Genomic DNA, 129008 nt, shown 5'->3' on the forward strand with positions numbered 1-129008 from the left:
CCGGCCTTCAGTCCAGGCAGAGCTGCAGGTCAACAGTTACTGGCCCAGCCTGGGCAAGCAGTATATAAGGCCCTGCTCTGGGTCAGGGCAGGGCAGACAGACAAAAGGTTAACACAAGCAGTTCCATAACAATTTAAAGCTCTGGCTAGGTGACAGCCAGGCAGGGAAGGGTTGGATCTCCTCACTGGCAGAAAGCCAACAGTGCAGGGGTTTTGCCCCCACAAGGGGAAGCCTACCACCTGAGTAAAGGATTGGCAGGGGGGACGCAGGCCCACCCGCTCCACTACAACCCAGCCCAGGACCCTGACAGTAGAAACACGGCAGCCACTGGGATGGCAGGGATCTGGACCACAACATGCCGACCAGGTCTGTGGGTCAGCGGGGATACAAGATGCAACATACTGCCCACCTGACCTCCATCTCCTCAGCCACCCCAGGGTCGGGTGTCCTTGGACCACTTCCCAGTTCCCCCTGGGAGCCTACCTGGCTCGTGCGCTGCTCCTTGGTGTCCGCTGGGGATGGAGGTGCTGGCAGCATGTCCATAGGTTCTGGATCTGGCTCTGGTGGACCAGTCCAGTTATCGGGGCCTTGCAAGGGTCCTGGAGGTTTCGGTGAGTCTTCAAGACATAGGAGTGGCCTCAGCGGCCTGGGCCAGTTGTTGGGGGCTGGCAGGGGTCCTGGTGGCCCAACCCAGTCCTCCTGTCAAGCGCCGCATAGCTGGGCCCTTTGCTGTGGGACCTGGGGCTGAGTGTCTGGCCTGTTCAGCCGCTGGGCTCCAACTGAGCTCCGAGCTCTCATACTCCTGGTCCCACTGTCCTGCTTCCTGTGCGTGGGGCTGGGTGAGGCTGGACCTGCCCGCCAACGGCTCTTAGAGGGCCCTTCCTCTTCTGGGTCAGAGGGAGGCCATGTTGCTGTCCTAGACTCATTACAGTACCCCTAAAGAACAATACTGCCTTTACATATACTTCATGCAATCCCAATTTGCACATTCCTCATTTTATCAAAAGGGTTTCTGATTGATAGGTACAAAAGTGAAGAAATATAATGTTAAGGATAAAAATCTATTATTGATATGTGCCATGTAGTTAAGATGCATACTTTCAAGCCATCCAGAGCCCTATAAGTTGTATGGGACCTTGCACATCTGTACCAGCTGCATTGTCTATTCTCCCACACATGGAATATAAAGTTAAGTTCCTGTTGAGCATTCAGCATTTTTGAAAATCAGACAGGTGATTACTATGGACATGGAAATCCATCATAAGATCTTATTTTTGCACATCTCGTTGGCAACTAGCCCAAGGATAGACATTTGATTTCACCTTTGATGACATCTTGCATTAATTTAATGATACTGTCATCTTCCTTTACTCTGAAAAAGGCATTATAAATGGTGTGGAGAGAAAATGAAAGACAGAACGAGGCCCACCATCCATCAGTCTTACTATATATTTTAGAAATGTCTGTGTCCTGTCCATCCATATGTGAGTCCATTTGTTCAAGGACTCCTCCTAAACAATAAGAGCTAGGCAAGGGTTTGGTTGTGCCAGGACAACGGGATGTGCTTAGAATTCAATGGTTTCTCATAAAATGGGAAGGGGGGAATCTGATAATAAGGACAGTTATACTGTAGAATGATCACAGGGAGACAGCAAAGGGCTAGAGATGGGGACTGGGACAGCTATAATCACACTGGGCCAGCAGGGGAACAGAGGTGAAGAAAGAGACTGCTAACTACTATATATTTCAGAGAGTTTATCTGACATGCATCCCTTCCCGAGCTGTGCCACTGCAGGTGCGGTGGCCATGGACAAGCACTTCTCACCAAGCTACTGTGCTAAGAGAGGGCTCGAGTTGTCCTTTCTCCCCGGGAAAGCCTGCATACTGAACCCTTCTTCCTCAGCCCCATCCCATAACAATGATTTAAATCAGGGGTGTCCAAACTTTTTTCAAAGAGGGCCAGATTTGATGAAGTGAACATGCGTGAGGGACGACAATTTTGCCTGACATTCTTTGAACCATTAAAATTAAATGCAAATTAACTATTTTATGCAAAGTTTATTGCAAACGGCATACTTTTCATTTTGTCACATGGATGACAAATCTAAACAGGTGTTATCTGCCTTTCATATCTGAAGGCCAGATGAAAAAAAAATCCAGGAAGCTGAAATATATGTCAGGAACATTGTAAAGTACATTACATATTATTGGTAATAAAGGTTGTCTGTCAACTTTTAAGTTCAAAAAATATGAACAGGAACATAACACCAAGTATACATGTTGTGTCCAAATATATTTATAACTGATTTAGACCAACTAACATTAACTGAGATTTTACAATGTATTCATCTCAATACATATGGATTCGTTGGGGGCCATAAAAGATAGATATTGCCAAATTACCTGGGGGGCCGTATTAAACCGGTACACGGGCCGCAATTGGCCCGCGAGCCGGACTTTGGACATGCCTGATTTAAATGAAGAAAAACAAATCTTTGTAAGTTAAAGACCTGAGCAATGCTGGGTAAATCTTCTAGTCCTAATATAAAAAGACTTTTGTTGTTTGGGGGTTGGGGCAAAGCAGAAACTTGTGACATACCATGACCATCATCAACATACTTTATTGAATTATTAATACATTTGAAACTGGAGAAAACTAAGTACTGCATAAAGCTAAAATTGATTGCTAAGAGAGAGGAAGTTTAGATTTATTTTTCAGTTATAGTTTGTCAGAAGGCTGAATTGCTATACCATGGGAAATTCAGACATTTCAAAATTAGTTTTTTGATGTAGGAAAGCTGAAATTTCTAAATTACTTACAGGACAAAAATTTTAAAAAAATGTATTGGAAATATCAAAACATCAAATATAAAAGATACTTTCAAATGTTAAATATAACATTTAACATTATATCAACTCAAATCAAAATTAAACAAGAAAGTCTAAATGAAACATTTTTATCTTATTGAAAGGAAACATTTTGATATTATCAAAACAAAATGAGGCAGTCAAAACAATTCATTTCAAGAATTTTTTGACAAAGATGCCACAGAAATCAACACTTTCCCTTGTAATGTTTCAAGTTTGGCAAAATTGCATTTTTCCAACAGAAAACTCTTCTGTTAACAATTTTTCAACCAGCTTTACTTCAGTTGAACAGGTTCTCAGAGAGAACAGGACAGTGAAATGAGACTTCTTCGTATGTTTACTCATGTTGATTCCATTCCAGGTGTATGTTTGCCCATGTGAACAGTCAATAGAGATTTTTGCCTTAGCAGTGTCCATGGGATTGGCTGTGGCGCCCCCTGGAGTTGCTTATGTGATGCTATATTAGGCACCACTGGCCCTATTCCCTCTCTGTTCTTTATTTCTACAGATCTAAGAGCCCTATTTTGCATTGCAGGAGCCTACCAGTTCTTACAGTTAATTGTTCTCTTTCCTTTATATTTAGTTTTTAGGTACTTAGACTATTAAGTTAAGTGTTAATGTAATAGTTTAGTAGTTAGAGTCCTGGCTGGGAATGCCGTCTTCCCCAGGCTTTAAGCCATGTTCATCATGCAGAAGACCAATGTCCATTAGTGACCCCATGATGCTGTTTAAAGTGTTTGGGGGAGTCCCATAGAAAGGACAAGTGCAGGATCTGCAAAGTCTTTCAGCCTCAAAATCAAAAGGAGCAGGATATCCAATTCAAGGATCTTCTCATGGACACTGCACTTTGTCTGGCCTTGGAACCCTCCGGATTGGACTCCACACCTACCACCTTGGCATCAAAGCAGAACGCACGGCCAGCACCAGAATTCACCAGGCACCATTCCCCCTCACTAGTGCCTAAGAAGCTGCTAAAGATGAAGGGCCCACCAGCACCAGAGGGGAAGAGGACTTTGGGAAAAAGACCTGTGTCAGGCAGGCCACATGTTCGCTCTGCAGGCCACATGTTCGCACAGGGTCGCTGCTGTGGTTGGATCCCCTAGTTCAGCCGGGGATCTGAATTCTGAAAGCAGCAGTGGACCATGGCTCCTCATAATGCTTTTGATGGACAAAGAATAAGTTATTTAGAAGACCCAGGTACTTCACACCCTGATCTCCACCTACAAGGCACGGGACACCACCAAAATACTAATCCCCATACCCATGATATCAACGGGCCTCCTGCCAAAAATTGTCAAGACAAAGATCATCGACTAGGCTCTCTCTCAGGTATTGATACTCTCCAATGCAGGATCATTCCCGGTTGTGGCATTGGTCTCCAACTCCCCAGTACCATTCTTTGGGCAGGCACTGATCCACGCCATCTCCTTACTGGTCGCCAGTGAGGCTCAGTTGGCCAACTCAGGACTGTACAGCTCTGCCCTGGTTACAAAAAGGACAATGGTCCAAGTCAGAGGGAAAGTTCAGCCCCTCATCAAGAAAAGGTAAATCACCACCATCCCACAAGATCAGTGCGGCTCCGGAAGCAGCAGCATCAGAGACAGTGGCCCACTCAGTGGTTGTATTGGAATCTGTGGGGCATACCTATTATGCTGATCCTGTACTCCCACCATTCTTCCCTGATTGCAATGGACAAACTGTCCCTGGCACCAGAATCAAAGCACAGCACCAAATCTGTCACCATAGCATGCTCTGACATCCAACCCGTGGGACTCCATCGGCAAGTTCAAAGAGGCCCTTCCACAGGACCGAGCCCAGAAGTTCGTTGCCTTAGTGGAGGAAGGCACAGCGATAGCGAGAGGCACACTCCAAATTGCCTGGGATGCTACGGACTAGGTGGCAGGGCAGTCAGCAGTGCAGTAGGTGGAGCTCCTAGTTACAGTCCTCTCTTCAAGTTACCACTCTTCAAGACTTCCTGTTTGAGGGAACAGGACACTTCTCTGAGATTAGTAATGCTTGGCTCCACAGCCTTAAAATCTCCTACACCAGTCCTCTGCCACCTCAGTCAAGGTTGACGTGGTGATCCCCAAACAAGCACCTTTGCAGGATAAAAGACAGAGACGAGGGGGTTTAAGCAGCACTACCATCCATCTTTATATTAGCAAACTTTGTTAATATTTTAATTAATAGATTTTTAGCAATATTATTTGTTAATGTTATAAAAATGACCAATGTTTTCCGGATGGTATGTAGCATGTATTCCTAAGGTCATATATAGCTGAAATTTGCACTAGGTTGTATTTGCACACTATTGAACATTCATTATCCATATTCTTAGAAAGCATCAGAAAAGCACTGTCCAAGTAAATTTATGAACTGTTATTGAAATTGGAGGGTTTTTTATTTTAATCAGATTCTGTATCAGGAATTCATCACATCCCTAGTTATAGTTATTTTAAACAAGCAAAAAGCATAAATAACAAATATCAACATAACAAATGAGAACTAGGCTAGCAGAAAATAGGCACTACACAGAGATAAAATATAAGGTAATATAATAATTACATTCAGCCAGATATTTAATTTAATAATCTATTGTGTTTTACAAAAAGGGGCAACATATTTTATCAAAGGTATCTAATATCTTTAGTTCAAAATGAAGCCTTTTCAAAGCAGGGAACCATCAACACCTGAGTGGCTGGTATGTAGGTCTACACTACAGCTTTTTCCTATTTTTTTTTTTTTTGGAAGAGGCTTTTCCGAAATTTGACCTGTCTACACTGGACCAAATTTTGGAAAATCTCCCTCTTTCAGAAGATCCCTTCTTCCTCATGGAATGAGGAAGACAAGGCTTCTGAAAGAGCACATTTGCACTTCTGCAAAGAAAAAGCAGAAGAGCAAATGCGTTCCCTGGACGTGGCGGAGTTTTTCTGGGATATCTCCAGTATCCTGGAAAACCCCCACAGTGTAGATGTACGTGTGTGTGTGTGTGTGTGTGTGTGAGCATGTGAGCGTGCGCAGCCATGTGTGTGCATGCGCAGGGCTATATAGTTCTGAAACATTTGCTGGAAATAGGACTTCAGGAGTGTGGAGGAGGCATAAGCAGAATCCAGAAGCTTTCTGTGATTCTGCAGCCACTGAATATTAGTACTTCTGAAACTGGAGAAAACTGGGTATTGTATAAAATAACATCAGGAAGAGGCTTCTGAACACTAAAATATAGTCCACAGGCAATTTTCTAAAGAAACCCCCTTTCTATGATGCTGTCCTCTTTTTTAATATTTTAAGCCAGTTGCCTTAAGTGATATATGTATCACTTTTCTTTCAGTACAAAATTTCTCTCTTTGATAGACTGCTTTTATCTCAGGGCCCCAACACTGCTGTCTGCTGGGGGCACTGTAACTGCTTCATTCTGCCTGCTGGGACTTCAGCATACCTCAGTCAGGCCTGTTGGAGTTGGGGTAAGACATGGTTTTCTTTGTATATATTTCTTTGTTCTTTTATATAGGAGTATGAAACAGTTTTCTTATGAACTATAATTCTTTGTTCTTTTGTTAGTAGCTCTTTAGAAGTGAAAGTATGGCATGCAAACGGAAAACAGACATCATGTCTTTGTTGCTCTCTGCTGTATCTGTCTCAAAATCAGTGAACGGAAGATCTCATTCTGCTTTCAGTTACACCAGTATAAATCAGGAGTAATTCAACTGAAGTTAGTGCAGTTTTACCAATGCAAAATTAATATAAATAAGAGGTGAATCAAACCCAGTGTTTCTACAGAAGGTTTAAGTGGAATATCACATTTTTGAACTGTTCATATATTAGGGGCATAGTCTCTCCAGGGTGATAGTGGGGAAGAATAGATTATAATGACTGGGGTGGTTACAATGACTTTTAATGATTTACAGAATGTACAGTAAGTTAAGGAATGTTTATTATTATAGTAGTCTATTTATAAAATGGCTTGTAGGCTATTATTCCATCTTGGTGCTACATGCCAAATACAATGGGAAAATAACTAGATGTTTCAATCATATATGCCTAACTTCCTCCAGATTTAAATGTTAAAAGTTTAATACTAATCATATGCTATGATAGTATGCACAACTTTACTTTTGTATAGAATCCGCTATATAAGAATTCGATTTTTTTTAAATAATTTAAATCACAGAGGGTATGTCTACACTACCCCGCTAGTTCAAACTAGGAGGGTAATGTAGGCATACCGTATTTGCAAATGAAGCCCGGGATTTGAATTTCCCGGGCTTCATTTGCATAAGCGGGGAGCCGCCATTTTTAAAACCCCGCTGGTTCGAACCCCGTGCAGCGCGGCTACACGGGGCATGAACTAGGTAGTTCGAACTAGGCTTCCTAGTTCAAACTACCGTTACTCCTCGTGAAATGAGGAGTAACGGTAGTTTGAACTAGGAAGCCTAGTTCGAACTACCTAGTTCGTGCCCCGTGTAGCCGCGCTGCACGGGGTTCGAACCAGCGGGGTTTTAAAAATGGCGGCTCCCCGCTTATGCAAATGAAGCCCGGGAAATTCAAATCCCGGGCTTCATTTGCAAGTGCGGTATGCCTACATCACCCTCCTAGTTCGAACTAGGAGGGTAGTGTAGACATACCCTGAGATGACCAGTTTTAAAGAAAACAAACAATGTGAAACCAGTAAGTTTAAGAAATACTATAAAAGACAGCTTTAAAGTAGTCATCGTTGCTGCTTACTGATATTGCTGGCTAGATTCTCACTCCATTAAAGCTTTTTATGCCACTGAAGTCAAAATATGGAAAAATAGAAACATTATGGTGAAAAAAAATTACCCACTTTAAAAAAAAAGCTGTGGGGAAGGTGGTAAACATGCAAATACAGAAACAGTTAGTACAATCCCTTGCACAAATATATTTGTAAATTATCACACTTTCAAAATAACATTGTGTGAATTATCACTGACAATAGCAAGTTTAACTTGGAGAATAACTTGAACTTGAACCATGGACTATATTTAACCAGGCAATATTGTAGAGGTGGAAATAGATAAATATGCGGACACAGAAGATTTCCTTTCTTAAAGCAAGGTGAGGGTTTGGTTGTTCCAGGAAAACGTGAAGTGCCTGGAATGGGATTATTTTTTATCACATGGAAATGGAGGAAGCTACAGGAGGGATAGCTACACTGCAGAGTGACCACTGGAGAGCGACCACACCAACAAGAGACTGGCCAGCTGGCGACAGAGCTGTTTACATGGCCAGTCACTGGACTGGGTAAGTGGCTTCCCTGCCCCAAGCCTTTCTCCACAGCCCTCGGCCACAGTGTTGAATGGAGGGGGAGTCCCATCAGTCACTGGCTGCCACCACAGCCCCCCAAACAGCAAAGCCCACACCCACAGGAGACTCAGTAACCATGGACCATCCCATCTGGAAGAGACTCCCCTTCTCTAGGTAGGCCAGGGCCTGTCACCGTCCCCTCTGCAGTAGACTCTCCCGTTCTGGAAGAAGCCTGGAACCTCAGTGCACCCCATCCTGTAGGAAACACCACCTTTTGAAGAGAGGCCAGGAACCATAGCCCAGGCCCCCACTCAGAGCCGCCCCCTCTGAGGAGAGGCCTGGTGTCCCCAGAGGAAACACACCTACCACAGAAGAGACCAGGAACCACAGGGTCCCCTCCCCTTAAGTTCTGTCCCCTGGGGAAGCTGGAGATAACTGGCAACTTGGCCAGGCTGGAGCAGCCCCTGCGCTCCAGTCCAGTGGGGTCCATCACACTGCGCTGCTGGAGGAGGGCACTCCAGCCCAGCCCAGCCACCAGATAACTGGGCAGCACAGTGGGCCCAGACAGCCTGGATCAGCCAGCTCCCTGCCTGCAGCAAGTTGAGTCCAGTCTGGCTGGAGCAACCCCTGCCCACAGTACAGGGCAGCAGGCCCAGCCTGGCCTGAGCAGAAGCTCCTCACCCACAGTACAATGGGCTCAGCCCAGTGTGGCCAAAGCAGTTTGCAATGCAGCACATCTGGCTACACTGGAGCCATGGGCAAAGGGTTGCTCCAGTCAGGCTGGACCCATCATGCTACACTGCGGGTGTGGGGCCACTCCTGCATGGCCGGGCCCCCTGCGCCATGGGCAAGGGACTGTTCCAACCCAGCTGGGCCTATCTAGGCTAGAGTGGCCCCCCTGCCTGCATGATCCTAGTTAATCAATTAAATGTAACGTTTTACTGGTTTAAAATAGGATTTTACATCCCTACTGCCCAGTTGTTTGGTTTTCTTTAGGACTCAGGTTGTGTTAGGGAACTTTCTCTTCCCCCGCCCGATTCTTTTCATGAAGATGGAAAGCAAAAGACCAGAAGTCTGAAGTGCAGGCAATGTGATGTTTATTGGACTTAGTTTCAAGCAAGCATGTCCATAGCTTTGATGCCATAAAGCCTATTTTCTAGTGTTCCTGGGTCCAACTCTGATGCCACAGAGTGTTTACCCATATCCCCACTCACTATTCTCATCTCCAGCTTCTTTGCAGGCCCAAATATAACTGGAGCAAATGCCCCTGATCCTACCCCTCACAACTTATGGTAATATATCGTTTTGTGGGTGTCATGAGTCTGGGGTCTTAATACCATCTCTGTGACGGGGTCGTGGAGCAAAGCGCACCCCCGCCACTAGACCTCCGCCGGGGGCCGGACAAGCCGCTCTCCCCTCGGACCGCGGTGAGAGAAGAGCTGGCAGCCGGAGCGGAGCTGGCGAGCAGCATCCAGTTCCCTGGCGGCACATGCGCCTTCGACCCCAGACATGGCAGCACCGGCGCAGGTGCAATGGGGGGCAGCTCAGGTGAGGTCAACGGAGGAGGGGCAGGGAGCCGGCCCCGGGATGCCGGTGCAGGAGGGGAAGCGGCAGTGTTAAAAGGAGGAGAGGTGGAGAACAGAGAGAGGAGCGGCCGGGACTGAGGGAGGACTGGGAAAACTGAGGATAGTGGAACAGGAGGCGGACGGTGAAGCCCAGACACTTGGGGGTGAGGAAGTAGCCAGGGCAGGCGGACATAGAACTGCTCGTGGGCTGACGTGTTTAGGCGGTTAGCCCAGTCAGCCAGTTGGGTGGCGTCATAGAATCATAGAATCATAGAATAATAGGACTGGAAGGGACCTCAAGAGGTCATCGAGTCCATCCCCCCGTCCTCAAGGCAGGACCAAGCTCCGTCTACACCATCCCTGACAGATGTCTATCCAACCTGTTCTTAAATATCTCCAGAGAGGGAGATTCCACCACCTCCCTTGGCAATTTATTCCAATATTTGACCACCCTGACAGTTAGGAATTTTTTCCTAATGTCCAATCTAAACCTCCCCTGCTGCACTTTAAGCCCGTTACTCCTTGTCAGAAACCAAGAGGAACAAATTTTCTCCTTCCTCCTTGTGACACCCTTTTAGATATTTGAAAACCGCTATCATGTCCCCCCTTAATCTTCTTTTTTCCAAACTAAACAAGCCCAGTTCATGAAGCCTGGCTTCATAGGTCATGTTCTCTAAACCTTTAATCATTCTTGTAGCTCTTCTCTGTACCCTTTCCAATTTCTCCACATCTTTCTTGAAATGTGGCGCCCAGAACTGGACACAGTACTCCAGCTGAGGCCTAACTAGTGCAGAGTAGAGCGGCAGAATGACTTCACGAGTTTTGCTTACAACACACCTGTTGATACAACCTAGAATCATATTTGCTTTTTTTGCAACAGCATCACACTGTTGACTCATATTCAACTTGTGGTCCACTATGACCCCTAGATCCCTTTCGCCATGCTCTTTCCTAGACAGTCGCTTCCCATCTTGTATGTATGGAACTGATTGTTCCTTCCTAAGTGGAGCACTTTGCATTTCTCTTTATTAAACCTCATCCTGTTTACCTCTGACCATTTCTCTAACTTGCTAAGGTCATTTTGAATTATGTCCCTATCCTCCAAAGAAGTTGCAACCCCACCCAGTTTGGTATCATCTGCAAACTTAATAAGCGTACTCTCTATCCCAATATCTACATCATTGATGAAGATATTGAACAGTACGGGTCCCAAAACAGACCCTTGAGGAACTCCACTTGTTATCCCTTTCCAGCAGGATTTAGAACCGTTAACAACAACTCTCTGACTACGGTTATCCAGCCAATTATGCACCCACCTTATCGTGGCCCTATCTAAGTTATATTTGCCTAGTTTATCAATAAGAATATCATGCGAGACCGTATCAAATGCCTTACTAAAGTCTAGGTATATGACATCCACCGCTTCTCCCTTATCCACAAGGCTCGTTATCTTATCAAAGAAAGCTATCAGATTAGTTTGGCATGACTTGTTCTTCACAAACCCATGCTGGCTATTCCCTATCACTTTATTACCTTCCAAGTGTTTGCATACGATTTCCTTAATTACCTGCTCCATTATCTTCCCTGGGACAGACAAACTGACCGGTCTGTAGTTTCCTGGGTTGTTCTTATTCCCCTTTTTATAGATGGGCACAATATTTGCCCTTTTCCAGTCTTCTGGAATCTCCCCTGTCTGCCATGATTTTTCAAAGATCATCCACGAGCCTTGTGGATAAGGGAGAAGCGGTGGATGTCATATACCTAGACTTTAGTAAGGCATTTGATACGGTCTCGCATGATATTCTTATTGATAAACTAGGCAAATATAACTTAGATAGGGCCACGATAAGGTGGGTGCATAATTGGCTGGATAACCGTAGTCAGAGAGTGGTTGTTAACGGTTCTAAATCCTGCTGGAAAGGGATAACAAGTGGAGTTCCTCAAGGGTCTGTTTTGGGACCCATACTGTTCAATATCTTCATCAATGATGTAGATATTGGGATAGAGAGTACGCTTATTAAGTTTGCAGATGATACCAAACTGGGTGGGGTTGCGACTTCTTTGGAGGATAGGGACATAATTCAGAATGACCTTAGCAAGTTAGAGAAATGGTCGGAGGTAAACAGGATGAGGTTTAATAGAGAGAAATGCAAAGTGCTCCACTTAGGAAGGAACAATCAGTTCCATACATACAAGATGGGAAGCGACTGTCTAGGAAGGAGCATGGCAGAAAGGGATCTAGGGGTCATAGTGGACCACAAGTTGAATATGAGTCAACAGTGTGATGCTGTTGCAAAAAAAGCAAATATGATTCTAGGTTGTATTAACAGGTGTGTTGTAAGCAAAACTCGTGAAGTCATTCTGCCGCTCTACTCTGCACTAGTTAGGCCTCAGCTGGAGTACTGTGTCCAGTTCTGGGCGCCACATTTCAAGAAAGATGTGGAGAAATTGGAAAGGGTACAGAGAAGAGCGACAAGAATGATTAAAGGTTTAGAGAACATGACCTATGAAGCCAGGCTTCATGAACTGGGCTTGTTTAGTTTGGAAAAAAGAAGATTAAGGGGGGACATGATAGCGGCTTTCAAATATCTAAAAGGGTGTCACAAGGAGGAAGGAGAAAATTTGTTCCTCTTGGTTTCTGAGGACAGGACAAGGAGTAATGGGCTTAAAGTGCAGCAGGGGAGGTTTAGATTGGACATTAGGAAAAAATTCCTAACTGTCAGGGTGGTCAAATATTGGAATAAATTGCCAAGGGAGGTGGTGGAATCTCCCTCTCTGGAGATATTTAAGAACAGGTTAGATAGACATCTGTCAGGGATGGTGTAGACGGAGCTTGATCCTGCCTTGAGGGCAGGGGGCTGGACTCGATGACCTCTCGAGGTCCCTTCCAGTCCTATGATTCTATGATTCTATGATAGCTAAAGGCTCAGATACCTCCTCTATCAGCTCCTTGAGTATCCTGGGATGCATTTCATCAGGACCTGGTGACTTGCTGACATCTAACTTTCCTAAGTGATTTTTAACTTGTTCTTTGTGTATCCTATCTTCTAAACTTACCCTCTCTCTGCTTGTATTCACTACGTTAGGCACACCTCCAGACTTCTCGGTGAAGACCGAAACAAAGAAGTCATTGAGCATCTCCGCCATTTCCAAGTTCCCTGTTACTGCTTCTCCCTCCTCACTAAGCAGTGGGCCTACCCTGTCCTTGGTCTTCCTCTTCCTTTTAATGTATTTATAAAAGGTCTTCTTGTTTCCCTTTATGCCTGTAGCTAGTTTGATCTCATTTTGTGCCTTTGCCTTTCTAATCTTGCCCCTGTATTCCCGTGTTGCTTGCCTATATTCATCCTTTGTTAGTTGTCCTAGTTTCCATTTTTTATATAACTCCTTTTTTATTTTGAGATCATGCAAGATCTCCTTGTTAAGCCAAGCTGGTCTTTTGCCATATTTTCTATCTTTCCTACACAGCGGAATTGTTTGCTTTTGGGCCCTTAATAACGTCCCTTTGAAATACTTCCAACTCTCCTCAGTTGTTTTTCCCTTCAGTCTTGCTTCCCATGGGACCTTACCTACAAGTTCTCTGAGCTTATCAAAATCTGCCTTCCTGAAATCCATTACCTCAATTGTGCTGGTCTCGCTTCTACCTTTCCTTAAGATCATGAACTCTATTATTTCGTGATCACTGTCCCCTATACTGTCTTCCACTTTCAAGTTCTCAACTAGTTCCTCCCTATTTGTTAAAACCAAATCCAGAACAGCTTCTCCTCTAGTAGCTTTCTCAACCTTCTGAAACAGAAAGTTGTCTCCAATGCAGTCCAGAAATTTATTGGATAGCCTGTGCCTCGCTGTGTTAGTTTCCCAACATATGTCTGGATAGTTGAAGTCCCAGGGAAGGAGCACCCCCACCTTAGGACCCTGGGCTGGGGCCTGGAAAGAGGGTGGGCCCAGGCCCCCCTCCACCTCCGAGCAAGGGGGGAAGCATAAAGAAAGGAAGAGTCCGCGTCCCCACTGGGTGAGGGACATAGTCAGGAGGGCTGGGACAAGGGCGGCGAAGGAGGGGACCCCGGACGGGGGGGGGATGTGACCCCTCACAATCTCTTTTGTATACATTGGAGGAGTAAAGAGTGAGGTTGACTCTTATTGTTTTGTATGCCTCCCCTCCCCCTGACTGTTTGTTTGACCTGGGCTTGAGATAAGTGCCAGGCAGCCTTTCACTATGTCTTTATATATTACACTTCCACCAAGGTTAGCCCTCTGGCCCTGTCACTGAAGTCCTCCCCTTACAAGGTACCAAAGTTCCACTGGAGAACTGTCTACTCTCAACTGCCTGCTCTATGCCACTTCCCCAGTTGTGGCAGAGGAACCCAGGTTTGTCCACTACTCTGGGCTCCAGTCCAGGGTTCCTATAGCTCAGGGATGGGGAAACTACAGCCTGAGGGTCAGATGCATCCTAGTTTGCCTTGGTCAGGCCTGCAAGACTTGGGGCTCCCCCTTGCCCACTGATGAGTGATCTGGCACTAGCACTCCAGCCACGGAGGGGGGAGATGCTGAACTTCGGTGCCCCCCCCCACGGTGGCTGGAGAGGGGGAAAACTCTGAGCCTCACAGGCCTGATCAAGGTAACCCACAGGCTGAGCTCTTCCTGAAAGGTAGGAAAGAATGGCTCCATGCTGGAATGTCAATGCAAGGAAGCTCTGTTCCCTGCACTAGCTTGCAGGCTCCTCTTGGCTGGGAATCCTGACCAATGGGAGTGTGGGGCCATGCCTGCCTGCATCCGTTGCACAGCTGTGCTAGGCAGGTGCCCCCATCTCCTGCACCCTTCTGCCCAGACTCCACACCACCAGCCCACTCCTGCACCCCTCCTGCTCAGACCCCAAATCCCCAGCCCAGTCCTGCATTTCTCCTCTTGCTCAGATCTTGGCCTCCAGACCCCTCTGTCACTTTTTCTACTGCCCAGACCCCCACACTCTCAACCCACTCCTAAACCCTACCTTCTGTCCAGGCCCCTAATCCTCACCCTACTCCTGCATCGTACCCTGCATTCACACTCTTCTCCTCCACCCTACCTCTCACCCAAATCCTGCACCCCCAGCCTGCTCCCAGGAGGCCCCCCTAACACCAACTGAACCCCTAATTTTTGTCCCCAATCCCAGACTCTAGGGGGTCCTAAAAATCTACTAGTTTTGGACCCCCAGAAGAATTAATCTGGCCTGGGGGAAGCCCTGAGCATTGGTGCCTCTCCCACTGCGGGGCTGGAGTGCAAGGGGAAGTCTAGCATCCCGAATTGCATGAGTGAGGTGGGGGGGTCTTCCCCCCCCCCGCTCATCAGTTGAGATCCACATCAGTGAAGTATTGTTTTGTTTTGCTTCTTCCTTATATGTGGCCCTCGACTGATTTTTTCTGGGTCAGTGGCTCCTCAACCCCAAAAAGGTTCCCTATCCCTGCTATACCTAGCAAATGTGGTCCACTTTCCCTCAGACTCTGTTGCTCTTTTCCTACAGCTTCTGGCTTCTTTTCTCTTGATGTATCATCTCAAACTCCCTCCCAGGAAATAACTACAGATTACTTCCTCTGTAGTCCCTTTTCTGCTGCTAGTTTCCTGGCTTTATACCAGCCCATCTTGTTACTACTCAATTGGACGTCATCATCCATCATTTCAACCCTAGACTCTCCCACAGATGCAGCCTGTCAGATTAATTAATTTAATTTAAATGTGCTCTACTTCCACAGGGTAAACTTTCTATCACAGGGTGTGAATCTTCTCCTTTGCTGATCGTGTCATCTGAAATTGCCGTCCTTCATCCCATAAATTCTCTGCTTTCAAATCCTTTGAGAAAATACTTTTTTTTTCCCATGCCCTATCCCTCTTACAAAATATAGTAAACACAGAAGCTACGTCTACACTGGCCCCTTTTCCGAAAGGGGCATGCTAATTTTAAACTTCGTAATAGGGAAATCCGCGGGGGACTTTGAAGTAGGAATAAGAGATCCTCCGGAATACGGCTTTATTCCGGAGGATCGGGCCAGTCTAGATGCTCTTTTCCGGCTTTTCTACAACACACCTGTTGATACAACCTAGAATCATATTTGCTTTTTTTGCAACAGCATCACACTGTTGACTCATATTCAACTTGTGGTCCACTATGACCCCTAGATCCCTTTCCGCCATGCTCCTTCCTAGACAGTCGCTTCCCATCTTGTATGTATGGAACTGATTGTTCCTTCCTAAGTGGAGCACTTTGCATTTCTCTTTATTAAACCTCATCCTGTTTACCTCTGACCATTTCTGTAACTTGCTAAGGTCATTTTGAATTAAGTCCCTATCCTCCAAAGAAGTCGCAACCCCACCCAGTTTGGTATCATCTGCAAACTTAATAAGCGTACTCTCTATCCCAATATCTACATCATTGATGAAGATATTGAACAGTACGGGTCCCAAAACAGACCCTTGAGGAACTCCACTAGTAAATTCGAACTAGGCTTAATCCTCGTGGAATGAGGATTACCTAGTTCGAACTAAGCACTTCGTTAGTTCGAATTAAATTCCAACTAGCGGAGTGCTAGTGTAGCGCCTATGAAAGTTAGTTCGAACTAACGTCCGTTAGTTCGAACTAACTTTGTAGTATAGACATACCCTGTGTAATAAGGATGCCATGGACTAACACTGCTCTATATAGGTATCAATTTCACAGAGAAAATAGATCAGCATCTCTCTAAGAAAATATATCTACTTGCCACTAGATGGCCTGCTACCCTCATGAACTAACTACAAACAAAGCCCCAGAGCCAGATTTGTTTAGTTCTCAAGTTACGTTGGTTTAAAATTAAATCCATTTGCAGTCACGCAGAACTATCAGAGTACCTTTCCCATATAATATATTAAATATATTAATTTCCTTGTAGGACAGGAACCCAAGTTTGTTCACTACTCTGGGTTCCAGTCCAGGGATCCTATACTTCAGGGGTGGTGAAATTATGGCCTGAGGACAGACCCAGTCCACGACTTGCCTTATAGTTGTCTTTTTAAAATGAGATGTCTTGGAAATATACTGGCCAGTGTCAACGGTCGTGACGCCCCAAAATCAGGGACAATGTTTCTTTTCCGCAGGGCAAATGCGGCCCTAATCCTAAACACAATTCCTCTTATCAGGGTAAATACAGCCCTGCAGGCCTTGTCCCAAAGTACAGTTCCCTTCACCAGGGTAAATATGGCCCTGCAGACCTAGTCCCCAAACACACACTTCTCTCTCTCTCGCTCTCTCTCTAGGTGAGTCTCCCCATACTGTTAGGCTGCATCTAGACTGGCCAGTTTTTCCGGAAAATCAGCCGCTTTTCCGGAAAAACCTGCCAGCTGTCTACACTGGCCGCTTGAATTTCCACAAAAGCACTGACTTCCTACTGTAAGAAATCAGTGCTTTTTGCGGAAATACTGTGCTGCTCCTGTTCGGGCAAAAGTCTCTTTTGCACAAAAGGGCCAGTGTAGATAGCTGAGATTTGTTTTCTGCAAAAAAGCCCCGATTGCAAAAATGGCGATCAGGGCTTTTTTGCGGAAAAGCACGTCTAGATTAGCCATGGACGCTTTTCTGCAAAAAGTGCTTTTGCGGAAAAGCGTCCGTGCCAATCTAGACGCTCTTTTCCGAAAATGCTTTTAGCGGAAAACTTTTCCGTTAAAAGCATTTCCGGAAAATCATGCCAGTCTAGATATAGCCTTAGGGAACAGGGTATTGGGAGAGAGGAGGTAGGGGGGCCCAGGCCCTCCCACTCCACCAGGTCCCAGCCTAGGGCCCTGTCGGCAATGGAGGCTTTCACTGCCTGCTCAGCAGGGGATCCTGCCCAAGTGTGCTGAGCTCCCAGAGGACAATCCTCCACCCTGCGACACTTCCTACCATCCCCAGTGCTCTGTTCGGCTCTCCAAGCGATGATCTGAGTGTCTGACCCTCGTGGATGGCCTCCCTGATCGGGGCTATCACTGGGTCTGCAGCTGAAGCAGCTGCTGTTGGGGTTGCTGCGCCTGGGGCGGCTGAGGCTGTGATGGCTGCTGCCAGGATGGCTGCTCCTGGGGTAGCTGCAGCGATTCAGAAGCTCCGGCCTGGGCTCCTTCCCCTCTGGTAGTCCACCCCGACTGCCTCTTATACTGCTACAGCACTTGGAGCATGCCCAGTCGAGGAAAAGGGGTGGGACTTCCTCCACGCACAGAGTCTTAGCCCCCTCCCCTTCAGTATGGGGTACACTCTCTCCATTACAGGCAGAAACATTTAAATTTTCACAGATAGTTGCCTGATATTTGTTGCTTTCTTCAATAGCTACAGTATTCCTGACCCTAACCTCTATCATCTCAGTTTACTTACCATATTTATATTTTATCTGCATAATGTGAAGCAGTTGCAGAACGGTTCACACATTTAGTTTGGGCCATATGCTCCATGGTTTGTATACCGCAGAGTGAAGAAAGCATCAGAACTTAATACAAATCCTGCCTTAAAAATCCTGTGCAAGCCAAATCTTTCAACTTGGAATGCTGCCATACCAAATCAGAGCGCTGAAATAATTTCCCACAGAGAATATGAAAGAAATCCACAAACTCCAAAAATGGGGTTGTGGTCTCAGGAAATGAGGGAAGAATCAGGCGAGAGTAAATGTACTACATGCTATCGTGGAAAAAACACCATATAAAGTACTATAGAAAATAGATTGCAAGTTCCTGTGGCTCAGAGCAGAAATTGTCATCTCAATGTAGTATATGTGGTCTTCCAAATAGATTTCAATTCATGTAGGGACATTAAAAAATGATTGAGAGGTCAACATTCGCTTCACATTTATAAATGTCCTTGCCCTCTATTCTAAATGTTCCTCATTTAGATGAGTAATCAGACCGATGTTTCTATTTGCCAGTGCAGGTAGTAAGGCGCTTAAGCTAGCAGAACTGGGAAGAATTGCACGAAGACAAGAGCTTCAGTGTCTCTCTACTCATGCTCTCGCCAGTTTGCAAAGTCATGGCAGCCCCTTTCCAGGCATACTTTGTACTTGATCTCTGTAGGTTGGTGAGGCAGATGAGAGAAAAAAGAGGGTCTGTGGAAGAACAAACTGTCCTCATCTGACATACATCTGATGAAGTGGGTCTTTGCCCACGAAAGCTTATGCTCCAATAAATCTGTTAGTCTATAACCGTGGTCACCAACAGGTCAATTACGATCGACTGGTCGATCGCGAGGCCTCGACCAGTCGATCGTGAGGCATCCTGTCCGCCCCATCCCCATTTCCCTCCCACCCCTGAGAAGCCCCACTACCTATCTCAAGTGAAAATGGAGGTAGTGTAGGTTTCCCGGGGATGGACAGAAGTCCCGCAGCTTAGCGCAACTTCCGGTGATTCCGGAAGCAGCGCTAGCTGCTCTGCCGGATGTACTGCGGGAAGGAGCATCAGCTCCCTGCACCGCACAGGAGGGGTGAGTCAGCCCCGGGGCAGGCACGTACGGGGTTTCCCTGCGCCAAGGGGGTCGGCCCCTTGGCAGGTGCACGCGGGGCTTCCCTGCGCCCGGGGGGGAGGGTCAGCCCCCGGGGCAGGCGCGCGCACGCGGGGTTTTTCTGTGCCAGGGGGTCGGCCCCGGGGCAGGCACGCGCTGGTTTCCCTCGGGGGGGGGGGGGAATCCTGGGAGGAGGAAGATACAGGGGACTTTCTGCCTCCACTGGCACCCCACTCCCCAGCTCCCACTCCCCAGCCACAGAACTCTGTCCCCACTCCCCTGTCCTCAGCTACAGAACACTGTCCCCACTCCCCAAACTCTGTCCCCAGCCACAGAATTCTGTCCCCACTCCCATCCCCAGTCACAGAATTCTGTCCCCACTTTCCTGTCCCCAGCCACAGAATTCTGTTCCCACTCCCCTGTTTCCAGCTACAGAACTCTGTCCTTATTCCTGTCCCCACTGGCACTCTATCACCTGCCACAGAACCCTGTCCTCTGCCCTCCCAGCACCCTGTTCCCTCTTCCCTGCCCCCCGCCGCAGAACTCTGTCCTCACAAAATGTATAATTATAAATGCTTCATTTTAGATTTAAATAGCATGAATAAAAACCAGACCATTTATTTCATAACTATAAATATGTTATTTTAATTTTATATATCGCATAATTTAAAAATAAATTGTTTATCAGAGTGTGTAAGTAAGGGCTGGGGATAGCAAGTGATGGACAGGAGGAGAATAGAGAGGGCGGGGCTTCAAGGAAGGGGTGGGACGGTAGATCTTCGCCTGTTCGGAGATTTAAAATGTGATCTTGGGTGTAAAAAGGTTGGAGACCACTGGTCTATAAGTTGCCACAGGACTTCTCGTTGTCCTCACTGGTTACTTTGGGTAAGTGAATTATTCACAGCCTGATTTCTGGTCTCTCTGCAACAGACTGAGGTTGGAAACCCTATCTCAGCGATAGGCAACCTAGACTACTGCGGGAGACTCATGAGTGGCCCTCCTTCATATCAGTGGGCAGCAAGCCTGTCATAATTAAGATGGTCTCCTGGGATAGCAAAACTACCCTAACTGCACCTGTATACCTAGAATATGCGGGGTGTACGGATTCAACCAGAGCAGCACTTTGATTAGACACAGAGGTAACATGCAGCTCTCACGGTCAATGTTGCGTGCAATCAGCATGCCCCTCACTTTAGGGATGTAAAATTCCAGTTAAAAGTTAGCTGATTAAATGTAATGTTTAACCAGTTAACCGTGATCCCATGGCAGGAGGCTGCTTCAGCCTGACTAAGCCCATTATGTTGCAGGCTGCTCTGCCCAGGCTGAGCCAAGCCCACCACACTGTGCCACAGATGGAGGGAGCCTGGTCAGAGCAGCCCCATGCTAGTTATTTTGTTACCCTGGTAACCCAGAAAGGGGTATGCTTGCCACTTTTGTAATACTGATAGGAAAAAATTTACATGCATGGATACCAGTGGAATCTGACAACCCAGTACATGGGTGTAATATATCAGGTGGTCTAGCGGCACCACTAAAGGGGTCAAATCAGGGTGAACTACTTATAATCAGGGCTACTTACAGCCCAAGACTGGGGTTCCCCCTCTGTAAGGCCCCAAACCAGCCACAAAATACATTTCAGCTGCAAATCTGTTGAACAAGAAGTTACAGAAGCAATCCCCTTCGGCTACGTCTAGACTGCAGGCTTCTTTCGGAAGCTTTTCTGGAAGAGACCTTCTGAAAAAACTTCTTCCGAAAGAGCGCATCCACACTTGCCAAGCGGATCAAAAAAGCGATCTGCTTTTCTGAAAGACAACGTCCAATCAGTGTATATGCTATCTCGCATTAAAGGCCACCTTGAACCACTTCAGGTAGGGCTTTAGGTCACCAGTTGCTTCTGTGTGCTGGTGCCAGTGCTTTGCAGATACACGTGCTTAAAGGGACCCCCCCCTTGACAGCCGTTTCTCTGCTTCTGCTGCGTGCTTGCCTACCTCTTCAAGGGACAGCAAACTCTTATTTTTCAGAAGCAGTTTGTATAACTTTGTTAATTTTTGTAGTCCATTTTTCAAAAGTACCTCTACCAAGAAGAAAGGCATAAAGAAAAAAGTATTTTCATCGAGATGATTAACTGTTTCTATTACAAGACATCTAATTATGCACTCCATATATCATCATATTATGAAGCTCAAAACAACAAAAGTCTGATTCATAGTTTTTCTTCCCAGGTACTACCAATTGAGTGTAAAAATACGTATTCATGAAGCTTTATTAAGAAAACCCAAATAATTCAAACAGTTTCTGCAATGGAGAAACAGAAGTAGAATATATTCTTATTTGCATATAAATGAAATGATGCTTTAGTGTCAGAGTGGAGAATTAAATAATATGAATTTTTACAATACAATTTTGACAGTGCCGTAAATATTAAGGGAATAAATTGCAATTTCCTAAAATTTAATTTTAGCTTTTATTACAAAAATATGCCTGAGAAGCCAAATCTTGCGCCTTATACATTTGTGAGTATCCCCATTGGCAATAAAATTACTCAAGTGAATAAAGTTACCACATTCAGCCCTATGTCAGATATCGAAGCAAGAGCTAGGTGCTATCCACACATCTACGAGGGGAACAGAAACATAATTTGGGCAATAAGAAGCATTAGACATGTTGGGAAACTCCACAGAACAATAACCAAAAAATTGCAACTCAAAAAGATTTTTCAAGTAGAAATAAAATGCAGTTAGGAAAAAAAAGATTTAGAGAATGTGCACAAGGGGCCAATTTTTGCCTTTAGCTACATGAATAAGAATAAGCAATCTTATTTGGCTCAAGAACAGAAATCTAAGTAAACTTTCCAATAGTGTTAGAAAATGTTGTGGCAATATTTAAAAGAAGTGTTCAAATTACTGAAGATGGATTGCTGCCTGATGGGAAAACTTGAGTTGTGCCTCTTCCAGAGCCTCTTAAAGTCTTCCTACCAAGCTGTTTCCTCCCCACTCTACCCCAGCCCACCTATAAGACTTCAGGTCAAGGGTTATAAAGTGTTATCTGATAGAGAGGCAGCAGCGTGGAGCCTGAGGGGGGCAGGCTGGAGCCTGAGGGGGGCAGGCTGGAGCCCATACGTTCAGGGTGTTGGGACAGATGGGAATGACTAGATCTTTAAAATAGGGTGAAAGAAGAAACTGTATTGTTAAGGGTTGTGTTTCTGACCTCTAACCTAGTCCAGGCTAGGGGCATACAGTCCCGAGTTGCAGAGCCCCTCCCAACACCAACTCACAAGCTAGATGAGAGAACTCTCCCAAATTCTAGCACACGGCTACTCAACACGTGGCCCAGGGGCCACATGCGGCCCGCAGCCTATTTGTTTGCAGCCCATGGTGCAGTTTGGATTTACGTGAGGTTCAACATGCGGCCCACGAATGGGAGCCAAAACAAATATAATGGTCTTCTGTTGATATGCGTTTTCATAGTTAAATTCCTGGACTGTCATTGCTCATTAACAGTGCTGTCATATAGGTGGAAATTGGGTAAATCTTGCATTTTGTTAATATCAGCAGGACTGACTTAAATGAGGCCTGTGTGTTGTGTAGTCTTGCCTTGATCTTTGTGTAACCCTTCTGCCAGGTAGTGCCAGCAGCAGCTAGGACCCGGTTCAATATCTAGGAGTCCCTTTTCATTCATCTCACACAGAACTGGCTCAAGCCCCCATCCAATAGCCTGGGAAATTCACACACCCCTGGGCGCCTCTGAGAGGCAATGCTTCCCCACTTGCAAGCACAGAGTCTGACTGTAGAAAATAAACTTTTAATGAAAGAGGGAGAAAAGTTACATGGCATTAGCTCAGAAAAATACCACAAACATAGTTTCTAACCCCCCACAAATAACCGTCCCAGCTCAAATAGACTGAGCAGTGTTCTTTGCCCCTCAGGCTCACTAGTACAACAATGTAAGGGTTCCATTCATTTTCCCAAATTTTCTCCATACCCCACTTCAAACGCCCCACTTACAGGTCTATCCAGTCAGTGCGGACCATAATACATCACCCTGATGATTCCACTCATTGAGCCTGAGGCAATGCCAGCTTTGTGCTGCTCCTGTGGTCTGCTGGCGCCGCCTGCTACCGCTCCTACTGGCTGCCTGCCAGTCGCTCTGCTGGCCGCCTGCTGGTAGTTCCCGCCAGCCGCTCCACTGGTCGCCTGCTACTGCTCCTGCTGACCAGTCGTTCCCACCAGCTGCCTATTCCCACTCCTACCAGGCCACTTGCTGGTCGCTTCCGCCAGCAATCTTGCTGGCTGCAATAGGTCTGGCTCCAGGCCAAACCAGTGAGTTCAGCTGTTAGTGATTTCAACTCTTTAGCCACTACCTAAAAGATTCCAGCTTCCACTGGACTAGTAAAAAGACTCCTGATAGAGTCTGCTTTAGGTCTATCCTTAAAACAAGGAGGGGGGGGGGGGGAGGGCAGGTTGAATCAGTCTTACAGCTCACACCAGGCAAGCATGAAGCAGGCCAGCTCAAGCCCTTTCCCCCCAACTCTGTTCACTCAACTCTGGAAGTGGGAGACTTGTTCATCTAAGACCTCTAACAATGATGGTGTGTCTACTGCAAGCACTGGTATCATATTTTACAGTTCTCACATTTAGGGGTAGCATGATTTGTGACCTCCACAACAGCCCAAATTAGTTACAATACATCACATTCCATTCTAACAACGGATCCTCCATCAGCCCTGGCTGAATTGGATTTATATAACCACACCTCAGATTCCTTCCCCATCCCGGCATGAGCTGTATTTACATCTCAACAGTTAATTATCTTGCAGCGCTAAACAATTTGGCTGTGTCTAGACTGGCCACTTTTTCCGGAAAAGCAGCCACTTTTGCGGAAAAACTTACCAGCTATCTACACTGGCCGCTTGAATTTCCGCAAAAGCACTCATGTAAGATTGTCACTGCTTTTGCGGAAATACTATGCTGTTCCCGTTCAGGCAAAAGTCTTTTTCCGAAAAACTTTTGCACAAAAGGGCCAGTGTAGACAGCAGAAATTTATTTTCCACAAAAAAGCCCCGATCGCAAAAATGGCGATCAGGGCTTTTTTGCGGAAAAACGCGTCTAGATTGGCCACGGACACTTTTCCGCAAAAAGTGCTTTTGCGGAAAAGTGTCCTGCCAATCTAGACGCGCTTTTCCGAAAATGCTTTTAACTGAAAACTTTTCCGTTAAAAGCATTACTGGAAAATCATGCCAGTGTAGACGTAGCCTTTGAGTGCACATACCCACCCCCCCAGGGCAGCTCTCTCCTTTTAGCTGGCTGGTAGAAAGCAGTAATTCACCCCCTACTTACATCTGTATTCATGCCCCTCAGGGTGATAGAAGCTATTTGCATGTATATGCAACCACACTTAAGTTGTGGCCCTGCCTGTGCTGTGAGTAGTATTGTGGCCCAGATTCCAAAGTTGAGAAACCCTGCTTTAGCATTAAGTGCTGGCCACGCCCCTCAAGTGGTGACTCGTCCCACGCCCGCTGGCCAATGGAAGCACTGTTTTCTTGTGAGCGTTGCTATTGGTGAAGCTTGTCGCTTCTAACGAACGCTAGGATTGGCTGCCACAGGGCTGTCTTCAAAAGGCGGCATCAGACAAAAGCCACAGTTTTGGCGCTCCTGGGATCGGCCGCCGCTCTGCCTGTGAGTGAATGAAAGAATCACCCCCCCCAACCGGGCCACCCCCCCCCCGTATGCCCGCCGGGTTCTTCCCGCTCTTGCGGGCTACCCCCTTCGTGCTGTGGCTGAATGGCCTTTAATGCCCCCCCCCCCCCGCGCCACTCACCGCCCGGGCTGAGCGCGGCCTGGGGAGGGCTCCTCTCCCGGGCAGCCGTGGCCGCTGGTACGTAGAAAGCTGCTTCCCGTTCCCACCGGCCAGCCCGGGCCTGCGCTTTGGCCCTCGGGCCTCTTGGGGTGGGGGTCGGCCGCTCTGCCGGCTGCGCTCGCTCCCGAAGCGCCCTGCTGGCGGAGGGGCTGAGCCCTGACGCGGGGTCCGGTCGGTGCCGCGTGCGACCAGTCTCCCACGCTGGGGAGCGAGACGCTGGAAGGGGAGAGGGCAACTAGCGTCCTGGTCACCTGCGTGGTCGTCGGGGGCCCGCGTTGCTGTAACTTCCACCCAGCGCCTCATACAGACGCGCGGCTCAGACTTTGTACCCTCCCCTCTTTCTTCCTTGGACCCAAGCTCCCAGGGAGAGTTAGCACCTTCCTCCACAGTTCCCTGCACTTGCGCTCGCCTCTTGCGTTGGCCTCGTGATCCACCGTGTTTAGCATTTGGGGGTTGTCTCCGGTAATACACCTGGTAAATTCTTTTGGGCAATAGCTGTTTAGTAGCGGAAGCCACACCTATGTTCTGAACATAAATCGGTCTTTCTTAATTGACCCCAAAACCTCTTTCCCTTTTATAAATATTGTCCGCCAAGCTGGAAAGCATGACCCATATGGTTTATTTTTTCAAAAAAAAAAGTAGAATACTAAATCCTGTGTATATTAGGATGGACATTAGGAAAAACTTCCTCACTGTCAGGCTGGTTAAATATTGGAATAAGTTGCCTAGGGAAGTTGTGGAATTTCCATCTCTGGAGATATTTAAGAGCAGGTTAGATACACATCTCTCAGGGATGGTCTAGACCAGTGGTATGCAACCTTTTTCCTGATGCAACGCCTGGGAAAATTTGGATTGAGCCCCCCCCCCCGCCCCCCCCAAAAATCGCAGTCCCTTTAAATGCTGCTCCACTTGCCTGCCGCTCTCCCTGCAGCCACCACATGTACGCCATGTCAGGAAAAAAATAACGGATGACCTGGCACTGCAACCCCCTGGAAGACAGCCGCAACCCCCTTGGGGGTCGCAACCCAGGGGTTGTGCACTGCTAGTCTAGACAGTGCTTGGTCCTGCCGTAAGGGCAGGGGACTGGACTCGACCTCTCAAGGTCCCTTTTAGGTCTAGTAGTCTATGATTCTATATCTGTTGGACAGCATTTCTACTCGCTCGTTTCAGAGTCTGTACATTATATACAAACTAAATGACAAAGTTTGTTAGCTTATGCTTGGTTTTTAATATTTATGTGTTGAGGCTGCAGTTTAAATGCAGTGGAAAGTGTGTATTTGACCAGGAGTCTGCTACAAGGGAGCTATCTTGTAAAGTTAACCTGCTTTGACAACTCCCAGATGTTTTTCTTCTGTCCGGAAGTACTGACATACTGTTGCTCAAACACTAATTATGTAGGTATGTCTACTTTTTGTACTGTAAGAGAAGGCTTATCTGTGGAAAATGTGAAATGTTATAAGCTTAATGCATTAGCTGAATTGTGAAAAAACTAGCAGAATTGTACCTGCATATCTTGTTTGTGATATGCCAAGCACTAAAAAGATCATATACTGTTTATTGTCGTTTAGTATAGGGCAAAGCAGCGTCAATGGAATTTTGTGGCATTTCAGTGTTGCAATGCTTATTCCTCAGTTCTGTGTCAGAGATGAGTTGGCTTTTCCAAAGGGGCTACTGAGTCTCTAATGATTTTCCCCCAGAGTGCATCTACACAGCATCCTTAGCTCGAAATAAGCTAATCAATTTGCGCTACGCAAATTGCATAGTTTATTTCGATTGTATTTCAAAATAGCTTATTTCAAAATAATGCACTATTCTGAAATTCTCCTTAACCCTTGTGGAATGAGGGTTATCGGGACATCAGAATAATCTGACTGTTGTTTCAAAATCTATTTTGAAATAAAGAACTACTTCAATATATGTGGAATACTATTCCGGGATAATTAACAACAGCTAATTATCTTGCAGGGCTAAACAATTTGAATGAGCATAATAGCTCTGCAGTGGAGATGTACCCACGTAGTCTATTTTTATTTACATGATCTCTTTCTAAGAGAAACTATATTATAATGCATATGCAGAACTGCCCAATTAAGGTAGGGTCCATAATCTTAATTTGTTTTTTCTAACTTTTGAGCCCTTGGTTTTGCAATCTCAGTACTATTCTTTACATGTAAATCTATGCATAGTTTTGTATGCTGTTAAATAAGGAAATTACCTTAGTTTGTTCTTCACTATTTGAAGCAATCCTAGATGAGGATGGGAAACTGCAATATCATTTCACAGATATTTGTTGACAGCAAAGGAATAATGGCACTCTGGAATCCTGGATTCCATTCCAGGCTCTTGAGGGCAGTGTACTCTAGCAAGCAGTGGGCCCAGCCTCTTCTGCTCATTCCCTCCAAATTTGATCCCTTATGCCCATTGCATTCAGCTTCTGCCTGTCCCAGCCTTGTCTATCCTCCACCTATAATCCATCTTAGTCCCATTCTCCTTACTGATGGTCATAGTCTCTTATCCCCAGTCTCCTTACTCAGAAAAGTTTAGTCTCACCCTTCCCCCACAACTCTGTCTCCTTGTGTGTCTGGTTCCAGTTTTCCCCCCAACAGCTCCTTGTTCTCAATTTTCTTGCCCTACCAGTTCGTTTCCTTTTTACTGGCACTTGATCTGCTCTAGGTTACAACCCTCCTGCACTAAACTTGATTCCCTGCCCCAGGTCAGAACCCCCCCCTGCACCCAGCCCATGGCAGGACCACTTCCTGAATCCAAACTCTCTACCAGACCCCCCTAGCATTTCCTGCACCCCAATACCCAACTCAGAGCTCTCTCCTGTACCCAAACTTCATTCCAGACCCTGCAGCCCTTCCATCAATATCCTAGAAAATTGCAGCCTCTGACCACTTACCAAATTCTTGGAATGACCTCATCCCATGTACTAGGCTCACCTATTCGTAAGATTGCCTGATTCTTCTATTGTAAGACCCTGTTTTCAGCTGTTTATATTTTTGCCAAATTTTAATGGTTTGAGCTGATATTTTCCATGCCGGGTGTTTGCCTCAGGATTAAGTTTTCTGGACAATTCCAACTAATACAGTTCAGCCATTTCTAAAAGCAAGATTAAGACTAACAGAAAGATGCATTATTTTCTGCATGTTAAAAATTTTTGGTGACTTAAATTTGTAGTGTCTTTATAGTTTAGAGCAGACCATGAAATCTAGCATGGAATGGCCTTTTTATCAGGGATATGTGCCTTTTGCTCTCTCAATGAAAGTCTGTCCAAATTTGGTCAAGGAATAAGCATTTTGAAAAAAATTTCAGTTTGTACCAGTCAGTAGAGATACCTAAGATTTTACCACCTACATTCCCTGAAGTTCTCATCTGTACCAGACATGCTCCAGTTCATGGTGAGCAGGACTTCCCTGCAATTGCAACTCTTGGCTGCTGCAAGCCATGCCAGTTAGAGCGTTTCAACAGAGAGCAGGAAGAAAATCCTCTCTTCAACTTTGAATGACATCCCTCCCCACTGGATGAGGAAGCTGCATGATTTGAATTCAAATGCATCTGGACCAGGGGGTGAGGAGAAGATTGAGGCATTAAAGGAGGGGGCACTGGGTCAGGTAGAAGGGGACTGAGAACATGTGGGACAGAAGGTGAGGAGATACATGATGAGGAACCAGAGAACTGCGACAAGCTGCTCGGGGAGGAAAGAGTAGGAGGGACAAAGTGGGAAGAGAAGCTAAGATTAGATGAATCAGGGCTGGAAGCAGGAGTATGTAGGAGGGGGTGCCAAGTGCAGTTTCTGGCCAGGAGGTGCTTACTGTAGGAATGCCCAGCTGGCGGCCCAGTGGGCATAGTTCTCTCTAAGCTGCGCGCTTGTGCGGGCACACAAAGGAAATTTCTACCCCATCCACCTCCTAAGTAGAGACATGCAGCAGCATGTCAGGAGGCATGCTGCTAATGAATTTAGTGTTTATATCACAAGCTAAGCTATACAAGCAGTACCTTAAAAATAATGACTTATTCTGATATACTTGTGATGGGGGGGAATGAGCATTAGTAAGAACAAGGCAATTAAAAATGAGATTATTAAGCAGAGGTATACGTTTATTCAAAAGTTTACATGATGGTAGTCATCATAATTTGTATAATGTAACTGTCATCCTAATAAATAGTTACAGTATCATTGCCACAGCCAAAGATAAGTATCTATGAATTAATGGTATATAATATATTAAAAGATTTTAAAAAACCACCTTCCAATCACTTCAAAATCCTACCTTCCCCCTTTTCCTACCTACAGGTTGTACTACTATCCAGATTTATTTAAAAATCCCATGTTAAAAATCCCATGTTATTTCAACAGCAGTAGCTTCATACTAGCAGCTTTTTTAAACACAGTCTCATGAGGAGGAAATGAGTTTCTGAACATCCATGCCTTTCCAAGGCCAAAAAAAGCATGACCAAATAAATCTTGATCGCAATCTTAGCTGCAGACTAGTGCTGATAAAATACTAAACCTCAGCGGGGGATGCCAAAATCGTACACCAATAACGTGCTCACAAGGCTGGAAACACATGTAGAAATGTTCAAGGACAGCAACAAATTTAACCTACATGCAATCCAAATCACCATTCAGGCATTTTGGATAGTAAGTGTTTGTTCAGCTGCTGCCATGCAGTACTGACCAGCAAATGATCTTAATTACCTGGGTTTCCTATGAATTCTGAAAGCATTCTGCATTGATCATTTCCACACTAGGTGGTTCCAAATGTTTGGCAAAAGCATGCTGTGTGTCTCTGCCACCAGATTGCTGTGCTGTGCCATGCATCCTGTCCTACTACGCAGCCCTCAGCTTTCACAGCCAGATTGTGTACAGCAGGTAGCAACACTGCAGCGCCAAATAACTCTTGGATGTTTAACAAAGTAATTGAGTACTGTTGGAGCTACTCTATGACCCTCTAGTCTAGGGGTGGGCAATCACTTTTTGCCGGGGGCCACCTCAGAAATGTTTGAAATGACCCTGGTCTGCCCCGGCAGGGCCAGGATACTTGCCTGCTTCTCCACCCATAGACAATGATTGGTCTTGGGGAAAGGAAGCACGTGAAGTCTTTGCCTCCTCCCTCAATAGGTTCCCCCTAGGTGCCCCAGTGGTGGGAGGAGACTTCACATGCTCCCCCCACTGCCTCCAGGCCAACCAGGGCTTGGGGGCGGATGGGGAGTGCACAAAGTCTCTTCCTGCCCTGCCTGGAGTGCATGGCGCATCTAAGTGCCACATGCTTCTCGCAAGGTGGGGGCAGGACAGAGTAAACTTTGTGTGCTCCCCCCATCTCCAGGCCAATTAAGGTGTGTGGGTGGGGGAACCCACACAGTCTCCTCCCGCCCTGCCAGGAGCATGTGGTGCTTCTAAGCACTGCACGCTCAAGGGCAGAGGAAACTTTGTGTGCTTCCCCTCTACTCATAAGCCCTAATTGGCCTGAGGTAGGGGGAGTGGCAGGGCCTCCTTGGGCCGATCAACCCACTTGGCAGGCTAGATCCAGCCCATGGAGACCCTTTTGCCCACCCCTAGGTTAGGGCCTTACCTAGGATTGGATTTAAGTCTCTCCTCTTCCCCAGCTTTTTTGTGAGACTTTGAACCAGGCATTCAGGGGTTGTCTATGTTGCAGCGGGAGGGAGGTTCCCAGCCTGACAGACAGACTCATTTGATCTAGCAGGTTACAAAGAGCAGTGTAGAGTTATCAGTTCAGGTGGTGACACAGGCTAATCATCCACGTTCAAATCAAGGCATTTTCTCTCTACAGCAGGATTTGGGAGTAGGATGATGCTATGTGTTAGTGAAGAAACACTCTGGGGATGGAAGGTAATGATTTGCTTGCTTAGCCTCCCCTCTTGCTGTTGATGAGGATTTGATTCATGTTAAATCTCTTGCTTTCTGGGGATGTGGGAGGGATTTCACTTTCAGTTAGTGGTAAGGGACTTCCCAACCCTAATGTCCTCTCTCTGTCTTGTTAGGTTGGTTAGGAGAGTGGGAGCAAGTAGGCCTAGGCATTCTCTTCCTAGATCATAGGAGTCATTGTCCTTAAGCCCTTGTATTTTACTTTTGTTAGTTTTGTGATGGAATCATCCTTGAAGGCTCTTCAGGATGAACAGCCTCCGCTGCAGGCTGAAAATTTCTATAGGAAACATGAAAAGAACAGCAAGTTGTCAGGTATGTATTTTACAGTAGAGGCTGATGATAAAAAATTTTTGTTGCTGTGTTTCTCTTTCCCATCCCATTGACTTGAGACTTTTCACTATTGTTGGATAAGGTCTTGTTACACAAAGAATACATGTAATAAGTTATGAAAGGAAAAGCATTAAAAAAAAAACCCCATAGCTTTCAGGAGCTTTGAATTGATAGTTTCAGGCTTATTTCTGCACCATATGCAGCAGCAGCAGTATTCCAATAGGATCTGTGAATAGTAAAATAATACTACTATGAAATTTGTTAATTTTATAACAATATATTCTAAAATTATGTCCTAAGAGAGCTATTTTCCTTAATATATAAGGAAAAGATAATATTTGTGAGGACTTCCATATTGAAAGCCCTTAAGATCAAAGTTATCTAGCTAAAGACAAGGGACACGGTGCTACTTCTCTATTGTACTTCAGGATGTGTCTCAGCCTTGTCCTTCAGATGGTGAGACGGTAGCTGAATTTTCATTCCCATTCCCAATTGCTAGCGTCTCTGGGTGTCATTTATGATGGTATGTTTGGAGTTTGTGAAAGTACTAAAATTGGAATTAGCCACCAAGTTATTCCCTGTAACTGTAATGGTGGTGATGTCAGGTCACTGCTATTTTGGGCAGGATTTGATCTTGAGAACTAGAAGTCAGACATCATCAATAGCCTTGCACAGTCATTCTCTTGCAGCAATGGGGGAAGTTCCATCCCACCCCCAGGAGAAGACAGGTGGTTGCAACTACTGGGGCAGCCATAATTTGTTCCCACATCTCTGCAGGATCCCCAACAGCAAGTGTTGTGTTGAATTAGTGCATTCTCTAAGCGTTCTGACCACACTGCCTCTTGGATTAATGCCAGCCACTTTGGTATCTGTGACATCAAGCTTCAGATCATCTGGTGGAGTGTCCTGTGCCTTGACAGAATTCTGCCAATGGAAGCTGGCACAGACTCTGGCTGAAATCAAGCTGATTGAATGGATTATCTCACTAACATTTGTTTAGAAGGGCATTGGTACCCATTAGGCTCTGATTGTAGCGGTTAAGCGGTTGTAATAATGTTTAAATTGGAACACCCCAATTGAGAGGGATGTTAAATTCTGCTCCTCCTGACATAACTAATTGAATATCAACTGAATGCAAACAATATTGCCCCCTCTATCATGCTCTATAATGTATGTGCTGCTACAATGTTTTGTTTAAAACTCTTAGGCTGCGTCAACACTGGCATAATTTTGCGCAAATACTTTTAATGGAAAAGTTTTTCCGTTAAAAGTATTTGTGCAAGAGTGTCTATACTGGCATGTGCCTTTGCACAAAAGATTTGCTTTTGCGCAAAAGCATCCGTGCCAGTGTAGACGCTCTCTTGTGCAAGAAAGCTCCGATGGCCATTTTAGCCATCGGACTTTCTTGCGCAAGAAATTGATGTTACCTGTCTACACTGGCCTCTTGCGCAAGAAGACTTATCCCTAAGCAGGAGTGTCAGAGTATTTGCGCAAGAAACACTGATTTCATACAGTAGAATATCAGTGTTCTTGCGCAAATACTCACGGCCAGTGTAGACAGGCAGCAAGATTTTGCGCAAATGCGTTTGCTTTTGCGCAATATCTTCCCAATGGAGACACAGCCTTACATTGCTGCCAATCAGCAATGTGGCCAACCCCTAATAGAATTTCAGATTATAGTTCAAAGACTAACATACATATATAATTAATAACATCACCATTTCATAGAAAACCAATCTGCATAGGCTGCTGAGAAATTGGTATGTAAGAGGTAAATTTCTATTAAACATCTGAAAATATTTGTGTGCTGCGATAGCAAATTTTAAAAATCAAACTTCTAAAGATGTCTCAAGATTCCTAACAGAATTGAGTTTGATGGGTTTTTTTTGTGAAAATGACAAAAACTAAGGATGTTAAACTGCAGTTACCAAGCTAATTGTATCGACTGTACGATTAGTTGATAGGATCGTTCTGCAGAGCTGGGCTCTTACTACATTTAAAATGCAGAGGCACAGCATCTGCACGAGCCAGGACTGCTTGGTCCTGGCTCGCGCTGAGTCCAGCAGCCTCTGTTCGCAGCGAGCTTGGACTCCTGCAGTGGGGAACTTGGACTTTGTATCCAAGGCAGCAGCGTGTGGCAGCAGGCAGCTGGTCTGCACAGGGAGCTGGTTTTTAAACTGGCTCTCCTCACAGACCATCTCCCATCTGTCATCACGCGTTGCTGTAGTGGCAACAGAGGCAGCAGTGCGGAGTTGCAGGGGACTCCCTCGGAGTAAAGCCAGGAGCACACTGGCTGTGGCTCCATCCCCAGGAACTATAGAATAGTCATGTAACCACTAGAATTTCATGATGTTACACAACTGTTCAGTTACCTGATATCTAACATCCCTGGTACAAATAAAACAAAATTAAGAAATAACACTTAGAGTTAAAACAAATTGTGTTGTAATTCTTGTGTTTAATATACTATGTAACTGTTTAATAAAAGCTTTTGCTTGTTACTATCCATTTCTACCACAGGGGCAGATCTATGTTATTAATATTTGAAGCATTAATTTATGTCATTGGTGTAGCAGAGAATAAATTTCTGAGCTGTTTGCTCTGTTAGTCAAAGCAAAAATGTTGACATGAACATTAAGCTCTTACTTTAGAACCGACAAGGAATAACCCCTAGTAACATACCTACCATACAAAGTCCCCTGTTTATCATGCTTTCATAGGATTCAGGAATGGGTAGGATGCTTAGCTGCCTTGCTTAATTCATCATTTGTGCTTTTTTACCCTCTTTACAGTCTAGTCACTGAAACACTTCAAAACAAGTATTACAGGGTGAAATAGATAATGTCTTTTCTTCTAAAAGAGATCTGATGCATTGTAACTTGCCCAATATCAACTAGTGGCAGTGTCTTAAAAACCCCTCAATTTAACATGAATTTTGTTTTTGCAGTATAGCTACAAGTGTGGAAAGGCTGGACGGGTAACAGCTATTAATGAGCATATTTTAAAAGGAGAAAAGACTTAGCAATTGGGGGGGAAAAGATGAGGGAGACTGGGTAAAATACGTAGTGTGGGGGGCAGTAGCCTTGAGCAGTTTTAAAGCAGTTTGATATTAATTCAACTAGTTGTAAAATTTTATTTAAAAGTTATTTAAAATGGAATTTCCAGGGTTTCCTCTAAGATGTTTTGCAGTACAGTTGCCTAATAATGAGGAGCTCAGGGCTGCTACCCACAAAGCTGCCAGGATAGAGCCTTCTCCCCCAGCTGCAGGAGCTACCTGCTGGGGTTGGAGGAGACCCCTCAGCAGGGAGTGCCATAGCTAGGGGAGCGACATGTTCCTCTGGACCCAGCAGCAGGGCTGGATTAAGAAAGGCTTCCAGGGCTGCAGCGCATAAAGACTCTGGGTTCTAGGCCAGCCCTTTTTGACAGGATGGCGGGTAAGAGGCCAGCTGGAGCTGCAGGAGGTATTGTCTGCAGGTGAGCAGAGGTGTGCGCGCACCCCCCCACACACACCCTCAAATGGGAGCTGCTGCAGGTAACTGCCATGTACCCCCAACTCCTAACCATCAACTCCCTCCTACACCCTGACTTTTTCCCAGTTCCTGCATTCCAACTCCAGAGCCCCACTCCAACACCCTAGCTCTCTCCTAGACCCCAAACCCAACCCTCAGTCCATTCCTACTAGGGATGTTAAATTTAGATTAATGGGCTAATCGAATAGTTGATGCAATTTGCATCAGCTATTTGATTAGTCGATAAGAGCTCTTTCGTCTTTGAAGTGTAGTAACAGCCCCAGGGCTGTTGCTACACTTCAAAAGCAAAAGTGCTGCAGGAGCACGGGGCCAGCAGGGGACTCAAGCAGTCCCTCGCTAGCCCCATGCTCCTCACAACGTTTCAAAGTAGCAGCACCGTATGGTGCCCAGGGTCAGTGGGGGAGTCCTCAGTGAACCCGGGTTCCACGTGGTGCTGCCACTTTGAAATGCTGCTTGCAGCCTCCCAGCTGATCCTGGGCTGCACGTGGTGTTTCAAAAATGGCAGACCCCAGGATCCACCTGGCGCTGCTGCTTTGAAGCACCCCCATTCTCCCCCTCCCTTGCTGCCTCTTTCTGAAAGAGGCATCAAGGGGGTGGAAGCGACTAGTCAACTAGTGTGTTGACCAGTTGTTCACGTCCCTACTTTCTGCACCCTAAATTCCTAGACCCATCCTACACCCCAACTGGAGCCTCTTCCCTTGTGCTACACCTAGACCTGGCCTACACCCCCACCTCAGCCTCCTCCCTTGTGCTAACTCCTGCACTCCAAATATCTTGGGCTCCCACACTGCAAATCCCTCAATCTGCACCCCTACCACAGATCTTTTTTTATGTGCACCAATATGGAGGTGATGCAGCACATATCTCCATATTGGTCCACATAACAATTACTTCTGCACAAGGACATAACAAAATTTGTTTTCAGGTTCTTGAAAGCAGGGGAAAAATTCAGGTGTCACATTTCAGACTTCTGCTGAAGTTGGAGCGGTGAAATTTGTTCATTTGGGGTGATGTATGGGTTTTTTATTGGGATATTATTATATGCCTATTGTAGTCTCTGTTATGAGTGAGTATTCATAAATTCATTTTCATTGTTCATATTTATCAGTGCTTTCTATGCTTCTATGCATAATACATATGAGTTGGAAACCTACAAAATAGCTTATGAATGATAATGGTGGTTATGCCATAACATCCATTGTAGGGACATTTTACCCTTGCTGCAGTAATTAGCCACAAACTCCATAAAAGTATGGACCAATGAGTTTTTGGTTCTCACTACTTTTGACACATCAGGCCATTTGTCTAGGTGTCTAATATGGACTTAAGAGTCTAACACTGGTGTTACAGAAGTTGATAAAGGATGACACTAAAAGACAAAGGGCCCAACCTTTAAATGAAATGTCTTAGTTTTCCAGTCAGAATGTAATATTCTTGTGATGCCATCTAGTGATTTTAGTATAAAAATACAATTTAATTAACAAGGCTTTTTTAAATTTAACAGCCCTCCAATGATGATACGTCTGAGTTTGCCTTCCTAATACTTCCCTTTTGTCTTTTATTCTTTGAAGTTTACCTCTTACATACTAATTTTTCAGCAGTCTGTGCAGATAAATCTTCTATGAAATGGTGACATTAATTTCATATGTATGTTAGTCTCTGAACTATAATCTGAGATCCTATTAAGGTTGGCCATACCGCTGAGTGGCAGCAATTTAAGAGTTTTAAACAAAATATTGTAGCAGCAATGATGGGGCATGATGGGGGAACGGGGTGTGATATGGTTTGTATTCAGTTAACATTCAATTAGCAGTTATATCAGGAGGAACAGAGTTTAACATCTCTCTCAATTGGAGAGAACAAATTTCACTGCTGCAAGGTCATCATCAATGTTTTCCCATTTAAACATTATTATTAACCAGTTAACTGCTTAAAACTGGCATGGGGGGGAGGGAGGGCTCCAGCTTCCCCCTCCCCCAAGCAGGTCCTGCCTGTTGTGGACCCTGCTGGGCTGGAGCAGACCCCTCCCCGCATTGGAAGGGGGCTGCTCTAGCCCACTGGTTAACCATAACTGATAAGCATCACCCAATAATGGTGATGCTTACCGGTTAACCATTCACATCCCTACCATGAAGGTAGATCAGAGCCACCAAATTTAAACAGAGATCTGGATCATGAATCTCAAGCCATCTGTACATTTTTTGACCATTTACAGTATTTTAATAGGAATATGTCAGGTGTCTTGCATCATATTAATTGGAATAAAACTTAACCACTCTTCTACAGTCTTGGGCACTAAATCTGCAAACATATTCATGTGCATAAAGTTAAACAAAGTTAAACCTGAGTGTTTTCCAAATCTATCTGGATGTGTCTCTGCAGAACCAGAGCTTTGGTTTGTTTCATATTACTTTTTATGTAATTTCACTGTCATTAACCTGTGTCCTGAAGTTTAATTAGTAAATTAAGACCAAACAAAATATTTTCTGTTTTCCTTATTTCCCCAACAGAAGTAAAAAAAGATATTGAAAAACTTTATGAAGCAGTTCCACAGCTTGTAAATGTATTCAAAATTAAGGAAAAAATTGGAGAAGGTAAATGCGTATTTATTTGCTTAAAATTTGTATTTCTCAGGTACATCAAAATTAACTTCAAGAGTATAAAGCTATTTATGAAGTTAAATGTTGGCAAAGTCTAGTATGACTGACATTTTATGGATTGCTTTTTAGTATTGTTAGAAGTAAATGGGAATACTAATGTTTAATTTTAAGTACAAATAAAGGTTTTTCCAACGAGAATTCCTTGCCAGAAGTTCTTAAACTCTTACTGAAATACTTTTATTAAACAACTTGTTTTGAGTTAGACCATATGTTTTAAAGTGCAAAATACATGCTATAGGTTGCTGTAGTTTTGAAGTAAATTTAGCCAAGTGTGTCTATGTAAGATTTAATCCACCTAAATTAAAGAATACATTCTACATGTACAATTATACTTTAGTGAAAAATTTTACTACCAGTAAAGTTGTTTGGAATTTTTTTTTCCCCAATATTAAAACTTTTGGTTAGCGCTAAGAGAGGAAAATGAAGGATTATCATTTCAAACTAGGTACAAGTTGAACCAGAAAGACCCAGCACCCGGGAATGTGAGCTAGTCAGCAAGTCCAGAGGAGGGGAGCTCTACCATCAGACTGGGGAGCCCCAGCCAGGCAGAGAAGCAGCAGGACCAGTGCGCCCATCCCTGCAGAGCCCCATCCTGGCACAGCTGCAGCAGGGCAGCCACAGAGTCCTGCCCCTGGGAGCCCCAGCCAGTCAGGGCAACTCAGACTGGAGAGACCTATCTCCGTGGAGCCCTGGCACGGCAGCAGTGGGGTGCAGCAGCAACAAGGCCACCAGCAGCCTGTGAGCCCTGTCTCTGGGAAGCCCTGGTGGGGCACATCAATAGTGGGGCAGCCACAGAGCCCTGTCCCCTCAGCTGGACAGGGCAGAAGTGGGGCTGTGGTGGCTGGAGAGCTGTCTCTGGAGAGCCCCAGCTGGCTGGCAGCACCATGCTGAGCCCAAGCCCTTCAACAGCAGGGATGGAACCCAGTGGCTGTGGGGCTGGAACCAAGCTGGAGGGAGGGATGGGCGTGGTCCTGAAAGTGCCAGACTAGAGAGGTCCAACCCGTACACAGAAAAATTTTCAAAATTTGATTTTCAATGGGACTTATGCACCAATTCTGTGATCACACCCATGCTTAACTTTACTGAGCGTACTCCCATTGAAATCAATGGACACTCTCATGTCAATAAAATTAAGCATGTGTAAAATATTTGCATGATGGGAGCCCACAAGATCTCTGGTGAAAGTTTTTTCACTAAAGTTAATGTTTTCTTTTTTCTTATATTTGAAAGTATATAAAGTAGATAGATGTTTGATTTTTAACAGCTATTTATGATTTTAATACTTGTGGTAGCTTGCTAAATGTTTATAAACTTGTTAGTCTGTAAAGTTGCTTAAAAGGAAGCTGCTACATGTTTAGTTCAGTACAACAATCTGAAAATTCAAGAGCATGAAATGCTTCTTGTCATGAACAAACAATAAATTGTAATAAGGTTTTCATTTACAAGTGGTGTTTCTAACCCTATTGCTAGAAGTGAATGTGAGATTCTCCACCCCTGCTTTAGCTCACATGGAGGGTCCTCTGGTTTTGTGGCTGAAGGTACTGGAGTTGATGCCTGCTGGCAACTGTGATCTGTATATGCAACTAAATACTTGTTAGACATGTATACTGATTAGGGATGTTAAAATGCAGTTTTGACTAATCTAATAGTCAATAGAATTTTTATCAACTACTTGATTAGTCGATAGGAGAAGGCAGCCGACTCAGTCCTGACTTGCACCAGAACCAAACTTTCTTCATTGAGTGGTGTCCCTGTGGGTGCTCCACTCAGGTCTTGGTGCGTCCTCACGCTATTGATCGGAGATTTTTTAGTGAGCAGTGCCCCTTATGCTGTGCCTGCAGGCCCAGCATCTTGCGCCTCTGCCGTTTGTTGAGTGCACATGCAGTGCAAGCCCCGTCAGCCAAAGATGGAGTCAGAGCAGTGCTCTTCTTCCTGACAGGAAAAACAAAATTACTATACTTAGTTTAGTCAGTTAAGGCTAATTTTCAAAGTTCATTTATTTAATAAAAAAAGTGTCACCACCCCAGCTTTTTTTTCTTCAACATGCCAGGTTCTCCCAGCTTTAAAAGATGCGACTCTTGCTGAGACTCAATGCCCATTTCTCATGGCCATGCCTCCTGTGTTAAATGCCTGGGAGAGACTCATGTGGCACATAAGTGCCTGCACTGTCAGAACATGACAGTCAGAGCCACAAAAGACCATGAAATTCAGTTCAAAAACCTCCTCTGGGAGAAGTGCCTACAACCTCCATGGGACAAACCTGAGGACACACAGGGACAGCAGAAGACCAGTGATGGCTGCTTTACCACTGCAAAGGCTCACAAGCTTCAAGAGCTTCCCCAGAATGCTCATTACCAGCACCGTCCAGAGCCTCTCATTCCCTGGTGCCCTCAGTCTCTGGCACTGTGGAGAAACACAAGTCTGCACCAGCCAGGAGAGCTGAGTCAGTTACCACCACCACCTCCTACAAGTGCCTCAACAAACTGGACTCCAGCACCCGACCATGCTCCAGCACCGCAACATAAAGTGCTGCACAAAAATCTCCTCAGCCAGGCACATGGCTCAGATCAGGAGCTTGCTCACTGTGCTCCTCAGTGGTGTCCTATACCTGGGGCACCTTAAGATGCCTGAAAGGGCTCTCCACTCTTCTACGCTGTTCTCACCAAGAACTGACTATGGCAGCGGGCATAGGAGCAGATTTTCATTATGCCATTCATCTCCATCGGGATCAATGGCTTCCTGGCATACATATAGAGATCATTCCCTACAACTGGGGTCACCAACCCGTCAATCGCGAGGCTACCTGGTGAAAGTGAGTTTGCTCGACTGTTTGAATTTTGTTTGTTGAATTCTGATTTCAGGTGACTGCAGTTTCAGTTGCTGTGGCAGTTGGGACTGAGTGCCTGACCCTTTGTTCCCTCAATTGCTCTCTTGATTGCATCTGGTCAGCCCTCCCCTGTGTGACTCACGAGGGGGCAGGCCTGGCCTAGGCAAGCAGGCTTTAAAAACCAGAGGCAGAGCGACCAGGGAGCAAAAGCGGACAGGGGGCTGCAGACAGGGGAGTTTGAGAGGGAGTTTGATAGATGTCAGGAAGACCCACAACACGTGTGCCAGCACTGCTTCTCTCTCCTCCACCTGTGCCTGTAGCCAGACAGAGCACCTGAGCATGGATGCCTCTACCCAGATCCTGATGTGGTTTTGCAAGGACTGTGGCTTGAAATCCTGCTTATTGATATCCAGGCTGGGGAGATCATCCAATGTGAAAGGTGCCTGCTAATGGAATCGCTCAGGCAGCAGGTGAGAGAGCTACAGGAGGAGGTGGCTAGGTTGAGGAGCACCCGAATCCATGAGCAATTACTGGACCGTGTTCATGAGGAGACAGCTGTCCCAGTACACAGGACTGCGGGCACACTGCTGGTGGAGGAGGAGACGGCTCGGGGTGGACGCTGGCAGCTGGTTACTTCTGGCAGTAGGCACTGCTCCACCCCTGCTCCAAACCCTCCCGCCGTGGTACTAGGAAACCGTTATGCTCTTCTTGATACAGGAGATGAGTTATCACCCCCTGCAACGGAGGAGGAGAAGCCTCATACTCCCAAGGCTGGGAAGTCTGCTGCCACCACTGCGAATAGGAAACTTAGAGTAGTGGTGGTTGGAGACTCTCTTCTGAGAGGGACGGAGGCACCCATCTGTCGCCCTGACACTTCATCTCGGGAGGTATGTTGTCTGCCGGAGGCCCGTATCCAAGATGTTACGGAGGCATTGTCGAGGATTATCCGGCCCTCTGTCTACTACCCCATGCTACTCATCCATGTGGGCACAAATGATACTGCGAGGTGTGACACTGAGCAGATCAAGAGTGACTACAAGGCTTGGAGTATGGGTGAAGGAGTTTGGAGCACAGGTGGTATTCTCTTCGATCCTTCCTGTCGAAGGTAGGGGCCTGGGCAGAGACAGCTGCATCCTGGATGTGAATGCCTGGCTGCGAGGATGGTGTCACCAGGAGGGCTTTGGCTTCCTCAACCACGGGATGCTATTCCAGGAAGGACTGCTGGGCAGAGATGGTGTTCACCTTACGAGGAGGGAGAAGACCCTATTTGGATACAGTGGTTAACCTAGTGAGGAGGGCTTTAAACTAGGTTTGATGGGGACAGGTAAGCAAAGCCCACAGGTAAGTGGAGAACATGGAGACCTGGGAGATGGGTCGGACATGTGAGGGAGCGTGGGCTACAATGACAGAGAGAACGGAGGGTCAGGGCAAAACTGGGAGGCAGTTGGTGAAAGTGATCATGAAATCAGAGATTTCACAATTCTAAGGAAGGGTAGAAGGGAGAACAGCAAAATAGGGAAGGCGGATTTTGGTAAGCTCAGAGAGCTGATAGGTAAGGTCCCATGGGAATCAAGACTGAGGGGGGAAAACAACTGAGGAGAGTTGGCAGTTTTTCAAAGGGACATTAAGGGCCCAAAAGCAAGCTATTCCGCTGCGTTGGAAAGATAGAAAATATGGCAAAAGACTGCCTTGGCTCAACCACGAGATCTTGCATGATTTAAACATAAAAGAGTCAAAGTGGAAAGTAGGACAAATTACAAAGGATGAATATAGGCAAACACAGGAATGCCGAGGCAAGATTAGAAAGGCAAAGGCACAAAATAAGCTCAAACTAGCTACGGGAATAAAGGGAAACAAGATGACTTTTTATAAATATATTAGAAGCAAGAGGAAGACCAAGGACAGGCTAGGCCCACTGGTCAGTGAGGAGGGAGAAACAGTAACAGGAAACTTGGAAATGGCAGAGATGCTTAATGACTTCTTTGTTTCGGTCTTCACCGAGAAGTCTGAAGGAATGCCTAGCAGTGAATGCTAGTGGGAAGGGGGGAGGTTTAGAAGATAAAATAAAAGAAGAACAAGTTAAAAATCACCTAGAAAAGTTAGATGCCTGCAAGTCACCAAGGCCTGATGAAATGCATCCTAGAATACTCAAGGAGCTGATAGAGGAGATATCTGAGCTTCTAGCTATCATCTTTGGAAAATCATGGGAGATAAGAGAGATTCCAGAGGACTGGAAAGGGGCAAATATAGTGCCCATTTATAAAAAGGGAAATAAGAACAACCCAGGAAACTACAGACCAGTTAGCTTAACTTCTGTGCCAGAGAAGATAATGGAGCACGTAATTAAGGAAATCATCTATAAACACTTGGAAGGTGGCATGATGATAGGGAACAGCCAGCCTGGATTTGTAAAGAATAAATCATGTCAAGCCAATCTGATAGCTTTCTTTGATAGGATAACGAGTCTTATGGATAAGGGAGAAGCGGTGGATGTGGTATACCTAGACTTTAGTAAGGTGTTTGATACGGTCTCGCATTATATTCTTTCAATAAACTAGGCAAATACAACTTAGATGGGGCTACTATAAGGTGGGTGCATAACTGGCTGGATAACTGTACTCAGAGAGTAGTTATTAATGGTTCACAATCCTGCTGGAAAGGTCTAACAAGTGGGGTTCCACAGGGGTCTGTTTTGGGACTGGCTCTGTTCTATATCTTCATCAAAGATTTAGATATTGGTATAGAAAGTACGCTTATTAAGTTTGCAGATGATACCAAACTGGGAGGGGTTGCGACTGCTCTGGAGGATAGGATCATAATTCAAAATGATCTGGACAAATTGGAGAAATGGTCTGAGGTAAACAGGATGAAGTTTAATAAAGACAAATGTAAAGTGCTCCACTTAGGAAGGAACAATCAGTTTCACACATACAGAATGGGAAGCGACTGTCTAGGAAGGAGTACGGCAGAAAGGGATCTAGGGGTTATAGTGGACCACAAGCTGAATATGAGTCAGTGTGATGCTGTTGCAAAAAAAGCAAACATGATTCTGGGATGCATTAACAGGTGTGTTTGAGCAAGACACAAGAAGTCATTCTTCTGCTCTACTCTGCGCTGGCTAGGCCTCAGTTGGAGTATTGTGTCCAGGTCTGGGCACTGCATTTCAAGAAAGATGTAGAGAAATTGGAGAGGGTCCAGAGAAGAGCAACAAGAATGATTAAAGGTCTAGAGAACGTGACCTATGAAAGAAGGCTGAAAAAATTACGTTTTAGTTTAGAAAAGAGAAGATTGAGGGGGGACATGATAGCAGTTTTCAGGTATCTAAGAGGGTGTCATAAGGGGGAGGGAGAAAACTTGTTCATCTTGGCCTCTGAGGATAGAACAAGAAGCAATAGGCTTAAACTGCAGCAAGGGAGGTTTAGGTTGAACATTAGGAAAAAGTTTCTAGCTGTCAGGGTAGTTAAACACTGGAATAAATTGCCCAGGGAGGTTGTAGAATCCCCATCTCTGGAGATATTTAAGAGTAGGTTAGATAAATGTCTATCAGGGATGGTCTAGACAGTCTTTGGTCCTGCAATGGGGGCAGGGGACTGGACTCGATGACCTCTCGAGGTCCCTTCCAGTCCTAGTATTCTATGATTCCCCCCTACAAACAGCTGAGTGGATAGAAAATATTTTGTCCCTGTAAAAGATATCGACAACGACTTCTCCCATCCCCAGCCAAACTCACTGGTTGTAGATTCAGTTAATCACAAGGCTAAGAACCCACAATTTAAGTCTACCCCCCGCGACAAAGGGCATAAGTAGCTAGACACTTTTGGCCACAAGGTGTACTCTTCTGCCACCCTTCAATTCAGGATATAAAATTATGTAGCCTTCCTGGCCAATTACGATCATGCCAACTATGCTGAACTACAGGACCTTCCTGATGTTAAAAGACCACACCTCCAATCCATCACTAAGGAGGGTTTATCCATAGCAAAAATGGCCCTGCAGTCAGCAATGGATGTCGCTGACACTGCAGCTAGAGCCACAGCTATCATAATGCATAGGGCCTCATGGCTGCAGTCATCTGGGTCCCAAAAGAATTGCAATTGAAGGTGGAGGTCCCCCCCCCCCCGATAGAAAACAGCTATTTGCCACTAAGACTAAGGAGATCCTACACTCAATGAAGGACTCACACCACACCCCAACTCTGGAGATGTACACCCCACTTAATAAGAAACACAAGTATACCCCCTACCAAAGGCCAAGGGACTATAATTATAACTATATGACAACAGGTCTAAGCAACGCCCTAACAGGAGGAGAATGCAGCAAAATCAGTCCTCCACCACTCAATCACACAAACACCACATTTGAAGTCTTGGTTGGGAGTCTGAGTGGCCACCCCACAGTTCCAGTGCATTCCAGTGCCACCTTTCATCAACCCCTAAGACCCTTCTACCAACAGTGGGCCCAAATCACTACAGACAAATGGGTCCTAGATATTATCAAATTGGGTTACACAATCCCCTTCACATCTATGCCCCCTAACTCCCTCTTCAGGAACCCATTTCACAAGCCCCTAATACGAACAGAGGTGCAAAAGTTACTCATCCTAGGGGCAATAGAACCTGTTCCCACAGAATATTAAGGAAGAGGGTTCTTCTCCAACTATTTCCTAACATACCAAAAACATGGGGATAGAGACCAATCCTGGATCTCAGGAAACTCAACAAGTTCATCCTCAACACACAATTCAGGCTGGTGACCCTGGCAACTATCATACCTACACTGGACAAAGGAGACTGGTTTTCAGCCCTTGACCTTCAAGATGCATATTTTCATGTAACCATCCACCTAGCCCACAGGAGATTTCTCAGATTCATCATAGGTCAAGACCATTACCAATACAAGGTCCTCCCCTTTGGACTTTCTGCGGCCCCTTGTGTTCTCAAAGACACTAGCCGTAGTCAGAACTTTCCTCAGAAGACAGAACGTCATCATCTTCCCTTACCTTGACGATTGCCTTATCAAGGGCTCCCCTTGTCAACAAGTCATAACAATGACAACCGCTACCAGGGAATATTTTTCCCTATTTGGTCTGCTTATCAATATACAAAAGTCCACCATACAGCCCACAAAAGATAAATTCTATCGGGGCACTTCTAGACTCGATGACAGCAAGAGCCTATCTGCCACAACAAAAATTCAAGGCAATCTGCGACCTCATTCGGGGGGCCCAAGCATACTCCCTTTTCCATGGTCCGGACGTGCCTCCAATTGTTGGAGCACGTGGCAGCCACAACCTTCATGATCCTATTCACGAGGCTACACATGCGCTGCCTACAGCATTGGCTCGCAACCACCTATGTTCCAATCCGACAGCCTCACGAAGCACCTCATGTTTCCTCTGCCAGTACTGCAGTCTCTCAACTGGTGGACTTCTCTAACCAACCTACTTGCTGGTATATCTTTCCACTGCCCAGATCCGTCAGTAATTATAACAGACATCACTTATGGGCTAGGGCGCCCATTGTGGTGCAAGGTCAATACAGGCCACATGATCCCAACAGGATCGACACTTCCATATCAACAGCTCAGGGCCATTCGCAATGCATGCGCCCATTTCCTTACCCTGATAAAGGGCAGAACCATTCTTGTCCTCACAGACGACACACCCTCTATGTTCTACATCAACCGACATGGGGTGCCCAATCACACTCACTATGTGCAGAAACAGATTTTGGAACTGGTGTATCAGGAACCACATAACTCCAACTGCCACGTATATACTGGGACAGCAGAACGTGAGGGCCAACAAACAGAGCAGACACTTCTCAGAGCAACATAACTGGGAGATCAATACCAATATTCTCCTCTCCATTTTTTTCAAATGGGCTTTCCCAGCTGTACCATTTTGCACCACCGCTTAACCGCAAATACCACAAGTTCTGCTCCCGTGCAGGACTGGGCAAGAGGTCGGAGGGAAATGACTTTGCCATCCGCTGGATGGCTCCCCTATTCTATGCCTTTCCATCAATCTCTCTTCTCGTCAGTGTGATCAACAAGATCCAGTCCGACCAAGCCACTGTAATTTTAATAGCACCTGCCTGCCCGAGACAACCCTGGTTCCCATACCCACGCTACCTATCGATAGATCTACCCATTCCTCTCCCCACGGTGCCGAACCTCTCGACGCAGCACCACGGCAGGACATGTGATCTGAACATCAAAAATCTAAAATTCACGGCATGGCTTCTCCATGTTCTAGCATGAAGAACTTACCTGTTCAGTAGGATATGTTTGACCCTGTCCGAATAGTTGACGGCCCTCCATGAGAAGCACCTACCAAAACAGACACACTTTCAACAGTGGTGCACGACAGGCAGTTTACATCCCAATACTGCCCCTATACCTACCATGCTGGAGTATTTCATGGACCTCAGCAACACGTGTTTCTCCATCAGCTCTATCCGGGTCCGCCTGTCGGTGGTCACGGTGTTCCATGAACCTGTGGATGACTTCTCTCTTTGCATCTGATAACGAAGCAATTTCTCACAGGCCTGCAGAAAACATGCCCAAACCTGCCTCCCTCCCCCAGTGCCACCGTGGGACTTGAACTTGGTTCTCGACACACGCACCAGGCCATCCTTTGAGCCTCTAGCCACTATATCACCACAATACCCATCCATGGAGATGGCCTTCATAGTGGTGATAACATCAGCAAGATGGGTAGACCCACCTTCCACTACCTTTACCAAGGATAAATGTATACTCAGGCCTCACCCAAAGTTCCTCCCAAAGGTCATATCTGACTTCCACTTAAATGAACCCATTTACTTATCTGCTTATTTTCCTAAACCTTATACCTCCTCCAAGGAAGCTAGGTTGCACACGTTAAATGCAAGGCAAGCGATTGAGTTCTACCTGGAGAGAACATGGGGAACCAGAAAATTAGATAGGGTCTTTGTAGCATGATCTGGACCACATACAGGAACAGCTGTCTTGGCACGACGTCTATCCAAAAGAATTACCAGCTGCATACATAAAGCTTATGAATTTCATGGAAAGCAGCCACCACAGATTCAGGGCTCACTCCATGCATGCGATGGCCACAACGGCCTTCCTAAACATACCATTGGTGGACATTTGTAGAGCAGCCATATGGTCCTCCCATCACACTTTCGCATAGCATTACGCCCTGCAGAAAGGACCAATCCCTCCACATCTCTGGCAGATGCAGTCCTTCCTTCCTCTACTTAAATGACTCCAGTGCCCACTACCATCTGGTGGGTACTGTTACTGAGTCACCTGGGTGGAGCACCCACAAAGACACCACTCGATGAAAAAGAAGTTACTCGCCTGTTGCAGTAACGATGATTCTTTGAGATGTGTCCCCCTGTGGATGCTCCACTACCCTCTTGTCCTCCCCTCTGCTTGGAGTCTTTAGGAGACTTCAGGTAGAAAAGGAACAGATGGGGCTTGTGCCATGTGTGTACTTGAGATGCAGGGTGCGCAGTCACGGCGTGAGAGGCACTGCTTACTAAAAAAGCTACGATCAGCAGCTTGAGGACGCAGAGACCTGAGTGGAGCACCCACAGGGACACACATCTCGAAGAACCATCATTACTGCACCAAGTGAGTAACTTCTTGCTGTGATTTTATGATTTAAAATACACTAGGAGCTGGGCAGTACTGCGGAGATGTAAGCCGGCTCCCGCCAGGACCAGCTCCTGCTTCTCTCCCTGTTCCTTCCCCCTGCTGCCTCTGATAGAGGCAGCAAGTGAGGGAAGAAATGTGAGTCATCGACTTGACTACACAATAAGCCTAGGCTTATTGGGTAGTTGACTACTCACTTACATCCCTAATACTGGTCTAATATTTATAATTGTAATTACCTTCAATTATGTTTTATGGTCTTATTAATACAAATGTTTTTCTGGATTCTGATGGGCAATTCTCTTTTTTCAGGGTTATTAAACAACTCTAAGTGACTATTATCTATAGTAAAACCACTTTTTAAAGGTCGTCCGCAGCCTTTTGTCTTGAATTTAAAGTGTATTATTTTGTGTCAGAACCTTAATTTGACCCAAATAGATTCTTCTTCACCACAAACACAGCAGTTAGACCAGTAACATGAAATACATATTTAAAGGTGTTAAAAACATTGGCTTCATACTTTTACAGGTACTTTTAGTTCAGTTTATTTGGCCACAGCCCAGCTACAAGGAGGATGTGAGGAAAAAATGGCTTTGAAACACCTGATTCCAACTAGTCATCCTCTACGAATTGCTGCTGAACTTCAGTGTCTTACAATAGCAGGGTAGGTTTTAAAAAACAACCTAAAACTGGGTTTTTTTAGAAAAAGGAATTAAAGAGGTCATAACTGAATTTATGTATCTAGGTTTAGGGTGTGTGTCTAGTTACTTCTTAGCTTTAGCTCTTTTAGCATGTTGAAGTTTTTACCATAAGACAATAAAAATTAAAAAAATCTTTATATTACTAGCATACCACAAATAAATGATGATATCTGTAATGTTCATATTGCCTTATGTTAGTCTCAATTTGCAGCTGACTTTGTATTACTATTTCTAAGAGTTCCATAGTATTTCTATGCAGTTGCACATGATTTGGGTAGGAAGTGGCTGTGATAGAATCCTCCCTAGTGCCTCTGAAAATACTGGTAAATGGCACTGAATTCTCTTCACTTGTTTATGAATAGAATTTCACTTCTGATATTTGCTGGTTCTAAAACAGATGGTTCAAATAGGGATGTAAAATCCCGTTTAATCAGTTAACCAGTTAAACATTAAGGCTGCGTCTAGACTGGCAAGTTTTTCTGCTGAAAAACTTGCCAGCTGTCTACACTGGCCGCTTGAATTTTCGCAAGAACACTGACGATCTCATGTAAAATTGTCAGTGTTCTTGCGAAAATGCTATGCTGCTCCCGTTCGGGCAAAAACCCTCTTGCGCAAATACTTTGTTTTTTTGGTTACCCATAACCGGTAGGCATAACCTGGTAAGGGTGATGTTTACTGGTCAACCATTCACAACCCTAGGTTGAAATAGTTCTTTCCTGACATTTTAAGCCAGTTGCTGTCAAAGAGCTTAGTCCTCGATCATGCAAATCCGTGACAGCAGGCTCAAGCCCTAAGAGTGGGCCATGAAGCACCAATGGTCTGCAGAACCCTTTGTTGCAAATCACAGAATGAAGCACTCTGGAAAAAAAAGTAATGAGGTGATTTTGTTCAGAGTATATAGTGGTAGATTTTATGGCTGTTAGTGTTAGTTTGCAGGCAATATATAAACAGAAAACAAAATTTCTGAAGTTCTCTCTGTGAGCAAGATGAAATAACCTATTCTATTTGTTGTTTCAAGATTGTATTTTATTTTTCCTTTAGGGGTCATGATAACGTTATGGGAGTTAAATATTGCTTTAGAAAAAATGATCATGTAGTTATCGTTATGCCATATCTGGAACATGAATCCTTTTTGGTGAGTCCTAGCCTTTTCATATAAGCAGTAAAATACTCTATTACAAACAGTTGCAAAATTACAATATTCAAATAATTTTTCAGGACATTTTGAACTCTCTCTCTTTTGAAGAAGTACGAGAATACATGTTTAATCTATTTAAAGCATTGAGGCGCATTCATCACTTTGGTATTGTTCACCGTGATGTCAAGCCTAGTAACTTCCTGTATAACAGGCGGCTGAAAGAGTAAGTCCACACACGTGACTATTACTGTCTCATTTGGAAATGTGTGCTTTAGCAGAGCATGGTAAAAGTTTGCATTTTTCCTTTTTAGCTATATAACATGCTTAAGCAGTAAAACTATATAGCTACATACTCTCACACAAGCACATTTACCCAATGTTGCTCAGGTCCTTAAGGAGGAGCTCAGGGCAGGAGGTATGAGGGTTGCGGGAGTTAAAATGGTGGGGAAGAGTGAGAAGGTGCTCTGGATAAGGAACAGTCTGTGTGGGTGTAGGGAAGTAAGCGAGGGGGCTGGTGCCCCTCCCATCCTGTTGTAAGATTCGTACCAGGGCTGCTTGCTTTCCTCCTTCCTGTCCCTGTCAGGGAGGGAAAGCAAAGTGCACAGATAGAGTACATCTACACTGCAGAGTTATTTCAGAATAACATCTGTTATTCCGAAATAACGTTATGCGCTGTCTACACAAGAAGCCCATTATTTCAAAATAAATTTGAAATAACAGGCTTCTTACTCCAACTTTCTGTAAACCTCATTGTATGAGGATTAAGGAAGTCAACAGAATAGCGATTTATTTCAAAATAAGTGCTGTGTGGACAGCACCAAATTTCGAAATAAGCTACGCAATTTGCGTCGCTCAAATCGTGTAGCTTATTTTGAAGTATGTGCTACTATGTAGCTGTACCCCTAGTCTGCCACTGCACTCCCCATCCAGAGTGAGAAATGCAGAAAACTGCAGTTATCCCTTGCTCCCTGTTAAAAAGGAACAGCCAGCAATGTCCCGATATGAATCTGGGAGGGGAGAGTGCTTTAGCGCCCCCCTGCCCTCTCCAGAGAGGGTCTGGGGGAGGGTAGGAGGCTTGGGGCTAGAGCAGTGCCAGATGGGGGGCAATCTCCAGCCAGCCCCTTTCACTTGCATGGTTATTGTCTCTCTTCTGTATTTTTATGAGAAGCAATCCTATTCCAAGCATATCCCATTTTCCTGGCACAACCAAGCCCTTACTTTGCTTTAAATTATAACTTCACATAAACCCCAATCGTATCACAGGCTGCAAACAAACGGGCCACGTGTTGAGTAGAGCTGCTTTAGGAGCTGCTTGCACCCCCAGTACAATCCCATTGGCTGGCTTCTGGTGAAAAACTGTCCAATGGGAGCTGCCTGTTTCAATAACAGGCAGCCACAAAGCACAAGGGGCTCGTAGTTATTTACAGAGCACATGGCTGCGGGGAGTGGGGCAGGGTAGGCAGGAAAGCTGATTCAGGAATGAGCTGCTGGCTGATAAGTCTCCTAGCCAGACCCTGCCTCTGGCACCCCAGGTCCTCCCTTTCCCAACCATTTGCCCACTCCTGCTCCCCTACTCTGCATACCCAAATCTTCTGCCCCCCTCTTACAGCCATACCCCCTCCCAGATCCAGTACCCCAATTCCCTGCCCTGATCAGTCCCCTACTGCCCTAGCTTAGAATCCAAACCCTTGCACCTAATCCTGTACCCCAATTCCCTGCCCTAGGTCACAATCCCAACCCCTTTTAGCCCAGTCCAGTGCCCCAGGTCACAAATGTCTCCTTCACCCAAACTCCCTTCTGCACCCAAACACCATCCCGGATTCCTGCACCTTATTCATTAATATCCTGGAGGAGTGCAGCCCTTCACCACTTTCCAAATTCTTGGAGGTTCCCCCCCCCCCCCCCCCGCCCATCAAATTATTGCCCACCCCTGTGCTAAGCTGCCTGTGCCTCACCCATCAGGAATGGTGCTATACAGGCTTCCCAGGTCAACCTTTTCTAGTCTATTGTCTTGGATAACCTCTAAAAAGGTCCAGAGAAAGGCCTCTGAGTCTGTCCATGCCAAGCTTTGCTAGGCCTGGAACCAACTGACCACCAGTCCATCTCTGGGTTCTTGGGTCTCGTGCGACCCAACCACCCCTGAATCCACTCCTGCTGGTTGGAATGGTTCTCCTGCCTGTGTTGCTATGCCACAAACTAGCCTCCTGTTGCTTCTGCAGATTCTTCATTAATTGCATCAGCAAGATCTGGGTCTGTTGCTGCTTCTGCATAGGTACCTCCTGCTGCTGGCCTGCCACCAACAGGCAGATCATATTCTCCATAATTGTGCTCCTTGTTAATCGGGGTCGGTCTGAAGAATCCCACTTCTGGTACCAAATATAACTGGCTTGGCACCCACCTCTTATGGTTGGGTGTGTCCACGGTCCTCTGGTCCCTACTCCTACTTTGCTGTCTGTTGTGCTAGTTCCCTCAGTCAGCTAGGTATACAGTCCTTCACCTCAGAGTAGCAACAGTCCTGTATCTGTCTCTGTAGCTTTTTTTTTTTAAATGGGGCCTTCCTGGGCCCTGATTACCTGCTTCTCCTGCAGCCACGTTATCCTGTTTTGGCAGACCTCTCCACTCCTCCTCTAGGTAGTCTCTGGATCTAGTCCACCACACCACATACCTTCCTAATAGGATTGGAGTCATAGTTCTGTAGAAGGTACTTTGTTTTACCCCATTTTGCTTCACATGAGCAAGATCTTCCCCCTCCAAGACTTCTTTGTCTGGAAGGCTATTCGTTATAGTCTTGTTGTGAATCAAGTGTAAATTAAAGCAGTCATAATTTCGTAAGTCTGCAGCCAGTGGTGCTGCTGAGAATGTGCTAGGCTTATGTGATAGATCTTGTGTGTTTTCACTGTTTGTCTGGGATCTCTTTGGTCAGCAGTGAAATCAATAAGAATCAAGGCAGATTCACTCAGGCCTGAATAATAGTGGAGGTAGACAACAGCTATCTCAGACATGTGAGTTATTGACTGAGGAAATAGACCCTAAGAGCGAGATAGAGAGTAGTAAACCTCTGTTTGGTAGCAGCCAGAAAGCTGAAGGAAGGGCTCTACTCAAATAATCCTGAGGACTGGGGAAAAGTTAATGTAGCAGCGGAGTCTCATAATACTCTATAAGTTATAGAAAATAATGTTCAGTCTCCTTTCTATCATCAAGTGTAGGATAGATGGTGGCTTTCAATGTATCAGGTATGTATTAGTTAGAGGCTGGTATGGAAAATGGAGTGCCCAAGCAGTACCAAGAGAGACATTCAAACACCATTTATGCATTCTAGTAGCAGTTGACTTCTTGCATAGACGTTGCCCCTAGCCAGTGATGTTCTCTATCTTTCATAAGTCTAAGAATGTTAGGTTTAGTTCTCTGGCTACTAAATGCGTAATACAATTTTCAAGCCTAGTGGGAATGTGTGAGGGGGTACTTGGGGAAGAGAATGAGTGCATATGAGATTTCAGAGGGAAAAAGACAAAATATAAGGAGAAAGTAAGGGATAGAGGTAAAAAGGAATAGGATGCTGAAAAAAAACCTCAGGGAAACAGTACATGATATAGAACAGAAAATGTAAGATGAGAATAAGTATAACAAAATAGAAGTAAAGGGGCTTATTGATTAGTGTTCAGTGATTATTATTCACTTTTCACTAGTTTGTCAAACTGTATTGGATTTTTTTTATATTTGACCAGACTTAAGAATGAGAGCCACTTCAAAAAAATTTAGAAAATTGGTTATAGTTATAGCATAGAATTGTTCTTTAAATTGCGGTGGATATGGTGCAACAATTATATTTCACCTGGTTAATAGGCTCAAATCCTCTAAGAAGGGTGAGCTAAATTTTCAAAACCTGACACTTACGAGTGGGTTGAATGTCAACGTATTCCTTCGCTTCTGTTTTAAGGAACTGTGTTGTAAAGTATAGTATATTTTCTTAAATTGTCTTTTTAAATTTGTCTTTTAGGTATGCCCTAGTAGATTTTGGTTTGGCACAAGGAACCCCTGATACGAAAATAGAACTACTCAGAGTTGTCCAGTCTGAAAGCCAACAGGAAAGTTGTTCACAATATAAGCCTCACCTGACCTTGGGAAACACGGTTTCTGTCAGTATTATGGCATCTAGACAGATAGCTCCACAGTCAGCCTCAAAAACATCTCATGATAAATGGTGCTGCTCGCTTTCACAAATGCAGATTAAACAAGGAAAAGAAGGAAAGGTTGAGTCTTTTTCACCAATGTTGCCACGAGTTAGTTTAATGTATTACTTCATCCAACAGGGGGAGATGTAGTACTAAAACAAAATTTGTCAGTCTCTAATTCCAAATCTTACTGTGTATGATGAACTCACACAACACATTGCAAAAGTTTGTAGGAGTTAAATAGTTTCTGTATAACTATATTGGCCTTGAATATTACTTCACATTTACTGTCTACTAGATCTCACAATGAAAATAGTGGATTGTCAGATAATAGTGCATGCTGTGTAAAATGTGGTAATATTTAGTGAGCACCTGACTCTCCTTATGTTAAAAGGAATTAACTTTTCAGCAATATATACCCATGGCTTCCCTCCCCACAGAAAGTCTCATCTCCATTTTACATCAAAGTACAACTGCTGTACATGTGAACTTCAGGGTGACTTGGTATATTTCTGGAGCGTGATGTATTTTGCAAGCATGTTTATAATTGTCTAGACTGTTGTCTTCATTCACAGTAATCTGGTGCCTGAAAATGGCTTGCATGCAGCTGTTTTTGTCTTATGTCACATCACATTTTTAAATATTGGCAATTACAGCCGACAGTGTTACAGATAGAATCTTACTGTCCTTTTTTGTTGTAGGAGGGGTCTGTGCATCCTTCTGTCCAACGCTCTGTCTTTGGAGAGAGAAATTTTAATATCCATAGCTCCACATACCAGGAAAACACCACAGTAAAAGTAAGCAAGACTGCTCACCATGTGCACAATAATATTTAAATTGTTGTGGAACTTAATTGTGTTAACCATCTGTGATTTGTTAGGGCACTAAAAATTATTGAACAGAATAGGGATGTTAGCAAGTAGTCGACGAAGTAACAACTACTTGCTCCCCCCAAAACAGGAGTCAGTGCTGGAGGAGCCAACTTAAATGCTGGTTCCCCCTTGCACCATCTCAATGGTGCTGCCTTCCCCCACCACCCACTGCCTCTAACAGAGGCAGCAGTAAAGCGATAGGAGAGGCTGCTGCTATGCTCTCTGCTGGCAGCGGGCTGAGGCTGGCTGCAAACAGAGGCTGCTCCAGCAGCAGCCCTTGTCCGTGGGGGTCCCAGCAGGGAGCTGGGCCTCACCGCGGACAGGAGCTGCTACCACCAAGCAGCCTCTGTTCGCTGCAGCCAGCGCGAACTGGGACCGAGCAGTCTTGGCTTGCACTGGTCCAGGACACTGAGCCTCTGCATTTTAAATGTCATAAGAGCCCAGCAGCTCTACATTTAAAATGCAGAGCTGTGGGGTTGGTGGCTTCCGGAGCTACCCCTGCTGTGGCTCTGCAGAGCATCCTTAATCATGTAATCAATACAAATTGTATCGGCTGCACGATTAGCCAGTTAACTGCAATTTAACATCCTTAGAACAGAATTACACTTGACACTTAAAGTGATTTTTTTAAAACTGTTTGGATAACACGGTTATTACAGCTATGGTCTAGATGTTGCCCCACCTGATTTTGTTTATATTATATTTTGTTATATTAGGGATGTTAATGGTCAACCGGTAAGCCTTACCTTGGTTATGGTTAATCAGTAGGGGCTGGAGCAGCCCACCACAAGCAGGAGGCTACTTCAGCCTTGTGGGACCCACCACTGGCAAGGGAGCTCCAGCCTGGCTGGACTGGCCCTTGTCCATAGTAGTCCCCCGCCCCTGTTTAATGGATTAATTGTAGTATTTAATCTTTTCCTATCTGTGTAGTTTGGAAATTGAAAAAAAAAATCTTGCTTTTGTATTCTGCAGTTGATAAGACTACAGAGAACACAGTTTTACAGACGTTTTACTACACTGTTTATAATCTGGGCATGATGTCTCATGGATGGAAAAACTAGACATTAGCAAGAAAAATCCTAACAATGAATTAAAGGAGATGGTTTGGCCAACAGTGATATTTTAATTGAGAAGTTTAGGCTTTGAAATAATGTAGCCAAACTCTAGCATCTAACTCCACTCTTTATGGTATTTTTCTTTTCCCATTGAGTCTCTTTTTAAAAACAAAATCCCTAGCCAATAACAAAATACATTGTCCTTGAAAACATAATGTTATTGTAATTTCAAAGTGCTTATAGATATATTTTAGATATTAATTAGTAGTAGTTTCTGAAAAATATCTAGTTTCCCAGGAAAATCAATAACTAGAAATCTTAAATCCCTTGCTTGTTTTATTAGCCATTGAGAGATCAGTAAACAGGTTTGGCAGTTTCCTGTTTTAAAACAGGCAACATGTTTGTTAGTGCTTTCAGCATAGTAATGGGAAGGGAAGGGGAATAGAAAAATGGGAAATAGTTATTAAATGTTTGAAATCTTTGGAACATATAATGTCTGTATTACAGCTCATAAAGCAATCAAAGGTGACGGATGTTGCATCTAGAAAATTAGCAACAAAGAAGAAGATTATTTCTACAAAAGCAGTGAACAATGGTGCTGCCAGGAAGTCTGCCAACAATTGCCCAGCTATCTTGACCTGTGACTGTTATGCAACGGATAGAGTTTGCAGTGTTTGCCTTTCAAGGTAATTTGCTTTGATGATGTTGTAAAATCAACTTCTGTGCTGTCAAGCAAGGTTAGAAACTTTGATTTACTGGACAGTTGATTTAGTAAGTGAAAGATAACATTAGACCTATGCATTAGAACACACTGTGTATATTAACCTGATAAAGGTCATGGATTTCATATGGTACTCCCTTCCAGTGCTAACTTTCTCATTGAGATAAATGTGATTATATGTAGTTAAAATAGTCTGAAAAAAATTTCTCCATTTATTTTTACCAACCCTCTGTCTAACCCACAGAAAATCACTTGACTTGTTTGATATAACTATATTGTAGTTTAACCTTCTTGTCAGTTCTTCCATCTCCCAGTAAACCATTATCCTTGCCCTATATCATGTACATATCAAAATCTTTGGATTTTGGTGTATACAGACAGTTACTTTAAAGTGGGGGAGGACTCTAAGTTCAGTAAGTTAAAATAGCTTAACAATTCTCTGCATTAAAATCCTGAAATGGGTTTGAGAGAGGCTTTATTTACACCTATATGGGATTCCCAACATATCTATACTCCACACATCTATAGAGGGATCCCTTCTCAATGGAAACACAGTTTATAAGGAAAAATGTAGGCCCACTACTTAGCAGGGAAGTAGTGCTTATTACAGACATCAAGAAGGCCGAAGTGTTTGCCTAATTTGCTTCAGTTTTCACTAAAAGTGTTAATGATGAGCAAATGGTCAATCCAACTATAATAAAGGGCAAGGAACAGAAGCCAAAATAAGGAAAGAACAGCTTAAATAATGGTTAGGTAAGTTAGATGTATTCAAGTCAGCAGGGACTGATAGAATGCTTTCTAGGGTACTTAAATAAATAGGTGAAGCATTCTGAGCCATTAGTAGTTATTACTGAGAACTCATGGAGGATTGGTGTGGTTCCAGAAGACTGGAAAAGGGAAAATACTGTGTCTTTCTTTAAAAACTAAAATGAAGACCCAGGGAATTATAGATCAGTCAGCCTAACTTGGATATTTGGAAAGATACTGGAACAAATAATCAATTTGTAAGCACCTAGAACAGGGGTTCTTAACCAGTGAAGTGCACCTACCAGGGGAAGCATGAAGGGGATACAAGGGAGGTGTGAGGTGCCTCCCAGAAAGTTTATCGCAATTGCCTTCTCACTGGATAAAATTCTAAAGTTTAGATTTCTTCATCATTAATATTATGAATTAAAATTATAAACAATTTCTTAACTTCTAGAGATCAGCACACTACAATAGCAGTGCAAATCAATCAGGCCTATGTGATGACACACTACAATAACAGTATGCAAGCATTGCCAACTTTCATCTTCAAATATTACATAAATTTGTTAAGAAAAGGTTCAAAGTACAAAACTCATATTATTCATTTAGGCATTGTAAAGGGGTTCACTCACCCCACAGCGCCACCAGCCGTTGGACTTGGGAATTTGCTCAGACGGCTGCATCCAGCTGGTTCGCCAGGTCCCAGGGTTCAGGCAGGCCTCGGGGTTCGAGCCAGGCCTTCAGCTCAGGCCGGTCCTCCGAATCACCAGGCACCAGTAAAGCCTTGCGTTCCTCTAGGTCAGAGGGTAGCCCTGCTGGCTGGCTTGGACAGGTCTCAGTGGCCCAGGCAGGGAAGCCTTCCCTGGCCTGAGGGAAGGCGGCTGTGGGAGGCCTGGGCCAGGTCTCAGCCTTGTCAGCCAGGAGCTCTTGGCAGGCCTCTGTCTCCCTCAGAAGCTGGGCCCCAACTGAGCTCCCTAGCAGAGTTCTTATAGTCCTAGCCATGCCCCTTAGCTTCCTGTCAGGTGAGGGAGCGGGGCTAGGCTGTGCACAAAATGGCTCCCAGGGGGGTGTGAACATGAAGTTCACTTTCAGGGGAGGTGTAAAGATAAAAAGGTTAAGAACCCCTGACTTAGAAGATTATAGGTTTATAAGGAATAGCCAATATGGATATGCCAAACCAACCTTAATTTTCTTCACTGTGTGGGTTTCTGGCCTAATGCATGGAGAGAACTTAGCTACTTTTGGGCTGCCAGATGCTTTGTTTACCTAAGCGTCTGCAGGTATGGCTATTTACAGCTCTGACAGGCTGGGAACAGGCTGTACCTGTGGATGCTCAGGTAAACAAAGTGTCTGGCAGCCTGCCAGAGGCTAACCCTGGCAAACTGCTCCTGGCTTATGGGCTGGTTATTGGCTACCTCAGGTCTAAATGAAATAACTGCACCGCTGGTTGAAAGACTACTCGGAATAGTTATCAATGGCTTGGTGTCATACTGGGAGGGCATGTATAAGTGGGGTTGGCACTAGTCAATATTTTCATTGATGACTTGGATAATGGAGTGGAGAGTCCACTTATAAAATTTGTAGATAAGACCAAGCTTGGAGGTATTACAAGCACTTTGGAGAATAGGAATAGATTGCAAAACAGTCTTGATAAAATGTAGAATTAGTCTGACATTAGCAAGATGACCATCAATAGAGGCAAGTACAAAGTACTTTACGTTGGACAGTCTACACAACTTCAGCTACGTGAATAACATAGCTAGAGCGGATGTAATTTTAGGTTGAGGTGCCACAGGGTCTCCACCTCAGGTTTGACAGGAGAAACTTCCGTTGACTTCCCTTGCGCTTTTTGTTGGTGGAGTACTGTAGTAGATGAGAGATGAATCAGTGGTCAATTTATCAGGGATCAACTGCTGCAGTGCTGATATCCTGGTAAGTATAGACCAGCCATCAGGAAGTAAAAATCTAATGCACAACTAGAGATATAAAATCCAATTTCATTAGTTAACCAGCTAAACTTTAAGTTTAAGTGGTTAACTGATTAAAAGGGAGGGGGTGTGCCATGGGTAGGGGCTTGGCAGGCTTGCAAGTGAGGAGGGGCAGCAGAACAAGGGGAGGGTTGCTGCTTCCATTCCCTTTAACCTTCCTCCTCCCCCCACATGAGGCTGCCAGCTGGGAGCCAGCAGCCTGTTAAGGGTGATGCTTGCCAGGAAACTGGTTAACCAGTTACCTGTGCATATCCCAATGCACAACTACAAAATAGAGAATAATTGGTTAGATAGTAATTCTGCTGAAAAAGATCTGGGAGTTACAGTAGATCACAAATTGAATATGAATCAATAAGGTGATGAATAATGAATCACAATAATGTGATGCAGTGTGAAAAAGGTCAGTATGATTTTGGGATGTGTCAAGAGGAGCGTTGTTTGTAAGATGTGGACAGTAATAGTCCATAATACTTCATCTGTTGTATTCTCTTAAAATGTGGCACCCTGAATTGGACAAAGATGTAGATGATTTGAGGGAGACCAGATGAGAGGATCAAAAATAAGATTTAGAAAATCTGGAATATGAAGAAAGGTTAAAAGACTTGAGGAAAAAGAGTTGGGGATCAGATAGCTCTTCAGATATGGTACTCTAAGGCCTCGACTACACCAAAGGGAAAAGTCAGCTTAAGATACCTAACTCCAGCTACATAATTATCATAGCTGGAGTTGCATATCTTGAGTAAGAGTATCTTAATTCCTGTTTTGGCGTTGTCCACACAGCTGGGGGTTGATGGGAACACGCACTCTAACTTCCCTTACTGCTTGTGAGGAGCAGGACTACTGGTGCTGATGGGAGCGCCCTCTCAGTTCTAATTAGAGTGTCTTCACTAGACCTGCTAATTTGAACCCCGGAAGATTGACACTAGCAGCTTTGATTTTCTCTATAGTCTAGATAAGCCCTAAGGGTAGTAAAGTGCCAAAATCGGCTTAGAAGGGGGTTGTGTAATCTTTTGTTGGAGGTATTTAAGAACAGGTTGTACAACTGTCATGGATAGTCTGATGATGGTCCTGCCTCATTATTTGATGACTTCTCAAGGGCCCCTTCCAATTCTACAGCTTTATAATTAATTTTATGATTATACCAGCAAGAGTTATTTTGAAAGTATAACTTAAACCAGTTTCCCACACAGAATAAACTAAACTGGGAAGATAATTTTTTTTTCCCTTGAAATAACTGTCTGCATTAAGGTTTTGCTGGAATATCTATGTCTCCTTAACCCCATGCTTTTCACATCTGTAACCGACATAGCTAGTCCAGCAAAATGTAAATGTAGGCCAAGCCACATAGTATGATGCTTCCAGGGACTTTTAAATAAATAAGTGAACTGAATAATTACAGTTAACTCATCCAATTAACTCAAATTAATCACAATTAAAACTGTGGTTTTAAATGCACTGTTAAATAATAGAACTGATTGAAATTTAAATATTTGTGTATGTTTTTCTGTATTGTCAAATATCAATTTAAATCACAACATAGAATACAAACTACAGTGCTCGCTCTCATTATTACAAATATTTGCACTGTGAAAATTACTGGTAGGACCAAAAAGAGCTTATAGAGCACCTGAAAGGAGTTTAAGTGAAACAAGGGGGGTACGTCTAGACTTCAGAGTTTTTCCAGGATACTGGAGTTTTCCCGGAAAAACTCTGCCGCGTCCAAGGAACACATCTGCTCTTCTGAAATTTTTTTTGGAAGAGCAGACATGTTTTTTTCAGCATCCCTGTGAACCTCGTTTTACAGGGAAGAAGGGATGTTCCAAAAAGGGTTTTTTCCCACATTTGGCCCAGTGTAGGCGGGCCAAATGTCGGAAAAGACACTTCAGAGAAAAAAGTGGAAAAAGTTACACAAATTGTGGTTTGCAATTTGCATTCCTTTTTCTGAAAGAATTGTGTACTCTAGACACAGCCAGGGAGAACATGGGCTTGTTTGTTTTGGGGCTTACTTATTGTGGGAGTTAGAACATGTTTGTAAGGGGTGGGGAGTGTTGTACAATGTACCCTATGCTGCAATCCTAGCAAGGTCTCAGCACTGACTGAGCTGAGACCATGTAGGCTGCAAGTAGAGAAGAGACTGCTGAACTGTTATCCTGTTCTGTGTTCCGATAATTAAGCCTGTTCTTGGTGGCTTGTCTCTGAGATGCACAAATACTGATGCACAACACAGAGCACGCAAAGGAGCCTCAGGCCTAGGCTCAAAGTTGTGTAAAAGGGCACAAGGCTTTCCCTATGTGGAATAACCTCATACTGGACTAGTGAACAGGAGGGGCTATATTCACCTCATACAAGTACTATAGTGCAGTCTCTTTATTGTGAAAGTGCAACTTACGAATGCAGGGTTGGTTGTTTTGTTTTGTTTTAATACTTAATAAGTGCACTCAGAAACAAAGCAGTAAAACATGAGCTCCTAGTATCAATCTCTCAGTCCTACTTCTTGTTCAGCCAATTGCTCAGACAGGTTTGTTTACATATGTAGGAGATATTACACAAGAAGCAGGCAGCATTATGTCACCAAAAAAGAACAGGTGTTCACATAAAACTGTTGTAGCTGTCATTGAAAGATATTTACATGCCAGATGCCCTAACAATTCATATGTCCCTTCCTGCTTCAGCCACCATTCCAGAGGACATGTATCCATCCTGGTGACAGATTCTGCACACTAACAATCCAAAGCAGTACAAACCAACACATGCTTATTTTTATCATCTGAATCAGATACCAACAGCAGAAAGTTGAGTTTCTTTTTGGTGGTTGAATTCTGTAGTTTCTGCATCAGAGTGTTGCTCTTAAGATTTCTGAAAGTGTGTACCACACACCTCATCCCTCTCCGATTTTGGAAAGCACTTCAGATTCTTAAATCTTGGGTTGAGAGCTGTAGCTATTTTTAGAAATAACATATTGATACCCACTTTTGTTTTGTCAAATCTGCAATTAGTGTTCTTAAAAACAAATATGTGCTCAGTCATCTGAGACTGCTATAACATGAAATACAGGACAGAATGTGGGTAAAACAGAGGAGGAAACACAGCTGTTGTCCTACAAGTTCAGTCACAAATTTAATAAAATTATTAACTTGTATCATAGAATCATAGAATAATAGGACTGGAAGGGACCTCGACAGGTCATCGAGTCCAGCCCCCCGCCCTCAAGGCAGGATCAAGCTCCGTCTACACCATCCCTGACAGATGTCTATCTAACCTGTTCTTAAATATCTCCAGAGAGGGAGATTCCACCACCTCCCTTGGCAATTTATTCCAATATTTGACCACCCTGACAGTTAGGAATTTTTTCCTAATGTCCAATCTAAACCTCCCCTGCTGCACTTTAAGCCCATTACTCCTTGTCCTGTCCTCAGAAACCAAGAGGAACAAATTTTCGCCTTCCTCCTTGTGACACCCTTTTAGATATTTGAAAACCGCTATCATGTCCCCCCTTAATCTTCTTTTTTCCAAACTAAACAAGCCCAGTTCATGAAGCCTGGCTTTATAGGTCATGTTCTCTAAACCTTTAATCATTCTTGTCGCTCTTCTCTGTACCCTTTCCAATTTCTCCACATCTTTCTTGAAATGTGGCGCCCAGAACTGGACACAGTACTCCAGCTGAGGCCTAACTAGTGCAGAGTAGAGCGGCAGAATGACTTCACGAGTTTTGCTTACAACACACCTGTTGATACAACCTAGAATCATATTTGCTTTTTTTGCAACAGCATCACACTGTTGGCTCATATTCAACTTGTGGTCCACTATGACCCCTAGATCCCTTTCCGCCATGCTCCTTCCTAGACAGTCGCTTCCCATCTTGTATGTATGGAACTGATTGTTCCTTCCTAAGTGGAGCACTTTGCATTTCTCTTTATTAAACCTCATCCTGTTTACCTCTGACCATTTCTCTAACTTGCTACGGTCATTTTGAATTATGTCCCTATCCTCCAAAGAAGTTGCAACCCCACCCAGTTTGGTATCATCAGTTTGGTATGTTCCTTTTGTAGCTGGGGTTACAAGATATTTATGTGCCAGATATGCTTAAGACATTCATTTGCCCTTTCTTGCTTTGGCTACCATTCCAGAGTCTACCCAAGACTCACTCGGCATGAGCATGCAGGACAGCATGGTGATGGAGGGAGACAGTAGCTAGTTTTTAATCCCTAAGAGCCAGGAGCTTGTCATGACACTGAAGCCAGTTCCCTCCTCCCAGGATGTCTCCCAGTCCAGCATTGACATTGGGGAGGACATTTCTGGTGAATTCAAAAACTTTTTCTAACTACAAGCAATGGGGTGTGGTGTGGTCCCTCACCACACCACAGGGGGTGCTTGGTAATATGCCTGCAGATGGAGCTGAGCAGGCAAGACTCCCACTACATGAAGCTCTCACATAGGAACTCTTTGATTCTTCTCACAGGGCTTTTGGGAGCCCAGCCTTATTCTGACCTCCACAATAGGACACCTTCCCACACCAAGCCATCAGTAATTGGTCTGGCATCATCGATCCACAACGCAGTGGAGCCTAAAGCCCAGGTTTCTGGCTTACACTCATGATCATTTGGTGGAATTTGGAGAAGACTGATGTCTTGCATGGCAACCTGGAGGAAGGAAGAAGAAACCTATTAGCACTCTTTCCAGGAGGCTATATATGCTGGAAACACATTCACTGCCTTGCCCCACCCTCATCCTCCTGCAGGTGAGACTGGGGGGAAAAAGCACTCCCTCCAGGAGGTTGTGTGCGCTAAACACAGTGGTTAGTCGATCTCTCCTGTCCCAGTGTGCATCTTTTGGAAGAGGCAGGAGTTCCTAAAGATGCACATTTCCCAACCATCCCACGTTGATGTTGGTGAAATGGCCCTTTTGATTCACCAGCACCTGCAGTACCATGGAGAAGTACCCCGTGTGGCTGACTTACTCCAAGGCAAGGTGCTTGGAGGGTTCAAAATGAGAATGTGTATTCCGTCTAACCCAGGGGTGTCCAAACTTTTTTCAAAGAGGGCCAGATTTGATGAAGTGAACATGCGTGAGGGCCGACCAATTTGCCTGACATTCTTTGAACCATTAAAATTAAATGCAAATTAACTATTTTATGCAAAGTTTATTGCAAACGGCATACTTTTCATTTCGTCACATGGATGACAAATCTAAACAGGTGTTAAATCACTCTGCCTTTCATATATGAAGGCCAGATGAAAAAAAAATCCAGGAAGCTGAAATATATGTCAGGAACATTGTAAAGTACATTACATATTATTGGTAATAAAGGTTGTCTGTCAACTTTTAAGTTAAAAAAATATGAACAGTAACATAACACCAAGTATACATGTTGTGTCCAAATATATTTATAACTGATTTAGACCAACTGACATTAACTGAGATTTTACAATGTATTCATATCAATACATATGGATTCGTTGGGGGCCATAAAAGATAGATATTGCCAAATTACCTGGGGGGCCGTATTAAACCAGAACACGGGCCGCAATTGGCCCGCGGGCCGGACTTTGGACATGCCTGGTCTAACCCATCACCGTTAGGGAACCCAATCGCAGCAAAGCCATCTGCTATGGTGTCAATGTTCCCCAGAGTCCCCTACTTGTATGACAACAGCCCCCAGTATCAATTTCCCTCTTCCAAACTAATTCCTGACTGACTGGTAGCTATCTGTGTTGCAAGCTTTCATAGGGCAATTGCCACACTATTCTCCACAGTCAGAGCAGGTGTCATTTGGGTATCCTAGTGCCTGAGCACCGGGGCAAGCCATTCGCCGTTTCAAGAAGGTGATCTTGTGCATTCGGAAGTTCGGTAGCCTGTGCTGATCGTCCCATCCCTATATCACAATGCAATCCCACCACTCTGAGTTTTCTCCTGCTGCCAGAACTGGCATTGCACTGTGTCCAGAGGACTGACTGGCAGGTGCGATAGCATGAGCATCGGGTCTTGCCTGAGCAGTGCCTGCATGTCACACCGAGCTTTGTCCTCGTCCTCTTCCTGGCAGAGTGCCATGCATACATTCTCCAAGTACTGCGCCATAAGGTGCACCACAACAGATGTGAGCATGACTATGGTTTGCTGCAAACTGGGCTCCATGCCGGCACTGTTATGGTGTCTGTGTGGGCGATCAAGGCACCATGAAGTGCAAATATACTGCATCCCCCTTATCTCATGCAAGGGGACTAGAAGAGTGCATTCTGGGACTCTGGCAATGAGTCTCTAACCATCTGTTGCCCAGTTTTGGTCCCAGCAAAGCTTCTCATAGTACATTGCTCTGAGTGGATGGTAGGCTTCCTAATGGGGACGTGGTACTTTGGATGACCTTTGACTTCTTGAAATCAGTTGCCCAGAAACTGATCATAGTAGATTCAACATTATCTTGTAGTGTAAACATGCCCTTAATGCAATGCAAGGAAAATATAGAATCATGAACTCGGGTTTGGCAAGTAAATAAAAGGAAACAATTTTGTTTAACTTGTTTCTGGAAACTTAACACTGCAGGAACTGTTTCAAAAACAGCAAAACTACATCTGAAATTGTCTCTTTTCATTTGAAATTTTAACAAGGGTCTGGTATTCCAAAAAGTATTTTGGTTGCCCTTTAGCATATTCCACATTTGATTGTTCATTGCTAAAAGGAAAACTATAAATTTTTCTTAGTCTGAGATGAGGAGGGAAACTAGGTCTCCCCTCCTCCCCTCCTCCGTACATGTTCAAATTTACTGAAAGGACATTTATCATGTACACGCCTTAACTATCAGACTAGCCAAAGAATTTGGTATTTCAGTTCAAATCCATCCCATATGTGGAGTTAACTTCCATATGAGCCATTCCCCCATCAGGGCTGTGGGTTATTCCAGCAATTCTTTGCATTAATGAGAAAGTTCTGTTTGCTGGGTGTGGTTTCCAAAATACTGTGTGATCCCTTACTACTTTGTCTGCTTTGACTGTATTTTGGCAGTTGTTTAATCTCATTAATTAAATATGCCATCTTTACTAATTATGTGCTGTCTTTACTATATATGGAGCATGGGGGTTGAAGTTCAGAAAACAAACCAGACAGGTAGGGCTATGTGAGGACACTCAACAGCTTAAGAAGTTTTTAAATGTGCTTTAACTTCACACTCCTGTGCAGAAACAGGTTAAATCTCTTTAGTCTGGTACTCTCTGATCTGGAATTATTTTAGTTACCTGGATGTCCACTTATCCTGGGTATGGCCAATTTTCTCATGGTCCCAAAAAGTTTGTTTATAGCCACCAGTCCAGGCTCTTGGTGTTCTGTGCTGTTGTTTAACTCTGATTTTCCCTAAATGTCTTCTCAGAGTCCAATAAGCCATGGAAGTGTTGTAATTCTGCTAGAAAATATTAACCCATAATATAAATACGGTCCGGTCAGGTCCCAAGAGTGCTGGACTAGAGAGGTTCAACCTGTACTCTCATTCAGAAATAAAGTTGCCTTAAGGCAAGCCATGTGCTTTAACTTCACACTGTTTACTTAAAGCATCTTAACTTTTCTGAGCCTCCTCAGGTAAGCTAGCCCTTAATGGGATCATACTGCAATTGAATGAAACTGAAAGCATTATCATGATTTAAGAATGCAAGTTATTTCTGTACTGTTCACAATACATATAAATATGTATATTTACCACTTTTAATATTGCCTGTTTAAAATGTTAATACATTAACATACTATAACGTTGACCTATCTTTTAAAACCATTTCTAATGTAGCTTCTGTGACTCTTTTGTTATAACCAGATACATTATGATGTATGTTTCCTATTGCACTTTAAATACACTTCTCTCTTTTCTTTTCTTTTTTTTATTATTATTATTACTACAAGACGTCAGCAAGTTGCTCCGAGGGCAGGCACACCAGGATTCAGAGCACCAGAGGTGTTGACTAAGTGCCCTGCTCAGACTACAGGTAGTTTGCATCTGACTGATATTAGTGACTCTTCTACATTTTGATCTTTCCCATTTGCACATACTACTTTATCTCTGATTCTATGAAAACTGTTTCTCTTTACATAAGGAATTCGTTTTATTGTCCTTTCTAACATTGTTCAAGCATTTCCTGTTTTCTATTAAAGCATTTCTTACTCAGAATGAAGAACAAGTTAAGAATGTTTTAACATGTTTGAAACATGAATAAATCTTAATTTATTTAAGGTACAGTGCAGCAGTTCACTAGAGTTTGTATTTTTAAAGAGACAGAACTTTCAGCTTTTTCCAACTTTTTGGCTGTGTTGATTTAAGTGTTCTGAAATGCCCTTCCCACCCTGCCCTGTTTATGCTTTAAAAGAGAGATTGTATGAAACTGTGTTTGATTTCAGAGAAAACATAATTACCACAGTATGTTTGCAAATATTCTCAAGACAACAGGAAAAACTGATGCAGATCTTTGCAGGCATCCAGAAATCAATGGAAATTAGATAAATAATCTTAATATAGTTAATAGTTGAATAATCAATATTGCTTCTATTCAGGTTCCTCTAATCTCCACAACTTTTACTCCTAAGTACCAAAAGTCAGGGTTCAGACTTCAAAAAGCTTTTTTTTTTTTTCTTCTTGAGATGCGTACTTATTAGGTTGCCAGTTAAAACATACACTCTGAGTTCAAAATTATCTGAAGATAAAGACCATTATAGCCTAGTAGTTCAAAGGAAAAAGATGGTTAGTCTGTAAATAAGACCACTGATGTAAATACCATGGAACGGAGTATGTTTATGTGAAAAGTGAAAGGCAGTATTCAGTGAAGAAATTGAAAGGTCTGATAGATTAAATATAAAAGGAAATGCAAACACTCAAATTGTAGATTAAACCATTGAGAGAAACTAGTTTTAAGGTTGAGAGATGCTTCCTAAACCTAGTTTTCCCAGATTTATTTGTGTGGCCTATGTCAGTTAGGACTGCATCCACAAAGATATTAGGTGTTAAAACACCTAACCCCTAAATGCTCTGCTGCCTAGTGGACTCCTCTGTTCCATGTTAGGTACTTGGCCTGAAGAGAGTTAGGCATTTAAGGGAGGCATCACCAGAAGACAGCAAATGGAGTGAGAAGCCAGCTAAGCTAACTAGCCATAAAAAGCAGAACTAAAGGGTGGACTTTAGGTCTAGATCTTAAATGTCTAGGTACCATTGAACTTCCACTGAGATGGGCCTTACGTGCAGCTCCTTCCCTCAGGTTTTCTCATCCATGAACCTTCTTCTGCAGTTAGATGCCTAACTCAGGTGAGCTACTTGAGTATCCAGTGTCCTAACAGCTGAACCCCAGGCCTTTCCACCTCCACACCTCACAGAAAAAACAACTTCTGTAATACCCAATGGTTGGTGGTTAAGGCACTTGTGAACTTGAGTTGTAGGTTTAAGTCAAGCAGTGCAGGGACTTGAACCTACATCCCAAGTGAATGCCCTAAGTACACAAACACTTGCCAACCTGTAACCTATTGGAACTGTTCCACTTTTTATTAAATATTAATTGTGACTTGAACCTGGCTCTCCCACATCCCATGTGAATGCCCTAACTGTTTGGCAGTAGTCAATTGCACGCTCTCTCACACTCTCTGAATATTTATTTATACAAAGAGCAACAGTTTCAGCAGGAAAGATTCCCACCTCTGGATAGGGTGGTTAGGTGGTATGCAGTTTGAGAATCCCTGCTGCTTTAAAGATTAGAGCTACAAAGGTATTTAAGTGCCTAACTGCATCTTTAGGTTTCTATGTCCATAATTTAAGTGTCTCTGACACTCTCAAAACTTCCACTCAGCTGCTGCCTAATCCTGCAGATAATTAAATTTCTACAGGTCAACATTTTCTGGGATATTTAAATGCTGATGCCACCACTAAATTAACGAAATAATCCAAGTGCTAGCTCAAGGTCTGAAACAACATTCCCAAAGAAAGCATATTCCCATAGATTGGAACACGTATCTGTTTGCTTAGAGCACTCACCTGGTATGATGGGCACTGGATTTGAAGCAGGGACTTGAATCCAGTTCTCTCATATTCGTTTTGCGATCCTCTGTTAGAGTGTGCAGAAGTGCAAAGTACCACTTTGCAACTGTTTGCCCTTAATTAATCTGTTTAGCTATTTCTTCATTAAAAAGTTTAACTGCATTAAAAAGTTTGGCAATTTCAGTTAATTTACATATTCAAAACACTGTAACAGCTTGTTTGTAAATGAAATAATTTGACTCAGATTGGTGTAATATTTTCTACAAAAACATCAACCCCCCCCCATGAAAATTGAATTACCTTGGCCTTTAAAAAAAACTGTTATTTTTTTCCTCTCTAAAGCACCCAAAGAACACTTCAACCCCTTTTTTCCTTTCCCTAACATCCCTCAAATAGGTGAGCCAAAAATGAGAAAATCTGTCATTAACTCTAATGCTGAAAGTTTCCATCATGTTTGAGGTCCTATCCCCAACACACACACTTCATACTCTTCATAAAGCTATGAAAATGATCAACAACTTCTAACTGCTACATTTCTTAAGATGGTTCCTTTTTCAGGGGATTTCACATTAGAGCAGGGATGGGCAATAACTTTTTGCTGGGGGCCACACCGGAAGGGGTGGGGCCAGGATACTTCCCTGCTTCCCCACCCACAGACCGTGATTATTGTTTCCCCCATGGCACCCATGGCCCTAGTGGTGAGAGGAGAATTTGTGTGCTACCCCTTTTGCCCCCCAGGCCAATCAGACCTTGTGGGCCGGGGAGTGTGAAGTGGAGCTTCTAGGTACTGCATGCTTCTTGCAGAGTGGGGCAGGGCAGAGGAAACATCATGTGCTCCCCCAGGTCAATCAGGGCTTGGGGTGGGGGAGCATGCAAAGTCTCCTCCTGCCCTGCCAGGAGTGTGTGGCACTTCTAAGTGCGCACTCCTGGCAGGGTGGAGGAAACTTCATGCTCTGTCCCCAGGTCCTAATTGGCCTGTGGGTGGGGGAGCGGCAGGATCATCCACTTGGTAGGCTGGATCCGGCCCATGGAGGCCCTTTTGCCCACCCCTGTGTTAGAGTTAAAGTCTTCAGTATAACACATCTATTTGGAATTGCCAAATTATCCACTGCTACAGAAAAATAATTACCTCAGTTATTTAATTATTTAGAGTGAGTACTGGCTGTATATTTTAACTCTTCTTTTCCTCAGGCAATTTTTAAGATAATCTCTAGAGCATGTGTTATTACTAACATACTTTTAGTTAATGGCTGTTGGCAACACTGTAATCAAGCAGTCTAGTTTTTTACCTCCTCCCCCACCTGAAAAGCTTACTGGTTAGAACTAAATTTGCATATTATGTCTGCACACTTAAAACAAGCATCATACTAAAGCTTGATCCTGCAAACACTGAAGTACATTCCAACTGTACTTAAAGTGTTCCATAAGTCATTGGAACTATTCATATGGGTAAAGTTATGCACATGCTTAAGTGCTTGTAGGTCTGGGACTAAAACTGTTTAACTTCAATTTTAACCATGTAGATTACATTTCAGCTAAATAGATAATTCATTATATTATTTCTTTTGAAACTTTGCTGGTCATGAAAGGTTACTTTAGACTCCAGGTGATAAAGTTGTGCGTTCTTTTTTACTAAAGCTTGTTTTCTATTGTAGCAATTGACATGTGGTCTGCAGGAATCATATTCCTTTCTTTGCTCAGTGGACGGTATCCATTTTACAAAGCAAGTGATGATTTAACTGCTTTGGCACAAATCATGACTATTCGTGGATCCAGAGAAACTATTCAAGCTGCTAAAACATTTGGTATGCAAGTTGTTAATTACACACACAAAAAAATAAAAAAAAGTATATTTAGTTTGTACAAATCACTTTAAAGTTCTACTGACATGTTTATATCTCTAAATTCAATGTAACCAACAAATTTTAAAGTAATAAAATATAAGTAAATTCCAATTTGGTAGCGTGGAATAAGATGCTAGTAATATTCTGATGCAAAACACAGCTTTAACAAAACAAAATGTCTTTTCTATTTAATCGTCATAATTTGCATTTATATAGAGCTGTTCATCCTAAAGAATTCTCAGGAATGCTTACAAACTATATATTGCTCTTGGCTGAAATGCACCAATTTTGGGAATGGCATAGGAGTCATTATATAATTGTTCTATAGGAGTTTGCTTCAAACATTTGAATTACCATCCTTAATACTGTAGAAAGTGTCCTGGAGGTTTAAATGTGACTCAGAATATAGATATTGTAACTATTAGTTTTGTTTTTTTTTTAAAAAAAGCCATTAGAAATATTTGGGATTTTAAAAAAATTCCAATGGAGACACGGGGAGGTGGGGGGCATACAAGTAAACATTCCTCTTCATTGCAAAACTCAAGTATTGCAGTATTTAATATCTAAAAATACAATTGACAGCATTAATTTTCATTCTTTAAACTGGGAGATTCAAATTATGGAAAACAGCATAAATAAAGGTAGATACATTTGGGATTTTAATGTTTCTTTTATTATCTAAGGCAGTAGTTGCAAAATAGACAAATTAGTTAAAATATGTTAAAGCTACCTATTTTGTGTAGGGATATAAAATCCCATTCAATCCGTTAACCTGCTAATCACTTAAGGGGGGGCATGTGGGGGCTGCTCCAGCCAGGCTGGAGTGTTGTGCCTTCTTCTCCCTGTTACAGGCAGGAACTGCTCTGGCTAAGCCAGGCTCTCTCCCTTGGAGTGCTGCCCACCTGCTACATGGCAGGCCTAGTTCCCCTCTCCCCCGCCACCTTTCCTACCATGGGCGGGGCTGCTCTGACTTGGTCAGGCCACCAGTTAACCATAATCTATAAGCATCAACGGGTAAAGGTGATGCTTAACGATTAACCATTCACTCCCTACTTTTGTACACATCGCGATAAAACCAAGCTTTTCAAAATCATTCAGTGGGTTGATTTCTGGCTGTACCTTTTAAGAAGTGTACCTCTGGATGATGTGGAGTGTTGCTATGGGTGTCCTTGCTTAGTTTAAATAAGAGCTCTCCTTTCTCATTTCCTACAACTCCAGAATGCCACTCAGCTATTTTCTATGGGACCAGTAGCTGTGTAGCCTGCTGTAAAATGTCAGCATAAAAGCCTCCTGACTACCAAGCAGTGCTTTTTTTTTGTTTACAAAAAAACGGTGTCGGTACTCCAGGGGAAAAGTTGTTGAGCTCTGGCTGGAGATGCTGGTACTGCATACCAGGCAGTACCATCACAAAAAAAGCACAGCTACCATGTATATAAGGAAAGTATTAAACAGAAAAATTGCAAAAGCTAACAAAAGGAGAGTAAAATGTTAATGGTTCTAGTTTCTCTCAAGTTATATGAAAAGTTAGTTATTTGCCACTTCACAAATAGCCAAAAAACCCAAGTATGAGAGATCTTTATAATTGTTTTCTTCAAATGTACTTAACATAGTATGTTATCCAAAATACAGAGAGCTCAGTATATTATGGAATCGCTGGCAGTGTGTCCATGACTGAGTTGAGTTTTACACATAAAGCAGGGATTTACCTACTTTATGTATGAAAAATATTGCTTATCCTCCCCAAAATTACAGCATTTACTCTTGAGTACAGAATGAATTGAGACTTAATTTAATTGGTTTAGTTTGTTGCAATTAATTTTTCCACCAAAGTGATCTTAATATTGGAATAATAGATACTTCAAACTACCTTATAGTAAACTCACAAGTTTTCATTTAGATGACTTTTTGTAGGATCACTGGTAATTTGTTCCCATTTTTTTTCTTAAAATGGTATGAAGAATAATGTGTTAGAGAATATCATGTAGAACTACTCTTTCAAAATGGCCACCAGATCTCATTGTTCCCAATAGGGCCATGGCCACAGGATGCTTGACTCAGCTTGCAGGAAACCATGGGAGGCAGTGATTAAAAAAATAAATTAGGAGGATTTTTGAAAGAAGGCACCTTACCCAAGGACAGTCTTTCAGATGGTTCAAAAAACCCTCCAATTATTTGCAATTGTATATCGTGTGTACTAAAACAGTTTACTAAAACTACTTACGATTAACAGTATCTTTCTCATAGGCAAATCAATATTGTGTACTAAAGAAGTTCCAGCACAGGATTTAAGAATACTCTGTGAAAGGCTGAGAGTAACAAATAGCAGCTATACTAAAGCAACAAGCAATGTACACATCAATCCTTTATATGAACCTGCTTTGGCAAGTGACACAGACAACAAGGTAGAGTTTTCTCCCCAATCAAGAAGCACAAAAATCGAGCATCTGAAGAATAACTGTGATGAAGGTGACAATGACTTAGAAATCACAACAAGAGAAAAGGCAACTGATTTGAAAGGATGGGACAGAGTTCCTGATGAGGCTTATGACCTACTTGATAAGCTACTAGATCTGAACCCAGCCACAAGAATAACTGCAAATGACGCTTTGCTGCATCATTTTTTTAAAGATATAAGACAATGAAAAGACACCCGATTTCATTATTTCCTTGATATTTGCTTCATATCAATATACTAAATGTTTGCTCACTTTGAATTTATTTCTCTCTATGGCATGGCATCTGCTTTTTTTGTACTGTGTGGAAGAGATTTCTTTAAAAAAAAAAACACAAAAAAACCCAGAAATATGTTTCTTGTGGAGGATGGTTGGCATCATGGAGAAAAAGAATATGGAGCATTTCACCTTTTAAATCACAATTTCAAGTTTATTTCTTGTTACTGGTGATGGAAACGTCAATTTATGGTTGCAGTCCAACTGCAGAAGACAAGTGTTTGGTATCTGAGTGTCAGCAAGGAAGGGTATTGGTAATGCAAAGATTGAATAAGCATGACAAGTGACATACTTTACCCCCGCCCTCCCCAGGTGATTGCTGAAGCTCATTGGTTATTGGAAAGATCTGTCTGCTGTACCTGTTCTGTGAGGAAAGGGACTTAGTCTTACTAAGGCTGTCAATATTAATTTTCATAAGTGGCAAGTCAATTTAATTGTTTTAAATCTAGTAAAATTTATAACTAATCTTTCCTGTAAAATAACTGTGTATTACTCAGTATGGTTATATAAGGAAATGTTATATGTGACACTTTTGATTAACCTACAATCTTTTAGTATTCTGTCCACAGGAATACATTCCCTTTTTTTTTCCTTCTTATGACCCATTTACTTGTCCCATTTATCTAGTGTCTTGTCCTTTTTGTATTGGGACAGCTTAGGTACATTGGTACTGGCCATAGTTGGTCTGTCGAAGTCATCCCCAGATTATACTTTGTTTTATATAAACCTCTAATCTAGGAGTCAGGCATTGTTTTGATTGTGTGCCCACCAACAGAACAAGTTTTCCAAGAAAAATACCTTCCCCATTCTACTTGGGAAGTGGGGATTAGCACAATTGCTTGTATTGAGCACAACCTGTACTTTTTCAACTAAAGTAACATGGATAACTGTCAGTGCACACCTCACTGATTAGTTCATGTGGCATGTATGCATATCAGTATGACTGTTTTGGAAATTTTTATTTTCACAAACTATCCTTTGAATAAAAGTTTTGCTTTTATAACTTGGAAAGATTGTGGTAATAGCTTAAAACTGTGAAAAATATTGGTAAGAAAGGGACATCCTGAAATACATGTCTCTGCAAAAAAATTATATATTAAAATGCTGATATTTCTTGTGTTCTTACATAAGTCTCTCCATGATGGGAAAACAGTTGAACTGACTTCACCATAGTGCTGCTATATTCAGGGGTCTGTTAATGTTTAAATCTAGAGCAAGTTTTTCAACAGAGTTAAAAGGAGCTATTAGGTTGCTTGTAAAAAGTGCTCCAGGATGAAATTTGCCTTAAACTATCTCAGCCTAAAAGCAAGTCTTTAATATTTCAAATTTACTAAAGCAGATTTAATTATTTATTTGTAAATATTGCTTTGTTTTTAAAGTTGGATTCATTTTTGATATCTTAAAACTCAATGTTTAATTTGATAAGTGAGATAGAATATAAGATTTGTAAAATACCTACTGCCGTTCTAAATATTACACTTTGTATGCAGAAAAGTAGTTCAGAGGTGATTTTTTTCTCACAGATATAAATGAATCAATAAAGCTGTGTTTGTGGAATGATTAAACACTGAAACCAAGTTGAAAAGCATGAATCACCAAAGCCATTTATTAGGTGTGCACTTGCACAGCTAAACAATCCAACTCACAAGGAAGTCAATTGGAAAAGATTTATGGTATGTACCACTTACTTTCCATTGACACTTGGGGCCAAAACTTTGGTAAGTTAATCAAAGACCATGCTGAAAGTGTAGAGTTTTGTGGCAAAAGACTGAAGAACAATTTATGTGCGATTCCAGTATAATAGCAGATTGAGCTGTTGGCAGCAAGAGTAGTCAACAGTGGGTCTGTCATAGTACTGAGATGGGTTTAGGCCACAGGTGGGCAACAATTTTTGATGAGGGACCACTTCAAGATTTTGGAAAGTAGTCAAGGGCTGCACTCTTCCCTGACATAAATGGAAGAAGTGCAGGGTTTGGGATGCAGGTTGCATGCATAAGGGAGCTTGGAGTAAGGGACTGGGGTGCAGGAAAGGGTGTGGGATATGGGAAGGAGTTTGGATGAAGGAGGCAGTTGTGACCTAGGGCAAGGGATTAGGGTGCAGAGGTTTGGGTTGTGACCTAAGGCAGGAGGAGGTTGTGACCTTGGGCAGGGCTCTGGGATACATTGTTCGAGATAGGATGAGAGTTCAGGAGGGGGAAAGAGGGTTTGGCTTTTGTGGGATAGGAGAGCAGGATTGGGGAGGCAGAGTTGGGGGGAAGGTGGGGCTGCAGTGCCAGAGGCAGGCTCTGGCTGGGAGGCTTCCCTGCCAGCAGCCCAGCAGGTTTCTCAGCCTGCCTTGCTCTGCCCCCACACAGGCTGCAGGGGCCATGTGCGATGGTGAATAACAGCCTGAGGGCAGGCGGGGGAGTGGTGCTTTGTCCACTGCCAATATTTCAAACAGGCAGCTCCCATTGGCCAGAAATCAGCCAATGGGACACTGCTGGAGGCAGAAGCAGCATGTGAAGCACCACTCCTCCCTCCCCCCAGGCTCACAGCTGAGAGAGAAATGGCTGCAGTAGCCTTTTTTGAACGGTATGGGGGAGCACATGGGGCAAGCAGGAAGTCTGTGTGAGACTCCCTGCTGCATCTGTGGGCTGGATCCAGCCCCCAGGCTGCATTTTGCCCAGGCCTGGTTTAGCCTGTTACAGGAGGAAGGAGAGAGAGAAAAAAAATCCAGACCTTTAAGAAATAAGTGTCAAGCAATCTTCTACTGAATTGTATTGAAAAGTTTTGTCCCATTTCTGGCAAAAGAAACTGGGTATTCAAGCTTGTGTTGTTATAACCGCCTGTAAAAAAAAAAAAAAAAAATCTAATGAAGATGCCCCTTCCACTGAGGAAATATCTTCTGGTCCCCTTTCTGCATATGCACAAGCCTAGGGAAAGTCCTTTGCAGAGAAGAGGAAAAGAATTCAGTTCTACAGTATAAATCTAAATACCTTCAAACTGAAGACATCTTCTCTTTGGCTACATAGTTATGTAGATTTAGCAAGAATGATTTCCCAGAGTGATACAGCTTTAGCACCTTGCATTGCATTGCATTTTGGCTTCATTATCATAATCACAGTTGTGGCTAATACAGGGTTTTCCCTCATTTAATACATACAATTTCCATTATAAATCAAGGGTCTGATGCAGCAAAAAACTGTAACAAGGCATAGTACTTGCAGGATTGGGGCCAAAGCAACTGTCCCCTGAATTCTGAACAAATGTGGGGCTTGTATTTAAAACGGTTAGAGTGAAACCATAAATGTAATAGACGTCACAGAACTCTCAATATTTTCATCATGCAAAGTGAAGTTGGTCTGTTTTCAGCAGTTTGTAAACAAAAAAACAAAAAAAAATTCATGCTGTCTACTGAAAGTTTAAAACAATCTTTATGTAAATTTCTTCAACTACTAATATAGTTTCTACTATAAAAGGTTATGACCACTACCCTGAAACGATTACTGCTCTAACATATTTATGAAAAACTTTCCCTTATAAGGTGATGAGTATGATAGTGAAAATGCCCTAACCACAGCTGTTGATGAAAAGCAATTATTTCAATATAATTAAACTTATAAAGATCTTGAATAAGAATTACTAAACAATGGTAATCTCATACTGTTTTTGGCATCAGCTGTTAGAGAAAAAATGTTTGCAGATGTGAGAATATTGATTGCAGAAAATCTTGAAACCCACAAAACCTTGGGGGCCAGGTTTTAGTAATTTCTGCTGTTTATGTAATTTCAGCACAGCACATCACTGAGAAATTATTTATCTAAGGGAACTGTGGCCAAATTTGGCAAGCGGTGCTGTCTGCCAGTGTCTGCAGATGTATTGTTTCCTCTTACGATCACTCGTGCTGTCAGTGTTCTAGTAAGACCACAAACACCAAGCAAAAATGTCAGCTATCAATGCAAATTCTCTAAACTGCTTTAGAGTCATTATTTAATCTATGTCCTGACTTCTATTAGTCAGAGCTTGGAACACCCTTTTGTACTGGATGGTAGAAGTACCCATCATATTGGTTAAATAATCAAAACTGCCACCCATCTCTCTCTCTCTAGTCTCTGATAATTCCCCCACCATTGTGTCATAGTGAAACACTCAAGATTCCTCTTTAGTACCTCACTAATTTGGGTGATAGGTAACAGAACCAGAGTCTGCAATGCAATAAAAGCCATTTATATTGAGTTGTCTCAATGTAAGTTTTAAACATGCACAAGGATAGTTGCTGGTGCAGCAAATGTACAGCAGTTGTGAGACCACAGCTGGAATACTGACTTTTAGACACTGTACTACGAAAATTTTAATAAATTGGACAGAGACCAAAGGAGGGCAGCAAAAATGATTGACTTGGGAAGCATGACATATGACAAAAGAAATCACTATGTGGAATCTTGAGGAAAAGAAGCCTCGGAGCAGATATAACAATTCTTATGGATGTAAGAGAGGAAAGGGGTGGATTATTTTCAGTGCTATACAAGCCTAGAACAGAAATTAATCATCTATACTTGACTTCTGCCTCCTCCTATTCTACTTTGTGGGGGGGAGGGGTTTCTCCTCTTTGTAGTAGTGGGCAGTTAACCAGTAGGGCAGAACTACAAAGAAGTTGCAGAATTGCCATCTCCGGAGAGATTCAAAGCAATATTAGAATAGTAATTACAGGCAGTCCCCGAGTTACACGGATCCGACTTATGTCGGATCCGCAGTTACGAACAGGGCTTTTCTCGCCCTGGAGCATGGGAGCGGCGGGATGCCCAAATGCGCCGCGGTCCGCCGCTCCCATCCTCCGGGGTGAGAAAAGCTGCTCCCCGTTTCCCTGGTCTGCAGGGAGACGGGGAGCAAAACCGTGGAGCACGCCCGCAGGGGGACAGCTCAAGCACGCCCGGGCTGTCCCGCTGCGGGCATGCTCCAAGGGTTTGCTCCCCGTCTCCTGACCAGCAGACCAGGGAGATGGGGAGCAAAGCCTTGGAGCATGCCCGCAGGGGGACAGCTCAAGCGCGCTTGGGCTGTCCCGCTGCGGGCGTGCTCCGTGGCTTTGCTCCCCGTCTCCCTGGTCTGACCAGCAGACCAGGGAGATGGGGAGCAAAGCCTCGGAGCACGCCAGCAGTAGGACAGCCGCGGCGCGCCTGGACTGTCCTGCTGCCCGCGTGCTCTGCGGCTTTGCTCCGCGTCTCCCAGGTCAGCAGACCAGGGAGACGGAGCAAATCCGTGGAGGACTTGGGCTGTCCCGCCACCCCCGTCTCCCTGGTCTGCTGGGGGGGGGGGGTGCAGCTAGTGACCCTCCCCCCAGCAGACCAGGCTTTTCTTGCCTACCCCTGGGGTAGAGCAGCTGGGGGCTGCCCGGTTGGTCCCGCAGCGCCGCTCTGGACCAACCCGGCAGCACCCCAGCTGCTCTGCCACAGGCATCCTGATTCAGCCACTGCTGGTCAGTTTCAGCAGCGGCTGAATCAGGACGCCTGGGGCAGAGCAGCTGGGGTGCTGCTGGGTTGCTCCAGTAGCGCCGAGGAGCGGCCGTGCTACTGGAGCAACCCAGCAGCACCCCAGCTGCTCTGCCCCAGGCGTCCCCAAGTCAGCCGCTGCTGAAACTGACCAGCGGCTGACTACAGGAAGCCCGAGGCAGAGTTGCTCTGCCCTAGGCTTCCTGGAATCAGCCGCTGATCAGTTTCAGCAGAAGCTGACTTGGGGACGCCTGGGTTTCTTAAGTTGAATCTGTATGTAAGTCAGAACTGGCGTCCAGATTCAGCCGCGGTTGAAACTGATCAGTTTCAGCAGCGGCTGACGCCAGTTCCGACTTACATACAGCTTCAACTTAAGAACAAACCTACAGTCCCTATCTTGTACGTAACCCGGGGACTGCCTGTACACAGAATTTTGTATGTGATCAGTAGCAGTAATAAGCCAGAATATTCAAAATCTATTCAAATGTATTATATTGGGGGAGGGTTTAGAACAGAGATGGGCAACCATGAATAGTGGATGCAATGCATGAGTGCCCCTCTTTCACTTCAGTGGATTGCACTGGGACTCCACCTGTCTCACGGATTCTCACTCACATGCCTCTTGCACAGTGGGGCACTGGAGACCCACATTTTCTTGTTCCTCCCCCTCCAAGCACTTTCAGAGCATGCAAAGCTGATTCGTGCTCGGTCCCCACTCCTCCCCTTCCCAGAGCTGCAACACCATGAACAGCCAATGTGCGACATTCCTGCTCTGGAAGGGAGAGAAGGGGAGGAACAATCATGGAGCACAAATCAAATGATTCACAACTTCTCAGAAAGTACTGGGAGTGAGCGGGAGGCATAGGAAGTGCAGGTCTCCAGTGCATCAGAGGCACATGAGGAAGAGGGGAACAGTTAGCGGGTCCACGGACCACAGGGGTAGCCACAGTAGGCTATATGTGCCCATCACTGGTTTAAAAGGAAGCGAAGGGATGATGAACCTCTTAGTTAAGACAAATGCAAAGTGAGCTGTAATTCTGATATTTGGAAACAACTTACAAAATGGCAAAGTGCTTCTGTATCAGAGAAATATAATTTTGCCAGATCTTTACAGTATCAGCACAATTGGAAAAGATGTTCTCCTTGCTTTTTCACCAGTGTAGTTCTGTTGTGCAGGAAAGAGGAATGTATGATTTGGAGATGGGGATAGCCGCAAAGTGCAGGTGCAAGTAATGTCAAGATATGTCTTACATATATCTAATTTTCTAACGTTCACCTCACCAGAGGCAGCTAGATCTGTGATGGAGCATAGCAGGGTGTATTCCTTCTTCCCTTTCCCTCTGAATACCTTTCCTACACCCAAACCAGCCCCATGGCTGGATTTTGGCTTTAATATAGAGCAATCATTTATGTCCTTTAGAGGTCCTTCTTATGTATGTAATATGTAATCTAGGAACGACTACATCTGTGACTGTTGAAATTGCTCAGTCTTTTATGAAGGTTTGTGCTGCAGAGAATTTTTGCTTGGCATTCACAGTATTTCTTATGATCTCTTAATTATTTTCATTGGCCATTATATTTTAACACTCAGTAAAAGTTGTACAAGAAGTATTATACGACTACACCATGCCTCTTACATGCCAAAAAAAAAGCTATAGAGGCAAATCACTCTGAAATGAATGATACCAAACAAGATCAAGTTTACATTAATGGAATGCCAACTTAAATATCACTGATTTCCTGATGAACTGTTAGAATAAGTAACCCTAAGATAAGAGATCTATTTATTTAGACCTTGTGCATTTGATAGCACTTTGCATTTGGTCAGTTTTTGTATTTCCCCTGTTTTATTTTTATGGCTTTTAGTACTTGAGGTATAATCTAGACCCTGACAATGATCAATCTGTGGAATGATAATAAGACTACAGTTCTCTGAGACAATACTCAATGTTTTTTACACTATAGAAAGATTGTGTGTGTGCGTGAGTGTGAGAATGAGAGAGAAAAAGAGAGAGAGAGAAAATACAGCTTAGAAGATAGGTATTTCTATTAGTGTAACTACAGTATGTTCTCCAATTTCAAATTTACTTTGTGGTTTCTTTCCCAGAAAGTAATACATGTTCTGGATCGGAGGCTCATACTCATTTGTACTGCTGCATTCCTGCTTGACCAGTTCAAAGGGTAGTAAATGTTTAAATTGGCAGCCTGAGCACAGAGTGGAAATAAGAAAATTTGACTTTTTGATCATATGCATGCTAAAGCTGGCACATATAACATTGTTCCTAAAGCATCTAGTGCCATGGAGGTGACATAGGCTTTAATAAATCAATGGTTTTGCATCAGATTGATTGTAATTTTGTCATTCCGAAAGCCTTTTCTGCTCACTGCCTCAACTTTTTTAGGGCAAATTAGTTGGAGGAATTTTGCAGGGCAGCCTGAACATAGTTCAGTATGTTGTGACTATCCATATACAGTGACTTTGTAATCAGAAGATTCACATTACTTATATTTCTGTGTACCTGATAGAAGCTTGATTAGGTCAGTGGTCTTGAACCTTTAAGCACAAGGTCACATTTTTAATTTAAATACAATCCAGGATCTACCTCAAACCCAGATACGCTTGCTCTGCCTTCTTCCCAGCCCCTTCCGAGGCCCCACCCCATCCTACTCTGAGTCTTACTCATTCCATCCTCCCTCTCTCCTCATTAACTTTCAGCAGGTGGAGCAGCCAGTTGGTGTGCAGGAGCTGCAGGATCTGGTCTTGAATCAAGGGGGTTAGAGTGTGGAAGCACTCTAGGCTGGGGGTTGGGGTTTAGTAGGGGGTTTGGGGCTGGGACAGAGTTCAGGATGTGGGCTCTAACTGGGCACCAATTACCTCAGGTGGCTTCCAGGGCTGACCACTGGCCTAACCCTGCACCACTTCTAAAGTGAACGGCATGTCCGGCAGTAACTCCAGCGGGGAAGGGCAGGTGGCTCTGGGTATTGCCTTTCATCCACAGGCACTGCCTCTGCATCTCCCAGTGACCATGGTTTCTCATTCCCAGCCCATGGGACTGCAGGCAAGGGCAGTGCGTAGAGATCCCTCCCATTCCCAGCCCAAGGGACATGCCAGCCACTTCCAGGAGTGGTGCAGGGCCACGGGTGTGAGGAGCCTCAGTTAGCCCCATTTGCATTGGCCACTAGCAGGCCAGCAATCTCCTGATTTGGCTGCAGAAACCCCCAGGAGGTCGAGCCCAATTCCAGGAAACTCCTGGCAAGTGTTCCACACATGGGTGGAAAAAATTAGAGGGAATTCATTTTATGTGCACCATTTTAGGTAAAGTCCAGATGTGCATCATTAACAGAAACCAAAAGCCTAGATAGAAGATATATGTTTTAAAAAATTACCATGGAGATAATTAGTCCAGCCAGGCCAGACTGGGCATTTCAAAACTCACAGCTCAAAGAAATTTAAGCATGAGACTTAAATAATGGTAATCAGGGTAGGGGTATCTCAGATTTTTAAATGGTACCATTGTGCCTGATCTTTACAGAATCTCCTTCTCCATGACCTAAGCCTTTAAAAATTATTTTCATTAGTGATTTTAGATATCTACTAATTTAATAATTGTGTAACCACACCGAAACTTGAGATTATAGTGCACTCCCAGCCTCACTCCTGGGGAGCCCCCTGCAATCCCGTGCTTTTGTCTCTGTATTTTTAAAAAACAGCTCCGTGCACTGATCAGCTTCCACCTGCCACCCCACACTGTTGCCTCCTAATACAGAGACAACAGCGTGGGGTGACAATAGCCCTGCAGGCTCAGGGTCCAACTCTGTCCACATATCTGTGCAAGTGACACCATCCCAGAATCTAACCACTTAAGCCACATTAGTGGCTTAACACCTGCACATCTACTAACATGATATATACCATCATGTGCCAGCTATATTGCCCAAACTAGACAGTCTCTGCACCAAAAAACAAATGGACACCAGACATCAAGAAAGATAACGTACAGAAACCAGTAGGACAACACTTTAACCTCCCTGGATACGCTATAATGGATTTAAAAATACAAAACACAAAAACCTTTCAAAACCAGACTACAAAGAGAAACAGTAAAGCTCTAGGTCATTTGCAAATTTAACACAATCAAATTAGGACCGAATAAGGACTTAGAATGGTTCTCTCACGACAAAGGAAATTTTCCTTCTTTTGTTATTCACATCTTCCCATCAATTGCTGAGAGTAAGCCACATCCACCTTGAACAGGCTTCAGTAACAATGGTCTTACACTTGATAAGTAACCCCTTCTTCGAGTGCTTGCTCATGTGCATTTGAATGATGTGTGCGTGCACCACATGCACGGTTTCCAGAGTGTTTTTCCCCCAGTGGTACCCAGCAGGCTGCCCCCTGGAGTGGCGCCGCTATAGCAGAGCATAAGTATCCCTGCCAGCACTCCCCCTCCTCAGTTCCTTCTTACCATTCTTGACAGTCATTGGAGCTTCGCTATTCTTGTGACAGATCCCAGCAAGAGTTAATTGTTTGCCCATTGGCAGTTTCTTTGTTTTTCAAATTGTAGTAGTTCAAGTAGTTAGTTGTTTGCAGTTCATTCTCTCTCCCCTCTGGGGGAGGGCAATGCCAGGCCCACACGGCTTTAAACCGTGTGCATCCTGTGCTAAGCCGATGCCAAGAGGAGACACCTATGACTCTTGTCTAAAGTGTCTGGGAGAGTCTCATCTCGCTGCCTCCTGTAAGATCTGCAGGAGTTTTAAACCACGCACCAAGTGGGAGAAAGATTCCCGCTTAAAACTGCTACTTATGGAGTTGGCTCTCCAACCGGCTCCTTCCCGCAAGGTAGCGGTGCACAGTGCACCAGCATCGGTGCGGGATACTCAGCCAGGACTTTCCCGTACTGTGGCACCAAAGACCGAGGCACCGGTCCCAGTCTCTAGCACCAAAGAAAAGGAGGGAGGTTGGGACAGATCACCGAGCTGCGAGACCCAGGGCAGCCGGTACTGCCCTCAATCTCCATACCCGGACTCGCCTAGAAGCAGTCATGTCTCCAGTATGCAGGGAAGAAGACAGGGCCCTCCACGTGGGTAGAGTCCGGGGCCGATCCCTGTGCACTGTCCTTCCACTCCGGAGACATTTGAGGCAGCACAGGAGCTCATTGAGCTAACTGCTTCGCCTCTGTTGCCTCCGTATCCCAGAGAGTTTTCGCCTGCGGCACCTGGGATCAAGGTGGCACCGGTTGCAGCGACCACGCCAATAGCCTGGTTGGCACTGGCGGTACAGGCAGCAGCACCAGTACCAGCAGCACTGCCTACGGCCCAGCAGGCTGTGATGGCCCGCACAGCACCAACCATTGCCCACTCAAGGGGGTCGAAAAGAGGTACTTCATTCCACAGTCTGGGCATGAGCACCTCTACGCGTACCCGGTTCCAGGTTCTCTGGTAGTCCAGGCAGCCGCTCAGAAGGAGAGGCAGGGACAGCCCAGACCTACGCCAAAGTCCAGAGAGCCCAAGTGCCTTGACCTTATGGGGCGCAAGGTCTATGCCACAGGCGGCGTCCAGTTGTGCATCGCTAATCAGCAAGCGATGTTGAGCTGCTACACGTGGCAGGCGATGGACAAGTTCCAGATTCCAGGCAGGAGTTTGCGGCTATGGCCACAGAAGGGAGGACCATAGCACAAACAGCCTTGCAAGTAGCACGGGACGCTGTGGACTCTGCTGCACGTACCATGGCCTCTGGTGTGGTCATGTGTAGGAGCGCGTGGCTGCAGGTGTCGGGGCTCCCTCTGGAGGTGCAGCCCATGATTCAAGACCTGCCGTTCAACGGGTAATCCCTCTTGTCTGAGCATACTGACTCAAGACTACATAGGATTTGGCACGAGTGCCACGCTTAGATCACTGGGCATTCATACACCAGCCCCCCAGCGAAGGCAGCTCCCTGCTAAGCTATCAGGAAGATTGCAGTTTCAGCCTTCCCGGCAGTACCAATGGAGGCGTCGGCCTCAAAATCCAAGTGATGGTATTAGTAGTGCCACAGGGGCCCCTTCATCAAGCATTAGGTGTTGCTGCCCATGGGGTGACTCAGACTTCCTATCCACCAGGCTAAGCAGGCATTTTGAAGGTGCGGCCGAGGACCCTTTACTAGCCCCCATTATCATCCCGCCTTTTAGGGACAGGCTGTCCCATTTTTCCCGGGCCCGGACCCACATTACTTCCGACAAGTGGGTGCTAGACCTGGTAAGGATGGGTTACTCCATTCCTTATCTGAATTTGCCTCTTTCCCTCCCTACCTCCCAGTCCCTCTTCAGGGACCCATCTCACGAGGCCCTCCTCCGGCAGGAGGTCCTCAAGCTCATCAAAAAAGGAGTGGTAGAGAGGGTTTCACCTCACTTGGAGGGCAGAGCTTTTTATTCCCACTATTTTATTATCCCCAAGGTGAAGGGTGGGCTCTGGCCTGTCTTGGACCTCAGAAACCTCAACAAAGAAAACGAGGTTCAGGATGGTGACGCTGACCTCCATTATCCTTGCCTTAGAGATAGGGGATTGGTATGCGGCCCTCGATTTAAAGGATGCCTATTTTCATGTGGCCAGTCAGGAGATTCCTTCGCTTCGTAGTGGCCCAGAATCATTTCCAGTTTATAGTGCTCCCCTTTGGGCTCTCCACTGTTCCCAGAGTGTTTACAAAGTGTGCGGCAGCTTCTCTCAGAAGGCACAGAGTTCAAGTTTTTCCATACCTGGACAACTGGCTCATCCGGGGTCTGTCCAAAGATCAGGTGCTACCCCATATAACGTTTACAAGATCCCTCTTTGGGGAACTTGGGCTAATGATAAATGAGAAGAAATCCCTGTTACCTCCTTCTCAGGACATAGAGTTTGTGGGAGCTTACATAGATGCCAGAAGGGGAAGGGCATACCTCTCCATGGCCAGATTCCAAACTATGGTGACCATGGTCCACGACCTTACACTGTCCCTGCTTACAACAGCCTGGAGTTGCATGAAGCTGCTCAGCCATATGGTAGCCTGCACGTATGTCATTTGGCACACTAGGTTGAGACTCAGACGGCTACAAGCTTGGCTGGCGAGGTCTGAGTACATAAACATCACCAGTCACATCACTAGTCTTCTAGCTTGTATACAATTAATGGTTTTGCTGCCTTTCCTCTTTTAAGTTACACATACTAATTCTTGAAGACCTGTTTTCTTGTTTCGTTTGTGTAAGAAATTAGACATGTACAATTTGCTCAAGTAGTAAAACCCACCTATGTTGGAGTGACTATTGGCCATCATCACCGAAGAAAGCTAAAAACTATCATTTTCAAACAAACATATTTGTTAGATATACTATAATGGATCCAAGTTATAGTTCCTTACTGTCCTTCCCTGAATCTTACCTATTTCATGGTCAAAAATGTTGAGAGAGTCTACTATAGGGCTCAAGTTTCAAACTGTGGAATACCTAGAAGAATATGTTCAGCTTTGCATCCAAGCTGTCAAACTGCAGCTTGAACTGCCAAATGCCTGTTTCAAGTACCTATTTGATTAGCTAATCTGTGGCAATCAAGTTTGAAAATTGGATTCTACATCTGTAACTTTAAATTTTTATTAAATCCCTCCTATATTCATTGTGGCAGTCTAATGGAATAATTTGGTACAACAAATGTCTAAAGTTAAAAAGGTATTGAAGTCTCAAGTGGAAAAATACAGTTCTGTGTTCCAGCCACACACATGTTAGAGTTAATCTTAACATGGTTCTAATCAATATCATTTGTTACAGTTTGGAAGAGTTCCTATGGTTGTATTAGAAAGCATAAAATGCTTCTGGAAAAAGTGGGACTGATAAGGTCAAAAAATATTCAGATGGTTTCAATTGTGATATCTGAAATTAATAAAGAAAACGAGGGATGGATGTTTACTTTTTAGAGGACATGAAAAAGCTCAGATGTGTGTTAGTCAAAAATAATTTTTATGGCACTTACACACACACACACACAGCTATGAGCTTCTATGACCTGGTTTAATAGACATTAGATAGTCAGGCTACCTAATTTTATATGCCTTCTATGAGAAGTATAATTGCTCAAGAGAAAAAAATTGAGTTGGCAGAGAAAAACAAATGAATACACTATCTTGAAGTAGGGACTGACTAGAAAGTGGACTTCCGCTGCCAAGTTCTCATTAACCGAAAAAAGTGGGGCTACTCACAATTAGCTGCATCCATTTTTAGAAAGAGTTTAGCTTGCACTGATATTTTCTTAGAGCCATGTGTTAGCTAATGAGGGACTAGCCCATGGGATGGGAATGCATATGGGGAAATCAATTAATAGTTGCTCTCAATTCATTCCCCTCAAGATGCAAGGGAAGGAGTTGTGGAGGGACCCATAGAAAAAATGGTTACAAACCATTTTGTAACTTGTTCTTAGAGTTGTGTTGCACATGTCCATTCCAACGTAGGTGTGCACCCCGAGCAGTTACCAGAATTTCTCTTTCAGTAGAATCCATCAAGTCAGCTCTAACATCCTCGTTGTGTGTGTTCATAAATACCGCTTTAAAAGGCCCTGCCATACCTGCACACTTTCAGTTTCTTATTGACCACTCCAATAGAGGGAATGGCAGGGAGGTCTTGAAATAGACATGTGCAACACGTCTCAAAGAACAGGTACAGAAAAGTTAGGGTGCTTGCACATGTCCAATCAAGTGCAGGTCACCCAAAAGCAGTTGCACAGAGTTCAGAAAGATAAGCAGACCTCAACACCATACAGCTGAAGTAGGCATCGTTTCTGGTTTGCTAGATAATGGCATAGTGCACTGAAAAACTGCACAGAGGACCATGTTGCTGCCCTGCAGATAATTTAAATAGGAACCCTAGTAAATAAAGCAGCTGAAGAGGCCTGAGACCTTATGGAATAAGCAGTCAGGCTCAGCAGAAAGGGACTTGTGAGGTCATAACATGTCTAGATTCATGGCATAATCCAAAATGAAATCCTCTGGGTGGAGATTAGGAACTCAATCTGCAGAATGGTTTGGTCCCTTGAATATAACATTTCAGGGCCAGTCTGATATTCAAAGAGTGCAGATGTTGTTCTTCCCTATCTGCATGCAGTTTAAGAGAGAATACTAGTAGAAAATTAGATTACTTGCAGTGGAACTGAGAAACCACTTTGGGGATGAACTTTCAATCTAGGCATAACTGCACTTTATTTTTTAAGAAGATTGTATATGGCAGGACTTTAAAGTGAGGGCTTGGATTTCTGAAACTGTCCTGGCTAATATAACAGCCACCAAAAAGGCCATCTTTTAGGAGAAGTGCACAGTTAGTATGTTGTTGGTGGGGCCCATCATCGTCAACATGATACTGTTTAGGTGCCATGGGGGGGGGGGGGGGGGGATCTGTTCCTTTAGCTGAGGAAATGCCCTCTCCAGGATTTTGAGGAAAAACTAAACCATTTCAGGTGAGAAAATGAACCTATTGTCAACCTTTTAAGATGAAATGGCCACCAGATGGACCTTGACTGATGAAAGGGCAAGGCTTTGCTGTTTCAAAAGCAGAAGATACTCCAAAACAAGCTACAGTAAGTACTACGTAGGTGGAACTCAGTGCTGAAAAGATCAGGTGGAGAATCATCTTCACTTGATCAGCTGTGTCACCCTAATGGAGGTTTTCTATTGTCCCAATCTGCAAGCTCCCAAGTTTGCTCTTCAAGGTTCAGCCATGAAGGTTCCAGGCCATCAGATGAGAAGATCTGAGATTCAGATGGAGGAGCTAACCATGATCCAGTGTGATCAGGTCTGGGTGCATCAGGAGCTGGATTGGGGACTTCCCTGCAAAGCCAACAAGAGTAGTGAACCAGGGCTGTCTGGGCCTCACACAGCTGTAAGGATGACCTCTGCTCAGTTGTGCTTGACAAAGCCCTGTGAATTATTAAGATTGGGAGGAGAGGTATAAAAGGCATAATACTGGTAAGTTACCCATGCTAGACATACCAGGGCTATGGCTATTGCCCGAAGGGAGCAAAACTGTTTGCATTTCCTGTTAGCGTAGGTGGCAAACAGGTCTATAGAGGGAGTCTATTACTTTTGGAAGATATCCCTTGTGATGTCTGGGTGAGGGGATCACTCATGGTGAGTAGAGAAAGACCTGCTGATGCAATCAGCGAGCTGGTTCTGTGCACTCTGTAGGTAAGATGTTTCTAGGCTAGTGATGGACAACCTAGCCTAGTGAGTGGGCTGCATGAGTGGTCTTCCCTTGTCTCAGTAGGTAGCAAGATTGTCATAACCAAGAGGGTCTCTAGGGATAGGGTAGTTTTGCTAACTGTGCTTGTGTACCTACAATTTGTAGGGTGAGCTGATTGAACTGTAGCAGCACTTTGATTAAATGCAGAGGGAGTTCTGGCCACAGCATCAGCTGCATCCAAGGCTGCTTGTATGGAAGCCTGGGCCTCTGTCTTCCTTTCTTCAACTAATGGAGAGATCTCGTCTGTCATCTTGAGGAATGTGTCATAGTGAGCTTTTGCTCATCCTGGAATAAGGATCCCCCAGTAGCCAATAACATCTTATCTAGTGAAGAGGTGGCAGCAGTGGGTAAGGGTGGTAGGTCCTCTGCCCCTTCCTCTGTCTTAGCCGAGATCTATGGAACATGCTGCTGAGATCTGGTACTGAGTTCAACACCAAAGTCAGGTCTGGTATCTCCTGGCTCCCTACTCTCTCAGGTTACAGCATATGATCTCCCCGACTCAGAGGACATGAGTGCCAGCCCCATGGGTCAAGTGTTCAGGGGCACTTGATGTCTTGGCTGAGTAGGGAGGGTGCAGGAAGTAGCAGGGGTAGTCTCAGTGGTGGTAAGAGTATGACTCCACCTCAGGTGTCAACAAGGAAGACTGACTGAGACAAGGAGACATGGCGGTGCTGATTCTCTCTCTGTGGGTGAGTGGTGGTGTGCATGAGAGAACCACCAGAGGGAGTTTATTCCTAGAGAGTGGTCATGGTGCTGTTTGGAAGGCAGAGGAAGACTCTTTGCCATTCATTAGTGCTGGCTGTGCAGAGTCCTGCATCACAGGGGACCCTGGTACAGGCAGTGTGAGTAAGTAACTAGCCTTGCTTCAGGCATCATTCATTCTCACAGAGCCACCTGCAGGGTGCATTTCCTTCCTTGCTCCTGTCCTTGCTAGGCAGTGGATTACCCATAACGAAGGGGAAGCAGAAACATGATTAGAAGCATAGGCGTGGGCAGCACATTTCATTAGGGTGTGCACCAAAATAATTTTTTTAAATGTACTCTTTGACCCCCATTAGCCACACCACTGGCCCCCATTGGCCACACTCCCTGACTCCCATTAGCCACGCCTCTGGAGGTAACACTCTTGGGGCAAGATGGACACATGACCAGAAATAAAAGGTGTCATCTGACCCCCCCCCCTCTAAGGACTTTTCCCACCATCCTCCTACCACTAGGGATTAGTTTGGCCCCCACCAACCCCCCCTCGTACAACTATCCTTCAAATGCATTAACACAATGTCTGTGACATTAACTCGGGGGGTGGAGAGGCTGGTGGAAGTGTTCCCTCTAAGAGTTTCCTCCCATGAACAGAATAAATATTGTGTTGTGCACCAGTACTGAGTTTGTGGCTTGTTTGCATGTGCCACCCAAGCTATTAATAAATATATTATAAACCTCTACCTTTTCCTCTGCTGCCATGTCTCCTCCCCTTGCTCCATCAGCTCCCCTGGTGCCTGCTGTGCCCCCAACCCCTCACCTACCTTTGCTGTCCTGACTCCTGCCCTTTTCGCTACCCTCAGCCTTCCTGAGACCTGCCCCCCTCCACCAGCCCTTCTTTCCCCCCTGTGCCCACTCCTCCAGTAGCCCCACTCTGATCATGTGAGCTACCCCTCCTCATCCCCTCTCCTAATACCTCCCTCTACACACCTGCCCTGCATCTCTCCTCTGGTGCTGGTCCCTTCCCTGCAGGTGTCTGCCCTTCTGTTTCACCCCCAGAATCCTCTGGCACCTGCACCTTCCCTTACCCCTGCATCCTCCCTTCCTTCACTGGCCCTGTCCCCTTTTTCCCTGATGCCCACCACCCTCTGCCCCCGTTCCCGTCATGCCCCTGTGCCCTCACTGATGCCTTGCTCCATCCCCGCCTTCCTCATGCCCACCCCTGCTTTCAAACCTTCTCCCAGCACCACCTCCTCCCCTTCTCCCCTCTAGCCCCCAATGCCCTTACCCTTTCCTCTCCCAGCATCACCCTGTCCCCCCTCTCATGGACACTTCCCCTCCTGCCCTTTTCCTCATTGTCTCCATTTGGCCTCCTGGCATTTGTGTCTCTCCTCCACCCTGTCCCTTGGTGCCTTCCCCTTTCTTCTCCTGACCTGCTCCCCTCCCCTCAGCACAAGCCCTTTCCTCTCCCACTCTTTCTCCCTATTTTTCCCCCTTCCCCACCCTACCTTACCTTTGGCTTCTGCCTTCCAGTTTGCAGGGCTGGAGTCTGTGGTCGGGCCCCAGAAGTCCCCGCAGCCTGGGCCCCAGCTGCTTCCGGGGCTCCAGACCACATGCTAGGCCACGCCACCTCGGGTTTCTGCTGGGGGGGGGGCAGGAAAACACAGCCAGCCTCCACTCCTCCTGGCTCTCCTACTCTTCCGCTTCCGCCTTCCCGCCTGAGTTTTAAACTCCCCACACTTGACGGGGTGGCGGGGTGACATTGCTGTGTCCCTGCCACCTCTTTCTGTGGGGTCCTAAGCCCCGCCAGTTCTGACTACGCAGCCGACCATGTGCAGCGAGTGTGGCACGGCGCCCGCTCCCCAGAGCACCAAAGCGGTGCTCCTTCTATTATGGGGGCTCACGCCCCCCTCACACAGCTCTTTGAGACATTAGCTTCTTCTTTTAGAATTATAGAACCCTTCGGCTGGAAGAGACCTCAGGAGGTCATAGAGTCCAACCCCTTGCCCAAAGCAGGACCAATCCTAACTAAACCATCCCAGCCAGAGCTTTGTAAAGCTGGGACTTAAAAACATTTACCTCCCTGGGTAATCCATTTTTCACCACCCTCCTAGTGAAATAGTTTTTCCTAATATCCAACTTCAAGCTTCCCCACGAGACCATTGCTCCTTCTGCCATCCCTCACTACTGAGAATAGCCTCTCTCCATCCTCTTTGGAACCTCCCTTCAGGAAGTTGAAGGAAGTTGGAGGCTGCTATCAAGTCCCCCTCACTCTTCTCTTCTGCAGACTAAATATGTCCAAATCTCTCATCCTCTCACCATAGGTCATGTGCTCCAGCCCCCTAATCATTTTGGTTGCCCTCCACTGGACCCTCTTCAATGCGTCCACATCCTTTCTATAGTGGGGGGGCCCAGAATTGGACACGATACTCCAGATGTAGCCTCACTGGTGCTGAATAAAGGGAAATAATAACTTTTCTAGATCTGGAAATGTTCCTCCTGATGCACCCTAATATGCCATTCACCTTCTTGGCTACCAGGGCACACTGTTGACTCATCTCCAGCTTCTCATCCAGTGTAATCCCCAGGTCCTTTTTTTGCTTAACTGCTACTTAGTCCCCAACCTATAACAACAATACATGGGATTCTTCCGCCCCAAGTGCAGGACTCTACACTTGTCCTTGTTGAAACTCATCAGATTTCTTTTGGCCCAATCCTCCAAATTGTCTAGGTCATTCTGGACCCTATGCCCTCCAACATATCTACCTCTTCCCTAGGTTTTATTGGAGAACACCTTCAGATCCTTTTGTATGAACAGGACAGCTCTCCCTTTCTGGTCTCACAGAGTTCTATTCCTCTTTTGTAATGCTGACAATAGAAAACAAACTAATATAACTATGTATAATCATTAAAGGAAGCTATAAAACATGCTATTTGATTATTTTTTCTAATGAAGTGTACTACAAGAGAATAAGATTTTTGCTATCAATACAAAACAACCAAGGGATGGATACTTTACTCCTGACAGAAATCTGCACCCTTTACAGGGGCACAGAATTCATATGGTCTGCATATTTCTGTGCCCCCACACAGAAAATGCAAAAGAAATCTGTGGGGGACATGTGCCTCTTCCCGGGCTGCCCAGGCAGAGTGTTTGCTCCAGAGTGTATGTTCCAGCCTTGAGCAGCCTCAGAGATGCAAATCACTCACTGCAAGAGAAGTGTTGACTGGGTGTTCTTGGGAGTTTATCAGAGTCAGGAAGCAGGTCTGGGTGTGCATGTCTGCCAGCAAGCAAGACAAAGTGAAATGGAGGAGTAGGACATTTTATTATTATGCAAGAGGCAGAAATGTAGAGGCCTGCCTGCCTAGTAACATTGTTAATGTTCCCTCAGTCAATACCCCAGGAGCATAAAACCTGTAAAAGTTTTAAAGCCCCTACATTGCCAGAGTGATGTAAAGCCTTATAAATGATAGTTAACAAAGATCTGTGCAATTTCTCATTTTTTTCCTGTGCCAAAATGGTCGTTCCTCTAGGTCGTGCTTATGTCTAAGAAAGGATTAGGTATTTACAAAGTTTTGTTTTGATACAATCTAACAGAATAAAGTCTAGTATAACATCAAATGAATATTAGGCACTTTTAAAGTATTTAACTTTTGTCTATAAACAGGAGTTCTCTACATTTACAAATATTTGTATTGTTATGATAAACTTATTAGATACAATATTTATCTAATCATCTTCTTCCCAAAATTAGGCTAATGGAATAATTTGTTAATTAAATAACCCAGACCTAGAGACCTCTATGCCTTGAACAAATATTCTTAATCTTTTTTGGAATCAAAAGAGCTTTAGTAATTCCCAAAAGGAAGATCAACAGTACAACATAATCAAGTTTCTTGAAGAGTCAAAGTTCCTAAAAGGCTGCAACCCTTCAGCCCCTTCTACTAGGCCAACTTCTCTCAGGGTGCAGTAGTTAACTATTATTTCAAGGACTCTTGGTTTTCTTATAGCAGCAAAAGGATCATTAGTATCAGATCATGTTTTCATTTCACCTTCAATTTCAAAAATTTTTCCATCCAATTCATCTGACAGGGAAGTGATAAGATCAATTTTAGTTTCTAATTTTATCTCGAGGACTTTCAGAGCCTATTTTCTAGAGTGTTTCAGCTCCAGTGAGTGAGACTTCACTCAAGACTTTCAAAATCTCTCTCATTCAAGCACTCCTCTTTCTTTTAGAGTTTTATAAATTTCAATAGAAAAAAATTATTTTCCTAGCTTCGTTGGAAGCTTCGTGCTCACTGCCCAAACAAACTCCAGACAGTACCCCGAAGTGTGTGTATAGGTATGCAACTAATCCCAATTTTGCTGTAAAAAAAAAAACAGAAAGAGAAAAGCTAGATCAACCCCCCAAAATACTACAGGAATTAGACTAATACTACTCTTATGCTATTTTACGGGAAAACATGAGCACTTAGCTATTCTCATTCAACCATTAGCTCAGTGGGGCTTATATTAGTGATATTCCTATTGACTTCTTACTTATATCATAAGCCTTTCAATTTATCCTTCATCTGAAGATTTCAAATCATTGAAAGACATTAAGGAAACTACACTCTGCACTACTTTGAGAGCAGTAAATATTATCCCAGTCTATTGAGCTGGGACCTGAGGCAGACAGGGGCGCCATTTGTGGGGAAGGTGTTAGGGAGACACTAGCCTCCCCTCCCAAGTTTGAACTCATGGATTTCATGATTGGGGTCTGCTTAAAGCCCACGCCCTGACTCCAGAGGCAGTTCTCAAATGTAACAGATCCCTCTGCTTGAAGTTTTGCCTTTGGGGCAGGGAGTTTGTTATAAAAACAGGGAGGGGCAGGGTGATTAAGAATAACAAATGGCTGGTTATTCAGGTAACTGAAGGATCATTAAATCATCATGACAACATTGCCCAGTACTCCACTTAAAAGATAGGGAGGAGAAGTGTTGTGCTGCAGGAATCTGCATTTAGATCATTGCTGTTAAATGTCTTAAATGTTCTTTAAAAAGGGGTATACATTGACTAATCTACAGCTGACTGCAAAGAGTTACAAATGGATCTCACAAAACTTAGTGATTGGGCAACACAAAGGTACATGGAATACAGCATTGATAAGTGCAAATTAATGCACACGAAAAAATATAATCCAAACTATAAATAGAAAAATGATGGGGTTGAAAATAGCTGTTATCACTCAAGAAAGAGATCTTGGAATCCTTGAGGATAGTTCTTTGAAAACATCTGCTCAATGTGCAGAGGCAGTTTGAAAACTAAAAAGCTAACTGAATATTGTAAATCGTTAAAAAAAGGAATAGATAATAATACAAAATACCACATTGCATCTGCATACAATCATTGTATGCCTACACCTTGAATACTATATGCAGATCTGATCACCCCATCTAAAAAAGCCCCGTGCAGAGCCTGGCCATGTAAGCCAGATTTTCTGACTCCTAGTTCTGATCCTTACCCACAAAATCATTAGTCTTATTTATGCATGCTTTTTTCACCAACATTTAAACAAACCAATTTGTGTCAAAATTAACTTCTGGAATCCTGTGGCTCTTGTTTCCATGTGCTTTGATTGTTTTTGGATTACTATATAAGCATCTTGTAAATTGCCAAATGGTTAATGAGGCTTATAAAAATGTGCATGGTATTTATAGATGTTTCCCCTACATCAGCCATCTTCAAGACATCATAGTGATTAAAATCAGCATTTTCTCACTCTGGGTGCCATTTAACAATAGTTTGTCAAGTTCTCACTCCAGAAACCTTTGATCACCACCTGGTTATCTTTTAAAAAGTGCTTTGGTATTGAATACATCTGAATCACACTAGATAGCCATGTTGAAGCCATTTTTTCCCCCAATTAAGTGTATAATAAGCATATTACTTAAGACTCTATTAAGCCAGAGATTCAAGTCCTGCCAAGTTGACTTGGCTCTCAACCTTCCAAGACAGAGAAAGAAACGTTCTTCCATAAGGAGGTATCTCCAAAAGAAAACTGCAACCATATCTCCCCACAACCCAAAGAGAGGATCTAGTGACTTAAACCTTGGTACCTTGATTCAAAGAATCACATGTGAAGAGGAACAAAATACAGGACTATGTAGCACTTTAAAGACTAACAAGATGTGAAGAGGAGTTTGAGAGAAAGTCTCACTTTTTTGGTAGCTAGAGAGATGAACGTTCCCAACAGATGCTCAGAGCTGACAAATCAAGGGAGGTAGAGAAGAGTTTAATAATGACATTTAAGATGGAACCATGGATTGGTTCTGTGACAGGCATTCCATATTCTTTATAGGAATATGCTTAATGTGAGATACTTCATGTGGGCTAGCGTTGGAAAGGTTGTAATCTACTGAACAGGATTATCCGACTTGTATGCCTGTATCATTTTTGTAGATCATGTTAAGAATATAGAACTGTGTAGCTGTAATTGCGTAGTCACTGCTTTGGGTCACTCCCACTGATTACACTTCAGGGCTGTGATGGCTCATTAGCAAGAGAGAAGGGAACTTAAGTTTCCTGCAGATGTGCAGGTCAGCCTGTGAGGTATGGAGACAGGCTTTGCAGAGACGTGGCCATATCACCTGATACTGGACTTCCTCTTGGATTGTGTACTTTTCCATGAGAAGCTGAAAGGGGGATAAATCTTGGAATAAAGGATTCCTGCCTGACACGAATCCTATTTAAGGGTAGAGAGCAGTGTTCCCTCTAAGTTGTTATGGCATGTGCAGAATTAATTTTGTGCCCACCAATATGATATATGATATGAATGGGGCCAAGGGATTTGGAGTGTGGGAGGGCATTCATGGTGGGGGGGTGGGGAGGATGAGGGCTCTGGCTGGGGTGCAGGCTCTGGGATGGGGTTGGGGATAAACCATTGGGATGCAGGAGGGGGGTATGGGCTAAAGCCAACGGGTTTAGAGTATGGAAGGGGCCTCAGGGCAGGAGGTTGCAGTGGAGTGCAGGAAGGGGCTCAGGATTAGGATGGGAAGACTAGAAGGAGCTAGAATGGTAGAGGCTCTGGGCTGGGGTGAAGGGCTTGGAGGGAGTTATGGTATAGGAGGGGGCTCAGGCTCTGGGGGTGGGGGCCTTACTTTGGGCAGCTCCTATTTGATGTGAGGGAAACAGGTGGCTCTGCCCTGCCCTGTGCTTGCTTGCAGGCACTGCACCACTCCATGCTCACCTACAGGATCTAACACAGCTCCCATAGGCCACGATTCACAGCCAATGGGAGCTGCAGGGCCAGAGCTTCCAGGTGAGGGCAGCATGGGGACAGACTTTCTCAGCACTCATGACAACATAGCACCAGTCAAGGTGTGAAGGCAGCATATGGAGCTGCCCCCCCTCCACCCAGCAGGAAGGGCTGTCCCAAAACACAAATGCTTTATAGGCTGCAGCCCCTGAATCCCCTTTCTTAATCCAGCCCTGTTGTTGGGGCCAGAGAAGCTTGCCTCTTCTCCTAGCTACGGCAGCTTCCTGGTGAGGCTAGAAGAAACGCACCCACACACAGAGCTAATTAGACGGCTACACGGCCGCATAGTTTAGAGTAGTGGTCCCCAACACGGTGCCCGTGGGCGCCATGGCGCCCGTGGGGCCATTTGTGTGCGCCCGCCAAGTGCTCGGGGCTGGCCTGGCCCCGGGCACGTGGTGCATGGATGGAGCCGGAGCCAGACATTGGCCCCAGGAGCGCCGCGAATTGGCCGCTCGCACCCCGGGCGCGCGGCGCTTGGGGGGAGGGCGCCAGCTCCGGACGCACGGCGCTTACGGGGGGGGGCGCCGGCCCCGGGCGTGCGGCGCTTGCAGGGGGGGCGCCGGCCCCTGGCGCGCGTTGCTTGCAGGGGGGCCCCCTGCTCTGAGCATGCGGCTATGGGGGGGCCCCGCCTCCGGGCGTGCATGTGTCCCCGCCCTCTGGCGCCCGGCAGCCTCTAAAGGTTGGGGACCACTGGTTTAGAGGGAACCCTGGTGGGGAGTGAGCTAATCCATGTTCTCAGTTCTCTCTGACTATGCCACTCACGACGTCCGCTGGAAACAACTGGGCCTAGATTGGAAGAATGTCTACTCTGTGATTATTAGAACAACTTCTAGGGTGCGATAATACATGTAACTAGTTTCCTTAGTGTATTAAGCTTAGCTTCCGTGTTCTGTTTTATTTTGCTTAGTAACCTACATTGTTCTTATGATCACTTAAAATCTACTCTTTTTACTTAATAAAATCACTTTCATTTATTAACAAACCCAGTGTAAATAATTGTTACTGGGGGAAGCCTAAGAGTCTGTGCAGATTTCTCTATATTGAGAAAGGGAGAAAATTTCATACACTTCTGCTGTAAGGAGATCTGTACAGTGTAAGACAGATTTATCTAGGGTTCAGCTCCCAGAGGGGCTGCGTACTTGAGTGCTGGGAAAAGGTCTCACACTGCGCTGCTTACAGTGTGTCTGCAGCCTTGGGGGTGTGGCCCTGTCTCTGCTGAAGCAGGCTAGAGAACTGGGCTCAGCATGATAGGGTTTTCAGGTGCATAGTGTGTCAGGAAAAACAGGCTCAGTGGGGTCTCAACACATCAGGTGACAGTCCTGAGAGGGACCCAACTCATCACAGGTTCATCCCACTTCCTGGAGAGGGAGCCTTAATTAGTGAAAATATGATGGTAGTGATCCACCCAGCTGAGTCTCAAAATGTCAGCATGATAAAATTATGCAGTGAGGTAAGGGACTAATTAGGGCAGGGGTGGCCACTCCAAAATTTTGGAAAGTGGTCGACTGCCACAGCCTTCCAAGGTGTTAATAGAGGAATTCCAGGGTCTGGGATGGAGGTTTGGTGCAGAAGGGAGGGAGAACGGAGTCTGGGAGGGAGTTTGGGTGAAGGAAGCAGTTGTGACCTAGGGCAGAGGACTGGGATGCAGGATTTTGGAATGTGATCTAGGGTTGGAGGGGACTGTGATCTGGGGCTGGAGACTGGGGTGCTAGATCTCGGAGGAGGTGTACGGGTGCAGGAGGGGAAAGAGGATTTGCGTATGTGGGGTGGTGGTGCAGACAGTTGGGGAAGGCAGGGGCTGGGGTGCCAGAGACAGGCTCTGTCTGGGAGGCACTTACCAGCAGAAACCTGAGGAAGACTGACTGCTGCAGGCTGTTCCATATGTCTCTGCTCTGGTCATGAGAGGAAGGGAAAGGGAGAGCGGGTCAAGGAGGAAGGGAGACGGCTTCCTATATTGCCCCTGCTCCCTGCAAAAATTCTCAGTTCCTGTTGGCTAGAAACTGAGAGATTGGCCAATGGGAGCTAAGAGATTTTGCTGGGAGGGGTGGGAGGGGGAGTGGGAACAGAATGAAAAAGTCTCCCTCCTCCCTCCACAGATATCCAGAATGGGGAACAGCTAGCTTTTTAAAGTGTGAGCTATTTTCTGCCTAAGGATTCTAGGGAGGCATCTGCAAGCCAGATCTGGTGGCTTGGCAGGCTGCCTCCGGCCTGCTGGCTTTCTCTTGTTCACCCCTGAATTAGGAGGTTTCCTAGTTATTTAGCCAGGTGACTGACAGCTTCTCTATAAAGTTCTCTCCTGGTGTATCCAGGAACTTGGACTCTAGATATTTTAAATTAATTCAGAACTTAAAATACAGTGTAACCAGATTGTGTAGTTTAATCTAGGTTGGCTAATAGCCACAATTAGAGCAAGATAGGCCTGGACAGGAAAGCAAAAAAGGAAACAGGGGTGAGGAACATTGAACCAGAGACAAAATGACTCATGGAAGAAATTCAGGCGGAAGAGTTATTTGCTGTTGTAGTTTAAAGCAAGATAGACGGGCAGATCCTTTGCAAGCTTTCATAGTCACAAATCTCTGAGCTGACTCTGAATTTGGAGATAGCAGCAATACTTACCCACACACCAATGACTTCAATGTACCCTGCCCAGTTTATTGAAAAACTGTTCAAAAATGCCTGTTCAGCATTTCTTGGTTAGCCTAAGAATGTTTTTACCTCACTTTTTAAAAACAAACATTGCAGAAACTATCCTGGAGGCTCACTTCAAAGGAACTCAAACAGATGCTTAGTTTTAAGCACATGCGTAAGTGCTTTGCTGCACTGGGGCCTACACTGGCTTTGCAGCTCTGCAGATACACATGGCTGATGAAGAAATGGAGTTTGCTAAGTAAGGGCAATGCAAGGGCAATCCCACAGGTGATGTAAACTTGTGCACTGGTAACAGGTTTGTTGTGTAGCTATGTAGAGTGTTCATTAGTGGAAGTAGTGAGGGGAATACTAAGTTTTGTAGTGTTCAAAGGGTCATAAAAGCAGCTATAGTTCTAAAGTACAGCAAAAGCCCTCAACAATGAGGTGTCAGGAATGTACTGAGTCTACAGTACCTGTAAGTAGATACATGCTTTACATTTACAAACACTTGAGTTTGTTCTCTTGACTATTGTTTGAACACTGTCATTTTCTAGACTGCAATTTATTGGTTCTTTCAAAGGGGCTGAATTCACTTTAAAAGCTAAGCTCATATTTTTTTTAAAAAAGTTGCCAAGGACTGAGAAAAGAGAGAATAAAAGGAGATGCAGGAGTTGGGCATGAAATCTGAACTTTTTGTTTTAAAAAGAGACCCACAAATTTAACTAAATAAAGTGCACCCAGTCATAAACTGACAACTGTAGGCCAAGTTTCAGGTTCGGATGATTAGCAATACAACTGCAGAGATACCAAATTCCAAGAGAACAGTGTTCATTATGGAAAGCCATCTCAACAACATAATTAATACATACCATAGGATTTTGTGCAAAGCTTGTACATAAACAGATTGTGCTCTTATATTCTCTGCAGAAAGCAGTGCATCAATTACAGTTGGCAAAATGCCCACACAGGATGTGGTGAAATGGATTGTAAGAGTTCAGTATTTAAAAGAAAAAAAGTGTGAAGGCCCCTTGGCATAGCCACTGCACTATCATACACAAAGCTTTAGCAGGAGCAAAGGGTCTTCCACCAGCACTCTGCACCCACTTACTCAAGTACAGTATAATAGTGTATTTGCTAATAAAATTATGAAGGGACTAGAAATACAATATATTATAACTTGCTTTTACAGGCATAAGGAACTGACCTCTCTGACTGCAACATACAGAAAAACCTGAGTGGGTCTAATTGCATCTTGAGAGGCTTTTTAAAATTTCCCCTTGTGCCTGATGAGCATTTACAGCAACCAGGATAGTGATCCTTTTAAGTAGTGCCCCTTTATCTGTGCCTTTCCCTTAAGGTGAAAAAAAATCTACTGCCTACATGTCCACATAAGGAATTGGTAGTACAATGTGCACTGAATTTGCTGCAGTAGATGAATACTGAGCATAGTTACCCAACCCTCTAGCTTCACAGGGCATAATCACGCATCAACATGAGAGACTACACTCTGTGTCTGTTTAAAAACAAAACCCCCAACATTGACTCTGATCTCTTACCTTGTCTCCTCTTCCTGTTCATGGAAGCATGAAATTTAATATACACGCTAGAGAAAGGATGTACTGTGTAATAGCTATAATATATATATAATTATTATTATATAGTAGACATTTTGTTGAAAATATTTTCCTAAATTTACACTCAGAGATTAATAAAATTCCAGCCAGTCAATAGCTTTTAAAGCATATTGCATCTTCTGTGCTTACAATTTTAATGCTCAAAGTGAGAAAAGGAAAGGACTGAGTATGATATAATATAGTGAGAGGGAAGGGTGAATCAGGGCAACTGCTCCTAGCCTTACACTTTGGGGGAGCTGCATTTTGATGTCACGGAGTCAGATGAGGTGAGAACAGAATCTGTCTGTCTTGAGCAGAGCAGGCAGCAAACAGGAGACATGGGGTGTCTGGCTCTGGCTGCCTCTTGCTCAGGAGTGGGAAACCTATGGCCTGTGGGTTACATCCAGCCTGCAGTTTGCATAGGGTTGCCAGATGGTTTCAACAAAAATACCGGACACACTTGACATTACATCACAATCTACATGGGTATGTCTACACTAGAAAGTTAGTTCGAACTAACGGACGTTAGTTCGAACTAACTTTCCTATGCGCTACACTAGCGCTCCGTTAGTTCGAACTTAATTCGAACTAACGGAGCGCTTAGTTCGAACTAGGTAAACCTCATTTTACGAGGACTAACGCCTAGTTCGAACTAGCTAGTTCGAACTAAGGGCTGTGTAGCCCTTTAGTTCGAACTAGTGGGAGGCTAAGGCTTCCCAGGTTTCCCTGGTGGCCACTCTGGCCAACACCAGGGAAACTCTATTGCCCCCCTCCCGGCCCCGGAGCCCTTAAAGGGCCACGGGCTGGCTACTCACTTTGTGCCAGTTGCAAGGCTGCCAGCACCCGTGCCTGCACAGCCTGCACCTGCCACAGGATGAGCCAGCCATCCGAGGGCTCCCAGCCCTCCACTGCTCCCCACGACCAGCCTGGCGGCTCCCGGGAGCCTGCCCGGGGGCGCAAAAGGCGGGCGCCCGCCTGGTCAAGTGCGGAGATCGTGGACCTCATCGAGGTTTGGGGGGAAGCCTCAAATGTCCACGATCTCCGCACTAGCCACCGGAACGCGGCCGTCTACGGACGCATGGCTGCCAGCCTGGCCGCCAGGGGCCACCAGCGCAGCCGGGAGCAGGTGCGCTGCAAGATTAAAGACTTGCGGCAGTCCTACTCCCGGGCCTGCCTGCCAGGGGCTGACCCGGAGGCCTGCCCCCACTTCCATGCCCTGGACCGCATCCTGGGGCCTCATGCCGTCCCTGCCCCCCGGGACGTGATTGACCCCGGGGCAGAGGGACCGCTCCTGGACACCGAGGAGGAGGAAGAGGGCTCTGAGAGCCAGGAGCCTGCCGCCAGCCTTCCCAGGACCCGGGACCCCCGAGGCACCCCACAGAGCCGCTCGCCTGCATCATCAGAGGCCGGGGAGGCGTCCACCTGTGAGTACCCTCGTGTTCCCCTTATGTGTACGGGGGGCTGGGGCGAGAGGGAGCCCCGGGACCGTGCGCCTGGGCCTTGCCCACTACGGAGCAGCAGCTGGGGATCCTGCAGGGGCCCTGGCCTTGCAGAGGGGAGCTGGGTTTCACACACCTGGGCCCCTGGGGTAATTGACCGCTGGTCTTCTTGCACCACAGCTGCAGCACCGGGGACTGCAGGGCGCACCACACCGCCTGCAGCAGCCGCCCGCGCCCGGGCAAGCAGGACAGCCAGGAACCAGGAGGACTACCAGAGGCGGCATCTCCGGTTCCTGGACCGACAGCTCCGTCTCCAGGACCACTGGGTCCAGGAGGACCTCAGGCTGCGCCAGAGGAGTCTGGAGGCCCTGGAGGAGCAGGGCCGTGCCCTGCGAGGCCACCTCCAGAGCCTGCTAGACCGCTTTCCATTTCCTCCTCCCCCTGCTCCCCCTCTTACTCCCCCTCTTGCTCCCCCTGCTCCCCCTCTTGCTCCCCCTGCTCCCCCTCTTGCTCCCCCTGCTCCCCCTCTTGCTCCCCCTGCTCCCCCTCTTGCTCCTCCTGCTCCTCCTGCTTCCGCTCCTGCTTCCGCTCCTGCTTCCTCCACACCCCCTGTCCTCTCTGCCCCCCCCTCCACAACCATTCCCCACCGACGCCCCCGGACCCGCAGTGTGGCGAGACGGGAGAGGCACCCAGACTCCCACCCCTGAGCTTTCCTTTCCCTTCCTCCCTTCCCTCCCCTCCCCTTCCAGCTCCCTCGTCCCAGGTTTCCCCCTCCCTTCTCCCACCTTCATTCCTCCCTCCCCCACCCCAGTTCTCTGAAATAAACAGACGTTTTTGTTGGAAAAACAGGTGTCTTTATTGTACAGTAGATAGGGAGGGGAAAGGGGAAGGGGGGGGGTAGGGTGGAAGAAGGCCCCGGTGGGGCATGCAGGGAGAGGTCAGTCCTCCTCCTCCTCCACCTGGAAGCTGTCCCGCAGGGCTTCCCGGATCCGGATGGCCCCCCGCTGGGCTTCCCGGACGGCGGCGGTGCGGGGCTGACCGTAGTGTCCAGCCATGCGGTCAGCCTCAGCCATCCAGGCTGGCAAGAAAGCCTCCCCCTTCCGCTCACACAAATTGTGGAGCACACAACATGCCGCCACCACGGGAGGGATGTTGTGCTCGGCCAGGTCCAGACGGGTGAGGAGGCATCGAAAGCGGGCTTTCAGTCGCCCGAAGGCCCCCTCCACCACGATGCGGGCCCTGCTCAGCCTGTTATTGAAGGCCTGGCGGGAGGGATTGAGGTGTCCCGTGTAGGGCTTCATGAGCCAGGGCTGCAGTGGGTAGGCGGCATCCCCCACCAGGCAGACGGGCATGTCCACGTCCCCGACCCTGATGTGGCGGTCGGGGAAGAAGGTCCCGTCCTGCAGCCGCTGGCACACGGAGGAGTTCCGGTACACCCGGGCGTCGTGTGCTTTGCCGGACCAGCCCACATTTATGTCCGTCAACTGTCCCCGGTGGTCACACACGGCCTGCAGGATGACGGAGAAGTACCCCTTGCGGTTCACGTACCGGGACGCCTGGTGTTCCGGGGCACGGATGGGGATGTGCGTCCCGTCGATGGCCCCCCCGCAGTTGGGGAAGCCGAGGGCGCCGAATCCCCGGATGACGGCATCCGGGTCGGCGAGGCGGACCACCCTGCGGAGCAGCACCCGGTTGATGGCCTTGACCACCTGCGGAGAGAGACACAGCAAAGCGTCAATCAGTGGGGCGCCCGGGTGGCTGGGAGCATTCATGCCCTGGCAGTGCCCCGCGCCCCACTCCCGGAAGCAACCCCCCTGGCGGCGTGTAGTACGGCCGGGACAGCCCGACCCCTCCGGTGCGGGGCGTTTTCGCCTCCTCCCGCCCCCCCCTTTGTCCCTGGGGCGGCCCATCCCCTCCTCGCAGCCCCCCTCCCCCCCGGCTCGGTGGCCGACGAGCGCCGTACCTGCATGAGCACTGCTCCGACAGTGGATCTCCCCACGCCGAACTGGTTCCCGACGGATCGGTAGCTGTCCGGCGTGGAGAGCTTCCAGAGGGCGATGGCCACCCGCTTCTGGAGGGGGATGGCGGGCCTCATGCGAGTGTCCCTTCTTTGCAGGGCAGGGGCGAGCCACTCGCAGAGCTCCAGGAAGGTGTCCCTCCTCATCCTAAAGTTCTGGGTCCACTGTCGGTCGTCCCAGCGCTCCAGGACGATGCGGTCCCACCAGTCGCTGCTGGTGTCCAGACGCCAGATGCGGCGGGGCACGCCGGTGCCGGGGCGCCGCCGCGGCTCCTCCACGGCCCCCAGGGCGGCCAGGCGGAGAGGCAGGGGGCTGACGTTCCCCAGGTGGTGCCAGGCAGCCTCGAGCCATTGCTGGCAGGCTTGCAGTAGCAAGTCCAGAACGTGCACCAGAAGGTGCAGGGCGAGCCGTGGCTCCATGTTGCCACCTGCGGCAGTACCCCCCGAAGGGAAGCACCGACACAGACGGGCACAGAGACCGACGCTTTGCTGTCCCTCGGCGAGGTTGGCAAGCAAGCAGGAAAAGCTGAGAACCGGCTGTCCAGGGGGGGTCCCTTTAAGCACGAGCCTCAGATAGCCTCAGACAGCAGCCACACAAAGCAACTGCTGACCTGATGCCCTGCCAGAACCGGTTTCAGCTGCCCTTAAATGCCCCCCTGCGTCCAATCAGTGTGGACGCGCTAGTTCGAACTAGCAAAACGCTAGTTCGAACTAGTTTTTAGTTCTAGATGCGCTAGTTCGAACTAGCTTAGTTCGAATTAACTAATTCGAACTAAGTTAGTTCGAACTAGCGCTGTAGTGTAGACGTACCCCATTACATCTTATTTAGAAAATACCAGACATTTATATTTTCTCAATTTGTTTCCCGAACAGAAAGCTCAAACACTGGACTGTCCGGCTCAAAACCAGACAACCTGGCAACTCTAAGTTTGCCTTGATTTGGCCCACAAGGCTCAAGGTTTGCCCCAGCCCCCCCATAGGAGTGCAAGCCAGCGTTGGTGATTCAGCCATGTGGTGGGTGTCGTGGCTGCAGCACTAGTGCTGGATTCTTACTGTGGAAGTGGGAAGGGAGACCAAAACCTCACAGACCCAATCAAGGCAAGCCAGGGCCCAACTTGGCCTGCAGGCTCTGCCTGGTGGGGAGGAGGAAGTGGCTCTGCATACTTCAAGGAAGTGCTCCATGCAGGCACCACCTCCTGTCAATCCTATTGGCCAGAATTGCAACCAATGGGAGCACTGGGAGGTAGCATCTGCAAGGAGCACATCTCTGCAGCACACAGAGCTGTGCAGAGCCACCTGTATCCCCCTGGAAGCTGAGCCATGGAGGTGCTCCAATCCCCTTCGCCACCTTCCCTGCTGCCCAGATCCTGTATCTCCACCTCAAACCCGCTGCTGCCCCCTACGTCCTGCCCAGACCCTACACCACTACCTCCAGACTGCTCACTGGCAGTCCCCTCCTGCACACGGAACATCCCATTTTGGTCCCGCCCAAGAGCCTAGGAGAATACCCACAAAATCCAGTACCCTTGGGCCCCTAGTAGAGTTAATACAGTCTTAGGGGTAAGACCTGAGTCTCGGCGCCTCTCCCCTATCCATGAGGCTGGAGCTTAAGGGGAGGGTCTTTTTATTCCTGCTTCTCAGTTGGGGACCCCCCCATCTATGCGGGTTTTTTTTCTCCTCCTCACTTAGGAGACAGGCCAGTGAGGGTTGTGGGGTTTTTTTTTGTGCTTCTCACTTGTGAGTGACTCCCAACTGATTTTTTTTGTGGATCAATGGCCCCAACCCAAAAAAGGTTCCCCACCCCTGTGCTAGTGGCTCACACCATTTGGTATAGCTGAGGAGGGCCCAGGAGTCCCAGGTCAGGGATTTCTGGTTGCTGTACAAATAGTTTGGCTCCTTCATGGCAGCTGACTCCTCCAAGGTCTCTTGGGCCTGTGTTGGGCCTATGGCAGTGCTGGCAGGAGGGTGATGTGCATGCAGCACCTCCTCCCGATGCACCCACCTGGCCCTGACATTTGGTGATGGTTCCAGCCCAGACTGGACAGGAGGCAGCACAATCACCCAGCAGATGGGCATCCCTGATCACCAGTGGGTGTGCCTTGCTCCAAGGTAAGCCTTCTTGGCCAATGCCCTGAGGAGCAGCTGGAGCCCCATCACCCCCCCACCCCCAGTGTGCCTCTTGCCCCATGTCTCCCCACCAGCGCTCCTTGAAGAGACCCACGCTACCTCCTGCCCCATGTGGGGGGGGGGTGTCATACAAGCTGATTGATCTGAAGCTCTGCACCTCCCTAAGGACAGCCTGAATACAGTTAGAGCTACACCTCATTATCATTTAGATGTAAATATGCTATATGGTGCATTTTTAATCAGACTGACATTTTGTTTTCTGCTACTATAATAGTTTCTAGTAGACTTTAAAATGTGGTTGTTTGTGCGTTCTGTCCCAAGAAAGCTTTAATACAGGAAGTAGTCGGAATTAACATAGAATTAACCATATCCTCTGCATTTTTCAAACCATCAGATTGTAAAAATTTACAAAGCAAAGTAACCTATTGCTCCAATTACTGTGCTAGATTTAACAGACATACCAGAATTAAGCGTGAAAGAACCAAGCTATGTTTGGCATTTCATAAAACCTCTACAACTTTTCAAAAAAAATGCTTATAACTCTCAAACCTTTTCTGTTGCTAGTTGGCTGATAATTTTTTGCAAGCCTAGTTTATCGGAAATCAGTATCGAGTTTTGTAGGGAAGACTCCAGTATGTATGCAATAAACCATGCTAGAAAATTCATTATTTTTACAAGACCAAGATTCTGTAGAAAACTCCATCATAGAATCTACGGTGCCTTTTTCAAATCTGATTTTCCCATCTTGCCTTGCTAAGAATAAATGTTTTGCACAAATTATCTCTGGAAATTTGCATATATTAATGTGATAGCTTAGAGGGGGTTCTTCTGTGCATGGTTAACTGCCTTTTGACAGTACAAATAAATTCACCTCTGACAGGATACGATCAGTAGCCACTGACTCTGTACACTGCTGTTATATAATTTAGAAGCTGTAACAATTCATTAATGAAACATAGTTTAGTGAGTCCATCAAGCACTTAGGAAGGCCAGTGAACTATTAACTCTAATCCACACGTCCCTGTATAATAAATTCTACATGACCGAAATATTCCTTCATTACTAGCATGCACAGCTTTCATGATACAATATACCTGTTTAAAAGTTTTTTGGCCTGCTGTTGCCATAGTACAGAACTATAATTAAAAAAAAAAAAAAAACATGAAAAACCCCGTAGTAAGATTCTAGTTTAAGATGCTGATCAAGGTATTTAATTTTAAACAACAACAAAACAGTCTTGTTCATCTCTCAAGAATGCATTTTTCTGATGACAAAGACAACCTCTGACTAAATTATGAAATAACCAGCTCCCACAGCAGCATTAAATGCATTCCTTTTCTGTGAAGTATACAGGAACTGTTTATTTCTTCATGTGCTCAGAGGCAATCTGGATTTTCATTTAGTTAGTGCTGTGACAAAATGAAACAAGAGCTCCAGCATCCTGGTAGATTAATTTAGGGGGAGTTTTATACTTGATTCCAATTTTGTCATGGCATATGAAATAAAATCCATAGTGATTTTTTTTTGGAACAATCTATTTTTCATTTAACATTGAGAAGCATTTCTTAAACAGCTGAGTTGTTGATGGCTGAAGTGGCAAAAACTACAGTTTCTGTATATTACGCTACCAAGTGTTTTGAATTCACTATTCTATCAAATATTTCTTTTTTAATTTGCTACAATATTTTGAGCAGTGAATTGCTGTTAGATTCACTTTTTAATCATAGAACATTAGAACTGGAAGGGACCTCAAGAGGTCATCGAGTCCAGTCCCCTGCCCTCATGGCAGGACCAAGCGCTGTCTAGATCATCCCTGACAGGTGTCTGTCTAACCTGCTCTTAAATATATCTGGTGATGGAGATTCCACAATCCCTACTAGGCAATTTATTTTAGTGTTTAACCAACCTGAAAGGCAGGAAGTTTTTCCTGATATCCAACCTAAACCTCCCTTCTGCAATTTAAGCATTTAATTTAATGTTTTAATAGGATAACTTTTTCCATTATCCGATAAAATATAGCCATTGTATTACCACTACATTCTTAACTTGGTCTTAGTTAGGGTCAGGCTGCTTACTCTGTACAATGTCTTGCATTGGGAGCAGGCTGTAGAATCAGAGATTCAGGTGGAGCTCCAGGAGAGATGTGACGAAATCCATGTTAAAGCTCTCTGCCTTTCAGGGCAATATGCTTGCTATGCCATCTTATAGAATGGTACAGCCTGCTTCCCACCAAGTATCCAGCCAGTTCTATCATCTGGATGTGGAGGGGGAAAGAGGACATAATCCTTGTCTGCCATTTGAAGGCTCCTGGGCCAGAGGCGTAGCAAATCGGGTGCAGGGGGGGCAATTGCCCTCAGGCGCCACGCTAGGGGGTCCCGGGCCAGGGTGAAAACAAGCGCACGCTGCACAGGCTTACCTGGCATGGGAGTCCCCCCCGGCCCCAGACCGTCCCTGCCGTGTGCAGCGTTCAGTCAGCTCCCCCTTGCCCGCGCACACTGCACAGTGTTTGCAGGTGACTGGGGAGACACCCGGGTGTGACATGACATCACGGCCCGGGACTTTAAAAGTGGTCGGTGCCGCGTGATGCTGGCCTAGCTTCCAGTTTAGGTTCCGGGGACTTTCGGGGCCCGAGCGAAGACTCCAGCCCTGCAAGTGGAAGGCAGAAGGTACGGCAGGGCAGGGCAGGGGGAAAACTAGGGGGAAGGGGTGGGAGAGGAAGGGGCTTGTGCGGAGGTGGAAGAGAGAGGGAAGATACAAATGGCAGGGGGCCAAGTGCAGACAATGAGGAAAAGGGCAGGAGGGGAGATGTCATTGGGAGGGCGGACAGCGTGATGCTGGGAGAGGAGAGGGGAAGGGCATTAGGTCTGTATGCCCTATAGAAGGGTCTCAGGATGAAACAACCCTTAAGATTCGTTAAGGGCATGATCTTGCTTGGATTTAAATCAATTACCGATAGCTTCCATATGAGCTAGATCAGGCTAAAATGTTTTGACAGTCAAAAGTATTACATTTAGAAATTAAATATGAATACATGCTAGTATGCCAGCCTTAATTTATACCATAAAACTAATTTAAGACATTATCCTGTAGTCTGTAACAGGGAGTACTGTTAACTAAAATCAATAAGAGTGCAGGGTCCAGCCCCTAATTGTCACCATTTCCCTCCATATAGTATTTATGAAATTAAACTAGCCGACATCTCCTTCTTGGTCAGTCCTCATGCAGAAATGCAGCTGTCTTAATACTTTTCTTTCTCTCCCAGAAAAGAACTACTAGCCCAGCTGTTAAGGTAATTTAAACCCATGCTGTCAAATAAATTGACCATGCAGTTTCTGAGATTTGCTTCATTTAAACTTTTAAAAACTAGCCTTAGGGACTTAAGTTACTGTTTAAACCAAAGTTTCACTGCTTTGACTTACTTTAAACCTATTATTGACTTCTTTCATTCTCTGGACATTTTACACCAGGTAGTTACTACTATAGCACAGCCTTTACTTTTTGTTGTCTCTATATAATGAATCTCAAAGCGTAGTGAATTTCTGCTATACCGGTTGAACCTCTATAAGCCGGACTTCCCTCGTGCAGCAACATCCATGGTCCAGCATCCATGGCTGCTTTGAGACTGGAGCACTCACAGGGAAAAGTCAGGCCCCACACTCAGCAACTCCTCCTTGGCCCTCCTAGAGCTTCTGGAGGAGCACCACAAACAGCTGATTTGCAGTGTTCAAGCTCAGGGAGGGAGGGGGAGAAGCGGGCCCAGGGCACTTGGGGAAGAGGTGGGACAGTTAAAGAGTCCAGTGGCTGGCAGCCTGGAGCACAGCCCTGTGACCAGCCATGGGCCTGGCACATTATCTGACAGCCACAGGGTTCAACCACCAGCTTCAGGACTTTGATCCTGACCCCTGGCCATAGGGCTCCTCTGCGTTTTCTCCCATGTGTACCCCTGTCCCCGCTCCACCAATGCTGGGGGCAGCAGCAGAGGAGCGGTTATTGACTTCCCTGGGTCCAGCAAATTCCCTGGTTCAAGATCAGTCAGGTTGCAAGGGTGCCAGACGAGGAAAGTTCAACCTGTATAACTTTCAGCTACCCACAATAATTCAGCATGCTGCATAACTGATTGACGTTTTGTTTGCAGCCTTGGCAAGTCTATATTTTACCAGCTATAAAAGTGGAATCTGGAGCAGCTAACTGAACTTAGGCTTTGGATGTGCTATGTATGGTGATTATTCCATGAAACACTTGTCTGGGAAAGGAAAATAAGGAGGGCATCAAAGCAAACATGCTGCCAGTTTAGTGAAGCAGGGCTCAGCTGGAATCAAATACGGCAATGTAGGTTAAGCCTGTATACATCATATTGTAACTATGAATTACAGGTCATTGTTGTCTAATTACTTGTAGGTCATTGAGCTAGTGTCTATATATTAGTGCAGGGGTTCTCAAACTTGTGATACTGCGACCACCCCCCTCCATTGCTGCAACCACCCTCTAAGTTGCTCACGACCCCCCAGGGGGTCAGGGCCCACAGTTTGAGAAATGCTGTATTAGTGCACAATAGGAGCATTTCAACCAATTGTAGTCTAGAAGAATCAAATATTTTACAGATTCTGAAGTACAGATTAAGTACATGCCTGGTTACATTACTTTTTCTATATAGGCTGTTCATTCAAATTAATATTCATTTTGAACAGCTGTCTTTGATCAATGAAAAATTATCCTTTAAATTGACTTGTTAGAATTCATTACGTGCCTGGAATGATTTATCAATATCTCAAGCAGTGGAGAACTATGGACCCGTTGCACAAGCCTAACACCATCCACCTCCTGTCCCTGAAGTCAGCCCATTCAGGCTACAAAAAGTCCTGGATGTGTTGAGGGAACATGCCGCCTACTACATTGGGTTGTGCTTATTGGTTGATGGAGAGTCATAAAAGAAGCTAAATTGACCGACATGAGAAATGACTCATTCAAAGGAAAAATTCTACTTCCCATATCAAAGTATGGAATAATCTGGCTCAGGGATGGGCAATCATTTTTGACTAAGGTCCACTTCAGAAATTTTTGAAGTGGCTCCGGGCCACCCCGGAAGGGGCAGGGCCTCAAGTGGAAGGGGCATGACCAGGATACTTCTGTGCTTCCCCACCCACAGACCCTGATTGGTCTGGGGATAGGGAAGCACACAAAGTCCGCCAGCTGTTCTGAACAGCTGATGGTTCCCTTTAGCTGCCCGTGCCCCTGGCAGTGGGAGGAGACTTCATGTGCTCCCCCCGCTGTCCCTAGGTCAATGTCCCGGCCCTGCAAGGGAGCGCCGCACTTGAAAACTGAGCAACAGCTGCCAGCTGACTAACTGCTAAACCCCTTGCTGGGCAGGAGGAGACTTCACGTGCTCTTCTTGCCCCCAAACCCTGACTGGCCTGGGAGTAGGGGGGAGCCTGCAGAGTCTCCTCCCACCCTACCCCCATCCTGCAAAGACTATGTGGTGCTTAAAAGCGCCGCACCCCTCGAAGGGTGGAAGGATACTTTGCGTGCTTCCTCCAACCACCAGGCCAATCAGGGATGGCAGCGGAGGGAGCACATGAAGTCTCCTCCCACCCTGCCAGGAGCATACAGTGCTTCTAAGTATCGTGCACTCCTTGCAGAGCAGGACAGGAGGAGACTCCCTGATTGGCCTGGGGGCAGGGAGTGACAGGGCCTCTATGGCTGAAAGGTCCTTTTGCCCACCACTGGTTTGACTGCTGTGAAGAAAGGTTCCCTGGACACACAGTTCTTGCCAACTCCCATTTTACACTGATGGTAATTCTAGCTTACTCATGCTTCAGCTACAGAACCTGCTTCGCTGTCTTTAAAGGCAATTATGATACAGTTTCCTTTCAATAAGGTTTCTTCATTTGTTGTAAGTCCTAATGTATCCATCCTGCTGTTGCTGCTATTAATAATATTCATTACTTTGTGTACAATTTCAGATTTTATTGGCCTGTTCCTGTGAGACATTGGTGGGTCTGTAACAAGTGTATATGCACAGTGTGTCTTTGCCTTGAGTCAGACATGCTTGTCAGCCACATGCTGCTCACGGCGAAGGTTCACTTTCAAATCCCTTTTTGTTTTGTAACTTCAGTGACAATCATATCAAGACTTTATATAGACTAGATTACATTCAAAAGGATTCGGATCCACTCCCTCAGTCACTTTTAGGTTTTTTTTTTTTAAATTAGGTCAGGGGTGTCCAAACTTTTTTCAAAGAGGGCCAGATTTGAAGAAGTGAACATGCGTGAGGGCCGTCCCCGCACTCTCAGCCCCAAGGCGGAGGGCCCGCAGGGTCGGAGGCGGGCGGAGAGCGTAGGGCACGCCGGCCTCACGGCGGCCCGGGGGCAAGGCGAACCCGCAACCGAGCGGGGGAGCGGGGCTGCGGACGTGCCCTACAGGGCAGACTCTAGGACCGTGGAGGCCATGGGCGGCGGCGGCACGGCCGGAAGCGGCGCGCCAGTTGAAAAGAGCGCCAGGGAGCCAGGAGAGGGGGAGGAAGCGGGGGCCGTATTAAATCGGAACACGGGCTGCAATTGGCCTGCGGGCCGGACTTTGGACATGCCTGAATTAGGTGAACAATAATGTGTAATTAATCAATAACTATAGTGTCCAAAAGTCACACATAAGGGCATGCACACAAGTCCCTGTCCTGTTACAATCCGAGACACATGACACACAAAAGATGTGAAAGATTCAATCATAACTGTGTATACAATACCTGTCTATACAGCCAATGCACCATGTAATAGCTCCATGTAAGCATGGAGTATCTTCAGCTCTGCTCAGTACCTTTTGGGTATACCTGGTTGGAATCCGTTCTTTTTCTACTGTTGTAGTTCTAGGATTACTACATCATCCTGTGATAACACTGGTCTGATTAGCAGTTCTGTGTTACAGTAATTTAACAATCCTCTTTTACTTAGTTGTTTTCAAAGCAGCCCATTTTCATTTAAGTTTTGTACATTCCCACCATTGAAAGGACAGCAAAATTGTTTTAGCTAAAATGCTGCTAATAATTTTGCCGGGGAAATATATTTTTACCATTACACATTGGGCATCTTTTGAATTCTGGGGTGTGGGCATTTCTAGTGTCACATTTTGTTTCTGGCCTTCCTTGCTCTGAATTACATATTTTCTTCATGGACTGGATTTCTATTTCAAACATGTTTCTTATTCTCACAATTTTGAATTCAGAACATAGACTTTTGTCACGTTCCCTTGGTGTGGCCATGCAGATTACTGACAACAGACACTATGCACCAGGAATTCTTTCTAACATTGCTCTAATCACGTATAGGTAAAGAGTATAAACTAAATGGAAAACAGGAATCTATGCTGTCCTAACTCATTATTTATATGGTTGTATTCTGAAACCTTCCCCCATCAAATGGTATTTGTCAGAAATCTGTCTCTGGCCTTGCTTTTTCTATTGGTCATATAGGCCTCAATTCAGTAAGGGTATGTCTATACTACCCTCCTAGTTCGAACTAGGAGGGTAATGTAGGCATACCACACTTGCAAATGAAGCCCGGGATTTGAATTTCCCGGGCTTCATTTGCATAAGCAGGGAGCCGCCATTTTTAAAACCCCGCTGGTTCGAACCCCGTGCAGCACGGCTACACGGGGCATGAACTAGGTAGTTCGAACTAGGCTTCCTAGTTCAAACTACCGCTACTCCTCGTGAAATGACTCCTCGAACTACCTAGTTCGTGCCCCGTGTAGCCGCGCTGCACGGGGTTCGAACCAGCGGGGTTTTAAAAATGGCGGCTCCCCGCTTATGCAAATGAAGCCCGGGAAATTCAAATCCCGGGCTTCATTTGCAAGTGCGGTATGCCTACATTACCCCGCTAGTTCGAACTAGCGGGGTAGTGTAGACATACCCTAAAGTACTAAAACACAATGAAATCACTGAACCTATGCAGTGTTACGCTCTTGCTGTAGTAACTTGTAAACACCCAACACCTAGAAATCTATATTTTACTCACTTTGTTTCACAATCAATATGTAATTTTTCTCTCCAGATTTTTCACACACTGAAGTTAGATTATTGGTTGTCCCCTCTGATATTACAAAAGTGAGTCAATTCACTTTGCCTTTATATTCTACTTGAATTACAATTAAATGTCATGAAGGAACCCATTCTTCCGTGTAAGTCTTGCTGTCTTAGATATTGTCATTTATTTAGTACTCAGATTCTGCAAATTATGTTTCGTAAGCACATTAGTTTGAGCTCTAACGTGCAATTTGCTTGTAATAATGGTATTTTTGTATCACATACAAATTACTTGATTCAACTTTCAAAATACTGCTGCTTGTGGTTTCTTTCATTTACAATCCCAGTGAAAAATCTCTATTTTGAATCTGAGATGCATTTAATTTCCAGCAATATCTGTTCCCATTTTGGTAGCCGTTATTTGCATAGCAGTTTTGTATATTATCTTATAATTTTATGTATTTTCTCACAAGCAGGGCCTCTGGAAATACAGTTTTTCCACAGTTTGGAACCACCTTTGTGCTTCCTTATCCCACTCTTTACATTAGTTCAATTTTCCTTTCTTTTAGCTAATCCTGTTTTTTATTTCATCCAGCAACATTGTTTCCTTGTGTACTTTTGCCTTTTCCAAATGTGTTTCCAGTTGAATTTGTTTAATTTCAGTGGCTTGACAAATTTGTATTGTTTTGTCTAGGATTAATCTTTTGTCCCTTAAAAGCCTTTGGTATTAATAAGTCTCATAATAATCGGATAATGAATCAAGGGAACTCCTAGATTTGCAAAATCTAAGTGGATGTTAAGTCTAAAGTCAGTTGCCAGTCAAGTTCTTTACTGGCCTCATCTGTCCTATTGCATACTTGGTTTGAAAAAGTAGTATTCATAGTTTTAAGTCTTTGTAGAAATGCAAAATAATTAACATGTTCCCATTAGGGCATCAAAATTGTATTATTATTTTCCATCTTGAATTGAAAGGATTTTCATAACTAAGTTCTTGCTTACAAACAGCCTTTCTTTTTCAATCAATGGTGCTTCAGGCAGGCAGAGTTGTAGGAAAGGCATCTTAAGAAGTATGTTGAGTAGCCAGTGTTATGTGCTGGGGCACTAACATCTGATAGTTGGAGTCTGTACTCAGTTTACTGTGAGACCCTCTGGAAAATATAAAACTAGGTCTCTCCTGAAATCTGACCTTTCTCCGTTCCAATCATCATACAGATTGAATCTCTAAAATCCGTTACACTCTGGTCCCGCAACATCCATGGTCCAGCAAGATCCACAGTATTGCTGGACCAGAGAGCCCAGCTGGGAATGGGGGTGGCCAGAGTCAGAAATGCAGCCTTGGCTGGTGGCAGCAGAGCCAGAGACTGGGAGCACAGCCCCAGTTGGGGCTGGTGGCAGGGAGTGCAGCCCTGGCCAGGGCCAGGAGCAAAGTCCAGTGAATGGGGCTGGCACCCAGGAGCGGGGCTGATAGCTGGGAGGGGAGCCTGGACCTTCCCTGGTATGGAAAACTCCTTTGTTTGGGATCACTCAAGTCTAGACCAGGGAGGTCCAACCTGTACTACATCATTCAGAAGGGTTTTAAGTCATGGAGTAGCTTACCTCATCAACAAGAGAGAAATTAGTAGACACAAGTCCATGATAGGCTCTCAGTAAAATATACAAATACCTCCTATAACACAGGGAATACTGTAAGATGGGGAAAGCCTGAATTTACGGTCTCATACATTGGTTCACGTGAGCAATCCCCCAACAGCCAATGGGACTACTTGTGTAAGTACTTACCAAAACAAGTAAATGTTACACAACTGTGGAACTAAAAATAGCAGCAACACTTACACAGACATATTATTATTTTCAAGACAGAGAACTCAGAGTTCAAATTCTCTAGCCAAACTACTTTTTACATGCAGACTGTCTGAAAACACAGTGTCTGTCTGAATGCCTCTCCAACATGTTACAATCCCCTCTGAGTGGAAAAACTTTCAGTCAGTTACCCTTTCTTCAGCCAGAGATATTTTTCACTCAAAGGCACTTTGGTCTTATAGTCAGCAAGCCTTTTAACTCTCTGGGTCAGGCAGTGTAAACATTTTTGTTTTTAAATCTAGAAATTGACATTTCAGATTAGACCAGTTGGTCCATTTAATCCAGTTTCTGGCCTCAGAAGAAATGCCATTTACCCTCATAATGAACTATTATGGAATACTGTAATCTATGGACATTTTCTTTAGTTAGTGGGCAACAATTTTTGCATCCTCACTTTTCCCCATACCACTTGTAAATAAAAAAAACCACCACCAATTCTAGAGTTTAACATTTTGCCGCTTTGAGAACTATTTTGTCCTTTTTGTGTTTTAAGCAGTTTCTAAATCTTAACAATGCTCTCTCACACCCCATGGCAACTTAATGTTGTCATTCTCTTGTAAAGAGGCTTTAACAAGGTTTTTTGAAAGTCTAAACGAACTGACATCTGGTTCTCTTTTTCCTCTGTTTTATTAAAGAGGCACAACTGTCTTTTACAGAAGCTATGCTTGCGTGTTATAATCTAATCATGTTACTCTATGTATATACAAATTTTATTTTTAATTATTTCAGTCAGCTTTCTTGGGATTGAAGTAACTATCTCTGGCCTGTTATTTTCAGGATAACCCTACTGCCTTTTTAAAAGACAAGGCACAACATTTACCACTCTCCAGTCATTCAGGACAATTTTTGTTAGCAGGTTAGACATTTCATTTGAGAGTTCTTTCAGAACTCAAGGCTGACTAGTCTCTGGCCCTGGTTGGTTCCTAATAATATAGCGTATCATGTGTATTCCTGCATCTGTTCTTCTGACATATAATTCTCACAGAATTCTTGTTTATTACTTGAAAAAGAGTATCAGGACTGCTAAGTAGTGAAGGCCGAGGAAAAGAAAACATGTAGCTTATCCCAGGTCCTCCTCCTCCTAAACTGTTCACTTTAATTCCAGCAGATCTGCTGATTCTCTCAAAGATTCCTGACTCTGATGTGCTTAAAGAGTTGTCATTTGTTTGTCTTTGGCTAGTTGTCCTTTAGATTCTCGTTGAGTCCTCCTAACTTCTATCAGACACTGTACCAGCCATAATTTATGGTCTTGTCTTTTGGGCTGGATTTCCAAGAACTACCCAATACCCCCACAATCATCCTTAGGATTTATAGGGCCATATGAAATACTATTAAACTAGTGGCCCTATTCCCAATAGCAGCTGGGGGTGGGGCACAATTTTTTAGAGAGATGATTTTATAATCTTCAGGAACATACTAATAAAATATTTTTAAAGCACATTTTAAATTAAGGACCTGTAGATTAACACAAATTGAGAAACTGACAGTATTACCCTGGTGGTTACAAATACCTGTTAAAATGGCTTCATTACCACTTGAATGGCTCTTTCACAGGTTCAATGTTCTGCTGGTAGGTCTGGTAGCTATTTCACTTTTAAGTTAATTAGCTTTACTGTAGAGTGTTAGACTCACCTGGCTGAAGTAGCACAGAACAAGAATAGGTAAAGGTGGGTGGGTGGACAATAAGACCCAGTGGTGCCCCAGATTTTTGGGTGCCCTACACAGGTGCATATTCTGCAAATGGGTAAGGAGGGCCCTTAATACCCCTGCAAATTGGCCATTCACCCACACTTTTCCGAACCCTATAGTACACCACATTAAAAAAGAAAGTTATGCTTTTGAAGCAGGTCAGTCTATTGTAAATATATCAGCATTTCCATTCAAGTGCTTTAAACAAACTACAGTATATTCTTTTTGCTCTCTAATAAACAGCAGGACTTCATTCTTCAGACTGGATGGCTAGGGAAAGCACCTATCAAACTTTCTAAACACTGCCTCAGCCACAACACTTACTGCATCTACCAAAACTGGACATGTTATATATACACACAGGACCTCTGGCTCTGCCCAGCTAAAGAATAAAAAATGTTCTAGCATGAACGACAAAAAAACTATTTTTCCACAAGAGATTTTTTTTTTACATTTATTTTGAGAGATAAAGTTTGTATTTTTCTCCACTGCTTGCAATGACTTGTTTTCCAAGGATACAAAACTTGCTATAATTTGTACAGCTCTGGAGATTAAGGATCTGGTTATATACCACTCACGGCAATAGCCTTACCACTACCTATGTAATTAGCAAATGTTTGTAGCTGTATTTCTAATGTCTCATAATTTACTAGGCAATGTGCGTTCTATCAAAATGTATATGAAATATAATTTATCTGGCAAAGTACAGTTATTTTTTACTGAGAGAATCACAATGGAAATCCTACTATAAAAAAAGCATAAACACTATCAAAGAATCATAACCAAATAAGGTTTGCAAGGATCTTTTATTTAAACAAGTAACAAATTATTTATACTTTTACAAATCTGTCCTATTCCAGTAAATATTTGGCAAAGCTACTTGATTAAGAGAGTAACCTGACCTTCATTCAGCATAGTTATTTCTCATCACTAAATCTTCCATCCAGAGCCCCCACATGAAGAGGAGGGGTACACTTTAGTGGGGCTCTGAGGCTGTGATGGGCTTGGCCCAGGCTGCAAGCTGTATATGGGTGGGGCGGGGGGGAAGGGGAGAGACCATGTTGCAAGATTGTACAGGGTTTCCAAAAATTATTTTGGGGCTCTGAACTAGATAAATTCATTCTTTCTATCGAAGAAAGCGTTAAAGTAGCTCTTGTTCATAGTTTGGTTAAAGATCTATTTAACTTAGGCACAACTGGCCAGCTGTCTTTTAAAAACAACCTCATATACACACATACCAAGCCCGTATGCGGGAGGATGTGAAGGGTGCAAAAGCACATCCCCCTCATGAGCTCTCAGGTAAGCATGCTCTGGCCGACCAGCGGAAGGCAGGAGTGGTGCGCTTCCTGAGCCTCCCTCCCCCATGCTCTGACCAGCTGGGGGAAGGTTGGGGCTAATTTCTCCGCTTACTTGGAGGACCATGAGGGGTGCATTCACAGCCTTGTGGTCCACATTTACAAAAAAGTGCGTGCGCGCGCACACACACACACACACACACACACACACACCTCGACATAAGTCCCTGTGTGTGGGCCTGCATACACAGATTTGTTATTACAACACAGTAAAACTAATACATTAATAATAAACAACCTACTCTGGTACATGTCATGGGGACAAGGTGAGCTTTTCTTTGGTCAACAGACTCCTCTTTTATTCTCTTTACAGAGCTTTACTTCTAAAGAGGTTTTTTTATAAACAAAAATCTACTTGCTCAGTGGAAGCTTTTTAAGAGCTGTGTTAATGCTTGCACAGGCCCCCAGGAGAACACAATGAGCCTTCCCTCTCCGACCTGTGGAACATCCCAACTGCAGTCCTTGAGCTCACATGAATACAAAGTCTGCCTTGTGTTAGCACTACAGAAGTATTGGTGGGCAGACAGGGCCCTGAACCTGCACTCCCTTTCCTCTTCAGTGGTTAGAGGAGTTCCACAGTTAATGGAGAGAGGACAGATTCCATCTATTAAGAGCGTATAGCACAGTGGTTTACAAACTATGGGTCATGACCAAGTACTGGTGGTGGAATGTCAGGCACCCAAGTCTTGCTGCTGCAGGGTGATCAGGTGACCAGTGGGGGGTGCTAAGGCAGGCTACCTTCCCTTCCTGGCACCGCTGCCTGCACCGCACCCCAGAAGCAGCCAGCAGCAGGCCCGGCTCCTAGGTGGGGAAGAATAGAGTACACAGGGCTCCGTGCACAGCTCCTGTCCCCAAGCACTACTCCGCACTCCCACTGGCTGGGAACCTGCTGCTGACTGCTTCTGAGGCTCAGCATGGTCTGTGGTGTCAGAAGCCGGCCTTAACACCCCCACTGTGGAGCTGCTGAAAGTAAGCCCTTCCTTCTACAGCCCTGACACCCTCCCAAAGCCAGAGCTCCCTCCTATATCCCCAAATTCTCATCTGCAGCCCCACCCCAGAGCCAACACTATATTCAAATTATGTTGGGTCACAGGCATCAACAATTTTCTTCATCTGGTTCATGAGAAAAGAGTTTGAAAACCACAGCTATGGCATCTGCAGCAGCAGCTGTGCTCACCACTGTGCTCTCACTAGTAGGTAGGTGCAGTTCCATATTGTTTCCAGACAATTCACAAACAGAATCCAAGAATCAGAGAGCACCATCTTGCCCTAAAGGTTTACAGAGATGATTAAAAAAAAAAAAATCAATCAACAATTTCCTGTTAGCAAGCCTCATTAAGCTGAAGACCCAGAGCCCATTTTCTCGTTCCTTACAGCCTAAGCCCCATTAGTTTCAATGAGAGTTTTGAGTGTTTGAGGGAATTCAGGGTCAGGCTCCTAGTAGAGTTTTGGGATGGATGAATTGTTCTAGCTGAACCACATCAAAGAACAGTTTCAGTTTTGGCCCTGACTACTTTAAAGTTTAAGCCAAGCTAGCCAGAAGGCCACTGGTCATAGACTCTCAAGGGAAGGATGACAGGTGTCAAACCTATTGAGACCTGCTGGGTAAGCATGGTGGTCCATGGCCTGGTGTAAAAGTGGAAGAACTATAGGACTGTATAGGACAGAGATGCAGCTAGCCCTGGAAGATAACATCTATTTACACTGCAAATTGGAAACATGCCATGGAGTTATAATTAGGCCCTTGTAAAGGCCTTACTATCTTCACTACAGGTAGAATCTTACAATTTTCATTTTGTTAGGAGGCCTGTGAAGTTTTGTTTTATGAATTTTACTTCGCTTTGCAATTCACTGTCATGTGTTTCTCTCAGTCACAGTAATCTTTGGGACACACTTTTTATGCACACTGTGGGTATGTCTACACTGCATTACTCTTTCGAGAGAGGAATGCAAATGCAGCTGAGTGAAATTGCAAATGAAGTGCGGATTTGAATTTCCCATGCTTCATTTGCATAATCGCATCTGGGCGTTATTTCGAAAAAAGAAACGCAGTCTAGACACGGTTATTTTGAAAGAAAACCCTTCTTTTGAAATTACTCTTACGCCTTATAAAATGAGGAGTTAAACTAAAACAGGCCCTCAGTATAATTTATCACAGTTCTATAGTACTGTTCATCCCTGACTATTCTGCCTAGAGAACTACTGGGAGGCAGACTGAAACTTAGGATTCCTGAATAAGATACAGGAAGTCCCTGAGTTACGCGGATCCGACTTATGTCAGATCCGCAGTTACAAACGGGGATTTTCTCGCCCCGGAGGACTGGAGCGGCGGGACGCCTGGTCCCGCCGCCCGCCTCCTCCGGGGCAAGAAAAGCTGCTCCCCGTCTCCCTGGTCTGCTGGGGGAGCCAGCAGACCAGGGAGACGGGGAGCAAAGCGGCGGAGGACCCGGGCCGGACCCGCGGCGCTGATCTGGAAGCTTGTGTCCCCCCCACCCCCAGCAGACCAGGGAGATGTGGAGCAAAGCCCGGGGCCTGTGGTAAAGCAGGTGGGGCGCTGGCGGTTGGTCCCGCAGCACCGCTCCTTGGCGCTACTGGACCAATCCGGCAGCACCCCAGCTGCTTTGCCCCAGGAGTCCTGATTCAGCCGCTGCTGATCAGTTTCAGCAGCGGCTGAATCAGGATGCCTGGGGCAGAGCAGCTGGGGTGCTGCTGGGTTGGTCCAGTAGCGCCGAGGAGCGGCCGCGCTACTGAACCAACCCAGCAGCACCCGAGCTGCTCTGCCCCAGGCGTCCCCAAGTCAGCCTCTGCTGAAACTGACCAGTGGCTGACTACAGGAAGCCCGAGGCAGAGTTGCTCTGCCCTGGGCTTCCTGGAATCAGCTGCTGATCAGTTTCAGCAGCAGCTGACTTGGGGACACCTGGGGTTCTTAAGTTGAATCTGTATGTAAGTCGGATCTGGCGTCCAGATTCAGCCGCTGTTGAAACTGATCAGTTTCAGCAGCGGCTGAATCTAGATGCCAGTTCCGACTTACATACAGATTCAACTTAAGAACAAACCTACAGTCCCTATCTTGTACGTAACCCGGGGACTGCCTGTAATTGGGAGACAAAGATTTAAAAGGGAAGCTAGAGAAACTAAACTTGATAACTTTCTACTGAGGATGGATGAGGATGATGCATCTATGTTGATTCTATTACATTGATCAACTGCCTGTGATACTATTGACTATGAAAGAATGCTAATGCAGCTTCACTGCACCATTTTACAGTGGTTCTTTTTTTATTCTTGTGGAGCAGACAGAGTATGGAGTTGAGCAGGTGCTCATTTAGATGGCAAGCAATTTATTCTGGAATATTACAGATTTCTATTTTATCACTCCCTTCAGTTTGAAATGGAAGAGTGGACATAGGGAATAATGAGCTAATATGAACAGTACTGTGTTTTATAACTCTACTAGAAGACTTAACTCATATTACCTGGGTCCTTCAGGGCAGGGGACTGGGCATGTCAGAGATGCAGGAGTCAGGGTGAAGGAGCTGAGGGCAGGGAGCTCTGTGTTTGTGTGTGTTTGAGTGAGGAGATTGGAGTGAAGGGTGGGGCCCCATCTGGAGGGGCTCTCCCCCCAATAACCCACAGTTGGCAGGGATGCTTTTCTCTCTGGCTGCAGCGCTGCCCCCAAGGACTAGGGGGGTGGGAAGTGTTTGGGGCAGGAAGGCTACTTACTCAGTCTGGTGGCAGGCAAGATGGTGCGGCTGCTCCCAGTGGTCACTCTGTAGTGTAGCTCACCCCTGCACTCATTGCCCTCATTGGCCATTATGAGTATCGCATCCCTACTCTCCCTTTCCATGCTATGGAAAACAGTCCCATTCCTGGGACTTCCTGTTTTCCTAACACAACTAAACCCTGACCTTGCTTTAAGATAGGATAAGATAAAATGTGGTGGTTCCAGCTATTACCCGTTAGGGGGAGTTCTTGAACAAATGGACGAACACAGACAGACAGGCACACTCTAAAACAGATTGATAGAGAGAGAGAGATACTACTTATTTGCTGACCATTTTACAAATTTCCTTGCCAGGCCTAAAGGAGGACAAGTTGGCCGAGGCTTCTTCCAGAGAAGAATATAAGAATGGCCATATTGAGCCAGACCAAAGATCCATCTAGCCTAGTATCCTGTCGTCTGACTATGGCCAGTACCAGGTGCCCAAAAGGAATGAGCAGAACAGGTAATCATCAAGTGATTTATTGCCAGTAGGAATCTAAAATCTCAGTTGGTTAAACTACATGTTTAACCAGGTAATTGGCCCACTATGGTGCGCTGTGGGCAGAGGGGCTACTCCCGCTCACAGCATGGCAGGCCCAGTTGGGCTGGAGTAGCCCTCTGCATGCAGCAAGAGTAGGCCCAGCTGGACTGCTCTGGCCTGGCCAGGCAGGGCCCACCATGCTGCAGGTGGGGACACAGCGCTGTGGTCCCAGCTGGACTGCTCTGGTCAGAGTAGGTGCCAATTAACTGGTTACCAGTAAGCATCACCAAGTAAGCAGAGTCTGATGCAGATCTTTTTACATCAAATGTATTCCCCTTTAGGGAACACTATCTCCCAGACATACATTTTCTATTCTTAATTTATTAAGTGCAGCACTCTGGTTGCATACTACTGTAATTTACAAAAAAATAGATATGGCAGAAGCCTCCCCTCCTGAAGAGACTTTCTGAAACAGCCTTAGACCAAACAGAAGAAAGTGAAAATTATTATTGATGTTATTTGTTTGGGATAGTACCAAGGGGCTCCACTCAGGCTCAAGAACTCATTGGTCTAGGCACTGTATCTTTTTGGTCTGTGTTTATAGTCCTGCTGCAAAGAATTTACAATCCAAACAAAAATGCTGGATGTTTAGCTTGTTTATAATCAGTTTTTACACTAAAATGCCTCTGCAGTTTTTGTCTGTGAATTTAAACCCATTAATTCTAGATCATAAATAAGGTTGTAGTTAAGATTCTGATCCTCATTTTCTAACCAAAGATTTAAAAATAAGCCTAGAATCTTTTCCAGTTCCAATATATCTAATTTGAAATGAGGCAACCACATCTGCATGCAGTATTCAAGTTGTGGGTCTACTATGAAGATATATAGAGGCAATATGACATTTTCAGTCTTATTCCCTATCCCTTTCTTAATGATTCCCAGCATTCTGTTAGCTTTTTTTGACTGCTGCTGAATAGATGTTTTCAGAGAACAATCAACAATGATTCCAAGATTTCTTTCCTTAGTGGTAACTTTTAACTTTAGTCCCCATTATTTTATACATATAGTTCGGCTTATGTTTCCAATGTGCATCAATATTAACATTTCATCCAGTTCTGAAAACCTAAAGTTATGCTGGTATCCGAGGTGCCATTAGCACCCTCTGTTGGAGAAGGCCGCTTTCCTTTTGTTATACAGCTTTGCAAAATGGGGTGGCCTGTCATATCTCCAGCTGCATTTGCATGCCCAGGGAGAAGTAGCTGAGGGTGCTTTTTATCATGGAAAGAGTCTAAATTGTTGTTCCTACGTGTAAACAATCTTTAAGCATTTACCCATCCAGGACATAGAGTATACCAAGTCAGTCATATAAAATAAAGGGAAGAAGAATCAATATTCAAAAAAACAGGCAGGGCAAATGTGAATAAAAACTTCTGCAGACACTAAAAAGGCAACATTTCTATTTTCATTGATTAAGCCTACATTTTCACTGTAATACAGAATGGCAGCAAATACAGATTTAAAGAGACTGATTTGTGGGAGGGCAGCTTCAGTGTTGGAGCAGTCTCAAAAAATCTGCAGCATCTGAGGCCAGGCCTACACTAGACCTGTAAGGTCAGGTTAAGGTACACAACTCCAGCTACGTAAAATATGTAACTGGAGTCGGCTTAAGCTGACCTTGGTGCTGTCTTCAGGCCAACAGGAGTAAACTCTCCCATCAGCTTCCCTTACTCCCTGTGACTGAGAGGAGCACCAGTGCTGACCAGAGCTACCCTCAGTGTTAACTAGTCCCATTAATCGAATGCCAGAAGATCGATCTCCAGTGCCACAAATGGAAACGTGACTGGAGGAGAACACACATTTTCAAAGTGCGAGTAGATTTTGAAGTTTGTGACGGATGTGGCCGTAGCTACAAAACATCCCGCAGTCTCCTCATACATCCTAATCTACAACCCCCTAGAATTTCCCAGGAGAAAAAAAGAAACAGTCTAAGAGGTTAGGAGACAGCTGTCTTTAAACAGGACTAATGACACCACACTTACAAGGATTTTCATGAGTGCTGGAGGTAGGAATCCTATGTAATGGGATACAAGCAGTATGCCTCTGAAATAATTTCACAAATGCACTGAAATAGTGTTAGAGCAAAATAGTACAATTTCTGAAGCACTAAATTTTGTAAAGGAAATCAGCAGAGCCAAATCAGTCTCTCTTCTTTGTGGGCAGAAAAATGAAAATGTGCTATACTTTTCGTAAAAATTTATGCCGAGGGCAAGATCAATATCAGAAAATTGATTTCTTCAAATTCTTCTTAACCAAAGATCGGTCCGAAGAAAGCATACAGAGAGAAGGCTGAAGGGCAGAGGTTGCTTCCCCTTTTAAAAAGGCCTACTGCAGCAATATGAAACAAAAAATACTGAAGTGTTGCTATTGTAAACTAGTAATGTTTTGGACAATTGTGGTGGGAGTATTTTCTCCATGGAGGATTACTTCAAAAACATGGAATGAGTAAGTCATCAGGTTGTTGCAGCAGTGCTTCATTTGGCCACAAATACATTAAATAGTTTAAAGTTTTATTAGATTTACTACACTGCCACATGGTCTCAGCCTGTCTGGAGTTAAAATACCCATCCATCAGGGTTAATCAGAAACAGTGAATGTTAAACCTATGCAAATAGCAGAGAACATTCTCTGTATGAGCCTGTAACTCTTTTGAACATTAACAGGAATTATGCCTCTGCATTGAGAGAAGATTATATTACCCAGGGAGGTTACTTTAACCCCAGGACTCTGCAGAAGGGAAGCCTATTAAGTAGCTGTAATCCATTTCTTAATGTTCCTGTTCCTTTGAAGTGTAACAGTCCATAGCAACTAAGTAAATTCCCTGAATAACAGAAAATTCTCTGCTTTCTTTTCTGATGGTCAGACATTTCATTTGGAATCAGCGAAAGACAAAGATCTTGCAGTCAAGGCATTCGGATTGTTGTTTGAGTAGAGAACTGTAAAATTTGACCATTAAGAGCCCAATCCTGAGAGGTGTTAGGATTCTTACACAGAGAGCTTGCACACAAGAAGTTGCAACAGGCTTTATAAGTCTAACACCCCAGAAACTCTGCTGAATATTGTTCAGCACTGGCACCATGACTATTTACATTTGTATCTTATTCAATGTCTGATCCAACATCATTTGAAGTCAATGATAAGCTTTCCATTGATTTCAAAGGACTTTGAATCAGGCTTTTAAGAGTACTTCTGTAAAAACCTGTGTTGTGATTGTCCATTCCCATCTGCTCCAGGGAGTTTAAAACCTAATTTCAACAGCTTCATGAGATTTCAGTGGTTTCAAGGGGAGCTTTGGATACTCAGCAGCCCGGAAAATCTCTGTAGATAGAACCCGGTGCTGATCTTTTTACATCAAATGTATTCCCCTTTAGGGAACACTATCTCCTATCACATAATTTTCTATTCTTAATTCATCAAGTGCAGCACCCTAGTTGCATACTACTGTAATTTACAATAAGTAGATATAGCTGAAGCCTCCCCTCCTCAAGAGACTTTCTGAAACAGCCTTAGACCAAACAGAAGAAAGTGAAAATTATTATTGATGTTATTTGTTTGGGATAGTACTCAGGGGCCCACTCAGGCTCAAGAACTCATTGGTCTAGGCACTGTATAAACAGAACAAAAAGATAGTTTTGCTGCAAAGAATTTACAACCCAAACAAAAATGCTGGATTTTTAAACTTGTTTATAATAATTTTTTACATTAAACTGCCTGTGCCTTTGTCTGAGTTTAAACCTATTAATTCTAGGTCATAAATAAGGTTTTAATTAAGATTCTAATCCTCATTTTCCAAGGATAGATTTTAAAAGAAGCATAGAACAAAGACACAGTAAAATATGCCTAGTATGATAATAACAACATAAGAATGCAACAACAACATACTTTAGTACATGCCTTTCAGACACTGAACAACTTCCATTCAGACTGAACAGCCCACCAAACCTTACAGGGTCGAGCCTTAATATTGTACTAATAATTCTTTCTATTCTAGGCCACACAGGGTTAATTTGCTATCATGAAATATAATATAAAACATGTGCTTCAACTCCACACAACTGTTTAGACATCATAAATACTGCAGTGTAAATTCTGTATCCCTGCAGCCGTTATATACAGCTCCTCACTGTCAATGACACTCTGGAGGCCTAAAAAGCATCACGTTGGCTCATAAAGAGGCATTCCCAGTTCAAACAATGAACTGCTTACAAAATGCCTCTATGTAGGAAGAACAGAGGCAAGAAGAGGAATTTTAGGGGTGGAAGGTGACTACATAGCTCATCTATTTCCAACTCCCACTTTGAATTAGAACATTTTTTAAAGAGACTCTTTCAGGGCTGCCTTAAGGTTTCTGTTGTCAAGTGTATGCATTTCGTTTGTTCAATACCACTGATTTTTAATTAAATTTTTTCAAACTTTAATTCAGGCAT

At 44.9% G+C, this 129008-nt stretch overlaps 1 protein-coding gene and 2 long non-coding RNA genes across 11 annotated transcripts; 2 read left to right on the forward strand and 1 right to left on the reverse strand.

Moving 5' to 3' along the window:
- Window positions 1–2605: 2605 nt before the first annotated feature.
- Window positions 2606–25572, reverse strand: LOC142830580 (uncharacterized). Its single transcript, XR_012905952.1, has 2 exons — window positions 24970–25572; window positions 2606–4966 (listed from the first exon to the last, which is right to left on the reverse strand). It is a non-coding gene; the product is annotated as an uncharacterized LOC142830580 (long non-coding RNA).
- CDC7 (cell division cycle 7) lies at window positions 6312–75341 on the forward strand. 9 transcript variants are annotated; one of them, XM_075936509.1, is made up of 12 exons: window positions 6312–6329; window positions 31110–31210; window positions 37269–37352; window positions 48418–48553; window positions 49632–49725; window positions 49809–49951; window positions 53726–54008; window positions 54602–54697; window positions 56335–56513; window positions 67162–67244; window positions 70930–71079; window positions 73363–75341. In XM_075936509.1, exons 2-12 carry the CDS (start codon window positions 31117–31119, stop codon window positions 73758–73760), a joined length of 1740 nt encoding a protein of 579 aa, XP_075792624.1. In that variant the 5' UTR covers window positions 6312–6329; window positions 31110–31116; the 3' UTR covers window positions 73761–75341. The 9 variants fall into 9 exon arrangements, with proteins under 9 accessions (XP_075792624.1, XP_075792627.1, XP_075792619.1 ...); XM_075936512.1 differs by lacking the exon at window positions 6312–6329 and adding an exon at window positions 7979–8127 and having other exon boundaries at window positions 73349–73476; XM_075936504.1 differs by lacking the exon at window positions 6312–6329 and adding an exon at window positions 8093–8127.
- LOC142830581 (uncharacterized) lies at window positions 39347–43891 on the forward strand. The gene is made up of 2 exons (XR_012905953.1): window positions 39347–41132; window positions 41351–43891. It is a non-coding gene; the product is annotated as an uncharacterized LOC142830581 (long non-coding RNA).
- Window positions 75342–129008: the final 53667 nt, after the last annotated feature.

Source organism: Pelodiscus sinensis, chromosome 9 (genome assembly GCF_049634645.1).
Source record: "Pelodiscus sinensis isolate JC-2024 chromosome 9, ASM4963464v1, whole genome shotgun sequence".
Classification (NCBI taxonomy): domain Eukaryota; kingdom Metazoa; phylum Chordata; order Testudines; family Trionychidae; genus Pelodiscus; species Pelodiscus sinensis.

Excerpts from the sequence above, each read along its gene's own strand:
- CDC7 (XM_075936504.1), top strand. The coding sequence starts at position 8,108 with ATGGCCAGTCACTGGACTGG. Across the intron at positions 54,698-56,334 it reads AGGAAAACACCACAGTAAAA|CTCATAAAGCAATCAAAGGT; the intron begins GTAAGCAAGACT and ends TCTGTATTACAG. Across the intron at positions 71,080-73,362 it reads TCAAGCTGCTAAAACATTTG|GCAAATCAATATTGTGTACT; the intron begins GTATGCAAGTTG and ends TCTTTCTCATAG.